This window comes from Acipenser ruthenus, chromosome 46 (genome assembly GCF_902713425.1).
Source record: "Acipenser ruthenus chromosome 46, fAciRut3.2 maternal haplotype, whole genome shotgun sequence".
NCBI classification, from domain to species: Eukaryota; Metazoa; Chordata; class Actinopteri; order Acipenseriformes; family Acipenseridae; genus Acipenser; species Acipenser ruthenus.
Window position 1 is genome coordinate 696,933 of NC_081234.1, and position 144,179 is coordinate 841,111.

Here is a 144,179-nt window from a genome sequence, read left to right on the forward strand (position 1 = left end):
CTGGGATCAATAAGCTACTAACAACCAAACGAGCAAGATGGGCCGAATGGCCTCCTCTCGTTTGTAAACTTTCTTATGTTCTTATGTTCTTAGATATTTTTAAAAAACTGCATAGATTAATAGTATTTCTCAAGGGACCGTCTATTCATGTTGAATCAATGGTTTTTGCCCCATTGACAGTGATAAGGCAGGTGTTTAATTTTATTTATTTATTTATTTATTTGTCAAAACCCCCGTCTATGTGTTTTAATGACATTTAAATTAAATTAAATTCAATTAATTGACAGTACAGTATAATCTGTATCAAAGCTTCGTGAGTACCTGTACGTGACTCCGTCTCTGTCCAAAAGGGGGCGCTAGTCCCCTAAAACTTGAAAGCCTTCAAAAAAAAACTGCACCTTTACTAAACCCAACCCTCGCGATAACACGGAGTGAGGCACTCGCTGTTCGTTTCGCTGCGGGTTGGAAATAGTTTAGTTTGATTAATTACCAAAACAATACCCTCTTTTTTGTTGTTTCCCCGTACCTGTAGCTCATTGATAACGTTTTACCTGTTTGTTTTTTTTTTTTTTAATTTAAAAGTTACTTTTGTCTTCAATTGAAGCGATTTTGTTTTTCTTCCAATTCGATTTCGGAGGAGCAATGAGTTTCCTGTTGTAAGTATGCAATGTAACGATCCGGTCTTCCTGTTCACAGTGTATCAATTTTATCCAATAAGTAGATTTTCAGATTCCTTTTTAATTTATAGAGACGCATTCTTTCTATAAAACACGTCAGGGACACGGGTGCACTGTGTTGGGTATCATATTTTTAAAACAATTTTGAAAAGGCAGCTCTTTCGTATACCACGTCCTGTATAAGTTGTAATGGCGTTTAAAATCAACTTTGACTTTTTCTTTTCGTCTTACTAAAGCCCGATCTGCACGCTTTTCGGGCATGACGGACGTTTTGGGGTTTAAAATGTTACACGCGGTGTTGTTTCATCTGTGTTACGGGAAAAACAAAAACCACAAACTTATTATAAGTAAAAAACTAAGTGGGGGGGATAATTAAAAAGGGAACTGTGGTGGTAGATTGATAATAAAGTCTGCTGGAAAAACTCCCACTGCTGGTGTGACGTCATGTATTTTATTAAAGAAAAAAAAAACACCGATTTTTTAAAACATAAAAAAACCCCTTTAAATGTAACCTTTAACCCCAATGACGTAGTCGACACACACACACACACCAGAAAAATTATAAACACGAAATAACTATTTATTTTAATTGATATTTTCTTGCATGTTTAGGTTAACTTACAAAAGTACCCGGTGTTTATCTTTTAAACGTTGTCGTTAGAGAGGGAACAGAACATTTTAGTTTGATTCCTAACCTTAAAAAAACAAAAACAAACCTGACTGCCTCTCATAACCACCCATTGCTGAATGTTGCCGGGTTGTTTGGATCAGTGTGACACGCGACATCTCCGAGGAAATCTAAATTAAACTGTCAGTCTTGCGTCTGAACTTCTGCCATCATATTACATTTTTAAGTTTTTTTGCTAGTTTTTAATTTAAACAAAATAAACTTCTCTTAGTCGGGTACACACACGAGGTTAGCCAAACCTTTGTTAATCAGCCTTTGGAAGTGGTTGACTGGTAAAGTAATAGATGACTTATTAAATATAAACATTTTAAATAGGGTTAATATGCAAATATTACAGAAATAACCGTAAGTGTATTAAGGTAAGTTTATCTTTAACCCTTTCAAGCATATTAAATAAATAAAAAAAATAATATATAGTTGAAAAAAATGGTTTTGGACAGCTAATATATTTTTCATTGAATTGTGTTCATTTTTTCCATTGTTTTATATGGTGGGTGGGGAATCCTCATATGAGGTCATCACGCATTTGCTTGCTAGTCTTACATGTACAGACTAGAATTTTTTTTGACAGGGTTGAAGTCATTCAGTCCCATGTGGCTCTGGCTCATGGTGCAGTTTTCTGCATTATTGTTTCAATAGAGGACAGGGAGGGCACTATTATTTCTTAGCAGACGCCCTTATTCAGCGCGACAATTATTACAAGATATCGCATTATTTTTACATACAATTACATTATTTTTTACGCATTATTTTTACATACAATTACCCATTTATACAGTTTTTACTGGAGCAATCTAGGTAACCTTGCTCAAGGGCACAGCAGCAGTGTCCCCCACCTGGGATTGAACCCACGACCCTCCGAGTCATGAGTCCAGAGCCCTAACCACTACGCCACACTGCTGCCCTGCCACTAATATCTCATCTTTGCTGCTATTTGATTGGAGCAGTTCTCTGAATGCCTCAATGCATGAAATCTCCAGAAAAGAAAATACTAGAAAAAACAATTCACACTTTAGACAGTAAATAAAACAGAAAACCCCAGATGAACTCTATCTAGAAAGCCTGAACACTTCTCAAAATGAAATTGAAAGCGAGTGTTTGTATTTTAGTTAATCGTATTAACGGTATCACATCTCTAATTCTGCTACCTCGATTAACGTGGCAAATCTTTCAAAACAAACACTTGAAACTTTCTTCAAAAGGTTTTGAAAGCTTGTGATTAATTATTGTTTAGTTAGTCCAATAAAAGGTATCGCATCTCCTTCTCTTTGTAAAAACAAACCTTGGAATGTAGAGAATAAATATAACTGTTGTTTTAAACGGTCACCCTTATTCTTGGCCCTGCTGCTGCGGCAGCAGTGTAGAGTAGTGGTTAGGGCTCTGGACTCTTGACCGGAGGGTCGTGGGTTCAATCCCTGGTAGGGGACACTGCTGCTGTACCCTTGAGCAAGGTACTTTACCTAGATTGTTCCAATAAAAACCCAACTGCATAAATGGGGTAATTGTATGTAAAAATAATGTGATATCTTGTAACAATTGTAAGTCGCCCTGGATAAGGGCGTCTGCTAAGAAATAAATAATAATAATGACTGTTAAACACTAGTGTTGAATTTAGAAGACTTGCAGGAAACCACAGAAACTTAGTTCCACCAGATGGGCTTCAGTTCAGATAGAGAAGAGCTGTCGTTGGGGACGGATAATCCAAATCATTTCTAATTATATCAGCAATCGTAACCATTAAACACTCAGTAGAAACACGAAAAGAAAGTTAAATTCAGTGACTAGAAGTCTCGTTCAAGCATTTCTGTTTTTGTTTTTTATTTTAGTCGTTGCCAATTATTTTTATTATTTTCTCCCGGTTTGGAATGGCCAATTATTTTATTATGCTCAGCTCACCGCTACCACCCCTGCGCTGACTCGGGAGGGCGAAGACGAACACACGCTGTCCTCCGAAGCGTGTGCCGTCAGCCAGCCGCTTTTTTTTTCACACTGCGGACTCACCATGCAGCCGCCTCGGAGCTACATCGTCGGAGGACAACGCAGCTTGCAGGCAAGCCCGCAGGCGCCCGGCCAGACTACAGGGGGCGCTGGTGCGCGGTGAGCCGAGAACACCCTGGCTGACCTTTATTTATTTATTTATTTATTTTTTTACTACTTTTGAGAAAAAAAAAAACACATTCTTCCAAGTTCTTTCTCGTTGTTTCATTTTCCGTTTGCAAAAAAAATGAACCGGTCGACGTTCCTCTGTATGAAATTTCTCCAAAGTCACGGCATGTGGAGCATCTTTACTGGATGCGCCACTCGGGAGCCCCTTCGTTTAGCATTTCTAATGATATCCTCATCTTGACGTTTTATTATTGTTATTTAGTCATTTTAGCAGATGCTTTTATCCAGAGTGACTTACACAGACTAGGGGGTGAACTATGCATCACAACTGCTGCCGCTGCTGCAGAGTCACTTCCAATAGGACCTCGTTTGTTTTACATCTCGTCCGAAGGACTGAGCACAAGGAGGTTCAGTGACTTGCTCAGGGTCACAGGCAGTGAGTCAGTGGCTGGGATTGAACCTGGAACCTCCTGGTATCGAGCCCTTTTCTTCAACCACTGGACCAGCAAGCCTCCTTATTTGTTTTCATTAATTTTTCAGTGGCAATCGCTCTTCAAAGACCTTCAAGCCGAAGAAGAACATTCCTGAAGGCTCCCACCAGTACGAGCTGCTGAAGCATGCGGAGGCGACGCTGGGCAGCGGGAATCTGAGGCAGGCTGTCGTGCTGCCGGAGGGAGAGGACCTCAATGAGTGGATCGCAGTCAACAGTCAGTCAAACAAAACCTCAACCACCGTATCGCTTGAAACTCGCACCACTTGACCCTGCTGCTGCTCGCAGTCCTGGGGTTCAGAACTCCTCTCAGTGAAGTCAACTATTGAAATGATCAGGAGTTTGAGCAGGGTTAGAAACTCGCATTAGCCCTGCTACTGCTGCTGCACGCAGTCCTGGGGTTCAGAACTCCTCTCAGTGAAGTCAACTATTGAAATGATCAGGAGTTTGAGCAGGGTTAGAAACCCGCATTAGCCCTACTGCTGCTGCACCCAGCCCTGGGGTTCAGAACTCCTCTCAGTGAAGTGTATTATTATTAATATTGAAATGAGCAAGAGCCAAGAGTTTGAGCAGGGTTAGAAACTCGCATTAGCCCTGCTACTGCTGCTGCACCCAGCCCTGGGGTTCAGAACTCCTCTCAGTGACGTCAACTATTGAAATGATCAGGAGTTTGAGCAGGGTTAGAAACTCGCATTAGCTCTGCTACTGCTGCTGCACCCAGTCCTGGGGTTCAGAACTCCTCTCAGTGACGTCAACTATTGAAATGATCAGGAGTTTGAGCAGGGTTAGAAACTCACACTAGCTCTGCTACTGCTGCTGCACCCAGTCCTGGGGTTCAGAACTCCCCTCAGTGAAGTGTATTATTATTAATATTGAAATGAGCAAGAGCCAAGAGTTTGAGCAGGGTTAGAAACTCACACTAGCCCTGCTGCTGCTGCTGCTGCTGCACCCAGTCCTGGGGTTCAGAACTCCCTTTTTTTAAAGTCATGAGACCGGGCAGATCCGAACAACTCGGATGTAAATAAGACTCCTCTTGCATAGCACTGTCACCCATTCCAGGTTTTACTACAAGCTTGATTAGCCCCAGTGCATAGGCAACAAGCCTAGGTGTGTCTTATTTAACTTGTAGTAAAACCAGGAGTGGATTAAACTGCTATGGATTGGGGGTCTTATTTCCATCCCTGGATCTGTTCCAGCTTCCTTTTCTGGAATATGTGCCTCTTGTTCTGCCCAACAGCCCGGTGTTCTCAATGAGCAGCTCCAGAAATCTTCTCTGATTCACAGTGAACACGCGGACCATGAGTCTGTGCATCTCATGAAACTACACCTGAAGTATATCTCTTTTAAACAATCGGGCCCCTGGTAAATGTGCTCTCAATGGATCTCGCTTCTCATCACAGAATGAATACGTCTCCCCTGAATCTGTGGGTTGAGCATTAGAAATTGTTCATGCAGCTACTGTACAGAGAAGGGAGCAGTTTATTTAATATCAAACTCCTGATCATTAATATATATATATAATATATATATATATATATATATATATATATATATATATATATATATATTATACCTAAACAAGGGAAATTCTGAAACCCAGGACTAGGTGCAGGGCTAGTGTGTGAGTTTCAAGCCCTGCTTGCTTTTTTTGGTCTGATTTCTGTTTAGCATGCCCCTCTATAAAAGACAGGGGTTTTGGTTAAGCTACTAAGATTGTAGCTATCACACTCCTGGTTCATGTTTTTCTGAAAGAGGAAAATAAATTAGTGCTGACATCGCCCCTTCTCTAGTGATCACTTGACACTTGCAGAATATTAGCAGTGAAAGCACGTGCTATTTGTGGAATAAAGGAACTGGATTTTAGGAACTCTCTTTACAATCCAATGCAGGGGTGGGAGTAAGACTCCTTTTGCATAGCAAATTAATCTATTCTAGTTTTTACTACAAGCTTGATTAGCCACAGTGTATAGATAACAAGCTCAGGTGTGTCTGATTAAACTGATTAAAACCAGGAATGGATCAAACTGCTGTGCAACGGGAGTCTTATTTCTACCACTGCAATGGAATATTTGAAAACATGATTATTTTTTAGACTGTTGATAGAGTAGCAAGAAACTACATACGTCATGGTTCCTGTAGCAGATAAAGATGCGTTACAAACTCAAAGCAGCTCTCAGACCTAACCCTTTGCTGCCCAGTCTCCAATATATTTGACATTTGCATTAAATAAGTATGGGAACATACCCAGGGCGGTAAAGGGTTGAGATTTATTTTCATTTGGTTAGTTTAATCCCCTAAACTGGATATTCTCTGTGGAAACGCGCGCAGCGAGTGACCACCTCTCTCTTGCCGTCTCTGTGTTGCAGCTGTGGATTTCTTCAACCAGATCAACATGCTGTACGGGACCATCACGGAGTTCTGTACTGAGATCAGCTGCTCTGTGATGTCAGCAGGGCCCAGGTGAGCAGCTGCGGGGGTAACTGCTGTGAACTGCAGGGGGGTGGGGGGAGTAGGAGTGCGTAATGATTCACTGTGTACTGTGATGCTTTCTTGTGTGTGTGTGTGGTTTGTATTGTGATACAAGATCGAAAGCACAATAACGCAGCTCCTTGCAGTTCACCAGGTTGTTTCTGAATGAAGGTTTTATAGTTGGTATGAACACCTACTCTTCCAGAATTAGTTATTTGTCTTTTAACAGTCATTAAATGATCGTTTGATCTTGTGTGTCCTACAAGTAGCTCATCTCGACCATCGCATTTATTGTGCTGCATATTGTATTGCGACCTGCATATCGTGATACTTATTGTGTCATGACATTAGTGTCTCATTACATTCTACTTGGGGGTTGATTCGATCGACCCATGTAACCTGGTAAGCTGCACATGGCATGGCGTTATTTAGAGCATTTTACAGTACCAGGGAATGCTCCTGGATTGGGGGCTATCCTGGGAGGCCCACGTATTGTTGGTTGCTGGAATCCAGTGAGATTTTCCCTCCAGTGCTGTAGAATGCTCTAATAAAATCTATCTGTGGCTTATCAGGGCAATGGGATGCTGGCTGTAGGTTTTGTTCAAGCAATTTCAGGTAAAGAAGGAAATTAAGTTGCAAAGCCGGTTTGGATTGTTTGCCAGACCTGTGAAAATTGAAAGGAAACGTCATACACAGAGGGTATATAAATCTGTATTTAAAAATGAACCAATAGGATTTTAAGTTATAAAAAGCTTTAAGCTCAGAAGACAAAAAAGGGCTAGAGTTCAGCCAAGTACTGCAAATGGAAAACAGCTGTTAAAAACGAACGAAATAAAATTAACGACCAACTAAAAATGCTATGTAAAATTATTTCAAAATCCAGACTCCAAAAACTATGCCGAAACGAGTCCAAATTAAGAGTCCAAAACAGGTTATGCTTTTGAGAAACAAAACTAAGGTTCCTATTTAAAACAAAATTAAAAAGCCATTCTCAACAAAAGTCATGCGTTTCTTCCGACAAATGCAGAAGTGTAGAGAGAAAACAGATTGGGGGGGGGGGGAATTCCATTTTTGTAATAATAATAATATCGTGCTTTTTAATTCATTAGTACTTACCGGTGTGGAGGCGTAGGGTAATGCACTTGCACGACAATGGATTTCTTCAACGAATTAATTAATAATGAAAAAAAGCACACGCAAGCATGTGTCGCTGCAGCCCAGAACGAGTGATTTCACTGTCTAAGCAGGGCTGCCTGCTCAACTCGGTAATACTGTTATATAAAAACATCAACTTAGATAAAACACTGAACTGATTAAACTTCTAACACTGAACATTTAAACTCCAGAAAGTAAACTTACCTGATAAATACTAGACTGCAGAACCACTGCCCTGCTATTTAAATATGTAAATTAGCCATGTGTGCTCAACGCACTGTCAGCAGCCGACTGCATGTTTATCGAGTTAACCTCGCCCAACAGAAAGGAAACGTACACCAGTACGCATGTAGTTTAATTTGCAAGGAGGTTCAACATTGTTAATACGATTGCAAAGTACTACAATGTTGTTAAAAAAACAAAAAGCGTTGTCAGCCATTACAGGATTTTTCTAGGGTACCCCCCCTGAGGAGAGATCGCGTACCCCTAGTTTGAAAACTGTCATTTCTTTTCATTGTTACCTTCCTGACAACTTTTTACACTTCTAACTTTTAAAGTCTGTTTCAAAGCTCTTTTCAAAATGTCTGCTCTAGTGCTCTGATAGCGTCAGGATTATTGCCCACATTGTCACAAAGGTAACACAAACGATCCATGGTATGGAACTGAAAAGCCAGAGTTATGTTATTATTTTTATTTATCGCTCTTCCTGCAGTGATTTAGAGGACAGATCTCAAACGCCAGTGCACTAGAGCGGACATTTTGAAAAGAGCTTTGAAACAGACTCCTTGTTCATCTGTTTGTTTAATTATTTTTACTGTTTTTATTGCGATTTGCAACTGCAGTACAGGCTCTTCAGGATGTGTTGCCGCGGGTCTGCATGTGTTTAGGGAGTGTCTTGCATTGTTCTGCCCTGTGTCCCCCGTCCTGAAAGCTCTCCTCTATTTTAAGCCTATCTAGAGGAAAAACACTTTTGCGACTTCCTGTGATCAGCCTCCAGTTCTACAGGGGAGGGGGGAGGGGGGTGTCAAATAATGTGTTGCTCATTGTGTTGGCTTTATACCGTACTTGTTGAGAGAAGAGGGGGCGTGCGGGTTTGTATTTGAAGAGGTGTATGACTATATTTTTTTATTTTTATTATTATAAAAACAATGAATAATTCAACTGTTTTCTTTAGATAACCTGTCCTTGTTTCTTGTTTAAAATTAATAGTTCAGCTTGGGTTGGGATCAATTCCTGTTGGTCAATTCCATTTCCAATTCTTTTTTTTTTTTTTTAAATCAATTGCTAATTCCGCTAGTTCCCATTCCCTTTTAATCAATTCCAGCACATCGTTGATCAAAATTGCAATCCGCAGTATTCTGTTACAATGAGCTTCTCACCGTGGCAACACATGACTTTAAATTGAAGTCACTGATTGTCAATTAAACTGGCTTCAAATGAAAGCAGTTGAACAATCACAATTATGTCTCTAAAATACTAATTCCTATTTCAATCCCTTTGAAGGAATTGGCGATTGATTTTAAGGAATTGGAAATGGAATTGAAAATCAGGAATTGACTCCATCCCTCAATACAGCTCTCCGATAACTGAAATGTTTTTTTCTGCCACATTATTTGTTCTTTTCTGGTTTTGATAGTAATATTAATGACATGAACCACAACTTGATTTATTCTAGTATTTTTTTCAGGACTACACTATGGTGTTTTCAAGAAGAAAAAAAAAAACATTGATTTTGCAGTGTTTTGTACCGCATTACAGTTTGCAATTAAAACCGTTTTAATATTTAACTGCGATACACATCCTTTTTTTTCCCCCTCCTGCTGTACCTGGCATTCCTTGTTCCTCGCTCCCTCCCTCCCTCCCTCCTCTGCACTAGGTACGAGTATCACTGGGCCGACGGCACCAACATTAAGAAACCCATCAAGTGCTCGGCCCCCAAGTACATCGACTACCTGATGACCTGGGTTCAAGACCAGCTGGACGACGAGACCCTCTTCCCATCCAAGATCGGTGAGTGCACTGCGGAGACCGCCCGGGGATCCGGGGAACAGCTGGGAGCAGGGAGCCCGCTCCTGGCAGTGCTCCATCTCAGCCCTGACCTCCACGCCCCTGCCAGGCATTCAGCCCTGGCCGCTCGCAAGCAGACCGTTTTGAGACTGACCACTACTTTTGTGCTCTCTCTATCTCTGTCTGTCTGTTTATCTATCTAATGAAGAAGATAAGTAATTGATAAATCAAAAGCAAACTTTTTTTTTTTATTAATTAGCTACATTTTGGCTTCAGCCTTCTTCAGATAGCCGGGCAGACTGATGATGATGATGATGATGATTATTAAAATAGTGAGTTTTTAATTGGTAGAAACAAGTATAAATCTCTATATGGGTCATAGTCAAGTAGACAGACATTTCGGCTGGTAGCGTTTCTGCTGCTTTGCTTGCTGTGGGTGATACCGAAAGGGGCCGCAGAAATAATGCAGAAACCAAACAATACAGTCCAGGTGCGGCTCCAAACAAAGTGATTTATTAAAGGGTGGGGTCTTAGTTTTACGTATTTCCAGCAGTTCAATGACCCAGAACAAAAGTAAACAAACACAACCAGTAAATAAAGAGAACTGTTCAAACAAAATCATCCGAAGAGCTGAGCTGCAGGGGCCAGGGAGCCCTTCCTCTCCAGGGAGCCCTTCCTCTCCAGAGTGTGCTCCCCCTCCGGTTCTTCCGCAGCCCCTTTCTTTTTCGGTTTCCGGAGTCGTTTAATTTCCATGCTTGCACGATTATTTACTGTCGTGGCTGCTGTCCTCTCCTTCCCCAGCACAGGTCCGCTTCTATCAGGGGTGTCAAACTATCAGGGGTCCTGGAGGGCCGCAGTGTCTTCTGGCTTTCGTTCCACCCAAGCTCTCAATTATTATTATTTATTTCTTAGCAGACGCCCTTATCCAGGGCGACTTACAGTCATAAACAAAAATACATTTCAAGAATCACAGTACAAGTATTAATACAATTAAGAGCAAGATAAAATACAATGACTTCGGTTCTAGCAAATACAAGTATATGACAAAATATGATTCAATAACGGAGCAGATAACAGTGTCAGTGATAGTTACATCAGGATATAATTAAATACAAAATACTACAGATTAAATAACACTTGTGACAGATTACAGTACTCTAAAGTACAGGATTAAATGTAGTAAAATAGGGAGCAGATAAGAGCAAGTAAAGCGCATTTAAGGAAGAGTGATAGTGTCCAGAGGGAAAAGAGGAGTTCTAAGGGTGCTGTCTGAAGAGGTGAGTCTTGAGGAGGCGTCGGAAGGTGGTCAGGGACTGGGCAGTCCTGACATCTGTAGGATGGGCAGCAGTGTGGAGTAGTGGTTAGGGCTCTGGACTCTTGACCAGAGGGTTGTGGGTTCAATCCCCAGTGGGGGACACTGCTGTTGTACCCTTGAGCAAGGTACTTTACCTAGATTGCTCCAGTAAAAACCCAACTGTATAAATGGGTAATTGTATGTAAAAATAATGTGATATCTGTATAATGTGAAATAATGTATAATGTGATATCTTGTAACAATTGTAAGTCGCCCTGGATAAGGGCGTCTGCTAAGAAATAAATAATAATAATAAAAGGTCATTCCACCACTGCGGGGCGAGGGTGGAGATGGAGCGGGCTCCTTAATTATTAATTGGATATATTTAACACTTCTCTCCAGGCCTCAAAATGTTTCATAGGTAGTGTACCTTGATTCCAGTTTGCTTTTGAAGTCATCAACTGTAAAAGACCTTGAAAAAATATGAAATAACTAGAGCCCTGCCTTGTTTGCTCCGTGCTTCACCCTTTGAATCGGTGATACACCCATCACTCGCTGGCAGCTGTGTCTCATCATCCCCGTCTATACAAAGTGGTTGCCGCTGCCGCAGCCCAGCCACAGACTTCGGGTCTGTTACATCCAGTTCCTCTCCAAGATGGAAGGGAGACTTGGCAGCTTCCTGCTCCAGTAAATAAGACACACAAAGACTGGTATGTAAAACCACGGATACCCTATTCACACGATCATCACAGTTTGAAAACGTGACTGGGAATGGCAATCGTGTGGTTTAAATGCACATTATTTAGCTAGTGTGGATATCTTATAGATATCGCTGCTAACGCTGCGTACCAGTCTTCGTGTGAATGGGGAATTGGTGTCTTTAGATACCAGTCCTTCCCTTTTTTTTTTTTTTTTTTTTTTTTTTTTACTAGAGCAGGAAACTACCAAGTCTCAAAACACACACTCAGCATACTTATGAAACATGAGCTCCAATAGCAGTCTAATGATAGACGCACACATGCATGGCGTATCTATTGACTGCCTATTAATGTGTAACTAAACTTGGGGGGGCAAATGGTAAATTGTAGGGCTGCAACGAAGGGTACGTTTTGACCTTTGAAGGTTGGGAACACATTACCGAAGGAAGGTTTGACCCTTCAATGCATTTGCATAATTGACTAGTCACCATAGCTACTTGCTGATATTGGATTGAAAATCCTATTTTACAGGTAATCCATATAAATGGAATACAATATTCATATGTAGTTTAAAAATACGTTAATTAAAACAGTAAATCATGTTTTTATAATTTCAATAAAAATACACGTTGTTTATTTTACACGTAGTTGATGCTGCTTGCGATATGTACAGTAAGCACCAACTGCAGCCGACTTCAGTGAAACAAAATGTTATTTAACAGTTACCATTCCAAGCAGGTTATGTCACATTTTACTGCTACAAAAAATATTAATAATATGAACTTACGCATGTCTCGTGACCCCGGAGATTGGTCGTGCCTCCACATCAACAGACGCTTGCACAGTTTGCATGCAACTTTTTTTTTTTTTTTTTCAAAACAGCAGAGGGAGTTTGGAGATTAATCTTTCAGTACAGCTTACGCTGTACAACGCTGTGCTGTCGAGATGGCGAATGAAGAAATGAAAGGTTTGCCTCTGGATAACGCGAGCTGGAGCGGGGAGGGGCGGACGGTGCTCAGTTTTCAAAATTAAAATTATTAGTACTTGAACATGAGGTATTCAGTACATATTTTACTGAAGCTTTACAAACCCTATAGGAACCCCCTCAGTGCTTTGGATACTGTACCCTGCTCCATGCACGGCAGCGGCACCATATAGAGTTGCTGCGTATAATGATTTGGTAGCGGATTTTAATACAACAACTTTTGTTTATGTAACATGCATTATACAAATCCAAAAGTCCAATTTTTGCATGCGAGTGAGATTTAACATGTGATTTATAGTATTCACACATTGTCAAACGGTTTCTATTAACAGAGAAAAACAATGAATGCCACCTTCGACGGTTTAAAACTACCTTTGAATTCCTGGCTAGCGAACAAACCTTCGAACACAGCCCTAGTAAATTTCATATTAATTTAAGTACTTGTTTGTGCCACTTGAAATAAAGCGATGCCACAGTCTCTAGGCTTTATTGTAAAGTTATGTATTTTAAATGTAGTGTTTTCAAGTTGTGGGCTGGTTATTCTGTTGCAGCCTTAGCTATCATGCACCTAACCTGTGTCGCTCTCTCTCTCTCTCCCTCTCCCTCTCCCTCTGTCTCTCTCCCTCCTCTCTCTCTCTCTGTCTTTTGTGCACTGTCTCTGTCTCTCTCGCTCTCTCCCTCCTCTCTCTCTCTCTTTTGTGCACTGTCTGTCTCTCTTGCGCTCTCTCTCTCTCTCTCGTTCAGGCGTGCCGTTTCCCAAGAACTTCATGTCCGTGGCAAAGACAATCCTGAAGCGTCTGTTCCGAGTCTACGCCCACATCTACCACCAGCACTTCGACTCTGTCATGCAGCTGCAAGAGGAGGCGCACCTCAACACGTCCTTCAAACACTTCATCTTCTTCGTTCAGGTGCGCACACGCACACGCTCGCTCGCACGCACACGCCCGACACTACCTGCTAGAGCAGGGGTTCTTGAGCTGGGGACCAGGAAATCCTGGAAGCTTGTCTTTTTGTAAAACGTAATTCCTTAATGTACAGAGAAAGTCCTCAACACAATACTGAAAGTTCCAGTGATGGGAATAAGACTCCTATTGCTTAGCAGTTTCACCCGTTCCAAGTTTTAGTTAGAGCTTGATTAGCCACAGTGTGTCTTATTCAACTCCTAGAGAAACCAGGAATGGATCAAACTGCGATGCAACGGGAGTCTTATTTCCATCCCTGGTGTTAAACGCAATCCTTTTGCATCTTTTCAAGGAGAACAAAAGAGAGGACGTTTTTGGGGAACTGCATTTTTTAGGAATGAGTAGAGATTGAGGACCAGTGTGGCCCATAAACTTCCATTACAGCCAAAAACTACAAGGATGGCAATAAGACTCCCATTGCACAGCAGGTTGATCAATTCCTGTTTTTACTATGAGCTTAGTAAGACGCACCTGAACTTGTTACCTATACACACTGTGGCTAATCAAGCTGGTAGTAAAACCTGGACTGGGTGAAACTGCTGTGCAGTAGGAGTCTTATTCCCATCCCTGAGCTACTCGTGTTGTCTGTAATGTCATCTGGTTTTATTAACTGGTTGGTTTATTTAACAGGAGTTCAACCTGATTGATCGCAGAGAACTGGCACCCCTCCAGGACCTGATTGAGAAACTGGGCTCGAAGGACAGATAGACGCTCCCAGATTCAGCATCCTACCTACAGTACAGCCTGGGTTCTGTTGCAGAAGCTTAATCTAAAGAAAAAACAAACAAACAAAAAAAAACAATTTATACTAAACTTCATCTTTACTGGATGTGCACATAATGGAGGCCAGAGTGGCTTGCATTTTTTTTTTTCTTGGGGGGGGGGGGGGGGCGGGTGGCGGCCCTCTTCTCACCGAACTAGAGCCGTACGCAGTTTTACTCTTTTTAAAAAAAGAAAATGTAATTAAAAAAGGAAAGTAAACTATATCAAAGCCAAGGTTTTATAACAGACCTGCTCTTCTCCACGCTCTATTTTACCAACCGTCAGTTTATTCATTTTCAAAAGTGTGAAATCGTACAGAATGAAAAAAAGTTGCAAAACAAGCGACATGTAATTACTTCGGTCAAAGAATAAATCGATTGCTTGCGTTTTTTTAATTTTAATTTGGAACACAATGTTTTCACTGATGAGTCAGTGCAGACTCGTGCTAATGTAGTAGCTATGGCTGCATTGTATCGGATGCAGTACTGCAACTAGCATTCAGAAAGCTAGTATCTGTCTGGAGGGGGGTTTGTTTTAATACATGCAGGGTTTCTGGTTTAAATAACATGGCAGTGCAGTCTTTTAAAATAAAATGCTTTATTTTTATAAACGTGTGTATGGAGTGGAGAGGAGGGCTATAGTAGAAAATAATTGACCCGAGGGAAGACTATTGTTACCGACAGGGGCTATAATTGCACCCTGGAGGTAACAGTAGTCTTCCCGAGGGGCTTTTAATTTTCCACTATGGCTGAGTCTGCAGTTCATATGTAATATATGATGAGTCAGTCAAAAAAATAAGTGAGGCAAGGTTGGATAGTAAATACAACTTTCTAGGTTTTGTTTAAATACAGCATAAGTAAATAAATAAATAACCAAATGTTTCTGAAGTTCATACCGTATACTTAGCTAAGTTTTTCTCCGCGTCTGTCTGGTTTGCTGACTGCTGCGTAATCCAGTTCATATCCTGCCCGTCGTGTTTGTTTGTCAGAAAACCGTGACAGTGACGTTTTCAATCATCGTTTGAGTGTTTGGAGCATATTTCTTTTGTAGTATGTTTTGTTATTCATGTTCTGTTAAATCACAGAATCGGTGTTCAGCCAGTTTCTCTTGTGAAGAGTGCAGGGGAGAGAGGCGTTCCTTTGAAAAGGGGCGGGGCCGACAGGGATGTGAACCAATCGCATGACAGATCTCGACTCTTGACCGGTGGTGTAAGGATGTCAGGGCAATAGTTCAATCTGCTTTTCCTCCTATGATGAGGGTTTAACCAATCACAGGCCAGGATTTCCAGTATATGTACAGTAGACCCGTGAATGTAGGCTTTCAAACAGCACTCTGTTTTTTTGGCTTGTTCGTCAACCATGCGGCAAAGCAAAATTGATTAAAGAAAAATAAAAATAAAAACAGATCCGATTAACTTCTCATGTCAAACTTTTGTTGCCAGGTTGATTCTGAATAAAAGCTTAGTTTGCGATTTCTAAGACTTGGTACACTTTGAAACGATTCACGTCCGGTTGATTTTGAATAAAAGTTTCGCTTCATTTCGGGATTTTTGCTTTTTGTACTGCGTTTTAATTCTTTAGCGAATAGGATAAAGCAAAGGCAGAATACTGCATACATGAAACGAACAGGTACATGCAATTCTACTTGTATTCACAATCTCATCTCATTAACTTACACCAACAGTGTATCGTTCGTTTTGATTGTCCTTTCGCTATAACAAACACCTCGATATAACAAACAAAAGGCTTGGACCCCGACAGGTTCGTTATTGCGAGGGTGTACTGTATGTGTATGTATTGATTTTATCATTTTAAAGCTAATTTCAAAACCCATAGCTGTATGAACTATTCTACATGGCAAAAAAGTGAAAAAAAATTGATACTTGAAAAAAAAAAAAAAAAAAAGACATGGTGTAGGGTTAGGGGTGTGTTTATTTTTTATAAATGAATATTAATGCAACCCAAGCTCCGAGCAGGGATGCTATATGTGTATTAGTATTTTATTTAGTTTTTTTTTTTATTTTTAATAGAGCGTATCAGAAATAATAGACAAATTTGTGAAATTACGGAGAGTTATATATACAAATAAACTCTCCTGTCGGTGTGTTATATCTGTGTTTTAAAAACTATTGAAATTGTCAAAAGACTTCGTTGCGACGTCATCTGCCGCAGTCCTGGTTATAAAAGCATTTCACATTTTGAGTGACAGAAATAGGTATTTATAGTTGACCGTTTGTTAATAAACTGTCAGTAGATCTGCCGTGTGTGTGTGTGTGTATCGTTACTGTCATTGCAGCTCATATTTCATATGTGTGTTTCCTGCTGCATTAAATAAAACGACATACACAGACTGCTATGTAAAGCCACTAATGCCCTATACACACGATCATCACAGTTTGAAAACGTGATTGTGAATGGAAATCGTGTGGTTTAAATGCGCGTTATTTAGCTAGTGTGGATAGCTTATAGAATAATCGCGCTAACGCTGCGTACCAGTCTTAGAATGTCCTCTTACTGGAGCAGGAAACTACCAAGTCTCAAAAACATACTCAAGATACTTCTGAAATATGAGCTCCAATGGCATCTCTATTGAGTGTTTACTGTTAACTAAACTTTGGCAAGTGGTTAATTTCATATTAATGAAATACTTTAGTATCACTTGAAATAAAGCGTTGCCACAATTTGAGTTTAGCTGTCCCCCCCCCCCTTCCAAAAAAAATGACTAGAATGGCTAGTAAATTTGTGTCTGTACATATCTGTGTTCAAATTGATGATCCTAAAATCCGCAGTACGGAGGGGTGTCTTGGAATAAACCTTAATTTCATTTTTTATCTTTTTCCTTTACAACCTGAATACAGTTTTATGAAAAGTGATTTTTTTTTTTTCATAAAATCGTATTTTGCCAATGATCCATGACACCACAATGTCGACACTGATTAGGTCAATTCAGTAAAACGCGCTGCACATTATATTTTATTATTTGTATTTTAAATAGAACTGCAAAACTGTTTTGATTTTATTTTTTTGGGGAGTGGGTGGTTCTTTTAGGGGACAGCAGTATAGCTGAAAGAACGTGTTCTTTTTAATTTTGTGGTTATACCATGTGATGTAGACTTTTTTGTTTCGATATTCTATCATGTATCTTAATCCCACTTGTGCTGTAATATTTTTTATATATATATATACTTGATCTCCTCTTTTTTTTTTGTATGTTTAGATCTAGATATGTTTGCCTACATTTTTCATTCTAAATACTATTAAATACCACGTTGTTTTCCTTGTGTTAATAGCAAAATTGACCATTACCACCTTCTGCTTATATATAAATAGGTTTTACTACAGCATGTTTTAAAGGTGTGGTGTGTTTTTAAAATTGAATATAGTATTTTACATAGAGGCAAAACGAGAAATATTTTGGACCAATCTGCTTATTAAACATCCCTTTTAACGCCTTGAAAAACTCTGAAAAGTTTGTATATCTTTTTGTTTTTAAATCTGATTGTAGGACTTGTTCCACTTTGTCAATCGCTTTGTTTAAACGTGTTCTCTTTTGTATTAAATGCATATTTGGTTCACAGAAACGCGTGCCTTATCAAATTAGCATCTCTGCATTGACTGAAATACCATGTTTCTGTTCAAAACCTCCGTGCTGTACGTGTAATTAACCCTTTCATGCATGAAATATTCACCATACCTCAGGGGGGGGGGGGGGGGGGGGGGGAGTAGTCTTGACCACAATAAATGTTTTTTTTTCTATTGCTTTTATATGAGGTGGAAAAAATGGCATCCTCGTAAGCGTTTGTCACGCATTTGCTTGTCAGACCTCCATAGGAGGGTGCCATGCATGAGAAAGGGTTTATGAGGTTTCAGTTCATTCCTATCAATTCCAGTGCCTCCAAAATAAAGGACAAGGGTATAGAAGATGGGGATTTAGCCTTTAAAATATTTCTGGAAGTAGTTTCACCTTTTAATGGAACTAGCATGGAGGGTATAGTTGCAGAAATGTGTCTGTCCCCTTCAGATGCACAAGGAATTGAGCGCTTCAATATCACGAGGAGGAATGACCAGGTCCAACCTGTTAGTAAACCCTGTTTCATGCACCTTATTGCAAAAATAAGAACGTTAGCATCATTTCAAATGTGGGACATCTGTCCCTTGTACCTGAAGGGCTATTGCCACATAATAAATACAGTGCCTTGCAAAAGTATTCAGACCCCTGACCAATTCTCTCATATTACTGAATTACAAACGGTACATTGAAATTTCGTTCGGTTTGATATTTTATTTTAAAATACTGAAACTCAAAATCAGTTATTGTAAGGTGACATTGGTTTTATGTTGGGAAATATTTTTAACAAAAATAAATATCACACCAGCAAGCATGCAGATTACACCTAACCGCAGCCAGGTAGGTACAATTAACCTTCATTTATACCCGTTTAAAAAGAATCAAAGATGCGGGTTGCTGTAGAAAGTATTTCTGTGTCAGATGTTTTTTGTAAAATTGTATTTTATATTGAGATGTGCCACTAAACTACACAGCTGTCTACACTGGCTCTCCTAAATATATTAATATACGTGTAATTTCCGGGCGTAAAAAACATACTGAAATAAAATGGCAAGCTCCGTGACGATGATGGTTTTCACTATGCTCCGAAAAGCAAAATACGTTTATATAAATATACACGAACATCTATAATACATACCATTACAGATACATACAGTAAAGTATAGTGAACCGCTGTCTTTATTTCTGATAGAACGATATTCGAATGGAACTCGGTTCTGTTCTGTGTATGGTGAGATGAATCGGGCGCAGCGCCCCTAGCGGTATGTCTTATGAATGACACGCTGGCTGATGAAATCTTGCTATTAGTTTGCATTTGGGCTCCCAGTCTAGGCTTGTAATTTCTCCCGGGCAGTCATGCTGTATTCAATCCAGAACCTCGAGTTTACACATGACTTTCAAATATCCTTTTAATTAACTTTAAGGAACTGCCAACCGTGTCTTATTACCTACAATTATTTACTGAAACAGCTGCCACGTGTGTGCCTTGTATTGAGAAGCACGCAGCTAAGATTGAAACATTAGACCAGCGATCGAGATGTGCCATGTTTTCAGTGACTCAACAAACCTCAGTTTTTATATATATATAATTTCTTAGCAGACGCCCTTACCCAGGGCGACTTACAATTGTTACAAGATATCACATTATACATTATTTCACATTATACAGATATCACATTATTTATTTATTTTTTTACATACAATTACCCATTTACACAGCTGGGTTTTTACTGGAGCAATCTAGGTAAAGTACTTTGCTCAAGGGTACAGCAGCAGTGTCCCCCACCTGGGATTGAACCCACGACCCTCCGGTCAAGAGTCCAGAGCCCTAACCACTACTCCACACTGCTGCCCATATCAAGAGTAAATCAGGTCCTTGGTCTCTTTGCTGTTCCTCGTCAAGAGGACAGCTTGCAGTAAACATTACTGTTGTTACCGTGCCTTTTCATACAGTCACTAACATTCAAGTGCTGCAAATCAATCAGTCCTGTATACAGCCATGCAATACAACGCAATGTGTACTGTTAGTCCTTCAGTGCTTAAGGAGTTCAGTGTTTTAATGCAGACTCCACACACACTAGCTTAGCATAGTGGTTCTCAATTCTAATTCTGGGGGACCACTGCCCTGCTGGTATTTGTTCAATTAAGGGTTCAATTAAGTAATTGAGAGCTTGGTTGGAATAAAAACCAGCAGGGCAGTGGTACCCCAGGACCAGGGCTGAGAACCACTGGCTTAGCACACGACCTCTCCTCTTCCCTCTCCCTCTCTCTTTTTTCCTCTTGAATTTGTTACATAAAAATTGTACCTTTTGTTTTGATATTAAAAATAGAATTGTTGATATAAAAAGAATGTGAGAATTAAATGTCCTGCACTTGGAAATAGTGAACTAACACAAGACTGAATAATTTGGATAGCGCTCCATTTTGAGTGGCATAAATAAGTATTTAATTAATATGAAGTTTAGTTACATGTTTATAAACAGTCAATAGATATGCCATACATGTGTGTGTCTATCATTAGACTGTGATTGGAGCTCATATTTCATATGCATGTGGACTGTGTTTTTTGAGACTTGGTAGTTTCCTGCACCTTTAAAAAGACTGGTATGCAAAGCTACATTAATATCAATAATTATATTAAATGCCAAAATGGCTTGCCGTTGGTGTCATGTGCCTGTGAGCCCGTGGTATGAAATGCAGAACTCAAAGCAGAAACTAACCACAAGGTCTGTTTTTGCCTGGAGAGATGACTTCAAATAGTGGCAAACATCCCAAAAACAAATGCTATTTAACAAGTGAATGCTTGACTTTTAAGAGTCTCATGACCCAGGCATGTGTTTTTTTTGTTTTTGTTTGTTTTTTTTTAAAAGAAACTGTTTGACAAGCTTGACTGAAAATGTAGCATTCATTACTGTCCATGCTGGATATGATATGGAGTTATTATTATAGCATGTTCTGCCACCATTGTTTATGTTGCACGCTACGGCATAGCTACAGAAGTGTGTGTCTTTACCTTAAAATGACGATCATTTATTTTAGCTGCTTGTTTTTACAAACACAAAATACTGTTCTCATCCACAAATACTAAGATCGTTGATGCACCATAACATAAAGTCGAAATACTGGTAGTCAATAATATATATATATATATATATATATATATATATATATATATATATATATATATATATATATATATATATATATACACACACACAAAATTGATACTGTGCTGCATTGAGAAAAATATATATATTGTACCGATCTCTGTTAACGCAGCCAGGCGCATCACACAGGGCGAGGCAATTCACACACAGACGAATGGCGGGCGCAAACCGGCTGTTTTGCACAGCGGTATCGGTGCTATGCTTTATGCGAAAGGTCCCGGGTTCGGGTTCGCGCCCGCCCTCCGCCTGTGTGTCGAATCGCCTCGCCCTGTGTGATGCGCCTGCCTGTGTTAATAAGAAACTTCTGCTACAAATCACGGATTACTGTATATCCCGGTAGCCGTTCTGAGTGCAGGCTACAGTTCCATATAATCTATTTATAGTGTCACATTATTTCCGTGTATGCCTTTTATCTCAATAGTAATAAATAATAATAATCATACTAATAATTTGTCATTTAGCAAGCCAAATCGGAGTAGTAACAAGCATTCAACCATCTTTGGCGTGTTACTGAATTATATATAGTCTTGCCAAACAAGCATTGCGCCACATTTTAGGCCTGCTTTACATATTACCCATTTATACAGTTGGGTTTTTACTGGAGCAATCTAGGTAAAGTACCTTGCTCAAGGGTATTGCAGCAGTGTCCCCCACCTGGGACTGAACCCACGACCATCCGGTCCAGAGCCCTAACCACTACTCCACACTGCTGCCCATATATATATATATATATATATATATATATATATATATATATATATATATATTTAAATAACTAAGCACTATATAACAATATCATAAAATAATTTGTAACAGCAAGACCTTTGTAACTAATTTGCTTCAGTGGGTACTGGCGGTCCTTGTCGTGCGTCACGGGCAGTGGCGACGCGTAGGGGGGGAGGCGGGGGGGGGGGGCGGTGCGGATTTTTCTTTTCGCTCACGGAGCGAACTTTTTATGTACCGCGTTTCTATCAGCCAATGAGAATACATAAGCAAGCTGCACTCTCTGAACCCCACACAGATGCATGTAACGCACAGGCTATGATTACTGTATAGGCTATGTGAGACACTTTCTCTTAATGTCTGTGCAGAATTCTGAATTCTGTAATAATTTCTGTGATCGTAGAATTGGGGAATCCTGTTAGGATTGGTGATTAAACCTGTTCGTTTATGATTAAAAAATAGTGTTGGATGTAAAGATGTAAGCAAAATAAAGCAGGCGAGTAGAAAACGTTCTTATTACGCACTGTTTCAAACATGCTAACATTGTGACAATTAAATATAGTTCAATATTGAACACTTGATTTGATATGTTTGATGTTTATAAATAAGGGTTAAATTAACGTTTGGAGGGGGGGGGGTCCACAATAAGGTCCTGCAATGGGACCCATCTTCCTCTTCCTCCGCCACTGCAGGGAGAGGATCACTCAGCGTGATCTGGCACCGTGTCCGCTCGTAGTTACTTTATCTATCTCATATAAGCAATGCACACCGCTTTTACACTTTACAGTACAAACGGATGCGCAACGTGACGTAACACTGAGCGAAAGAAGCGAAGTAGCCTATGGCCTGACAGCTATAGGGGAAAGGGAAAAAAATTCAAAAATTAGCTATTTGTTTTGGTCGCCCTAATTTTTCTAAACGGCAGAAAACTGTTGATGAACCGTCTGAAGACAGCTAACTAGCAGCTATACCACCGGCAGTCCTGCGCCAGTCAAACGGTAATTAAATTAGTCAGGATTTGTGAGATTAAATAAAACGGTTTGCTTGGCTTTGAACACAACATGTTAGTTAACAGAAATGAACAACCGTAAATACGAATGGAATTATATAGAGTTATTTGTATTTATTATCATAATGTGAAATTGAAAAATGATGTTAATGTCAAGTCCTTTGCTTCGTATTTCCTTTTTCGTTTTTAAACGGAAGTGTTCTGAACTGAATCTCTCTTTTTAACTATTTTGCACAACAGTGTATTTGGTTATTGGATCTTCTGTTAAAAAAAATGTTCTTTATTTTTCGAAAATAAAACGTCAATGCACAAACAAGAAATCAGGTTGCCTGCATCACTGTGATTACTCACCTTAAAAAAAGTTACAATTTCCGTCCCCTACCGAAAAAAAATCCTGGCTGCGCCACTGCTGCCAGGGTTTATTATTTTAAAAATAATATATATATATATATATATATATATATATATATATATATATATATATATATATATATATATATATATATATATATATATATATATATATTCGTTATAGAGAATATGTAAGTGCGCAGTTTATTTCAAACTGTCAGACCTTAATAACATCACCAAAGTGTGTCTAAGACCCTTCACCGTTATATTTGTTCTCGTGTGAGACTTTCACTTTTTCAGTCAGCGAAAATATGTTCTAAAAAACGGAGTGAATTTGACGTAGCCCTGTTAAAACAGCAAAAAGACAGCTACGTTTGGAGTTTTTTTTTTTCTACAGGAAAATAGCTAAACCACCAACGCCAGAGACATCAACAGAAACCGAACCGGATTCTTCTGCAGTTCAGAATGTTATTCACAGCAAGACAGCGTGACGATTTCAAACGGTCAGGCTAGTGCAGGTGCAGCTCACGATAATAGAGACCCTTGCAGGTAAAGTGTTGTTTGCAATTCTCTCGATTGTGACAAACCGGCGAAGAACTGTTTGTGATGACAGATCTAAAGCTAGCTTAAAAATGGTTAAAATCGGGCATCCGGTTTGAGCACGGTTTCGTTAGTTCCACGAGTCACGGGGCATGCTTTTGAAACAGTACTGTCTGAAACTGTCTGCCAACAAAAGTGACGCTGAAAAATAATTATAAAAACAGTATTGCGGAAGAGAAGTTTTGCATTCAGAAGTGTTGCTTTTAAAGTTTAACCAGGGATTGAAATTAGAGTCCCATTGCATAGCAGTTTGACCCAGATATACATGAGCTTGCTACCTGTACACTGTGGCTAATCAAGCACATATTAAAACCTGGAAAAACTGCTATACAATAGGAGTCTTGCTTCCATCCCTGGTTTAACGCTGGTATTTTTTAAACGTTATAGTGTCCCACACTTGTCTTCAGCCGCTGTAGTAGAGGAGGTTATTATTATTATTATTATTATTATTATTATTATTATTATTTATTTATTTATTTATTTATTTATTTATTTATTTATTTCTTAGCAGACGCCCTTATCCAGGGCGACTTACAATCGTAAGCAAATACATTTCAAGTGTTACAATACAAGTAATACAATAAGAGCAAGAAATACAATAACTTTTGTTCAAGCAAAGTACAAGTGTGACAAACCACAATTCAATAATACAGCAGATAATAGTGATAGTTACATCAGGATATGATTAAATAGTGATAGTTACATCAGGATGTGATTAAATACAAAGTACTACAGGTTAAACACTTGGCAGATTACAGTATTCTGAAGTACAGGATTAAATGCAGTAAAATAGGGGGCAGATAAGAGCAAAATAAAGCACATTTACATGAAGGGTGATAGTGTCCCAGGATACAAACAGAGGAGTTCTACAGGTGCTCTTTGAAGAGGTGAGTCTTGAGGAGGCGCAGGAATGTGGTCAGGGACTGGGCAGTCCTGACATCTGCAGGAAGGTCATTCCACCACTGCGGATCAAGGGTGGAGAAGGAGCGGGCTCTGGAGGCAGGGGAGCGTAGTGGAGGTAGAGCTAGTCTTCTAGTGCAGGCGGAGCGGAGAGGTTGAGTGGGGGTGTAGGGAGAGATGAGGGTCTGGAGGTAGCTGGGTGCAGTCTGGTCAAGGCATCTATAGGCTAGTACAAGAGTCTTGAACTGGATGCGAGCGGTGATCGGGAGCCAGTGGAGCGAGCGGAGTAGTGGAGTAGCGTGGGCGAAGCGAGGCAGAGAGAACACCAGGCGGGCAGCAGAGTTCTGGATGAGCTGGAGCGGACGGGTGGCGGACGCAGGGAGGCCAGCCAGGAGGGAGTTGCAGTAGTCTAGGCGGGAGAGTACCAGGGCCTGGACCAGGAGCTGGGTAGCATAGTTGGTGAGGAATACATTACAGTTTTACAAGCATTACCATATGGATTTGAGAAAAAAACATTACACAGACACTTCGGATTCTCTCATTATTTATGTATTTAGTATTTAAAATATCCAATGAACGTTTCATTCATACAACAGTGTGGAGTAGTGGTTAGGGCTCTGGACTCTTGACTGGAGGGTCTCTTGACTGGAAGGTCGTGCTGTACCCTTGAGCAAGGTACTTTACCTAGATTGCTCCAGTAAAAACCCAACTGTATAAATGGGGAATTGTATGTAAAAATAATGTGATATCATGTAACAATTGTAAGTCGCCCTGGATAAGGGCGTCTGCTAAGAAATGAATAACACAACCTTTTTTTTCGTGGCTTACAAACAGATGGACGAAAAAAATGCTTTCAGTTCTGGGAACAATTTTTCTATGAAGATAACAGGGATGGAAATAAGACTCCTGTTGCATTGGAGCTTGATCCATTCCTGGTTTTACTACGTCACACCTTTTTTTTACACAAGCCATTTGTGGTGCAGTGCACTTTTAAGCCGCTAGAAGGCAGTAAAAATAAATATTAAAACACAGGCAGACCATAGAATATCCTTTGTGATTTTTTTTTTCACTCTTGCTGTGTAACCTGGAAGCAGCGACGCTAAAAACATCCGGCTGTATCAACTGTAACACACATTGCACAGCAGATGAATTAACAATATGAGCTGACATAACAAGCCGGCCACATCACAGTACACAGCTACAGATTCCAACGTCTTAAATTCTATTTAAAATACCTTTGTTTAAATATGTATTTTTTAAATATGTTTTTCCTTTTTTTAAAATGAATAAACACACGGACACGCGTTGATTACGTCTCATACTACACTGTGCACGGTGACACTTGCATTGCGCAGTTTAAATTCTCCGTGTTTAATTCGAGCAGTGAGATTATTCACACTGAGCGGCTCAGTTTGCACTAACATGCCTGTTCGGGGTTCAATATTATTATTATTCCAGAAACGGTTGTCGTACAGATTGAACGCTAGACCCGAAGTGACGGGGTCCTTTTCGGGGCAGAGCAGACATTTCTCTGGGTTTTCTATTCTTCGGACCGGACCCGGTTCGGGAATGAAGGAACATCCGCCTGTCAAACGCGTTTGCAACTCGAAACTGGGTTCCCGGCTCACCGATACCGACCAGGACAGCGGTTCGAGCCGGCTCAAAAGGGTGTCAATTGAAGGGAACATTGGTAAGTATTATTATTATTATTATTATTATTATTATTATTATTATTATTATTATTATTATTATTATTATTCACAATTATAAGAATTGTATTTTATAAGTCCATAGTGTAGCGTGCACGGGGCAAGGCAGCAGCAGGGCTGGTAGGTGACGTAATCACACACAGGGACATAAGCCCGATATACTCTCCTTATTACACATTTAAATAACAGAATATAATGGGAATCAATCTGTACAACCTCCTGATAATAATAATAATAATAATAATAATGAAGGTTAGAAATTAGCAGTTGCTCTTGCCTCCCCGATTCATTTGTTAACTATCCTGTTATTTATTTTTGTATTGTTTATTATGTGTTTATTTAGCAGACGCCTTGATCCAAGGCGACTTACAGAGACTAGGGTGTGTGAACTATGCATCAGCTGCAGAGTCAGTTACAACTGACCCGAAAGACGGAGCACAAGGAGGTTAAGTGACTTGCTCAGGGTCACACAATGAGTCAGTGGCTGAGGTGGGATTTGAACCGGGGACCGCCTGGTTACAAGCCCCTTTTCTTTAACCACTGGACCACACAGCCTCCTATTGTTTTGTTAACGGGTATAACATAATGTTTATATAATAATATCGTTCCTTCGACATAGCTGGACAGGACCGCTAGGGGGCATCGTTTAATCAGTTATCGATCTTGTTTTTCTAGCCGTCGGGAAGTCCACCTTTGTCCGCCTGCTTAAGAAGGTGGAGAAACAGTGGGAAGTGATTCCAGAGCCCCTGAGCAAGTGGCAGAATCTTCAGATCTGCGAGTCCAGGGAGGTGAGCGAAAGGGAGATTAGCACAGGGCTGCGCTGCAGCACCTCGGAGAGGGGTATAGCTTCAGAACGAAGGCTCCCACAGCGCAGCTGCCACAGGGCTGCACTGCTACACCTCGGAGAGGGGTATAGCTTCAGAACGAAGGCTCCCACAGCGTGCTACAGGGCTGTGCTGGAACACCTCAGAGAGGGGTATAGCTTCAGAACGAAGGCTCCCACAGCGTAGCTGCCACAGGGCTGTGCTGCTGCACCTCTGAGAGGGGTATAGCTTCAGAACGAAGGCTCCCACAGCGTAGCTGCCACAGGGCTGTGCTGGAACACCTCGGAGAGGGGTATAGCTTCAGAACGAAGGCTCCCACAGCGTAGCTGCCACAGGGCTGTGCTGGAACACCTCGGAGAGGGGTATAGCTTCAGAACGAAGGCTCCCACAGTGTAGCTGCCACAGGGCTGTGCTGCAACATCTCCGGACGGTTTTTCAAAACTTTAGAAACTTTTGAAACTTTTCTGGATAACAGTGATCCGGATTTTTGTAATCCAATATTTTGTGATCGAGATTACTTTTATCTGGATCGTTCTGATCTGGTTTTTCAAAACATGTCGCTGTTGGATTACATTTATCCAGATTACAAGTAATTACGATTACGAAATCTGTTTTTCTAAAAGTAATTTAAATCTCAAAATATCTTGTCTCCCTTTCTCCCCTAACTCTTCTTTACCTCTCACCCCGCTCTCATCTCCCTCCCCTCCCCACCCCACTTGCCTTCCCTACCCACCTGTCCCCTTCTCCCCCTTTCCCCTCACCCCTGCCCTCTTTCTCATTCTCCTCTTTTCCATCCCTGTCCCTGACCCTCTCCCCTCCCCTTCCCCCTCTCCCTTCCCCACCTCCTCTCCTCTGCTCTCCCTCTCCCCTCCCCTCTCCCTTTCCCACCTCTTCTCCTCTGCTCTCCCTCTCCCCTCCCCTTGTCCCTCTCCCTTTCCCACCTCCTCTCCTCTGCTCTCCCTCTCCCCTCCCCTTCTCCCTCTCCCTTCCCCACCTCCTCTCCTCTGCTCTCCCTCTCCCCTCCCCTCCCCCTTTCCCACCTCCTCTCCTCTGCTCTCCCTCTCCCCTCCCCTTCTCCCTCTCCCTTCCCCACCTCCTCTCCTCTGCTCTCCCTCTCCCCTCCCCTCCCCTCTCCCTTTCCCACCTCCTCTCCTCTGCTCTCCCTCTCCCCTCCCCTTGTCCCTCTCCCTTTCCCACCTCCTCTCCTGTGCTCTCCCTCTCCCCTCCCCTTCTCCCTCTCCCTTCCCCACCTCCTCTCCTCTGCTCTCCCTCTCCCCTCCCCTCCCCTCTCCCTTTCCCACCTCCTCTCCTCTGCTCTCCCTCTCCCCTCCCCTCCCCTCTCCCTTTCCCACCTCCTCTCCTCTGCTCTCCCTCTCCCCTCCCCTTCCCCTCTCCCTTTCCCACCTCCTCTTCTGTGCTCTCCCTCTCCCCTCCCCTCTCCCTTTTCCTTCCCACCTCCTCTCCTCCCCTCTCCCTCTCTCTCAGGGGGTGTCGGGCTCCCAGCAGAGCGTCAGTAACCTGCTGCAGATCATGTACCAAGACCCCACCCGCTGGTCCTACACCTTCCAGAGCTTCTCCTGCATGAGCCGCCTCCGAGCCCAGCTGGAGGCTCCTCCGCCCAGCCTGCTGGAGCTCGAGAGGCCGCTGCAGATCTTCGAGCGCTCTGTCTACAGCGACAGGTAAACCCTTCACACTGCACACTATACACTGCACACTGCATATTATACACTGTACACTGCACACTATACACTGCACACTCCACACTACACTGTACACTATACACTGCTCACTCCACACTATACACTGCACACTATACACTGCACACTATACACTGTACACTATACACTACACTATTCACTGCACACTCCACACTGCACACTATACACTGCACACTATACACTGCACACTATACACTGTACACTATACACTGTACACTATACACTACACTATACACTGCACACTCCACATTGCACACTATACACTGCACACTATACACTGCACACTATACACTGTACACTATACACTACACTATACACTGCACACTCCACACTGCACACTATACACTGTACACTATACACTGCACACTGCACACTTTACACTCCACACTGCACACTATACACTACATTGCACACTCCACACTATACACTGCACACTATACACTACACTGTACACTCCACACTATACACTCCACACTATACACTGCACACTCCACACTATACACTGCACACTATACACTACACTGCACACACCACACTATACACTGCACACTCCACACTATACACTCCACACTATACACTGCACACTCCACACTATACACTGCACACTCCACACTACACTGCACACTCCACACTATACACTGCACACTCCACGCTATACACTGCACTCTCCACACTATACACTGTACACTATACACTGCACACACCCAACACATCACACTATACGCTGCACACACCCAGCACTGCACACTGCACACGCCCAGCAAGCACACTATGCACTGCACACTATGCACTGCACACTGCACAGCTGGCACGAGGAGTGGCTCATTGAGAAAACCGCACCGTGAGTCAATACCCAGGGACCAAACAACAACATAGAATTCCTTAAAGGATTTCTTGCCCCCGTAAGGATTACAGTTTTCCTCATGTTGCTTTGGCAGAGGGGGCCCTGGAGATCAGAGTAAGGTGGGGTGTCCGTTTGTAAGATCCTTGGCAGGGCTGAGATATGACACTTTGTTTGCAGGAGCCCGGATGTAGCCAATATGTTAAAAATGCTGGCCGTTTAATAAAGGGGGGGTCGCTAGACAATATAAAGCACAACCCTGTGATTGCAACCACTGACACCCTACATTATCTGGATCCCCGGGGGTCCCCCTATCAAAGCACCATGCTCGCTGTCTCTGCCTGCAGGTATGTGTTTGCAGTGTCTCCTGTTTGAGCTGGGCTGATTGCCTCTGCCTGCAGGTATGTGTTTGCAGTGTCTCCTGTTTGAGCTGGGCTGATTGTCTCTGCCTGCAGGTATGTGTTTGCAGTGAACCTGTTTGAGATGGGCTGCATCAACGAGACAGAGTGGGCCATCTACCAGGATTGGCACAGCTTCCTGGTCCAGCAGTTCAGCAAGAAGATTGAACTGGAAGGCATCGTCTACCTGAGAGCAGATCCACAGGTACAGTGCTCACACCAGGCATGGGAATCAGACTCCTACTGCATAGCAGCTTCACCCATTCCAGGTTTTACTACAAGCTTGATTAGCCACAGTGTGTAGGTAACAAGCTCAGGTGTGTCTGATTAAACTCATAGTGAAACCAGGAATGGATCACACTGCTCTGCAACAGGAGTCTTATTTTCATCCCTACACACACACACATAAAAGCATTACACAGGTACAGGGACTACACACACACACACACACACACACAGAGTCAATTCAAACAAACGCACACACATACACACAGTCAATTCAAACACACACAGTCAATTCAAACACACACACACACACACTTCAGTGTGTGTTTGAATTGACAGTGTGTGTATGTGTGTTTGAATTGACTGTGTGTGTGTGTTTGAATTGCCTGTGTGTGTGTGTGTGTTTGAATTGACTGTTTGAATTGACTCTGTGTGTGTGTGTGTGTTTGAATTGACAGTGTGTGTTTGAATTGACTGTGTGTGTTTGAATTGACTCTGTGTGTGTTTGAATTGACTCTGTGTGTGTGTGTGTGTGTTTGAATTGACTCTGTGTGTGTGTGTGTTTGAATTGACTCTGTGTGTGTGTGTTTGAATTGACTCTGTGTGTGTGTGTGTGTTTGAATTGACTCTGTGTGTGTGTGTGTGTGTTTGAATTGACTCTGTGTGTGTGTGTGTGTGTGTGTGTGTTTGAATTGATTCTGTGTGTGTGTGTGTGTGTTTGAATTGACTCTGTGTGTGTGTGTGTGTGTTTGAATTGACTCTGTGTGTGTGTGTGTGTGTGTGTTTGAATTGACTCTGTGTGTGTGTGTGTGTTTGAATTGACTCTGTGTGTGTGTGTGTGTGTTTGAATTGACTCTGTGTGTGTGTGTGTGTGTTTGAATTGACTCTCTGTGTGTGTGTGTGTTTGAATTGACTCTGTGTGTGTGTGTGTGTGTGTGTGTTTGAATTGACTCTGTGTGTGTGTGTGTGTGTTTGAATTGACTCTGTGTGTGTGTGTGTGTGTGTGTGTGTTTGAATTGACTCTGTGTGTGTGTGTGTGTGTGTTTGAATTGACTGTGTGTGTTTGAATTGACTCTGTGTGTGTGTGTTTGAATTGACTGTGTGTGTGTGTGTGTGTGTGTGTTTGAATTGACTCTGTGTGTGTGTGTGTGTGTGTGTGTGTTTGAATTGACTCTGTGTGTGTGTGTGTGTGTGTTTGAATTGACTCTGTGTGTGTGTGTGTGTGTTTGTGTTTGAATTGACTCTGTGTGTGTGTGTGTGTGTGTTTGAATTGACTCTGTGTGTGTGTGTGTGTGTGTGTGTGTGTGTTTGAATTGACTCTGTGTGTGTGTGTGTGTGTGTTTGAATTGACTCTGTGTGTGTGTGTGTGTGTGTTTGAATTGACTGTGTGTGTGTGTGTGTGTGTTTGAATTGACTCTGTGTGTGTGTGTGTGTTTGAATTGACTCTGTGTGTGTGTGTGTGTGTGTTTGAATTGACTCTGTGTGTGTGTGTGTGTGTGTTTGAATTGACTCTGTGTGTGTGTGTGTGTGTGTGTTTGAATTGACAGTGTGTTTTGCCCGCTTTGTTGCAGAAGTGTCTGGAGCGGCTGGGCCGGAGAGCCAGACAGGAGGAGAGGAGCGTCGACCTGCAGTATCTGGAGAGACTGCACAGCCAGCATGAGGACTGGCTGATTGAGAAAACAACACCGTGAGTCAGTAGAGCACTGCACACTGCACACTGCACATTGCACACTATACGCTGCACACTGCACGCTATACACTGAACGCTGCACACTGAACGCTGCACACTATATACTGCACACTATACACTGCACCCTGCACACTTTGCACTGCACGCTGCTCACTGCACACTATACACTGCACGCTGCACACTATACAGTGCACACTATACACTGCACCCTGCACACTTTGCACTGCACGCTGCTCACTGCACACTATACACTGCACAATATATGCTGCACACTGCACACTATACACTGCACACTATACACTGCACACTACAACCCAGCATGAGAACTGGCGTATTGAGAAAACCACATTGTGAATACACTGCATTGCACACACACACGCACACTCACACACACACACCCTGCACTCCACTCACACACACACACACCCTGCACTCCACACACACACACACGCACACACACACACTGCACTCCACACACACACACACACACACACCCCTGCATTCCGCACACACACTACACTCCACACACACACACACACCCTGCACTCCACTCACACACACACGCACTCACTCACACACACACACACACACACACCCCTGCATTCCGCACACACACTACACTCCACACACACACACACACACCCTGCACTCCACACACACACACACACACACACCCCTGCATTCCGCACACACACTACACTCCACACACACACACACACCCTGCACTCCACTCACACACACACGCACTCACTCACACACACACGCACACACACACACTGCACTCCACACACAAACGCACTCACTCACACACACTCACACACACACACACCCTGTACTCCACTCACACACACACTCACCCTGCACTCCACACACACACACACTCACCCTGCACTCCACACACACACACTCACACACTCACACACACTCTCACACACACACACCCCTGCACTCCACACACACACACACTCACACTCACACACACACCTGCACTCCACACACACACACACTCACACACACACACACCCCTGCACTCCACACACACGCACACAGGTCTGCACACCCAGCCCTGTACTGCTTGTTTGTTCCAGGCTGCACTTCGATCACCTGAAGAGCACCCCAGTGCTGGTGCTGGATGTGAACGAGGAGTTTGAGCAGGACCAGGCCGTGCAGGAGAAGCTGGTGAAGCAGGTACTGCACACTCAGCACTCCCATAGGGAAACACTGAAAACAGCTGGGAGAAAACAGCTGAAGCAGTTTTGGACACGTAATAAATATATTTGGAATTTTTCAGTTTATTTCCATTGCTTTATATGGGGGAAATGGCATCCTCATATGAGGTGATCATGCATTTGCTTGCTAGTCTTCCACATGTCCCCCAAAAAAACCCTTACAGGGCCGCTGTATGATGTTTTGTAAGCATGCAACCTTTCTGGACTGCTGTTAAAAAACCAGCAACAATCTGGAACCCTTTTGTGAGTAACAAACACACAAAGCAATGGAAACAAACCTGTGCAGGATGCATGCAATCATTCAGAATGGTTCTTTGCTCCAGCATAGGATTTTTTTAGATAATTGAGATCATTTACTGTATAATCTGTATAGGGCAGCAGTGTGGAGTAGTGGTTAGGGCTCTGGACTCTTGACCGGAGGGTCCCAGGTGGGGGACACTGCTGCTGTACCCTTAAGCAAGGTACTTTACCTAGATTGCAGTAAAAACAGTAAAAACCCAACTGTATAAATGGGTAATTGTATGTAAAAATTATATGATATCTAGTAACAATTGTAAGTCGCCCTGGATAAAGGCGTCTGCTAAGAGATAAATACTAATAATAATCTAACTGGCTGCCAGCATGGGAATACATTGAGTTTTTTTTTTTGCCTCACAAATTTGATCATCTCTGCTCTTTTCATTCTTGCTGTCTCTTAGGTAAAGAACTTCTTTGACAGTTTGTGGTTGCGAGTCTGACGACGCGGACCTGCCCAGGTTTTGGACGGGATACACATTCCCCTCCACTCAGCTGACGATAGGGGAAACCTCATTCCCGTAATTCTCATTAGCATCGCAAGCCACGTCCCTATTGGACCCTATTACAGCAGCTACTTTTATAATGCAGAGAGTGTAGATCTCGCACTCAGGAGGTCAACGACAAAGCGTTCGAAATGTTTCAACCACAGCAGGTTCTCTAGAAACAGAGTAAGTGTGTTAAGATCAGGTTTTTGTGTCTTTAGTTTTAATGACTTATAATTATGGCTTCTGGTTTTCAGTGTTTTGCCCCGAGTCTTCTACTCCCCTTTAAAAATTCAATTGATACCTGTTGAGCTATTCGTGTATCTCAATCACACTAAGAAACGCTTTCATAGTCAGATCGATTTCATTTATGGTTTTTTTTTTTTTTTCCCCCTGTGAAACAACTAAATGGTCTTTTAAAATCTTAAGTCTTATTTTGTCAGTTCAAAGCAGAAGTGACTCCTCTTTATTAGTGTAAGTACAGTCAGGCAGAACGATTGTAATAAAGTGTGTCTGGCTTCAAATACTTCATTTGCCTCGATAGCTTTGATAAAGATTAGCCGCTTCTCAACATGTCGCGATCTCGTTTGTACGTTCTGAAAAATGAAGTCTTGGCCGATTTTTTTAAAAACCCATTCAGCTGTTTCGCAGAAAGAAACCGTAAATTAAATCAATTTTACTATTGACACGTTTCTCAGCTGTGATTGAGAGACACAAAATGGGCTGTGTGGTCCAGTGGTTAAAGAAAAGGGCTTGTAATCAGGAGGTCCCTGGTTCAAATCCCACCTCAGCCACTGACTCATTGTGTGACCCTGAACAAGTCACTTAACCTCCTTGTGCTCCGTCTTTCTGGTGAGACGTAGTTGTAAGTGACTCTGCAGCTGATGCATAGTTCACACACCCTAGTCTCTGTAAGTCGCCTTGGATAAAGGCGTCTGCTAAATAAACAAAAAATAATTAAAGGAGAGGAGAAAAGTCACACCAATCAGAAGCCCTACTGGTAATGTATTTGTAAGTGTTTGGAGCTACCGGTAATCAAGTTGAGAGTGTACTTTTTCTTGCACTCTTTCTGTGAGTGCGTGAGGAATACTCTCAACTTGGCTAGAGGTGGCTCCGAACACTTCGAAACATGCCTGTAACATTACCATTCCCCTAAACACAGGTTTTACTATAATATTGTGCTTCTGAGTGAATGGATGTGAAATTGCATTGGCAGTGCTGGCCTGTTTCATCGAACCCCGCTGTGAGTTTCGTTTTTAAACTAGAGATCTGTGCTTCTTTAAAACTCTGGGATCGCTGGAGTTGTCATTATTTATAAATGGTACGCATCCCTCATTCCCCTACACCCACTGCTCAGGATAGTAATCTGGGTGCTAGTGCATTTATTAAATAAAAACAATGTTTTGTGCACAGTCTTTTTTTAATGTTTTTTTTTCCTTTGTACTGGATGAAACAATATTTTAATATTCATTGGGTTTAATTCATGTGGGTTTAATCACCTGGATTCATTCCATGCTCCTCTGTAATGAATGCTGTGGATCACATGTATAAGGCTGTGTGGTCCAGTGGTTAAAGAAAAGGGCTTGTAACCAGGAGGTCCCCGGTTCAAATCCCACCTCAGCCACTGACTCATTGTGTGACCCTGAGCAAGTCACTTAACCTCCTTGTGCTCCGTCTTTCGGGTGAGACGTAGTTGTAAGTGACTCTGCAGCTGATGCATAGTTCACACACCCTAGTCTCTGTAAGTCACCTTGGATAAAGGCGTCTGCTAAATAAACAAATAATAATAATAAGACATGCATTCATTATGAATGAACACTTCTCACAATCCCCAGATGGGGGAGCAAGAGGGTATGAATGCATGTCTTATACATGTGATCCACAGCATTCATTACAGAGGAGCATGGAATGAATCCGGGTGATTAAACCCACATGAATTAACGGGGGGCTGAATTCACAATGAATGACTTCAGAACTCAGAGGAAACGCAGAAGATATTCCAGTGCTAATCCTGCGGGATTCAGACCGGGGGATTCGTTAGGAATTTGCAATTGTTAAGAAGATATTTATAAATAAATTAGCTTAAAGCTATGTGAAAAGAGACGTTCGTTTCAATACCCTGTGGAAAAATACAGAAATATAAATAAATACACAAAGACATCATGTTTGAGTGCAAAAAATAAATATAAAATTTATTAAAACACCCACCAGATTTCAAAGTTATCAGGACTATAATAATACCAGATGTCTGTGTACAATACAGTAAAATAGAAAAAAAATCAATCAAACAACCCAAAATATTACTAATAATAACAATAATAATAATTTAAAAAAATCATAATTTCATCAATAATAAAATCATCACATGGCACAGCTTAAACCAAAATACAACCGAACAAAATTCAAATATACAAAACTCAAATTATATCTGCATCAATATACTGTTCTAGTATCTACAGTTTAATACACGTTGATCCTATTATTTTATATATATATGTTTAATTATTATTATTACTATCATTATTATTATTATTATTATTATTATTATTATTAATAATAATAATAATAATAATAATAATAATAATAATAATATTATTATTATTATAATCCATATGCTTGCCGGAATACAATCTACAATAGACTAGGAAAAAAAAACAACGCTTAAACAATCTTTTTATTTACAGCATGTTCAGATATCTTTGAGAGTGAAGACAATCCCTGAATTGTGGGCACCAAAGAGGTGTCCGTTTTGGAGGGATGGGTGTGTGGGTCGGTGGGGTGGGGTGGAGCTGGGGATCGAGTGTAGGGGCAAACCACAGCTACAATTAACACTTCTCTCAAAGCTGTTTTTATTTATTTATTTATTTATTTATTTATTTATTATTTATTTATTTATTTTTTTAAATTTAGTCGTCGCCAATTATTTTACCCCGGTTTTCACCCCAATTTAGCATGCCCAATTATTATCTGTATCCCGGCTCACCGCTCGCAACCCCCCCGCCGACTCGGGAAACGGAGGCTGGAACACGCGTCCTCCGAAACGTGCTCCTTCCAAGCCGTCATTTTTCGCACTGCAGATCCACAGTAACGCCACCAGACCTATAGTGCCGGAGGACAACACAGATCTGGCGGCTCCGCTGCAGAGCCACAGGCGCCCTATCGGCCACAGGGGTCGCTGATGCGCGGTGAGCCGTGGATTCCCCTGCCGACCTAAGCCCTCCCTACCCGGGCAGCGCTCAGCCAATTGTGCGCCGCCCCCTAGGAACTCTCGGTCACGGTCAGCTGTGACATAGCCTGGACTCGAACCTGCGATCTCCAGGCTATAGGGCACATCCTGCGAGGAGCGCCTTTACTGGATGCGCCACTCGGGAGCCCCTCAAAGCTGTTTTTAAACAGTAAGTAGATTCAAATGTCCTTTTTACACCCCTCTCGGTACTGAGGTGTTTGCAGTCATTCTCCGTGGTTCCGGATTCTGTCGCTCCAGTATTGAGCTCTTATCATTTTGCTTTGACCTGGCGTTGAGCCACTTTGAGCTTGTCTGAAGAATCCTAACTGCTGGTTGTCACGCTGCAAGTCGCTCCTGCTCTATCTACAGCACAACCAGAAAGAGTAGGCAGGGTGATCCGAACGTGAGGTCCTGTTTGTCTCGTCATAGTCCAGTGCCTGGCAGGTAGGGTTCTGCAGACAAGCTCAGGTAAAGGCAGATTCACAGAAAACAAATATTATAGTCACTCAACATTGGAGCAAAAGAGGAAGCAAAAATGACACCTGCAGCCACATTTTTTTTTACTATTTTGAATTTAGTATTAAGAAGTATTAATTGTTTTAATTGAAGTGAAAATGTTTAGAATAACAACTGCCGTTAATGTACAGACATTTTGCAGTAGATGTACAAATATATACACTGGATATATATATATAGAGAGAGAGAGAGAGAGAGAGAGAGAGAGAGGTTTGAAAGGAGGTAAAACTGAGGTGTACAAAAATTAAATAATTATTATTATTTTTTTTAAATTAAAAAATAATTTATTTCAGGACGTTTTAAAAGGCTTTTGTCAACCGTCCTGAAATATATATATTTTTTATCATTTAAACCTTTTGTGTACATCAAAAAAAAAAAACCCAAAAAAAACCAACATATATATGTGTGTGCGTGTGTGTCATTCGAGTTAAATATGTGTGTTTATAATATATACTTTTAAATATTGCTCTTTTTTAATTGTGTATATATATATATATATATATATATATATATATATATATATTTTTTTTTTTTTATAGAAACTAGTTTCCACCAATAATTAAAAAACAAAAATCCTAATAACTTTAATTCCAGACAAAAGTTGCCTTGTAAGAAAGTAACTGTAGTGCCAATAGCTTCACCCAAAACACTACAGTAATAAAAACAAACAAACATGCCCCTACATCTACTAGTTATATATTTACTAAAAGAATAAAGAAAGACGTTTATTCACTGAGTTTCAACTCCCTACCTTAACAGACACCTGCACAACATCCACAATCTTGAGGTATATCTCCTAGGTATGAAAAAAAAAAAAATGACAAAAAAAGCAAATCTCTGATTTTAAAAAACACTCAAGTCATATTGACACTAACTAATCACAACAAGCCCTATCTTCAAAAATCTTAGTGGCCTCTCAAGACAAGTTAAAACCTTTTTTCTTAATTATTTACAAATACTTTACTGATATACAAATAAAAACTATGCCCGGCTGCGCAGTGTACCAGGAAAACAAATACCGAAAACGTTCCTGTAGAAAGCTCGGACGAGGAACAAAGTGATGCAGAGGTGCAGCTTTGAGGATACAAGAGATGTGGCTTCTGTTTCAGAATGCAATTGCCGTGGTATAAAGAGTGCTTTATCAACGACGACGACGACAAAAATAATGATTGGACTTATCATTCATTCTCAAACTTGACAAAGTGCTGCAAAAAATATTAATTCAAGCAGAAGCAAGCCAGATGCCTGGCTTTTCTGTATTCACCAGCTTGACATGGGTTTAGCAAACGGCTGCTTTTTGACTTTCTAACTTTGTTATAATTTGCTTTATCGAGCTTCTCTGTTCTCTGAGTTTGGTTGGTCTGTGGTCTCAACTCTCGCCTCCCAAACAGTGGGCATGAGTCTACAAATCAATCACCATGTGACCAAAATATACACAGCCGTAAACAAATCGATCACATGACCAAAATATACACAGCCGTAAACAAATCGATCACATGACCAAAATATACACAGCGGTAAACAAATCGATCACATGACCAAAATATACACAGCAGTAAACAAATCGATCACATGACCAAAATATACACAGCGGGAACAAATCGATCACATGACCAAAATATACACAGCCGTAAACAAATCGATCACCATCCTTCTATTTCTGTCCATTTTTAGACAAAGAGAAGTAGATGTGATTCATTTTATTGGACTAAACAATAATTAATGACAAGCTTTCAAGACCTCAGAGGTCTCTTCTTCAGGTGAAAGCAGGAAAGAGAGATTGAATCAATCTCTTAGTTCAATAAAAGGTATCACATTTTCTTCTCTTTGTCTATCAAATCTGGACTAATACAGCTACCACTTCATCTATCAATGTCCATTTTTAAAAATTCAACAGTGAACCGTGACCAATATTTTTAGAACTGAAGTTGGAAAAATTGGAAAAGCCATTAAATTCACTTATTATTTGCTATATATATATATATATATATATATATATATATATATATATATATATATATATATATACCAAGACAATGGTTCTGTATTATGTACTAAGGTGCAATGGTAGCAGAGGAGTAGCTACAATGGGCTGAGGCTGCCATTGGTAGGATGGTACCATTGTATGCTCCTATGTTTTTCATTTGTATCACAATGAAATGAACACACAATACACACAACAGCTAGATCAGTACCAGACAGACAGTGAGGACCGGACCAGACCGACCCGCTGTCTGTGCTGTGCAGTAGCAGTTCCAGATCCATTGTGAAGCTGCTATTGCTGGAAGCGCTGTGGCATGCTCGTGGTTTTGGTAGCTTGTGTATTTCAATCCCAATAGATTTAAAAAACAAACCTTTCTGTGGGAGAAATCTAAAAGCTAGAGTTATTTACTGTTTATTATTAATAATAATAATAATAATAATAATAATAATAATAATAATAATAATAATAATAATAATAATGTTGTAGCACCATATGGGCAACAGGATTCCACCCATTACAGAATAACAACAGGAATTAAATTGTAAATAAATAAAAAAAAAATTGAAACTGAGTCAATTTCGTCAAAATCCAATAGCCAGCAAGTTTAAATACAGTACTTCTAAAAGCATAGGAAGTGTGTCTAGCACCAATCCTTGCAGATACTGGGTTCCACCACAAGGGGAGCCCTGGCACTGCAGTACTCCAGCTGTCTGAAACAGACGGCAGGGATTTTAGCACCTTTCAGAGCCAACGCGGGTCTCTAACGGTCTGAACGAATGGAACACGCTTGTTTAAAGGCTCACTCTGTTAGCACCCACGATGCGAGCACACAGTTATACACAAAAGGCAGCGTTGCATTACGACAGGCTTGTTCGCTTTCAAAGCCTGTGGTGCAATCAGATAGAAAACGGGTGTAGTTGGCAGTCCAGTTTGTGTGTAGTTACTGGAGCCAAATAGGCATAGCGGAAACTTGGTATCAATTCAGCACCATGGATGTTATGAGTTCACAATCACCTTCAGTATGTCAAAGGTTATTAATTTACGTGGGGGGGACACTATATTTGCAATTACTCGAGAAACTAAGAGTCATCAAAATGTGTATGCTATACTGTGCAGCCAGCTGGGTTCGTTTTTTTGTTGTGAACGCCATATGGACTTGAGCAGAACACACACCTATTTTAATGTAAGTTCACGGCGTCCTCCTCTCTCTGTGTGTCACTGAAATATACAGATATGGCCAACAGTTTTGCATCACCCTATAAAATTAACTAATTTTGCTTCATAAAGTCGATTGAAACCTGCTGAATAATGTTAACATATTGAATGACATACCTCTTTGTAGTTTTCCATATGCTTTGTGAAAAACCGACAAAAATTGAAAAATGTGACATTTCGAAATCTAACAGTAATACTGTACTACTACGCTATTAAGGCTTCCGGTAGACTTTTTTGTGATATCATTTTGTAGTTTCTTTGATTACATTATGTTAAATAAAATATCTAAATTATGTTCATAGTTTTTTTTTATGTTTCAATCCTAAAATTCTAGGTTATGCAAAACTTTGGCCAGAGCTGCCTTTGAAAAGGAATAAACTTTTTGTTAAGGACTGTTTTTTTTTTTTTTTTTTAAAAGCCTGTTTCTGTTAATCAAATGAAATTCACAAATGCTGATTTCAACTGTTTCGAGAAGGTTTATCAGCGTGTTCTCATTATTCAAAGATCTTTTTATTCTGGGAGAATGTTTTTTGAACATTCTTTAAAAAAAAAAACAGTCCTTAAAAACGTTCTTTAAAGCAATAATTGGGGCTTCTGGTTTTCTGTGTTTTCTCCTGACTTTTCTACTCCCCTTTAAAAATTCAATTGTACCTGTTAAGCCATTTGTGTCTCTGAAACAACTAAATGGGCTTTTAAATCGTAAGTCTTACTTTTTCATTTCAAAGCAGAAGCGACTCCTCTTTATTAATGTAAATAGTCACGCAAAACGATTGTAATAAATTGTGTCCGGCATAAAATACTTTATTTTTCATTATAGCTTTAATAAAGGTTAGTCGCTTATTAACATGTTGCGATCTCGTTTGCACGTTCTGCTTGTTAATCAAAAATTAAGGCCATTTCATTGTTTCATGGAAAGAAAAAAAACTATTGACACGTTTCTCAGCTGTGATTGAGAGACACGAATGGCTTAACAGGGATCAGTTGAATTCTTAAAGGAGAGCAGAAAAGAGCGAGTGAAACACCACAAGCCCTAGACATGATAGCTCTGATACTTGAGTGATGGGACAGTAAGATACAGACACACAGCACGATTATAACGGAATCTGTAATTCCAGTTTGCCGTGCGCAGAGCGATGGGACTGGGCAGGCTGTGGATGCATTTAGACACAGGCTGCTCTGTGTAATTGCTTTAGCAGCTGAACGTAATATGAGTTTCATTGTTGGGACAGCTGAATGATTGCATATCTTTCACCTGAACACCTTCTTCAAACTAGTCATGAAGGTGTTTTTCCTGCAGCAGCCATTCCAAGCAGAGAGATGTCTTTATAGACCAGTGTGTGTGTGCGTGCGTGTGAGTGAGTGAGAGGAAAAAAGCGTCAAAATATTTAGCTTGTTGTCGACGTTCACCCTGTGTGGGTTTCTGTCTGACTGGAGTTAGAAATAGTAAATACAAATATAGTGAGAGTCAATGAGAAGTCCCCACAAATATAGGAATGCAAACGTATGTGTGTGTGTGTGTGTGTATATACAGCTATGGCCAAAGGTTTTGCATCACGCTATATATAGAATTAACTCATTTTGCTTTATAAAGTCGAATGAAACCTGCTGAATAAAGGTACGTTAACATATTGAATTACACACTGCTTTGCTGTGTGTGTGTGTGTCTATATATACATATATATATATATATATATATATATATATATATATATATATATATATATATATATATATATATATATATATATATATGTAGTATGTACAGCTTGGCCATGTTATTAGGTTAGTCATGTGATCCAGTAGTGACATGCAATCTCTGCAGTTGTATTAAGCTGTGGGAGCAGCACGATTGCAAACAGCCTACCAGAAATAGGCAACGTTCTGCCCGCCTCAGGAAGAGGGAGGGCAGTGGGGGCACGTGGAGCAGGTGCCACAGTAGCAAAGGCAGTCATACTGGCCATCAGAGTGGATCAGCAATGGCAAAGGGAAAAGGGGGCACCATGAGAGACAGGGAGACAGAGGGACAGATGATTAGAAAGCTTGTCAAGCCTGGAATATGATTGACAGAACGGATCCCTTGAGACACCTTCCAGCACCTTGTGGAGTCTCTGCATGTGCAATGTCAAAGCTGTGATATTGGTCGCCTAATAAAGTGGACAAGTGGTGTGTGTGTGTGTGTGTGTTATATATATATATATATGTTAACCCATGCAACAGTGGTACAACCCACATTAGATCATCACATAATATTCTTATCAATTCACAAATATTACATTACTTATTCCGATTCAGTGATTTTTTTTTTATTATTATTATTATTATTTGGTAAAACACATTTTTTTTACACAATTATTTTTTTATTATTCTTCTTCTTATTCTTTAATAATTTTTTTTAAAAATTATTATTATTTTTTTTTACATTTTTTATTCCAAAACAGTAAAAAAAAAAAAAAAAATGTGGGCTGTACCACATCTACACAATGTATTTACACAACTGACAAAAACACCTACATACAGTCGAGAGACTCACATGTGGTCACAGATTGCATTAACAAAAATTAAAAAAAAAAGAATAAAACAAATCTGAACAAGGAAACATAGCTGCCTTTGTATGTACGTTACATATAGTTACAGTTATATATATATACAGCTATGGCCAAAACTTTAGCATCACCCTCTAGAATTAACCAATTTTCCTTCATAAAGTCAAATGCTGAATAATGTTACGATAACATATTGAATTACACACCTCTTTGTATACTTAACAAAAAAACTGTACAAAAAATTGAAAAATGACATTTCGTAATCTAACATGAAATACCACTGTACCTTTATTATGGTTTCCAGTAGACTTTTGCAATATCATTTTGTAGTTTCTTTGATTACACGATGTTAAATAAAATATCTAAATTATGTTAATATAGTTTTATTTACGTATTTATTTAAAATTATGCTATGTCTCAATCCTGAAATTCTAGGTGATGCAAAATGTTTGGCCTCCGCTGTATAAAGTTATAGATAGTCCCTGCTCATTTGCATACAAGCACCGCCCCCCTCCTGCCCTGTATTTTACACATTTGCGCGTGTGGCCAGTAGAGGGCGATGCTGTACCTCTCAACCACTCCGGTCCGCATCTACACACTCTCTTTAGAAGGGGGAGACAAACACAAAACAACAACCACAACAGCAAACAAAACAGAAAGGGCCCGCGTGTTTGTTTACCTGTATGAGGAGGGTTTAAATCATTTTGAACATTGTGCCGGAATTGTCGTCTTTAGTGCACGCGAAAGCAGCGCTAGTCTTTTTTTTTTTTTTTTTTAAAGATCTCAAGGGGTACAGGACGTGTCTCTGTTAATGTAAATTAACACGCGCATATTTATATATACATAGAATATCGTATAGGTGCTGCAGGCGATACAGCCTTGAGAGAGTGAAAAATACTTTGTATTTTACACATATGCTGTATTTTATATATATATATATATATATATATATATATATATATATATATATATATAATCTGATGCCATTCCCATCTGATACAAACTAGCTGATACAAAAAAATGTTACATCAATGGCTGAATCACATCAATATCAAGGTCTGCTATTTATTTCATATGGAAATGACATTAATCACATTAAAATGAGTTTGCCTCTTTTAACCATTAAAACATACACCGTACAGAATCCTGTGTAAGATACAATCTGATTTGCACCCACTCAAGGTCAGAGACCTATTGTGGAATGGCCAGCAGCCTGTATTTTACAGAACCCCATACACATCTGAGATACAGAAAATGTGATTGAATGTCGCCATATATAAGGGAGACGCACTTTTTCATTGAATCCAGGGGAGAAACTCTGCCTGAGTACTCAAAGCTGGCTCTCAGGTAACACTAAGATACTGGTATCTTGTAGCCGATTAACTAGGAAATAAACCTTTCATTCACAGTGACTGTGACCCATTGCTCTACTAACACTGGCCTCAAAGTACTTACTAAAGCTAACTCTAAAACCAGAGACAGCAGTTTGGTGTTTCCCGCTAGCTTACTCAAGACTCTGAGCTGAGATGGTTTATGCCTACAAAATAACTGAACCACGTTTCGTGTTGACGTGGGTTCACGTTTCGTGGTTTTTAGGGAATTAACAGATTTAATGTTTAAAAAGACACCAGGAATCGCTGCGGTACAAGTTCTGTTTTTATGACGACAGCTGCTCAATATTTACATTTTTGTTTGCTTTTTGTGTTCTCTCTCAATAATATTCTGTTAAATAAACTAGTTTTCAAGTTGTCATTATTATTATTATTATTATTATTATTATTATTATTATTATTATTATTATTATTATTATTATTAAAATCAAGTTTGAAAGTGCTTTTATAAAAATTCTGCTTTTTTTTCAGTATTTACAATTAAAAAAAAAGATAAAATAATTCAAATAATATTCAGAGCACAGACGCATTCCGGACAAGGTTGATTTTAAAAAAACGATCCCCTTTTTTTTATGCCAGTGTGTTTCTAACGTAAGAAAATAAAACGCGAAGGTTACAGTAAACTGGACTGATTCTCAGTTGTGCGCCGTTGAAGCACAGGAGAGCACCATGCTATCCTTAGCAGACAGATCTACAGTACACAGAAAAACCTGCCTCATTCACAGACCTGAAAAGAAAAAAAAACACACCATGCTTCCCAGGAACTGAGACACTGCTCTGGGTTAAAGAGATCACCAACCATGCATCCCCTCCCTAAATCAAAACATACATTGTGTGTGTTCCAAACACACTGTGACCCAGTTATGAAAGACGGAGTAGCTTCAAAACATTTCAATTTTCCTTTTCACAACCCTTCTTACTAGTGCAAGGTGTTTCTAATCACTCTCAACGGTTCTGGGCTCTGCTGTTCCAATATATTGGGCTGTTATTTTAAATCTGCCTTTACCTGGTCTTGAGCTGTTTTGGGCTTTGTCTGCAGAATCCTAAGTGCCAGGACTGAACAGCCTGCCTTTATTCAAACCAAGTGAGAACAGGACCTTCCAACTGCCAGTCCCACTTAGTATATGTATCACATAGTTTGAATGGAATGAGGCAGGCTGTTTAGTGCCCGCAGTGCCTGCATTCTTCAGACAAATTCAAAAGACAGGTAAAGACAGAGAACAATGCTAACTCAATATTGCAGCACCACAGTGAACTCCCACACCAAATGACAGCATGATAGCCAACATCACAAATGCAGAAAAATGACTGCTGTTTGTAAAAAAGACAGGCAACACTTAGTAAGTAGGTTCTGTTCTGAAGTTTTGCACCATTGGAAATGCACGTGAATGCTGGAGAGTTTGGATTGAGCACCGGTTCTGTTTGCTGTCAAGTAAAAGAGCGCCACGCAGGAATAAAACGGAGCTGCGTTTCTGAATGAAATACAAATGCAGATTGTGACAGTGTCTGTGTCTCTCGGAGACTGTGAGAGATTTGGAGCCCTGCATCGGACATCGTTTCTCAGTTCAGGCACAACAGATGGAAGTTGCAAAGCTGTCTTAAATCATCAATGAGAATGCCTTTGCACGTTTCACAGTATTGTAAAATGCAAAGATCGCTGCCCAGCTGCACTACCGTATACAGGTCGCTTATAACACACCCTGGCGTACAAGTTGAATTCTGTAATTCATAAAAAAAAAAAGAAAAAACTAAAATATTTTAATAATAACAACAATAATAATATTTTTTTTTTTTCCTGGATCCTTATTGTAGGAATCATGGAATTGTCCCAAAAATGACACCCACCCCCCCCTCCCCTTTTTCCATTCCCCCGTTTAAACCAAGTGAATGGTGTGTTAATTAAAATTGGAATTGAGAAAAAGTAATTTGGTCATAGGTCTCAATTCAATTTCCTTTTAGCTGAAAGGAAAATCATACATGTTGCTTGTATCAAACATTACTCCACATTTTGTAAAAATGTACACAGTGAAAACTTTTTCTTAAAAGTATATTCTAATAACCAACGATTGTATTAAGCAGCCTTCACTGTAATTTCCCTTCAGCTAAAAAACATCTAAATGAATTTGAGATCTATATACATTTCCATTAAAAAAATTACAATTAGAATAATAATCTCTTGGCCTTTTTTTTTCATTATTCAGTTTTCACAGTTCAAATTACAATGTCGTTTTGTTAAACCAGGGTTATCGCCAGAGTCCATGACGTCAAGTTTCAAAGCGTTTTTTCATTTTTTTAAAAAAAACAGAGAACTCAGTTTAACCTGACAAGGTCGTAATAACCCGTAATCATTTTAAGTGCTAAAAACTGTATTAATAACCCCCGGTATTAACACCGCGGTCGAAGTGCAATCCCAAATATGCTGGATTACATCTCAGGAAACCCAACTTTTGTGAAGTGCACGGATTACAAGCCAGATGATCAGATTGTTAATAAAACAGGAGTCTAGGATTAACCCTGGTTTGATTTGTGTGTTCAGCTTATACGCTGGTGAGTCCGGTATGCAAACTGCACTGGAAACGCACCACAGAGCTCAGGTATGCCCTTGTGCTCCAGGACCTTCTTCAGCGTTCAAGGACTGAGGGCTGCAAAGGGAGCACCGTAGTCAATCAGTACTGATTACAGTAAATGTGAATAGCACCAGTATGTAGATCTCGCCTGCGTTAAGATGAGTTGCGGTTCTGCATTTGCTTAGCAAGTAGCAAGGCCATCGTTCTCCACTTGACTGCAGCGCACGTCTAGTTTAAAAAACTTAGACACGCGGATTATGGGATCATGTCAAAAATGTATAACATTTTTAGTTTTTGATCTTAAACACAATTATATCTAAAATGTATTAAAAAAAACAATGTTTTATCTTAAACAAATTTCTCTTTCGTTTATGAATATCTTTTTTTTTTTTGTTCTAAACTTTTAATGCAGAATAGCATTTTTGTAATTAAGAGATCCAAAGATCTTCGATATTTCCTTTATCGGATTTAGTCGTCTAAAGTATGACATTTTAAAACCCGTTTAAATTTTCTTTTTTAAAAAATTCTATCAAGACAAGCAATAAGCAGGTTGGAATTTTGTACATTTAAAAAATTCTCCGATCATTTTTCTCAAGTCTTAATAAACTCAAATAAGATTACTGGCAGACGCACTCAAATTTTACCATCTGTCCGCATTAAAAAAAAAACTTCCAATCCAATAAAAAAGTCATAAATCCTTTAAAATCCTTTAAAAAAAATCAAAGGGAGCTTTGTATCTTGCATGACAAAATATACATCATTAACTCAGGATCGGATTATTTTTATCTTTATCAGAAATACTTTTTTAATAAACATTTTAAAGATCGTTTTCAGGGATATCCTTGTTTACAGAAATGAGGGAGACCTGTTTGATGACTGACCCTCTCGCCAGCGACGCTACATTGCCATACACCCCAAGAGATCTTGGGGTATCTTGGAGTACAAACCAACGCCACAGTGACGTGTCTGTACCCAGCACCATGCCAGCGCGCGCCACGGCGACAGTTAGCCATTCCAACCTGGATTGTTTGTCGCTTGTCCCTGGCAGTTTCGAGTAGAGAACGGTCTACCAGCAAGCAGAAAATGTCCCGCAATATCATATAAGAGCACCAGGAACACAGTAGCTGCATGTTGTATTTCTGTAAGTGTGTCTGACCGTAAGAGCGACACAAATTAAAAAAAATGTGCGGGACAGTCCCTCGGGGGTTAACCTCAAACCCTATGCATATGTAAACACATACCTGTGAGAATTCGTAGTCATAGCACACATACAGGGCGACTCATAACCAGCCCGAGCACAGGAACAAACTATTGCAGAATTAAGCTCCAGCATTGGCGCGATAACTGGTAATTTGCACTGTGCAACTACACAGGACTGCTGTGGGTGGTTATGGTCTTTTCATGGACCGAGTACTTCAGGAACAGCGGCTTGAAACCTGGTTCCAGGAGACCGGGAGGTCTAGTTTGAGGTTATTGTATCAAAACCCAAGTCTCCCCTGGTATGCTGTGCAGTGGACTGAAACCTAGTTTCCTGAAACCAAGTTCCAAGCCACAATGTCGCTTCGTGTTTCCTCGGCTTAAAGCTCTGGGAACACGAAGACACTTTGTGGCTTGGAACTTGGTTTCAGGACAATGCATAGCACACCAGAGGAGACTTGTGGCGCCATTTCAGCCAAGCTTGACTGGCACAGCAAAGCTGCCTCAAACTAGTTCTCCTGGAAGCAGGTTTCAAGCCACTGGTCCTGAAAAAGTAGCTTCGTGTTCCCAGGGCTTTCTGAATCCCCTCCATCAATCAACACTGTACGTGTTTCTGTCTGCTGTCTACTTGTAAACGTTGAAACTATAATGATAACTATAAATCATACCTATAATAATGCATTATGGTGCTGTTGGTTATGAATCACCCAGAGAGACTGATATCAGCATGATGCATTAGTTATAACATGGTGTGCTATGTCACAGTAACTTGTACCACATGTGTAAGGACTTTGCATGACAAACTCTGTGCTTTGCCACTTGTGTGTTGTGAGACCACACTTATGTGATAACAGAGTTACTATCCCACACAGAAGCGTGCATGCGTTATACACACTGAGTGATGACTATGTAAAGAGGTTCCAGTGTAGATGTCCAGTTTTGCTCAGCTAATCTACCTCCTGAAGACAGTGGCACTCACATTAAGATGCGCTGGAATTGTGGAGCTTGTATTTGTAGAAAAAGGCGCCCAGGTGATTCAGAATTTCCTGCATGTTTTGTGAAAATGATGTAGCCTGTTCCTCTTCTGAGTTTGGAGAAAGAAGCAGGGTTTCCAAATCCACTTTCTTTCTCTCTTTCCTAAATTCAAATGTTGTTGTTGTTGTTGTTTTTTTAAATAAAATAAAAGGAACAAAAATTACAATAAATAGTAAAAATTAAAATAGCCTTTAAAAACTTCTCGTGGGAGAAGTGTATTACTACTACGTTTACTTCTTCCGGTCATGTGCAAGTTTTTAAAAACACAGAGAGAGAGAGAGCGAGAGAGAGAGAGCGAGAGAGATAAATAGACTGACTCCAGAAAACGTTGTCCGTTTTTTGGTTGTTGTCGTTGTTGATGTTGCAGTTTTTTTTCTGTTGTCTTTTTTTTAATATAATCTGCACCCTTTTAAAAAATAAATAAAAAAGTCCTGTAAACTCCACTGTATCCAGCCCCCCCCCCCCCACCCCCCTCACCGCCCTCACCGCCCCTTGAAAACCAGCCTCGGTTGTCTGAGGATGAGAGAGAGGAGGATCGAAAAATCTCACGCTCCCAAACACAAAAGAACAAATAACGACACAAGTATAAATCCTCCTCTGTCTGAGAAGAGGAAAGCACCAAGAACAGCCAGAACGACCCGCAAGAAGGAGCTGCTGTTGAATTTGAGGTAAAAAAAAAAACACAAAAAAAAAAGAAAAGACAGAACGATGGTAAGGTCCACGGCAGAATCTCTCAGATCCAGCGGCTGTAGGGACCCGTGACCTGCGTGTAAGCGTATGAGGAGACCGTGATCTGAGAGTTGGTGTTGAGGCTTATCCCGTGTCGCGTAGGCGGGAAATCCTTCTTGTCTCTCGGCAGTGCTTCGGGGGCCGGGCTAGCGGCGTTGCTGGCCCCCCACTTCCTCTTTTTCACGTAGGCCTTGATGTCCTCCTGGGGGATCCCGAGCCGGGCGGCCTCCTCCTGCCTCTGCCTGGCACGCTCTGCCAGCACCTTCATCTTGGCCTCCCACAGGGCCGTCCCGTGGCAGGGCTGATTGAGGTTCTTGTGCTGGTAGAAGACCAGGGAGATGCGGGCTGGGTGGCTGCGGTCTGGCTTCTTGAGAGGGGTGGTGGCGTGGAGCTCCCGCCGGGCGCACTCGATCAGGACGGAGCCGTGTGCCGGGGCCACCGCCACACCCCCGATGTTGGGGTCCAGGAAGTTGTGCTCGCTGTCGGACCACTCCTCTTCAGGCTCCCTCCTCCTCTCCTCCTCCTCCTTCACGCTCTCCTCTTTCTCATATGGGTCCCAGAACATCTTGCTGGCTGAGGCTTCTTCCCCGCTTGCCCGGAAGGGGTTGGGGTACAGCTTGCCCTCCGGAGTGGGGATTGGGGTGGTGGCTAAACTGTGCCCCAAATTGGGAGCAGCCCCAGCGGCGGCCGAGCCCCCATAAGACTTCCAGGCCTTCTCGTGGAGACCGACCGGAGTCGGACCCTGGTTCTCCCACATCTTGTCAGGGTAGCCCCCGGAGGCCGGCCTCTTTTGGCTACCGACGCCGTTCCCTGGGTCGCTGTTGCCGTGATTGTACCCCACTTGGCTCCAAGGTTTCCCTTGCAGGCTGGGGGAGGGGGTGCTGGAGTTCTCGTTGGGTTTGAAGCCATAGGGATTCCCCCCTGCAGGGTTCGTGTGGTGGGGGGAGGGAGATGGAGAGGGGGACTGGGAAGGGGAGGCAAGGCTGTGGTGGTTCATTTTGTTCCAGTGTTGCTGCTGCTGTTTCTCCACACCCACCCGCGTCTCTGTTAGCCCGGGGCTGGCTCGGATAAGAGAAGAGGAATCCCACGACCTTGCGTTCTCCTGGAACTTAGCACTGCCATTATTCCACGACCTCTCCGGGGCCAGATTCCCGTTCACTTTGTATCCCGGCCACTGTTCGTGTTGCGCGGCCGGACTGGACCCTGGAATTCCGCCCACGTCCGTGCTGGGAAGGCTGGGAATGCCGCCGCAGTCGGGATAAGGCGTGTGATCCACTGGCTCCTGCTTGATGACCCTCGTCAGTGGGCCTGGGAAACTCCGGGCATCCCCTTGGATCTGACTAGTCCGGTGAGGAGTAGAGAATTCGGGAGAGCCCCGCACAGAGGGAGGGTAAGCCGGCTCGGAGAACTCGGGATAGGCGTGGTTCAGGCTGGACTGCAGGGTGCGGACGTCCGGCTTATTTTCATAGCCGCTGGCACCTGCAGCGGGCCAGCAAGCACCAATCCTGGCCTCGTAGCCCAGAAACTGCGACGGGAAGATGTGGTTCGCCTGGTAGTTGTAATATCCATAGGGCTGCGGGAACTTGGGGTGAAAGCCGTTGATCACTGCGGGGCGTGGAGGTGGCAGGGCTGGGGGAGGCAGGCTGGACCTTGCATAGTACGAAGGGTAGGAGGGGTAGCCGCTGTTCATGGCGTAGGCGTCCGCTGGTCGGCAGCCTCCCAGGACGGAGTAGCCGTCCAGGGCAGGGTTGCAGTTCCTGTTGAAGCCCTCAAACCGATCTTTGTGCTCCATCTTGATGGTGGGCTTCACCTCCTGTTTGGGGATGCCTGATCAAAAAAGAAAAAAAAAACATCAGGAAAAATAATTTGGTCGGACTAAATAGTCGTGCAGTGCTCGTTAGTATCGCTTTTTTTTCTATCATCCCTGCTCCGGAGAAAAAAATGTATCGGGTGCAAAATGTTTTTTTTTCTTGGTCACCTTTGTTGGGCTGCTGGTTCTGCGTCCTGCCCGTCTCGTTGATCTCGCTCTTGATGATCTTCTCGGGGATCTCCAGCGTCTGCTTCTCCTTCTGGTTCTTCTTCTTCTCCGAAGCGGATTTCTTGGCGTCCAGCCTGCGTTGCCGGCACGACTTGGCGGGCTCCGGGAGCTTGCGCACCTCGCGCCGGAAGTTGGAGAGGACCTGGATGGCTCCGGATGTCATCTTGCGCTGCTGCCCCTCCTCACTGCCGAACTCATCCGTGAGGGAGACCTTGTAGAGCGGCAGCACGTGGAGCTGCTCGTCCTCCGCAATCTTACCCACGAAGCGGTTGTCTTCCTTCGTGAGAGTGCACACCTGCCGGGGAGGGGGAAACATTCGGGATTAGTCCTGATGTGGGTCCGTGAAACCCCATCCTATAACTTACAAACCATTTGCAGGTAAAACTGGAAGAAACACATAGCTGGTTTCACAAATACCGATTCTCGCTGATATAGGACCTAATGTAAAATTTGTTAGTGCAAGATTAGTCCTGATGGGGGTATGTGAATCCAGTCGCAAGACAGTTAGACAAACTTTCCATCTCGTGCCTTCTTCGGTAGTCGAAGTGTTTGCCAAATACAGAAATGATTTTTGATGGGTAGGGTTAGGATTTGGATTTGGGTTGGGGTTGGGGTTGGGGTTGGGGTTGGGGTTAAGGTTAGGGTTAGGGGTTAGGGTTGGGGTAAGGGTTAGGGTGGTAGGTGCTGTCAGTGTTTTTAGGGGAATGTTTTGTTATAACAGGTTGTGCTGTGTGCATCAGGTGTTATTTTGGTAAACCGCTCTGAGAAGGCTTTGACTTTCAATATATACAGCTCTGGCCAAAGGTTTTGCATCACCCTATAGAATTAACAAATTTTGCTTCATAAAATCAAATGAAACTTGCTGAATAACGTTACGTTAACATATTGAATTACATACCGCTTTGTAGTTTTCCATATGCTTCATGACAAACTGGCAAAAATTGAAAAATGTGACATTTTGAAATCTAATATGAAATACTGTACTACTATTATAGCTTCCGATATAATTGTGTAGTTTCTTTGATTACATGATGTTTACTAATAGATCTCAATTATGTTTTTACAGGGTCTCAAACCTAAAATTCTAGGTGATGCAAAACCTTTGGTCATAGCTGTCGATAGTAAGTGCAGGATTGCTGCAGTAAGGTAACCCGTGTGCTCCTGACGTACCACCGTGCAGCCGTTGTAGAGGTTGTGCTGGTCCTTGTGAGCGTGAGCACAGAAATCCATGCAGGCCGTCACTCCGGAAAACGGGCGTCCCTCCTTCAAACCCAGCCGACAATCCGGGGCAGACTGCTCCGTCGAGACCTGAGGGAGAGGGAGAGGGGGAGAGGGGGAGAGAGAGAGAGGGGGCGAGAGAGGGTGAGAGAGGGAGAGGGGGAGAGGGGGAGAGAGAGGGGGAGAAGGACAGGGAGAGGGAGAGAGAGGGGAGAGAGGGGGGAGAGAGGGAGATGGAGAGGGGGAGAGAGAGACAGAAGTAGAGAGAGAGAGAGAGGGGGGAGAGGGGGAGAGAGGGAGAGGGAGCGGGGGAGAGAGGAAGCAAGAGAGCAGGAGGGGGAGAGAGAAAGAGGGGGAGAGGGACAGGGAGAGGGGGAGAGGGGATGGAGAGGGAGGGGGAGAGGGGATGAAGAGGGAGAGAGAGAGAGAGGGAGAAGGGGAGAGAAGGGGAGAGACAGAGGGAGAGAGGGAGAGGGGGAGGGAGCGAGAGTGGGGGAGAGAGGGAGAGAGGGTAGAGAGAGAGGGAGAGGAAGAGAGAGTGATAGAGAGGGAGAGAGAGGAGGGAACGAAGAAAAGAAAGAAAGAAAGGAAGAAAGAAAGAAAGAAAGAAAGAGATTATTACATTTCCGGCCAAACCCGCCTGACATCACTCCTGTTACTGTTACTCATCCACTTACTATCACCACATCCAAACGTCCTGAATGTGCCAGAATATGAAGGGAGTCAGCAGGGACAGGCTCCTGGTAATCTGGGTGTTATCACACGCCCGTGGTATAGAGTCCCATGTATTCTACACTTCTTTTTTTTAAGCTTGATTTTGCCAGGTTTTTGGTGACATCCTGGCAAAATCAACTCTGCTTACCGTCCACATTTCTGCACCGTCCCTTTCAGGAGGCATTAAAAAGTTAGGCTGTATTATTAATGCTGTTCCTTTGGGATTATAGTATGACGGACTAATTGACAAGCCCTGCTTTTTGCAATGGAGATTTGGTGTAACCCAAAGCCCCACGCATTTCATTTCAAAGGGCCTCTTGTTTGTGTTTCCTTGCTGGGACGTTTTCATTGAGTTATTTAGTAACCAGACATCGTCTGACCCTCCCTGTGAAACCCCAAATGAACGACTGAGCAATTTTCAGACTGTGAACTAATTAACTCGTCGATAATTAACTAGAATGGTAAAACTCCCCCAGTTCTAGAGTTGACGTCGGCTCTGTGGCCCAGTGGTTAAAGAAAAGGGCTTGATTCCAGGAGGATCCTGGTTCAAATCTCAGCTCAGCCACTGACTCCCTGTGTGTGACCCTGAGCAAGTCACTGCACCTCCTTGTGCTCCGTCCTTCGGGTGAGACGTAAAACAAACAAGGTCCTATTGGAAGTGACTCTGCAGCAGCAGCAGCAGCAGCAGTTGTTGATGATGCATAGTTCACCCCCTAGTCTCTGTAAGTCGCTTTGGATAAAAGCATCTACTAAATGACTAATTAATAATAATAATAATAATAATAATAATAATAATAATAATAATAATAATAATAAGTCTTTAACCTCCCCCTTCCCTAATAAAAACACCAAGATTTCACCCAAACGCGCTGAAGCAACAGAGACGGCAATTTTCTAAATCTGCGTTTTTTTGTTTTTTAACCCTAACCCTTGTTCTCCCATTCCAGCCTCAACCCCTCACCTGGTTGGTGTAGGCCTGGGGGGCCAGCTGCTTGTACAGGGGGGCCAGTTCCGTCGCCAGTTCCTGGAAACTGTCTCTCAGATTCTCCTCCTAAAAATAAGGCAACAATAGGGTTATCTTGCTGGTGACACCAGAGAGGGATACACCAGACTGCAGCCCAGTTCACTTCTGAATACAGCCGTAGTGCTGCTGCTAACCAAAGACGGCACAAAGTTTACACCAACGCCTTTCGCGTTACAAGAAGGAAGACTTTCTTTTCTAGTGCTACTGTGTATCTTAAAACGATGGTTATTTACCATCTCAAATTAGCTTCCGTTTTGATCTTTTCTTAAGAAAATATAGAGCTATATCAAAGGGGACTAAAACTCTTTTGACAAACGTTTCGACTAGAAGTCTTCAATTGAATATCTAGTCTGAACATGGAGGGGCGGGGGGGCTGGTTTCACATACCTTGATTAACTAATCTTAGTCTGCCTTACCTAAGGTAACATTAGAGTGGTCCAAGATTAGCTGGCTCTGTGGAACAAGCATTTAAAACCTGAGAGGAAAAGCGAACATCGTTTCCCCCACTGTAAGCTTCATGAAAATCATCACAATATTGCACAGACATAGACCGGGATGTTTTATTGCAGTAAGCAGATGTATTCAATGTGTTTAAACACGTGGCTTTTACTACTGCCTCTGAAAGACCTACAGCTGGTTTCACAGACCCTGGCGAGCACTAATCTGCTAACCAAACGTCTTACCCTTAAATTCAATGGGCTGAGATGCCAATTCGTAACAGCTGGTCGTGAGATCTCCTTACACTGATCTATGCTTTACAATGGTGCAGTGTGTATCAGTTTTGCATCCCCCTCTATATAGAATGAACTAATTTTGCTTCATGAAGTCGAATGAAACCTACTGAATATTGTTAACATATTGAATTGCACACCGCTTTGTAGTTTTCCATCTACTTAAAGAAAAACTGACAAAAATTGAAAAATGTGTGTAACGGCGAGGATTGATTTTTTGTATTTATTACTGTAGGTGTAAATATGATGGCGAAAGCCGTGTTATTGTTTATTGGTATTTATTTAAAATGTATTGACAGCGTAGCCCAAGGTTGTTATTGTTTTGTTTAAGAGCGTGGATGGGAAGCCACATCCACAGTAATTAAAAAAAAAAACTTGTGCAGAAGGTGGCCATCTCCTGAATTAATTAAGTGATTAATTTGTTGCTAATCGGGAGATGGTCACCTGCATATAAACCTGCAGCTCTCTATACTCAGGGTGGGTGTTCAGAGGAGGAACGAGAGCGAGCGAGGAGCGAGAGAGAAATTTATTTAAAACTATACTAGGATCAGTGAAGGTGATTGCCCAGCCTGTCCGAGGTATTATTTGTGTTCGAGATTTTGTTTAAATATTTATTTTGCTCTGTGAGAAGTGTTTTTTGTTAAACCTTTTATTTTATTTTTGTTGTTTGAAAATAAACGGCGCACGCCGCATCTCTTTTTCACTGCAGTACTGCTTTTGTGTTTTGGTTCCTGCTTCTGGGCTGACGTCACCACTCAGCCACCCTGCCACAATGTGACACATCGAAATCTAACATGAAATACTACTGTACTACTACTAGTACAGTGGTATGTATGAGTAGTTCAACACACTTCGCTGTGCTTTTAGTGTGGGAAACTCTGTGCCACGCCTTCGTTCTGTGCCATTACCTTTTGTGGCTCTGCCACCAGGTTGTCCTCTCCGCTTTTTATAAATGATGTCTCAATCCTAAAAGTCTAGGTGATGCAAAAATCTTAGCCATAGCTGTATATCAATGTGTATCACTATATCAGTGCAGGGATGGAAATAACACTTGCTGTTTGATCCATTCCTGGTTCCACTATGAGATTAATAAAACACACCTGAGACTGTTCCCTTTACACTGTGGCTGATCAAGCTCTTAGTACACGCTGTACCTGAGGTAACATTAGGGTAGTGCAAGATCAGGTCTAATCTGTGAAGCCCTGGGGGACAGGCAGGTATATGCAGCGGACGCACCTCTTTGGGATTGTCCCCGTGCAGTCTGAACTTGCGCGGAGTCTTGCTGCGGGCGTACTTGCAGCCGTTGAAGTACATGCTCCAGGAGCAGCCGAACGAGAAGGAGGCTCCGCAGGAGTCAGGATCCTTCCCTTGGCAGGCACAGGTGCGACTGCGGGGAGAGAAAACCGTCAAAGCACTGCGATACCGTGACATTGTGACACTGAATACAGCAATGCTGTGACATTGTGACAGTGAATACAGCAATAATGTGACTGTGACATTGTGACAGTGAATACAGCAATACTGTGACATTGTGACAGTGAATATAGCAATACTGTGACATTGTGACAGTGAATACAGCAATACTGTGACATTGTGACAGTGAATACAGCAATACTGTGACATTGTGACAGCGAATACACAATACTGTGACATTGTGACAGTGAATACAGCAATACTGTGACACTGTGACAGTGAATACACAATACTGTGACATCGTGACAGTGAATACAGCAATACTGTGACATTGTGACAGTGAATATAGCAATACTGTGACATTGTGACAGTGAATACAGCAATACTGTGACATTGTGACAGTGAATACAGCAATACTGTGACACTGTGACAGTGAATACACAATACTGTGACATCGTGACAGTGAATACAGCAATACTGTGACATTGTGACAGTGAATATAGCAATACTGTGACATTGTGACAGTGAATACACAATACTGTGACATTGTGACAGTGAATACAGCAATGCTGTGACATTGTGACAGTGAGAACAGCACTACTGAGATACTTGTGACACTGCGACACTGCGACACTGCAATACAGCAATATTTTCAACATTCCGTTTAAATGGAAAGTTTGTTACCTTGGATAAGTCTTCAATATCAGATCACTGGCAAGCCCCAAACCTTCCCATGATCAAACTTCGGCACATGAGAGAAGAGTCCCCATTCGTTTTTTAAATGACATGTTTCGTGGAACGGCCGGAGATGATGTATTGAATTTTGATAATGGAAAAGCCTTGGGCTTGCCTGTACTCTGGTACTGAGGACGACTTATCCTGTGCAACACAAACGCTTCTCCTGCTGTTCAGATCATCAGAAACACTTCGAGAGGTAGGTACATTAACCTTGTTTCAACGGTTACATTTCCGCGGATATTTTGACACAAAGTTTTAAAAGCTCTGTGTTCTTCTGTCCTGTAAACCCCCCCACCCCACCACCCCTCCGTAAGAAAAAAAAACTAAGACAAGAACACAGTTGGCTAAATTCTCAAAGCTATTCCAATTCGGAGGAGAAATTATTTATTTTAGCAGACGCCTTTATCCAAGATGACTTAGAGACTAGGGTGTGTGAACTATGCATCAGCTGCAGACTCACTTACAACTACGTATCACCCAAAAGACAGAGCACAAGGAGGTTAAGTCATCATCATCAGGACGCAAACATCGAAACGATCCCCAAAAGAGCTGAAACAACACGTGGGCAAATAAACACGACCCTATCACACCCCCGGCCTGCGGCACTCACTCGTCATTCAGTCCGCAGCGGCGGCTCGTGGGGTTGCCCATCTTGGTGAGGGTCTCGGAGAGCTCTCGGTACAGCGCGTCCCCCAGCCCCCGCGGGACCCCCTCCCAGGCCAGGATGAGGATGACGATGAAGGCGTTGGCACAGCGATGCCCCGTCCGGTGACGCACCAGACACAGCAGCTTCTCCGTCTCGCTCGCCCTGCGGATCACCTGCCGGAGAGAGAGAGAGAGAGAGAGAGAGAGAGAGAGAGAGAGAGAGAGGGAGGGAGAGGGGGAGAGGGGGAGAGAGAGAGAGAGAGAGAGAGGGAGGGAGAGGGGGAGAGGGAGAGGGAGAGAGGATGGAGAGGGAGAGAGGGAGGGAGAGGGAGCGAGAGAGGGGGAGAGAGGGTAGAGAGAGGGAGAGAGGGAGGGAGAGGGAGCGAGAGAGGGGGAGAGAGGGTAGAGAGAGGGAGAGAGGGAGGGAGAGGGAGCGAGAGAGGGGGAGAGAGGGTAGAAAGAGAGAGAGAGAGCGTGTGAATGTGGGAGATCTCAAGCAGAGATGAGAAAGCGGTAATAAAGAATTGTTTCTAAAATTCTTTTCTTAATTCATTGTGAAATTTCTCAACCGTGATACCATTTCCGATGTCTGTGATCTCAATATAAAAATTCTATTCGAACTGTGAAACCCTGCCTCCTGTCCACCAAAGAGGGGAGTTCATGATGCCAGTCTGAATGAAACAAACGTTTATTTGAATTTGAATCACTATATGCCCCAGCTACAGAAACTGCCCACCTCCACTTTTGCAACCACTGTTCCGCCACTGTGCCGGCCTCACTCACCCACTTAGCGATGGGGCATCCCTGTGAGCTCTTGCCCTCCTTGCCAGTGTAGAGCACCTTCTCAATGCGGACAGCCTCCCCCTTCTCTCCATACCTGCACAGCAACAACAAAAGCAACAGCTTATATAGCGCCTTGACAACTTTTTTGGTTTTGCTTCGACCTGTTTTTTTGTGTTTTATTATTATTTATTTCTTAGCAGACGCCCTTATCCAGGGTGACTTACAATTGTTACAAGATATCACATTATTTTTACATACAATTACCCATTTATACAGGTGGGTATTTACTGGAGCAATCTAGGTAAAGTACATTGTCAAGGGTACAGCAGCAGTGTTCCCCCACCTGGGATTGAACCCACGACCCTCCGGTCAAGAGTCCAGAGCCCTAACCACTACTCCACACTGCTGTAGCTTTAGCATGGTGTGTAATGAACCGACATCTCAGCCCATAGAATTGAATGGGAAAGCAAGGGCTGGATGTGAAAAAAACAATTGTCTGAGATGCCAGTTCCTTACAGCTGGTCCTGTGCTTGTCTTACACTTCGCTGTGCTTTAAGTCTACCACGGCAAATGATCGCTTTAGCTTTCATTCTTTTTTTGGTTATTACAGTATAATATCAGTGTATCACTGTATAGCGATTTGCATCCATGTGCAGCAGTGCATAGCAATCTGTATCAATATATCACTGCAGGGCTGGAAATAAGACTCCCATTGCATAGCTGTTTGATCCATTCCTGGTTTCACTATGAGTTTAATCAGACACACCTGAGCTTGTTACCTATACACTCATCAAGCTGGTAGTAAAACCTGGAATGGGGGAAACCGCTCTGCAATAGGAGTCGTATTTCCATCCCTGCAATTCAATGCATCAATGCGTATCCATGCACATGAGCATACAGTTATGTATCAGTGTGCATCATTGTGTATATCATTATGTATCAGTGCATAGTGTATTACTGTACATCGTTGCTGTTTATAGGCTGTGTATCAGTATATCAGTGTCTATCCAGTTCTCTTGTCTCGGTATTAACACACTGAGCCTTCTGCCTGAACCTGCACACTCTCCTTATTCCCAGGCCCTGACGATCTTCATGGGTGACTGAATCCAAGCAGCCCATTGTGCAGCCCCCACCTCGTATCGGCAAACACACACACAGCCACTTCAGAGCAGGCAGCGTGCTGGGGACTGCGTGCCCAGAGGCGATACCTTGATCCTGCTTCCAAAACCAAGTGGCGCCCCCTATCTGTCTTAATTTCCGTTGTAATTCGCCAAACAATTTGAACCATAAATATTTGAGAGCCTTTTATTATGTGTTTTTTCGTGTATGAAAAAAAAACTTTTTTACCACAAATTCCACTAATAACACATACTTTGTATATTGCAACAGGTCGGCAACATTTCTGGAGAAAACTAGGTTTTATGGGTGTGATTTGCAAAATATTTTAGTCAAATATTTATGGCTTTACAAACTATAAAGCGGTGTGTAATTCAATATGTAACTTTCTGACTTTATAAAGCAGAATTAGTTCATTCTGTAGGGTGATGCAAAACTTTTTGCCAGAGCTGCAGGTCATTCCTTTCATTCGGTAAAATTTGATTTGATGTGGAAGCTGAAGAAGGGCATATTCAGAACTGAGGGGAGAAGGAGCTTTTTCACAGAAAGGGTGGTGAACCATTGGAACAGGCTGCCGGACTGCCTTGTTGAAGCAGAGACTTTCGGATTCTTCAAGAATAGACTGGATGCTGTCATGAACAATATTGTATAACCCTCTCTGTGACCATAATAACCTTTAGATGGCCACCTGGAGGAAGGGCGGTCCGTCTAGACACGGTTTTTTGTTTTCCTCTCCTGAGTGCTAGCGGACCAAGCTGGCATCAAAGCCAGCGAGCATCGGTGGGCCGAATGGCCTTTTCTCGTTCTTGAATTTCTTATGTTCTATTATTAGTAGAATCAGTGAATTAGACGTGGAGCACAGCTGTATCAAGGCATGTGTGATGCGCCGGTGGTGCAGGGCTGCAGGACTTCACTCACCTGTCTTCCATGAGCTCTCGAATGGAGGCGACGGTCGGCCCGGAGCCCAGGTGGGTGTAGTATGGCCCCTCGTCCTTCTCCACGATTTGTTCTGTGACCAAGAAACAAACAAAGCCAAACACGTCATTGCGGGCTTAACCCTGTGTGTGCCAGCGGGAGCTGCCAGTCCACCCAGGCCAAAATGTTGGACTGAAATGCCGCTGTTGCTACATAAGCAACATGATGTGTGGAGAGAACCCAAGTCAAATGTGCTTGCACTGTGTATAGGGTCACAGATATATATATATATAGATAGATAGATAGATAGATAGATAGATAGATAGATAGATGGACAGATAGATAGATAGACAGACAGACAGACAGACAGACAGATAGATAGATAGATAGATAGATAGATAGATAGATAGATAGATAGATAGATAGATAGATGGACAGATAGACAGACAGGTAGACAGACAGATAGACAGATAGATAGATAGATAGATAGATAGATAGATAGATAGATAGATAGATAGATAGATAGATAGATAATGCTAATATGGGTATCTATGGATTTGCCCAAATCAGCATTACACCAGCCCTGTACATTATTGTGCTGCTGATCCATGTCCCTCTAGAGTTGATAAAAGCCCTAACAAGCCTGTGTGTGTTATGTGATTCTGGGATTGCGAGCCTCACACACGAGTCATGGGTGGGTGTAAACCAAGACAGGGTCTGTCTGAGGCTCAGGTTTGTGGCGGGGGGGGGGGGGGGGGGGGGGGGGTGCTGAGTTCAGGTTAACCCTTTCAGCACTGTGGAGACGCTCCTTTCATTCTCGAGACAGCTGAGCGCTGTTTGGAGGAGCAGTCCAGGGGCAACGTACCTTTGAGGGGGGTAGTGAAGGATTCTAAGAGAGGGAGAGGCGAGAGAGAAAGCGATAGCAGGGGTTAATACAGGCAAAGCATGTCCTAGACCAGTCAATTTCTTAATGGGCTCCCTTACCTTACCTTACAATTACATAACTGGGAATGTCATTACCCTTAGAAAAGTTTCTCATAGTAAAGAAATAGCAAATTGTAATAAGGCATCGCGAAAGCATGGTAAAGTGCATGTACAGTAATGCATGGTAAAGCATATAAAAAAAACATGGCACACCATGGTAAACTATGGTAAATGCATAGTATAACCATAGGAAAAGCATAGGGGGAACCTGCAAAATTATCGTGCACATTTACTGTGGTTAACTGCAAACGTCATTGAAAAGGGAAATGTAAAAAAAAACTATTCTACTGACAATTGATGATTGCTCTTAAATCTTGATTAAAATCCAGCGTTAAAAGCAGAAATCAAACAACATTTTAGACCCTCGCTGGGCAGAAACGATAACATGTGCGCAGCCATCGGGAGCTGAGAACCAGGAATGGATGGAAAAGCCGGAGTTTTGTCATTGAGGTTCCGAGGAAGGAGGGTCAGGAAAGGGTTAACCAAACTGAGGAAGAGAGAGTTGAATTGAAATCTCTGGTATCTGGGGAGTGGCTGCACAGCATGCAAGGTCACATTCTTGGGTGAGTAAGGAGGGGGGGGGAGTGTGTGTGACTGCTGATCAGTGTGAATGTCCGAGCGAGGGGTGGGGGGGTGACAATCTGGACCCCTGCCAACCCCCCGGCCAAGAGACTGAGAAAGAGAGAAGGGGGAAGAGAAAAAGAGTGAGCACTCGGATGCAGGAACTTCATGAACATTGGGTGACAACCAATCTGTAGTAACTGAAAGTATTTTTTGAAGTTAACCACTTCAAAATGACTTCAACAAACTAGTTAACGCATGTATTATAAGGCTTGGTCTGTAGTACTTGGATTGTGATCTGCTCAGATCTCGGTAAGATAAACTAAGCTGATTCTTCTTCTTCTTCTTCGTCTTCTTCTTCTTCTTCTTCTCCTTCTTTTCTTCTTCTTCTTCTTCGTCTTCTTCTTCTTCTTCTCCTTCTTTTCTTCTTCTTCTTCTTCTTCTTCTTCTTCTTCTTCGTCTTCTTCTTCTCCTTCTTTTCTTCTTCTTCTTCTTCGTCTTCTTCTTCTTCTTCTCCTTCTTTTCTTCTTCTTCTTCTTCTTCTTCTTCTTCTCCTTCTTTTCTTCTTCTTCTTCTTCTTCTTCTTCTTCTTCTTCTCCTTCTTTTCTTCTTCTTCTTCTTCGTCTTCTTCTTCTTCTCCTTCTTCTTCTTCTTCTTCTTCGTCTTCTTCTTCTTCTTCTCCTTCTTTTCTTCTTCTTCTTTTCTTCTTCTTCTTCTTCTTCTTCTTCTTCTTCTTCTTCTTCTCCTTTTCTTCTTCTTCTTGGATTGTGATCTGCTCAGATCTCGGTAAGATAAACTAAGCTGATTCTTCTTCTTCTTCTTCTTCTTCTTCTTCTTCTTCTTCTTCTTCTTCGTCTTCTTCTTCTTCTTCTCCTTCTTTTCTTCTTCTTCTTGGATTGTGATCTGCTCAGATCTCGGTAAGATAAACTAAGCAGCAGCAACAGCAGCAGAGCCAGAACTATGAACTGAGACGCAGACCCCTGCCAGGAATCGGAGGGAGAAGCGCTGAGAGCCACATGTCTTTTTCTTTCTCTCTCTCATTCTTTTTGTGAAGTGTGGCTTCGCTGCCGCTTTCATTTCTGCCATCTGGCAGGCGGCCAGGAGAGCAGGCAGGCAGAGCCCCGCTCAGTTGGAAACTCACAGCCCAGACAGAGCAGATCAATAACCAACAAAGAGAGCTGATAATTGTATCAGTGTCTGATAGTGGAGACGCATGGGGAGGGAGGAGGTGTGGGAATGAGGAGGGGAGGGGGAGGGGGAGAGTGAGAGAGAGAGGGAGACAGAGAGGGAGAGAGAGAGGGGGAGGAAGAGAGAAGGGGAGGGGGACAGAGAAGGGAGGGAAGAGGTAGCAGGACAAAGAAGGAGAAAAGGGTCAGAGAGGGAGAGAAAATAAGATAGTGGGAGGCAGCATGTAGGAAAGGGGGAGAAATCAAAACTAGGAAAAGGTACGTTGACCCTGACCGGTCCCTCCCTGACCAGTCCCTACATCCCCTCTCAGCTGCAGTGTGGGCTTTTCAGAAGCTGTCTACCCAAACAGGAGGCTGGCGGATTGCAAATGAAGGAGCGGACGTGCTTTCAGATTGAATCGTCTCGATCCCCATCTCAAGGGACAAAAGAGCCATTTGCCTCTCCTGCTCTTTTGTGTCTCCCCCGCCCCCCCCCCCCCCCCGCCATACACGCTCCTCTGCACCCCCTTCCCTCTCCATAATCCTGTTAAAGGTTTCTGTTCAGAAATAAATGAACCAGACGGCCGAGCCGCACGCTGACTGAGTCTGGCTGGCAGCTTGAGCAGGGAGCAGAGCGAGCTGAGCTGGGATAGACAGCTCCACGGGTGCTGAACTTGCTGTAAACTCTCAAGGACGTGTCTTCAAGTTTACAACGCAGTACAGTGTAAGGCGTCAGACAGTGTGGCTTAAAAAAAACAACCTGCCAGACTGTTTCGGCCTGGCAACAGGCTGTATCTTTCAGGGTTTCCTATATCAAAGAAATCGTTTCCTTTGAAAACACGCATTGCGTGTGCTACACAACTTACTAGCAAGTTATTTTTGTTGCAGAGTTTCTCAAAGTCTTTGTCAATGTCAGTCCAGAAGCTCGCTTTGAAGGATTATATAAAGTTTTGCACAGATACAAACTTAATTCATCAAAACAGACTTCTTTTTTTAGTACTGGAATGTCCCACTTTTAGTAACACGTTTTATCACAAGTGTATAAGCAGTTCACCAGGTGCAAGTAATAAACGTAGGAGACTTGAAGACAGAAGCACAGGCAGTTCCTAAGTCCACCAAACTGTTAAACCCTCAATAATCTGTGGTTGAAATTCACAATCGCATTCTCCAGATTAAGGCTGTAAAATGATGGATAAGCTGTCCCTTAGGTAATAATGTAAAACTTCAAAAGAACACTTCAAAAGTCGAGCAGACAACCATTTCAACTAGAGCCATCACCAGTCTCTGCTTGACTTAGCGTTTGTCTAATAATCTTTAAGGTAAAACTATAAGAAGATAAATCAAGTAGGCAAATGTTTCTTATAGTCTGAAGAAGGCACTTGCTGAAGCATCTGTTTACTTGGTTTCGTTTCTTATAACTGTCTAACTTTGAATTCTCACCTAGAATATTGTGTTCAATTCTGGTCACCTCGTTACAAAAAGGATATTGCTGCTCTAGAAAGAGTGCAAAGAAGAGCAACCAGAATTATCCCGGGTTTAAAAGGCATGTCATATGCAGACAGGCTAAAAGAATTGAATCTATTCAGTCTTGAACAAAGAAGACTACGCGGTGATCTGATTCAAGCATTCAAAACCCTAAAAGGTATACACAATGTCGACCCAGGGGACTTTTTTTACCTGAAAAAAAGAAACAAGGACCAAGGGTCACAAATGGAGATTAGATAAAGGGGCATTCAGAACAGAAAATAGGAGACACTTTTTTTACACAGAGAATTGTGAGGGTCTGGAACCAACTCCCCAGTAATGTTGTTGAAGCTGACACCCTGGGATCCTTTAAGAAGCTGCTTGATGAGATTCTGGGATCAATAAGTTACTAACAACCAAACGAGCAAGATGGGCTGAATGGCCTCCTCTCGTTTGTAAACTTTCTTATGTTCTTATGTTCTTATGCTTTGAAGCTAATAATCTGTGACTGAATTCGTGTTGGATGCAGAACTAATAAAGAAGAACCCTGGCTTGCTTGCTAACTCACCGACACAGTCACAGGTGGGGAATTCTGCCAGCGCCTTGATGGGGGTGTCCAGGAGGCTCTTTGTGGGGGTGTCCAGGTAGCGTAGGGGGGACTCCAGGAAGCCGCTGATCGAGGGGGTGAAGGGGGGCTCACCCTTGGAGGGGGTCTCCCCTTGTCCCAGCCCGTCGTCTGTGCTGAAGCAAGCTGTGGTGGACAAAACTGTGATAGCACCAGAAGACTCAATCTTGATCTTCTTCGGGGAGCAGGGAGAGGAGAAGGGCAGCGTGAAAGGGTTCTCCAGCACCCGATGCTGCTGCTGCTGCAGGACAGAGTCCCGTGAGGGGGAGGCAGATTGGAGGGGCAGAGACGGGGCTTCCGATACTCCCTGAGACTGAGATGATGACAACGAGGTGGTAGGGTCAAAATCGGAAATGAAGCTGGGGGTTCGGAGGTCGACGTCCTGACCAGGAGCACCGTTTGCAGAAGGCTGAGGAGTTGAGGAGGTCAGTTCCAGTTTGGGATGTCCTGAGTTAGAATCCTGCTGCTGCTCTTGCTGAGCGCTGTCCCCTCCGAACTCAGCCTCGAACTGCCGGATGAGGTCCTCGAACTTGTCCTCAAGGCTGTGAATGCCCTGGAGAGCTGGGGCAAGGGGACCTCTCTTGCTGGGCTGACCTGGATCGGGTTCCTGGCCTGAGGAGCTCGCCCTGGGATCCGAAGCCTTGCATTGTTCATCTGACCCTAAACCAAATTGACCCCCGATGTTCTCCACAAAATCAGTGGAGGTTGGAGGCAGGGTGGAGGAAGTGGAGGCTGGTGGAGGAGTGAAGTTAGGGGGAGGCGGAATGGGGCCGCTCCCTGGGAAGTCAGCTTGTCCTAGAGCAGGGTGGTAGGCTGGGGAAGTAGTCGACGTTGCAGCACTGTGAGCGATCAGTTCCTGAGTGTTGGGCAGTGCAAGCTGGGCATTCAGTGGGTGCTGCGCAGGCTGCCCTGGGTATCTGTTGCCCGAAAGCTGGTCGGGGGTCAGGTAGCGGCTTTCTGCCCCTGCCATAGCTGCCAACGCCAAGGCGGCTTGCCGGTTTTCCTCCTGGGCTTTCTGCCGGAGCAGATCCAGGTTGATCTGCGCTTGTGGGAGGAAGGTTGGGAGGGAGGCTTTCTGCTTGGTCTTCCTGATGACGATCTGTTTGGGTTTGGGCAGAGGGGACTGCTGGTTCGCGCCCAAGGGGAGCTTTTGGGACGGAGACGAGCTGACCTTCTTGGTCTTTTTCTCTTTGACTTCCTGCTTGACGGGCACCGGGGGGAGATGCCCTCCGTGGGTGAACCAGCTCTGCTGAAGGTCCCGGAAGTTGGATGGCAAGGCGGCAGGGTTGGGGCTGTGTTCCTGGAAGAGGTTCCTCTTGTGATGCAAGTGCTGCTGTAGTGCGGCCTGGGTCTTGTAGCGCAGGCTCACAGCCTCAGAGTGCTGGTGAGGAAAATGATTCATGGCTTGACCATTGACCAGACCGTAATTCCTCTCACTGGAGGAGAAAGCAGGATCCACAACCTCGTTTTTAATCTTGGAGGCAGCCAACAACCCTTTGTCTTTGAGATGCTGCGGATGCTGCTGCAACACTTCGGGGATTTTAAACACAGATGGCATGTATTTGTTGTTGGTGTCTCCCAGCAACTGGTGGAGCTCCGTCATGGGGTCACTTAACAGGGATGGGGAGCTCTGATTGCGGTTCAACGTCCTCCAGGGATTGGCCGCTCGGCCCGGCTTGGTAAAGTTGGGGCTTTCCAGCAGAGCAGGGTTTGGGCTGTGTCCGGGTCTGGAGAACGTGGCTGGGGATGGGTTCTGGGAAGGCTGGTTGGCTGGTTGTTGACTGACGGAATTGGGCAAGGGCTCCCGAGCAGGCTGCTCCTGCTGGTCCTGCCTCTGCTGCCTTTCGAAATGGGAAGCTGGAGCGATCTGGCTCGGGAACACCTGGGAAGAAGATGGAAAACTGTCATGACTGCCGTTGTTCCTACTGCTCTCCAGTTGCATCTGCAAGGCCTGTTGGTTTTCCCAGTGTGAGTGATTAGGGGGATCAAAGTGCGACACACTGACCGGAGATGCTAGAGATGATGATAAGGATGACGAGGAGTCTGTGGCTCCCACAAGTGCTCCCTGGTCTTTGGGGCCACCACAAGAGGCTTGCAAAGAAGGTTGTGAGCCGCTACCGCTGTCGTGGTGCTGAAGTTGGGGCAGGTGGTGATTGGGGTGACTCAGGAAAGGATTGGGGTGATATAGCGAGGGGTTGGCTGTTGCCGACTCCCCAGCCGATACGAAGGGCTGGGGGGGGATGGAGGACAGCTGGGTGAGGGCCTCGATAGCGATGGCCGTCTGCAAGCTGACGTTCCTCTCCTTGGCGATGGAAATGGCGTTTTGGGAATAGGGGGAGAAATGAGCCGCCGTCGAAGGCGTTCCGGCACGATTTTCCCGTCCCTCTGCTTGCATTTCCGTTGCGGGGCTCGGGGCTCGGTGGGGGGCAGGGAAAGCACCGTTGACGGGTTTCGAAGGCGTACAATCGCGCTGATCGACAGTCCCGCACTTCTGCTCAGTCCCGATGGCCATCTTGATTTTCTTCTCCAGCCACTCCAGATAGTCGGGGCACTCCGGGCCGTCACAGTTGCAGTTGGGTGGCTTTTTCCCGTGTCTGGCCAGACTCAGGGCGTTCTGCAGCATGCTTAAGTCCTCTTCCCCCTGGCCGTCCGAGCCCCCGACGCTCCCCTTACCCCCGCCAGCCTCGGACAGGCTGCTGCTCTCGGCGGCCATCTCCATGTTGAATTGCTTGTACAGCTCCGTGGTCTGCAGTAACTCAGTCCCCGGCATGCCTCTCCCTCTGCCAAAAGGCGTTGGCATGGACACAGCGGAGGCGGAAAAGGCTACCAGGGTCCTAGCGTCTTCCATATCCACGTCGTTGTGTGTCGTTGTTTTTTCAGAGCAGCCCCCCATCCGGTTTCCCTCCCTTTCTCTATCGGTTTCGGAGAACTGTCCCTCTCCTCCTCCTCCCTCTCCTTCTCCTCCTCCTTCATCCCCATGCTGCTCCCCCCCTCCCTCTTCTTGTTCCTCGTCCCTCCCGCAGGCTCCCCTCCCCAGGCCGGGACGCTCCCCCAGTCTCAGCCTGCTTTCCTCCTCATGCTCGATTGGCCCCCCTTCCATTTGGCCAGTTCTGGGGCCATCCACTGAACTGACCCCTGAACCTGTCTGTAGAGAGAGAGAGAGAGAGAGAGAGAGAGAGAGAGGGGAGAAAGAAGCGGTCAGTCACTCCGATTCATCAATCTTAATCGTTTAATGTAGAGTAGAATTAATACAGAAATACAGACACAATTTCAGAAAAGCCAAAAACTCTTAAATAAAATAATTGTATTGATTACAATTACCAAGATACTTCTCGGAAACTATAATGTAAGAGCTCCTTTATGCAGTAGTATTTTTTTTCTTGCTGGGTCTCAACTGTTTTGCATTTTAGTAACTTACAGAACTCTAAACAAGTTAATCCTCTCCCTAACTCTAGGGCTCTAATTTGAAGAAATGGTGCATTCTGTAAACTGTTACAATAATTGAGTGCATAGCCCTGGATGTGCTGCAGACAGTTCCTCTCTGAATAGAGGGTGCACAACGCTCCCCCAGTTCTTAATTAAAGGGCAGGCAGCCAGCCTGCCAGCAGCATCGCAGGAAAACCTTATTCTAGATCACGCTAATAGAGAATCCAATCAAAACCACTCACTCCCATAGAGACAGGGAGAGGGGGAGAGGGAGATATGAATGATAGCAGTACGGGTTTATCCCAACAGAAACTAAGAGCAGTTTTTATTATACCAGTATAGATAGCATAGTGTATTACAGTGTAGTGTAGTGTAGTGTAGCCCCTTGCTACCACAGATTTCCTATTGGAGAAGTGAAATATTGTATTGTATTGTATTGCATATCATAGCATAGCACAGTACAGTATAGTATGGCATGGCATATTTATTATACATATTATATTAAATTATAGTCTGGTACAGTATAGTATATTACAGCAAGGTTTGCTATGGTATCATATTTTACATTACAGTATAGTATATTATATAGCTTTTATATTCAAACACTACACTGATAAAGGTAGAAGATCAAACCACATGTCTGCTGTCTCGGGTGTTTAAAGGTATTTAACTATTTTTTTTTAATTTCTTAGCAGACACCCTTATCCAGGGCGACTTACAATTGTTACAAGGTATCACATTATTTTTACACAGTTGGGTTTTTTACTGGAGCAATCTAGGTAAAGTACCTTGCTCAAGGGTACAGCAGCAGTGTCCCCAACCTGGGATTGAACCCACGACCCTCCCGTCAAGAGTCCAGAGCCCTAACCACTACTCCACACTGCTGCCCCACCTCAACTAGACAGGCCCTTAAAGTCAGAGGCATGCAGGAACTAACTGAACCCGCCCCAGTATAGCCTAATAAAGGTTCACAATGGTTACTTCGCGTGAATCATTAACATGGCACCCCCTCCGCCTTGCAAAGGTGAGTAAACACAGCCTTTAGCATGCAGGAACCTGCGTGCCTCAATGAGCCGCCAGCTGCTGGAGAGAAGTGCCTGCTGTGGGTTTGCCTGGCTTGTTTGATGATACACAGGTCTCGTGCTACTCCCAGAGCCACTGTTTACACACGTCCCAACAGAAACAGTGACTCTACAGCGGCAGCCAGCCCACAGCCGCCCAGCAAGGCAAACCCGGGGCAAACACATGCTGATCATCTCCCTTCCCTGTGTATAAGATGTGTTGTGAAGTTGCCAATGCTGGTTATGCGTTGGTTTTGCTAATGGTTTCATACGACAGGGTTTCTTCAGGGTGATACCGTCCTTTGGATGAGACGTAAAACAAGCGAGGTCCTATTGGAAGTGACTCTGCAGCAGCATTTGTTGATGCATAGTTCACCCCTTAGTCTCTGTAAGTTGCTTTGGATAAATGCGCCTTGTACTGGGTTATAATGGGATCCCAGCGGGAATTCTGGGAGCCTTTCCTGATAGTGCTTCCTGGTTTTGGTTTAACCCCTTCCTCCCTTCTCTTAACCCCTTCCTCACTTACAAGCACTTTTGTAGTTATTCTGCAGCTCAAGGCATTTTCCTGAGCTCTAAACATTCAATCACAGAGCATGCGGTCCCAGTACTAAAAAAGAAGAAACTACAAAATATATTCGGTCACTTCTGTGTTTACACCAGCTTTCCTTCCTCATGAAAACGTATCAATGGGACTTTGCATGAAGTTGCCGTTATGCAAAATTAACAGCACTTCTCAATCCCCTGTGTGTGTCTGTGTGTGTGTGTGTGTGTGTGTGTGTGTGTGTCAGTGTCTGTGTGTGTGTGTGTGTGTGTGTGTGTGTGTGTGTGTGTGTGTGTGTGTATGTGTGTGTGTGTGTCAGTGTCTGTGTGTGTGTGTGTCAGTGTCTGTGTGTGTGTGGTTGTGTGTGTGTGTGTGTGTGTGTGTGTGTCAGTGTCTGTGTGTGTGTGTATGTGTGTGTCAGTGTCTGTGTGTGTGTGTGTCAGTGTCTGTGTGTGTGTGTGGTTGTGTGTGTGTGTGTGTGTCAGTGTCTGTGTGTGTGTGATTGTGTGTGTGTGTGTGTGTCAGTGTCTGTGTGTGTGAGTGAGTGTGTGTGTGTGTGTGTGTGTGTGTCAGTGTCTGTGTGTCAGTGTCTGTGTGTGTGTGGTTGGGTGTGTGTGTGTGTGTGTGTGTGTGTGTGTGTGTCAGTGTCTGTGTGTGTGTAGTTTTGCTCAGCAGACCAACTGTCTGCCCAACACAGTAACACCTATTATTCTGAGCCTGATCTGTATAATGTTTTAGCTGCATAAATATTTAGTTCAGCCCTGATTAACTTTCATGGCAGTGGAGGCCCACGACTCTGCAGAGAATAGTAATGAGAGTCAAAGTCTGCATTATCCTGTGCGTCAGTGTGTAGCTGGGTACAAAGGTGTGAGGGAAGGAAGGAATACGAAGAGAGAGAGAGAGAGAGAGAGAGAGAGAGAGAGCGAGAGAGAGAGAGAGAGAGAGAGAGAGAGAGGGAGGGAGGGAGGGAGGGAGAGAGAGAGAGAGAGAGAGAGAGAGAGGGAGGGAGAGGAAGAGAGAGAAAGAGAGAGGGAGGGAGGGAGAGAGAGAGAGAGGGAGAGAGAGGGAGAAAGGGGGAGAGGGAGAGAAAGAGGGGGATCAGATCAAACTTAACGTGGTCAATCATGCTTCAGGTAGACAGGTCTATACACTGAAGGTCTATACAATAGCTAAGTATAGTTTCGTATAGCTTTTTAACTGAGAATAAACTTACACTTAAGAACACAGATGAAGGCATAAGGCAAACGCTTGCCTACTTGACCAATCCAGGATTTCCCTATCTCTGCCTCTTTATCTCACTGCCTCCCTGCCATCTCTGCAACAAAGTCCATTCCCTGTTTTACAATCCAGTTCAGATTTTACCCATCTCTCTGTCTCAGTCTCTCTACTTTCTTTCAAACCACCCATTCCCTTTCAAAAATCCAGTCCAGGATTTCCCCTATCTCTACATGTCTCTTTATCTCTCTGTCTCCCTGCCTTCTCTCAAATACAGTCCAATCCCTTTCAATTATCCAGTCCATGTTTTGCCTACATCTGCCTCCCTGCCTTATTTCAAACGCAGTCCATTCCCCTCCCCTGATCCAGTCCAGGATTCCTCTCTCACACTACCCAGGATATCAGGTCGAGGAGCTGTCAGGATTGAGAATGCATGCGGTAAGTCCTCGGTCTCCAAATACTGCAAGTGCATGAATGGGAATGGCTACAGCATGCAGCATTGCAGTACCTAAACACCACTAAAGACCACTCGTACCTTTTTGCTTAATACATCCCTGAGCTAAAACAGAGATGACATTCTTTTCATTGTAGAAGCAGCTGGAGGGTTGCAGTTTAGATCACGGATTGGCAGAAAATAAGGCAGGACTCTGTTCAGTGTTTTATATATGTCTTCGTTGAGGTGTGTGTGTCTGCGTTTACAATAAAATGCAGCTTTTTTCTTTGATAGACCTTTTATAACTGACCGGGAACAATCGTGTACATTTGTGCAAAACTGCAATCCCAGGCCGCAGCTGTAATGTGTTATTCAGCTAGCTGGAGCATTTTATTGCGTGGAAATGCTATAGGTGCAAGAGAGCCTGGTTAAACAAATTGCTTAGCGACTTCAGTAAAGTGTACAGCACTGTGATCGCCTGTTTTATTTTATTACCAAAAATCGCTACCCAGGATGGACTCTTGAGCAGCAACAATTCTTTCCAAGATTGTCCCCGAAATGTCAAACAAACATCTTTTCACACGCTGGCCACCTGATCATACACAGCTAACTAACAAAGATAGAAAACATCTAGCAGCAACACTCAATAACAGCAACAACTAACATCTTAAAAACACAGACATCGGGTGAAAAAAAATCTATACGCTAATGCAGGGATGGGAATAAGACTCCCATTGCATAGCGGTTTGCTTCATTTCTGGTTTTACTGTGAGTTTAATAAGACACACCTGAGCTTTTGTGACCTATACACACTGGGGCTAATCAAGCTTGCAGTAAAACCTGGAATGGGTTTGACTGCTTTGCAATAGGAGTCCCTGTAATGATGAACAATTTGAATTGAGTTAGTGATGATGATAATCAATAATCCTAATAACCGTCATCACAGAATCAGAGATCAGTACAAAGTTATCAAAGGCCTTGGAACGGTGTTAGATAAAGGCGTCTGTGTCGACACGAGCGGTTAGCACTTCGGGGGTTAAACTTTGCTTGACCTTGGCCCCGCCCCCTCTCTTTCTGAAAGCGTGTCACATGGAAACACCGGTTCAATATTTATCCTGCAGCAGATTCCACTACGACCGCCTCCGCTGGGTATCAGCAGTAGACTGGAAGTCTGAGATGTTAAACAAACTGGTTTGAAGATATAACAATTGCTTCTTGAGCTCGTTCCTTTGAAACCAGGTAACTCCTGTGTTTATAGGTCGCCTGAACTCAGCATCCATGTTGAATGCTCTTATCAGCCTCTTGTTTCACTTCCAATGACTGAACCGTCATTGACCCACAACTTTGCTTAGTCTTTTCATAGCTAATCAAGGCATTTACATAACCAAATGCAAATCTCTGGCAGTGTTGTAAGTGTGCACGTTTGTGTGTGTGTGTGTGTGTGGGCGAGTGTGTGAACATGTGACTGTGTGTAAGAGACACCCAAGACATTTAATACCAGTTTAACTAGTATAGCATACAGTGCCTGCGAAGAAATTACAACCCATTTCATTCTACACCTTTTACATTCATCCTCACCTGGCCTTGATTTGCTTATGACCTTTAAGTGAAAAAAAAATGCCATTGAGAATTAGCTAGCCAGGAGCGGCACTGCCATCAGTAGCAACGTTACAAAGGGTTTGGAACAGATCCTGCACAGTACAGACAGATAGTGGTCTGGATACGGTAGCACTACCAGCGTTGTGCGTTCATAACATTGTGATTCAAAATATGAAAACTATTCTGCCACTCCCGTTGTGGCTGACCTTGTGCTGCCATTACCACAGAACCCTTGGCATTGTGGGAGCAGCCGTCTGTCTGTCTGTCTGTCTGTCTGTCTGTCTGTCTGCGTTTATGACTGCAGAGCTGCTAGTTTGAGAGCAAAAAAGGTCAAAGAAGAAAAGGGTGCCAAACATGAGAGAGAGAGAGAGAGAGAGAGAGAGAGAGAGAGAGAGAGAGAGAGAGAGAGAGAGAGAGAGAGAGAGTCAAAGCAAGAAACGGAGATTGAGCGAGAGCGAGAGGGCTGACAAAAAATAAGCCGTTTTCTTTTTTTTTTACTGCAGACAGTAGTTTTATGAACTCCAGCCGTTTGCCTCATCATGCTGCTTTGGTGTTACTGGAGTACAGCGTGTAGGCTTTTTTAAAATCTCTGTTTGTCGCGTTTAGGAAGCCCGCTCTACACTACCTCACACTCATTGCTCAGGCTCCCAGCCTCCTGATTGGTCAAATCCCACCACTGTACAAGTGCGTCATCAAAGTGGCGACAGACAAACACTGAACTTGAACAGAAAATCTCCCATACTCCCAACACACAGCTACGAAACAGAGTGTTGAAAAGCACACTTATACATTTCCAAGATAGCGGACAGCGATATGTACAGTACTGTACACTTGAGATAATGAAAGGTCTTTATTTCGTGGGGGAAGACAGTTTTTATTTATTTTATTCAGCACTACTAAAGGCGATACAGTATTTTGAGACTACAAGAAACAGCCAGGGTTTATTCATTTTAGCGCATCATCCTTAAAAAAAAAAAACCCAAAAAAACATTATAATACAATCCTGCTGCTTCCAGTTGCAAGTACAAGTAATTGTTTCTGCAGAGACTGGAAAGAAAGGAAGCAAGGCTGATCGGTCTAGGGCTTTTAAAAATGTCGTGGCAAGAAATGACACCAGAGTAATTGCAGAAGAGAATATGGTAGTTCCTGAATTGATCATTTTTTTTCACTGTAGCCCAGGCGACCTTGCCAGCCTTGCAAATACTGAATAATCACATTGAGAAACTGCAGACATTAAAACACACACACACACACACACACACACACACACACACACACACACACACACACATCTACCAAGCAAGAAAAGCAATCTGGATGATTATAAACCAGACAACACACAATTTACAACCATACAGTACCATTCATAACATTATGTGCCTTTGTGCAATTTCACATTAAGGTGATCCGAATGCTTTCTGTCTTTCTTTGAAGAAAGAGGACAACATAATTGACAATACCACCCCTCTCCCTCCCCCCTTTCCCTTTCAAAGCAAACAAAAGCCAGCTGGACCAACATAGCAGTAATAATAATAATAATAATAATAATAATAATAATAATAATAATAATAATAATAATAATAATAGCATTCATATTTGTATAATAATAATAATAATAGTAATAATAAACAGACAAGCTCCAGTTATCTGTCTGCTACTTACATTAGTAAGGTCCACCCAAAGCAGCTAGCAATACAAGGATCTTGAAGAAGGCGACACATCAAGAGACAGAGCAGAGAATGTGACTGCAAGCCCTACAACCCAGAGCAGGAAACTCGGCAGTAATCTGGTGAGCTATTCAGGCTTGCACAGGCACACAGAGACGCACACTCACACACACACACACACACACACACTCTCTTTCTCTCTCTCTGTCACACTCACGCCAGATTCTGTTTCCCTCTCACGATACACACACACAGAGGAACGCTCTCCTTCTGTATTTCTCTCTCGCCCTTTAACTCTCTCCCTGTTCTCTGTTTCTTTCTCCCCTCCTCTCTCGCCCCCTCTCTCTCTCTCTCGCTCTCTCTCTCTCTCTCTCTCTCTCACACACACACAGGCCTCTCCGCCCTGCCCCCACTCTTTCAAGCACACACTGTCTCCTCCTCTCTGGTTACAGCAGATGTAAGGGCCATTATTCCAGTCACACTGCGCACGTACTTTACAATGCAGCAAGATTGTATAGAGCAGACAGAGCCTGCAGGAGCAACTCGCACAGCAGAGCACAGCACAGTGCAGCACAGCAATGGACAAGCGTTCTTCCATTGTTAAGCAGGGCTAGATGTCTGTGTATATGGATGTCTGCATGTCTGTGTCCGTGCCTGTGTGTGTTTGTAAGTACACGTATGTTGTAGCACTGAGACTGTAAAAAGAGGGACCAGATGGACAAGAGCTGGCGTGCGTTAGTAGCTAGAATATTTTTACATTTTATTTGTCGATTTATTTTTTCTGCCTGAATTTGGCTTTTGCGTCCGGGGAAAGAAAGCTAGAAGGAAGTAAAGAAGGAGGGAACGAAGAAAGAAAGAAAGAAAGAAAGAAAGAAAGTAAATAATGTGTAAACATATGTAAGGGAAATGATTTTATTTTTAGGGCGGGGAGGTTTGGGTGTATATTCATTTCCTTGAAGATTCTGGTTGATTAATGAAGTAATGGATTCATAATTGATGTGTAGATTCTTGGTAGGTAGCTCGCCACACTTTTGCCCTTCTGGCAGTCCGAGATCAGGAATGCTGTTATTATTATTATTAGTCATTTAGCAGACGCTTTTATCCACAGCGACCTACAGAGACTTGGGGGTGAACTCTGCATCACAACTGCTGCTGGAGAGTCACTTACAATAGGACCTCGGTTTTACGTCTCATCTGAAGGACGGTTACTTGCTCAGGGTCACACACAGTGAGTCAGTGGCTGATCCGGGATTGAACCTGGAACCTCCTGGTAACAAGCCCCTTTCATTAACCACTGGACCATCAAGACTTGGTGATTAATGCATTATTCCTGCGTTAGTCCTGGGACTGGACGGTAGCAGCTGTTTCACCGTCATTGGAATCTGTTTAACGAACTGAAGAGAACTGAAGAGGCCATCCAAAGCATTGCCAAAACCGCGAGGAGCCATACTGGACTGGATTGAAGTAATCAACTGATCTGATTCTCTACCGCTAACAATCTGAGCCCGTTCCATCGCTCCCCCTTTCCCTCTCTCTCTCTCTCTTTCTCTTCCACTCCCCTGCTCCGTCTCTATCTCCTTTCACTTTCCCTCTCCCACTTTCTGTCCCCCACTCAATCTCTCTCTCTCGCCTTCTTTCCCTCTCCCTCTCGCTTTCCTTCTCCCCCCTCCACTCCATCTCCCTCTCGCTCGTTTGCTGCCCTCTCTACCTCAGTGATGTAATGTTAGACGCAGTGACAGTAATTGCAGCCAAGGAATTCTCCCAGAATAACTACCGTCTCTCCAGCCATGGATCAAGGCCAGTCAAAACACACACGTGTGTACTGTACGGCAAAAACAAAAAACGTGTGTGTCTGTGCGCCTTTCCATCTACGAGTGTCTGTGTGTGAATTAGGTCTACAGTGCTAACCAACGGTAAAAGCACAAAGCTTAGCAATACCTGGTACAAGCAAAGTCGTGATACAGCCCAGCAAGCACAAGAAATCATGGGTTGACCACAGTACAAGCCGGATAAATACCTGCTATCAGCACAGTAACGGCATTGCCAAAGTACTGTGTGCAGATTACGCATCAAAAAGATAAAAAAAAGGGTGTGTGTTGTGATGAGCTGGCATCCCAGCCCGTTGAAGTGAATGGAGAGGCGAGGGCTGGACGCGAACCGCAAACCACGCGGTTCAAAGAGGAACGTCTCACAAAGTACAGGTCTGATGCTGATGTCAATGTCATTAACTCATGAGTCGCTCAAAGGAGATCCACTGGAGCGTGTCGGGGGACAGTCCACAAGGTCATGCCCCCTCATCAATTCCCTGGCATTATTCTGTCCAGTAGTGTAGTCGAGGGGAAACGCGGCTAGATTGAGTTTATCCACTTTTCCTCTGGGGAAGACAGCGTTCGTCCTCTACTCATTTAAGGAATAAAGCGTTTACTCGCTCCTACTCTCCTGTGATAAGCAAATCCTGGCTATACCAAAGGTTAGACGTATTTGTTACATAAAGCGACTCGGGGGCATTTAATGATGGGCAGAATCTCTTCTGATTAATCTTTTAACCTATAATTCTGCACGACCATCACAACGACATGCAGGTAATCCACTGGGGGTCTCTGCACACCCTTAGTGCCGCCCACGCCACTGCAGAACACCACGATGGATAGTTTTTAGCACTACACCACTGATTCTGTTTGTCAGCCAGCGGGCACTCTGCCACAGGGGAAAGGCACAGGGCATTCATCCCAAATACCAGACCTCCGTGTCAGACACCCCAGCCAGCCCAGCCCAGGGTCTCCGCTCAGAACTCAAGTTGGGATCATCACCAGCCGTGGATCACATCATTAACCCTCACGGAAACAGACAACCAGAACTCCCCACTTTGAAATACCTCTTAGCACAGAACCATTGCAGTGCCATTGTAGCACCACTGTCTGTCTGCATTGCCACTGAAGATCGCCTGGGATGGGCGCAGTTAGCACGCTGTGGTACCATTCTCCCAATCCCAACTTCATCCCACTGTAGCTGCACTTGTGCTACCATTGACCCTTAGTGTAAAACCATTGCCATTGTAGTGACACTGTCTGTCTGCATTGCCACTGAAGATACTTAGGGAAGGGCATAGTTAGCACACTGTGGTCCTATTCTACCAATGGCAGCCTCATCCCATTGCAGCTGCCTTTGTGCTACCATTGCCTCTCAGTATGATACAGAACCACTGCATTGTCATTATCTGTCTCTGTCTGTCTGCATTGCCATTGAAGATCCCCTGGGAAGGGCATAGCTAGCACACTGTACTACCATTCCACCAATGGCAGCCTCACCCCATTGTAACTGCCACTGTGCCTCTTAGTGCAGAACCATTGCCATAGTAGTGCCACTGTCTGTATGTATCTGTCTGCCTTGCCACTGAAGATCATTTGGGAAGGGTGTACTGTAGCACACTGTGGTACCATATCACTTGGGCATCTGATCTTCAGGTCACATTTTTTCCCAAATTCGGGTGAATGCTTTTTTAAAAATCGGGTAGAATTATTTAATGAAAAAATCAGATGAATTCGGGTGGATTTTTAAAAATATATAATCAAGAAAGAATAAATATTCAGGTAGAAATCGGGTTTTATTTAGAAATAAACAAATGCTTAAGCACAAAGTGTTGACAACAAAGTTGTATGTATATTTCCACAGATTGGGATATGGGGCAGCAGTGTGGCGTAGTGGTTAGGGCTCTGGACTCTTGACCGGAGGGTTGTGGGTTCAATCCCTGGTAGGGGACACTGCTGCTGTACCCTTGAGCAAGGTACTTTACCTAGATTGCTCCAGTAAAATCTCAACTGTATAAATGGGTAATTGTATGTAAAAATAATGTGATATCTTGTAACAATTGTAAGTCGCCCTGGATAAAGGCGTCTGCTAAGAAATAAATTATAATAGGAAACACTGATAATATCACTACTGATGTATTCTAGTAATATTACTAATATAGTAGTCTTACAGTAATATTACATCCTGATGTATCTAACTTGTGATCAGTTTATGATCCTGGTGTTTAGTGTTAATAAATAATAATAATGCAAACTTTTGATGACATCTATCTCTCTCCCCTCTCTCTCTCTTTCTCTCTCTCACACACAAACACTCTATATGGAGGCATTTCTCCATTCCAATCAAGTTTTATTTTGTAGTGGAGTTGCAAGTATAATTGCACACGGAACATACAGGAAAACTAAACAGCTTTACTCCATGCTGTTTTACAAAGAGAAACGATCGACTGTTACATCTAAATACTCTTGGCTTAAACACACACTCATAAAACAAATAAGAAAGAAAAGTGAGCAAAAAAAGCAAAAACCTTAAAGCTATATTGCTGTATATATATATATATATATATATATATATATATATATATATATAGATATACATATAGATATATATATATATATACAGTGCCTTGCAAAAGTATTCAGACCCTTGACCAATTCTCTCATATTACTGAATTACAAATGGTACATTGAAATTTCGTTCTGTTTGATATTTTATTTTAAAACACTGAAACTCAAAATCAATTATTGTAAGGTGACATTGGTTTTATGTTGGGAAATATTTTTAAGAAAAATAAAAAACTGAAATATCTTGCTTGCAAAAGTATTCAACCCCTGTGCTGTGGAAGCTCCCACTTTACACCGATGAAAGAAATTGCCCTAACGAGGACACATTTACCTTACCATTGGCCTCCACCTGTGAACCATTAAAGTTGCTGTCACATTTTCTGGATAAAAACCCCACTGTTGAAGGATCATTGGTCAGGCTGTGAATGTGAAGGAAAATGAAGACCAAAGAGCATTCTACAGAAGTTAGAGATAAAGTAATACAAATGCATAGATTAGGGAAAGGGTACAAAATAATATCCAAGTGTTTGGATATTCCAGTGAGCACAGTTGGATCAATAATCAGGAAGTGGAAGCTGCATCACACCACCCAGGCACTGCCAAGAAAAGGCCGTCCCTCAAAACTCAGCGCTCAAACGAAAAGGAGACTTGTGAGAGAAGCCACAGAGAGGCCAACAATCACTTTGAAGGAGCTACAGAGTTCAGTGGCTGGGAGTGGAGTAATGGTGCACCAGTCAACCATATCAAGAGCTCTGCATAACACTGGCCTGTATGGGAGGGTGGCAAGAAAAAAGCCATTACTCAAAAAGTACCATCTGAAAGCACGTATGGAGTTTGCCAGAAAGCATGAGAGTGACCCAGCTGCGATTTGGGAAAAGGTTTTGTGGTCAGATGAGACCAAGATAGAGCTTTTTGGCCAAAACTCAAAGCGCTATGTGTGGCGCAAACCTAACACTGCCCATGCCTCAAGACACACCATCCCTACAGTGAAGTATGGTGGTGGCAGCATCATGCTGTGGGGATGCTTCTCATCAGCAGGGACTGGGCATCTTGTTAAAATTGAAGGAAGAATGGATGGAGCAAAATACAGGGAAATACTGCAAGAGAACCTGCTTCAGTCCGCTAAACAACTGAAGCTTGGGATGAAATTCACCTTTCAGCAGGACAATGATCCCAAGCACAAGGCCAAAGCAACATTGGAGTGGCTCAAGAACAAAAAGGTGAATGTCCTACAGTAGCCCAGTCAAAGTCCTGATCTCAATCCCATTGAGAATCTGTGGCACTATTTGAAAATTGCGGTCCACAAGCGTCGTCCAACCAACCTGAACAACCTGGAGCAAATCTGCCAAGAAGAATGGGCCAAAATCACTCCGACACTGTGTGCAAAGCTGGTACATACTTACCCCAAAAGACTTAAAACTGTTATTGCAGCGAAAGGTGGCTCTACCAAATATTAATGTGTGGGGGTTGAATACTTTTGCAAGCACGATATTTCAGTTTTTTTATTTTTCTTAAAAATATTTCCCAACATAAAACCAATGTCACAATACAACAATTGATTTTGAGTTTCAGTGTTTTAAAATAAAATATCAAACAGAACGAAATTTCAGTGTACCATTTGTAATTCATTAATATGAGAGAATTGGTCAGGGGTCTGAATACTTTTGCAAGGCACTATATATATATATATATATATATATATATATATATATATATATATATATATATATGTATATATTACACTAAGAAGCCACATTTTTCTAATAGGTAAATCAGCTTACTGTCATCAGTGCCAGTTCTCATCTGTTGCATTTGAATCACAGACAACTGCGCACGCGTTTATTCAGATATAGTATGTGCCTATTTGGGGAGTTTTTGGCGGGGGGGGGGGGGGAGAAATCATGGTAAAATTGGGTAAAACCCGCAAATCAGATGCCCTACATATCACCGATGACAGCCTCATCCCACTGTAACTGACCTACCAAAACCATGCACCATGCAAAATAATCCAGTCAAGCAAGTAAAAAAAAAACTATTTTGAAGTTCTGTCAGCATTGCTCATCTCCAGAATGCGACCGCACCTAGTCTAGTTTACATGCTGATGCGCATTCAAGGCCCACTCCTTCTCCCCAAGCACCAGGATGGTATGTGTCAGACTGGATCATCTGGTTTGATAAGCTCTCACCAGCACAGTAAAAACAAACATCACAGCAAAGCAAAGAGAGGTCCTGCCAAACAAGCCATTTCAGATGACTGTATAAAATATACAATCGGGCTGTAGTGCTGCATAGGGATCTATTCACAAAGCTTTAACTCATGAGTTGTTTTATTTTCAGACTCTCGTCTGGCAGTTTGAAATGAACAAACTGCTCCTTGTCGGTGTGAATCAAATCTTCGATAGTCCAGAAAAAAAAAAAGAACAGATTTTTTTTTAATTGAGAGGGCCCAATTGTTTTACCCTTGATTTTCTCCCTAATTTCGAATATCCAGTCATTTTTTAACCTCTCCGCAGCGATCCTCACACAGTCCAGGGTAACTGAAGGCGCCGTGCCCCCCTCCCCTCTCATCCCCCCTCCCCTTCCCACAGTGGCTTCACACTGAACTGGTTTCCAGTTGGCTACGCTGACGACAGCATTTCATTTCCAGCAGCCCACGTAGAAACAGATCGTCGGAAACAAAAGGCCAGCGTACCAAACCTGAAAGCCAGCCACAGAGTCTCTTGCTTTCGTTGGATGACTGTTGAGGACGTTTTGCATCAGTGTGAATGTCGTAGCACAGGACTTCCTCTTGAGTTTTTGTGAATAAGTTTCTACGTGACTTGAACTGACACCTACGTCATTTATGCAACATTGCACAGTTTCAAAACAGCGAAGATATTCACACAGCTACCCTAAAGGGTTAATTCATAGTTTTCATTGTGTGGTATTTCACAGTTATTTCACCCAAACCAAAATACCTTACAAAAGTACAGTAAAAGCATAGCAAAGTGTAATAAAGCCCACTGAAAGCTTGGTAAAGCACAGGTAAGCCTTGTAAAGAATTGTAAAGTATGATAAAGCATATTAATAAACTTGTCAAACCAGGGTAAACTGTGGGAAAAGTAAGGGAAAAATGCAAAAATACAGTGGTAAACATTAATAAGTGTTCATATTTTTAATGCAATAAAGAAACAACCTGTACAGTTTTCAATCATCGTCCATAACTGACAAATATTCAATAATTCTGCATTTAGAAACAGTAAAAGAAACGTAATAAATTCAACGACTACAAGTTCCTTTTCAGTGTCTTCAAAGATTATACAGTTTTTAATAACCCAAAAACTGAAAACCTTATCTTTATTCAGAAGAAAAAAACCTCCCTACAGCAAACAAATCACTATTGACCTTAGATTAAAATCTCTCTGTATATATATTAAAAAAGATTTTACAACCTGTATTTGTTTAGCGATCACTTACTGAGCTTTGCCTTCCAACCTATCACAACATGTGTGTTACATTTTTTTTTTTTTTTTATACAGAGAGATTTTAATTTAAAGCCATTAAAGTAAAGCCATTTCAATATTTTTTTTAAGTATTAAAGTCAGGTACTTACACTTAGTTTGAAACTCTTGTGCAATATGCAGAGCTATGTATATTTAACTGTAACTGAAAAATGTTAACTGTATGACTTTGCATGACGTCAGCATTACTTAATGAAACATTGTGTGCTTCACCAAAATTAAAACCCCAATCATCACAAAGGACAGGGAATTATTTTAAAGTGACGGTTTTCTCTCTTTTATTTTAAATATTAGCCCGGTTTCCACTTGGCTCTTTGAACTCGTGCCACGCTGGTTCTGAGTAATCACAGTCGTGGGGAAAGATTGCGTTTCATTTTCTGCTCTGACTGGTGTGCAAGCGCACTGGCAGCCACGCTGTTTCTATTGATCCCAGAATCACATTCAGGCCAAGGGGCTTTTAATGTGACTCGCTCTCAGAGATTTCAAAAGCCTGTATCTGCTTTGCTTTTATATCCCAACCCGACCGCTTTGCAGGGAGTGGAAGTTGTTCAGTTGTTTAAATACCCCCAAAAAACGTGACTTCTGGTTCTTGCCAAACAATCAGGCTAGCCGAGAAAGAAAGAAAGAAAGAAAGAAAGAAAGAAAGAAAATCTTACTTAAACCACAGCTACAAAATCCACAATCAGAATTCTAAGGTCAGACTACAGTAATGTAAGTCAAGCAGACAAACGTTTTGGCGACTGAGACAAAACACTGTGCGCCAAAGAAGGCACCAGCCAAAACATTTGTCAACTTGATTCATCCTCTTACAGCCTTATTAATAATATAAAACCGATTCAAATAATGTCTTACCCAAAACAGAGACAGCATCATAGCTCCACCTTGATACAGTCCTGTGTCAAGCTGCATGGTTTGCCATCCTCAGTGGTGATTGGGTAACCCAATCTGGAAGGTTAAAATCCTGAACTCCTCAATCAGGTACTCCCCTTTTAGTCTTCCTAATTCCTCAGACAGGTAGCCGGGAGGGGAGAGAGGTATTAATACCGGAGTTTCTCACTGTGCAGCAGAGAGAGATGGTCTGAGGGTCCCGGCTTGGTGTTCTCTTTCCCTCTCGCTGGCTCTCGTTATATACTGCTGTGTGATCATCGCTGATTCACAGCTCTGCGGCTGAGCCACTCATTACAGTAACACAGAGGCTAACCGTCTAACGGGAGTTCGCTGGTGACAGTAAGTAAGCAAGCAAACAAGAAAACCATGTGCTCTGGTGTGTGATGAATGACTCATCTCACACACACACACACACACGCTCACACACACACACACACACACACGTGCGCCTCCCTTCCTCCTTCAGTATCAGAGACACAGCTTAGTGAGGACTCTCATTGTATTAGGGAGTCCACATGGGTGAAAAGTAGAGAGGAATCAAAACTTAACTTTTAGTTTTAATCCAAAATAACACAGATACACCCGCACACACTCAAACTCACACAAACAGACAGCAAGAAAGACAGACAGCTAGACACACACACACACACACACAGAAAGACAGACAGACACACGAACAGACTCACACACACATACAGATATATACAGACAAAAACAGACAGCAAGAAAGACAGACAGCTAGACACACACACAGACAGAAAGACAAATGCACACACATGCGTGTATTGCCAGATTTTCTAGGGACATTATATATAGCTTTTCAGATAGCGGCTGTGTTTGTGAGTTTTTGAGGTAGCTCTAGTCTTTTGTTTCCACTCTACTTTCATTGATTGTAACTTCTATGGCTTATATATAATATAATATGCAATTATACATATATATATATAAAAAATAAATGTTATTATTAATATAGATTAAGTCTGATAAAGGAAAACACTGAGTCATTAGCCTGTGAGGGGGATGTGAAAGTCGTGGTCAACATAGCCTGTGTAACATTTAACAACAAATGCGTTGACCTAATAAAGGAACAAAAAAAGTACTGAAAGATGTTGACGAGCTGGTGTAGTTATAGGAACTCTAACGGAGAGGTGCGTGTAACATGTGGGTCTGTTCTTGACAAATGCTGTTTAAGAGAAACAGGCTGTTTTTACTGATCAAGATCCTAAGTGTTCTGCAGTGGAGCCGGTGACAGCACTGCCTCTCGTATCTCCACTTGCTCGCTTGACGCAAGCAGGAAACTGGCAGGGAATTCCCCAAGCGACCAACATCTGCTTAATCTGCTGCACTCTGCAGACACACACACACACACATCATAGACAAAGATACACCCACTGCATAGACACAGCACAGAAACATGCATGCATACACACACATAGACACACACACACACACACACATACAGTATAGACACGCACACACACACACACACACACACACACATCATAGACAAAGATACACCCACTGCATAGACACAGCACAGAAACATGCATGCATACACACACATAGACACACACACACACACACACACACACACATACAGTATAGACACGCACACACACACACACACACACACACACACATCATAGACAAAGATACACCCACTGCATAGACACAGCACAGAAACATGCATGCATACACACACATAGACACACACGCATACACACACATAGACACACACACACACACACACAGTATAGACACGCAGACACATACACACACACACACACACAGCATAGACACACACACAGAGCATAGACACAGATATACACACACACACACAGCACAGACACAGATACACACAATACACACATACACATACTCATCCACTGCATAGACACACACATACATACACACATATAGCATTGACACAGCACAGAAACATGCATACATACACACACAGCACAGACACACACACACAGTATAGACACACATGCACACACCCATAGACACACACAGACATATACACAGATACACACAGACACAAACACACAAACTGAGACACACGTGCACATTGTCCCTGTATCATACTAGAGCTCCTTTCATGGGGGACCAGTGGTAATGTTGCTAGCGCTAATAAGATGTAAGAGGATGGATTTGAAAGTCTCGTCTGCCACTCCTTTAAAGGACACAATATTCAAGTCGCTCTCTCACACTGTTTGGAAGTGCCTAATGCACATGCCACCTCCTCCCACAACATTGTGGTTGATCTGGGCCAAAGTCACGAGAAACCCGATGTTGAAATCACCACTGATTGTGCAACAAGTGTGAAAAGGTCACGTTCAGGACAATGCTGGCTGCGTTTGTAAGCCCTAGAGCTTCGATGATGAAGCCAGTGAAGGTGCGGGTCAATTAAGCTAATTCACAATTCTACAGTGCCTTCATAGTGCAAAGTGGGCACACAGCGAAGACAGACTCGTACACGACTGAACTGAATTCTTTCTGGTTCAGCCAGTAGGAGATCTGCTTCACACTTCTGCTTAGTTTACAGGAACTGTGAGGACAGACTTTCGGGTTTGCTTGATCAAACTGCTTTCCTGGTATAGGTTGCTCAAATCCACTGTCCGGTAGACAAAACTGTATGAAATGAGCTGAAACATTGGTCTGCTTGACTTTCTTACAATATAGTACAGCACAGAATAGTATAGTATAGTATAGTTGTAGTATGGCGTGGCATATTTATTATATATATTATAGTTAATTATATCAAAAGTGTAAAGTATTGCACGCAGGCAATAAAAATGTGCATTATAAATATCATATGGGAGATACTGAAATTGAAGAAGGAATCTGTGAAAAAGACCTAGGAGTTTATGTTCACTTGGAAATGTCTTCATCTAGACAATGTGGGGAAGCTATAAAAAAGCCAACAAGATGCTCGGATATATTGTGAGAAGTGTTGAATTTAAATGAAGGGAAGTAATGTTAAAACTTTACAATGCATTAGTAAGACCTCATCTAGAATATTGTGTTCAGTTCAGTCACCTCGTTACAAAAAGGATATTGCTGCTCTAGAAAGAGTGCAAAGAAGAGCAACCAGAATTATCCCGGGTTTAAAAGGCATGCCGTATGCAGACAGTCTAAAAGAATTGAATCTATTCAGTCTTGAACAAGGAAGACTACGCAGTGATCTGATTCAAACATTCAAAATCCTAAAAGGTATTGACAATGTCGACCCAGGGGACTTTTTCAACCTGAAAAAAGAAACAAGGACCAGGGGTCACAAATGGAGATTAGATAAAGGGGCATTCAGAACAGAAAATAGGAGGCACTTTTTTACACAGAGAATTGTGAGGGTCTGGAACCAACTCCCCAGTAATGTTGTTGAAGCTGACACCCTGGGATCCTTCAAGAAGCTGCTTGATGAGATTCTGGGATCAATAAGCTACTAACAACCAAATAAGCAAGATGGGCTGAATGGCCTCCTCTCATTTGTAAACTTTCTTATGTTCTTATATTCTGGTACAGTATAGTATATTACAGTAAAGTTTGGTATGGTATAATATTTTACATTACATTATAGTGAATATATTACAGTACAGTGTATAGTTCTGTATGGCACTATGTACAGTATAAGAACATAGAACAAATCTAGTTTTCAGCATTGGAGGTAAAATAGTAGAAATAGACGACAAAAAAAGCAAAGTATATTTCGGCTGATGATCGTTTCAAGATATTTCCCAGAGAAACTGTACATGCAGACTGAGGTAATTGTTTTGCATATCTTAATGTGTCTTTGGAGAAAATACGATCGATCGCTATTTAGCTTCAGAATCACACATTAAACAAAAGGCTACTTCAGAGGCTGCTGAACAGAACGTAAAATAAACAGCTTTCAGAAACCAAACTGGAAAGTCAGCCCAGACAAAAAGTATTCCTGTCTGCAAGTTAAATCAGTACTAAAACGATCCAGCACAGCCACCTCGCTTCAACCTGCTGCTTACTTTTTTGCAGTTGGAATTTTAGACCCGAATAGCCACGTTCTCTATGTTTTGACTCGGTACTAATAAAATAAATTATTGGATGGGACAAATAACATGACAACGAACGTGCTGCATACATTGCCTTTATTAAAGTATGCCAGATGCCCTTGTGTAACCGAGTTTTTGGGCTGTTTCTAATCGATTTCCACATCTGTATAACTTGGCAAAGCTTTGCCTTAACTTCCAACCAATTCAGTGGATGCAGACGTGCAGTCTCAATGTATGGGCAAGTCACCTGCAGGGGGATGCTGCATACTCGCCTTTAACAAGTGACAGCACTCTGTTTTATTAAGAAAGCAAGTACCACTATTTTTAGGCTTTTATTGTGCTCTGAAATACTGTCTACTTAGGTTTATTTAATGTTTAAACAGGTCCGCGAAATGTCAGCGAAATCCTAATTTTATTCCGCAACATACCCGTGAAAAATACGTAAATTAACCGTGATTTAAGTAGACCCCTAAGTATAGTATAGTATAGTATAGTATAGTATAGTTTAGTTAGCTGATTTTCGGTTTTAACCGATAAAACACCCACGATACAAAAAAATGAAATCGGTAGATAGCCAATAAACACCGGAAAAAACTGTGGAAATGGTTAATCGATTCACGTTGACTTTACCCTTTTCCCATTAAAAAATAAAACCTACTACAAAAATAATAATAAACACATTTCCCAGTGCTGCTGGGCAATGTCCCGCCTTCCTGACTTGTATCTATCATTGATTTGTTCTGAATACTTTAAACCCGCCCCAACTACTGAGTGACAGCACATTCCTACATTTCTATTGGAGACGCCGCTTGTGAGATTTAAAACGAGATTACAATCAGGATGGAGGCTTGTTAGCGGGATTTCAAGCTGTATTACAGTTAAAATACAGAGGATTGAAAACAGAACTGTGTCGAAATGTACAAAAATGCCTCCACACAAAAACCCCAGAAGAATGTGCCTGTGACCAGAGGGATTTCACTGTGGAAGACAACGAAGGAAAGAAGGGACAACTTAAGTGTGCAAGTACTGTCCAGTTACTACTATACATATTTTGACAGAAAAAAAAACGCTCACGCATTTTGGAAACACTAATTTCATACAGTATCAAAAACGAAAGCGCCAAAAAAAAATGATTTACATAAAACTCGAAAATAGCTAAAAATAAGCACCAAAAAATACAATTAATAAGAACTGAAACTCAGTACAGTACAGTATAGCATATCCCTTGCTTGTGTTTGTCTATATCCAGAGCTGTTAGTTTGAAAACCCACTAATAATAAATAGAATACAAAACCCAGCACAGTCTGAAAGGATTTGAAATCTGTGAAGGTGTCTTTACATCAAAGGAGAGCTCTTGAAAAGCCGGTGTGTTTTTTTCTTTCCTCTGCATGAGCTGAGCCCCGGAGGGTGATGTAATCAGGCAGGCCCCTCGGCTTCCTGTCGTTTGTCTGACAGGTTTTACAACAAAGATTAAAGCCACTGTCAACGCCAGCACCGCCTACCATGTTGAACCACCTCAAAAAAACATTTCATTTATTGACATACTCTGAGCGTTACCGCTCCTCTGAGCAAAAGTTAACAAACGTCAAAGAGGTAATAGTTATTCAGGTGGCAGTCATTTTCAAGCCAGGAAGACTCAAGAACAGGAAACAGAGTTTTTGGTTTCACAAGAACGAGAACACCACAGTGACCTACATCCATCGCCTGTCCGTGTGGCATTTAGATCCGTCGAGACACCCCCAGATTCTGCTACGCCTGATAACACGCTGCACAAAATGCTGTACCCAACTCTGATCACAATGGGACAAGCGATTCCCAGATACAGCTACAACTCATGTGGGACATCATTATGGGTGATATGTGACCCCAGCAGGGGGCAAAACAGATCATCAATAAAATAAGTTTCGAAAGGAATTATGGGCTCCCGAGTGGCGCACCCGGTAAAGGCGCTCCGGGTGGAGTGCAGGATGCGCTCTATAGCCTGGACGTTGCCGGTTCGAGTCCAGGCTATTCCACAGCCGACCGTGGATGGGAGCTCCCAGGGGGCGGCGCACAATTGGCCGAGCGCCGCCCAGGGGGGGAGGGCTTAGGTTGGCCAGGGTGTCCTCAGCTCACCACACACCAGCGACCCCTGTGGTCTGGCCGGGCACCTGCGGGCTTGCTTGTAAGCTGCCCAGAGCTGCGTTGTCCTCCGACGCTGTAGCTCTGGGATGGCTGCATGGCGCGCCTGCAGAGTGAAAAGAAGCGGTCGGCTGACGGCACACGCTTCAGAGGACAGCGTGTGTTCATCTTCGCCCTCCCGAGTCAGCGCAGGGGTGGTAGCGGTGAGCTGAGCCTAAATACAATTGGGAATTTCAAATTGGGAGAAAAACAGGGTAAAAATGAATTGGCAACTTTTTTTTAAAAAAAAGAAGGAAAAAAAGAATTATGTTTACTGCATTGAAAAGATTGATAGCTTAATAAAATGCCTCAAAAACAGAGACCATTATTGCAGATGCATATGCATCCCCAAATACAACCTTTTGCTGTGGTAAACTTTTATAAGGGATCACCGGCAGGACTTTGTTAAACTCTCAGGTTAATGTAGCACAGGGGCCTCCCTTCCTGCACCCTCTCTCTCCCTCCCCCTCTCTCCCTCTCTCTCTCTCTCTCTCTTCCTTTCTAAGAGCGGTGTAGCGAAAGGGATCTGGTGTCTAATAACTCACGGCACGGCCTTCCCTGACACAACACACATGCGAGGCAGCACGCAGCTCACAACTCACACAGGGAGAGAGAGAGGGAGAGCGAGACAAAGAGAGAGGGAGAGAGGGGGAGGGGAGGAGAGGACGTCGAGGTGAGAAGGATAGAGAGCGAGAGGGTGGTTAAAAGAAAGAAAGAAAGAAAGAAAGAAAGAAAGAAAGAAAGAAAGGGAGCTTATTAAATGAACCATAGCTACAAAATCCACAATCAGAAATCTAACGTCAAGCCATAAACTAAGTCAAGCAGACAAACGTTCTGAAGAGTGCCTGCTTCAGTACACAAAACACAGCGCGCTGAAGAAGGCACTAGCCAACACGTTTGTCGACTTGATTTTGTCTCTTATAGTTTTTGCCTCAAGCTTATTAAAACAAATAATAACTTACCCAAAACAGAACAAAGAAAAGAAAAAGGGGGGGGGGGATGGGAGAAAAAAAAGGGGACAAGAAGGCGAGAGGGGGAAAGGCAGAAAGAGATGCAGTTGAGGGCTCTGTTTAGTTTATTTGTTTCTGTCTCCCACCACCTTGGTTCAGGGGTAGTTTTTGCTGATACTCTGTGAACACTGTCCTTGCTTCCCTCTCTGCAGCCCTGAGCCCTGAGCCCTGGCCCAATGCCAGTAACCCCCCTCCCCCCCTCGCTACAGCCAGATGGATCCCACAGGGGCCCTGCCCTGATTAGCTTCCCATATGTTATGCTCCGGAGTCGCTGCGTCTTAAAGCTACAGTAAGCTATTTCACAGTCGTTTCACAGTTTGCCCTGCTTATACTCGTATTGTAAATTCACCTTGCTTTACCCTACTTGCCTGTGTTTTACTGTGCTTTGTTTTGTTATGCTTATCAATATGACACCACAGTAAACAGACTGCTGTGTGGCTCTAGTGTTTAGAGCTGAGAGACTGGGAGGGAGGGAAGCAGTGTGGCTCTAGTGGAGCTGAGGAGGGACTGGGAGAGAGGGAAGCAGTGTGGCTCTAGTGGAGCTGAGGAGGGACTGGGAGAGAGGGAAGCAGTGTGGCTCTAGTGGTTAGAGCTGAGGGACTGGGAGGGAGGGAAGCAGCGTGGCTCTAGTGGTTAGAGTTGAGGGACTGGGAGGCAGGGAAGCAGCGTGGCTCTAGTGGAGCTGAGGAGGGACTGGGAGAGAGGGAAGCAGTGTGGCTCTAGTGGTTAGAGCTGAGGGACTGGGAGGCAGGGAAGCAGCGTGGCTCTAGCGGTTAGAGTTGAGGGACTGGGAGGCAGGGAAACAGCGTGGCTCTAGTTATGTAAGTACTGGAAGGGAGGGAGGGAGGGAAGCAGGGTAGCAGCTGTCCTACTTTATTTCCAGTATCCAAACACCATACAGCACGTCGCACGAAGAAATGTTAAACATCAGTAAGAACTTGCACACATCAAAGCAGTCCCTAATGAAGTCGAATTTCTGAAGTACTGAAGGAAGCTGTAAGCCATTAGGCCGGGTTATTCGAAACACATTGCAATTAACAACCTGGAAACGCATGCGGACAGCGTTTGGCCCGTAGCTGGGATTTGGAAGAGCTGCCAAGCACAACACAGGGGGGCCGACCGCAATGGGTCTGTTACGGAAACAAGTTTGATCTGCGACGCCAACTGGAACCAGATTCCCCTGCTCACCCCACATGAGCTCCTCGCACGCGGAACAACAGAACAAGAAGAGGAGGGGTTTGGGGACAAGAAGAGTCCGTTCGGCCCCTCAAGGCTCGTCTCGTCCCTTATAAGAGTGTACCGCGGCATTTTTGCCCAGTATTTTTGTCCTTCCCTTGATGACACCATTATTGCAGATGCATATTCAGCGGCTCCTATTAAAATGCATCCGCAAATACAACCCGTACTTGAATTATCCTGAGAGTCTGTATTGCAGAGCTGTGGTTTGCATGCAGCCCATAGTTTACCCTGTTTTGCCGTGTTTATTTATATGCTTTAGCAGACTATTCTTTACGATGCTACCCTCTTTTTTTACCATGCTTTCACTGTGCTTGATTACACTTAGCTTTTACTATGGGAGGCACATTGGTGTTGTGCTCTTGTAGTCGTGTACTCTCGTCATTTATTCTAAACGCTTTCAGAGTGTTTCTTGTTATGAGCCATGTTAAAGTTGAAATGCTAAAAGAGTTCAATATTTAAACAGTCATGAAATTAAAAGGAAGGCCGCTTATGGCAATTCCACTGTCTAAGCAGTTTTCCAAATGTCCAAGCTCTGACCTTTGCACTCTGTAGCTGGTCTTGCGCATCGGGCTGCCATATGACTCCATGCACACTAGGACAGTGTGGGACCATTCAGGCTTTTCAACTCATATCGCAATGCATTGGGCAGCAGTGTGGAGTAGTGGTTAGGGCTCTGGACTCTTGACCGGAGGGTCGTGGGTTCAATCCCAGGTGGGGGACACTGCTGCTGTACCCTTGAGCAAGGTACTTTACCTAGATTGCTCCAGTAAAAAAAAACCAACTGTATAAATGGGTAATTGTATGTAAAAATTAATGTGTAAAAAATAATGCATTTGTATGTAAAAATAATGTGATATCTTGTAACAATGGTAAGTCGCCCTGGATAAGGGCGTCTGCTAAGAAAATAAATAATAATAAAATAATTTAATTCTGGTCCTGTCTAAGGTACCTTTCACAGCAGGACTACACTTACCAGAATGCATTGGGAGTTGAAAAGCCTACAAACTGTCCTAGTGTACATGGAGTCATATGATACTTGCACATCAGTGTGTGATCTAAACTGTCCCCATTGACACACACACACTTGATCCCATGATCCCATGATCTTGAACTATGTGGCATTAACCTCTATGGGAAAAACACCCTAACCGACCTCCCCGAACACAGATTCACTTTGTGTCTAGAACAGGACTAGTGTTACCCATGGAGGATAACCATCGGTTTATCCTCCAATCTCATCCGGCTTTCTTTTCACCAGTGAACCAAGACACCAAATGAAGGGCATGGCAGGATTGTCAGGCGTTTTCAAAACAGACCAAAAACCTTTGATCCTTTCCGAATAAAATACAAGACCAAAAAAACGCCAGTCAAACGTCTACCAGCGAAAAACCCTCAGAACATCTACAGCTGGAAATAAGAGAGACTGAAAGTGAAAATCAGGAGGAGAGAAACACAATGATGCACCAGCTGCAGACACTAAAGCACTTTCAGTTTTTATTCAGTGAGGAGGGGCGGTCGGGGTTATGATGCATTTGCAGCTGCGAGTCACATCAAGGCTACACTTTTAAATCACAGATCTTCCAAAGACAGAGAAAAAAAACCCTGTATGAACATGTGAGAATGTGAGAGTACAGGCTAACGTGAGGGCTTTAGGACCCAGTGGAGCCATGGGGAGTACTACAGCCCACAGTAGTGGGATACCGTGGGAAGGAATGCTGGCTTCGTTAACAAATTGGTTGAGGGCAGTTGGTTAGCTTGGCAGGGCTAGTTAAATATTTTTATATCTGATAATGATCCAGCCCTCGACAAGTGAATTAAGTCTACCCAAGAAAACCTGTGCTTTACTACCCATTCTCCACACTGTGACCTGAATTAACCTGTTTGCAGAGGGAGGGGAGGGCAGTCACTGGAACAGCGCAGTGATTTACTACCCATTCTCCACACTGTGACCTGAATTAACCTGTTTGCAGAGGGAGGGGAGGGCAGTCACTGGAACAGCACAGTGCTTTACTACCCATTCTCCACACTGTGACCTGAATTAACCTGCTTGCAGAGGGAGGGGAGGGCAGTCACTGGAACAGCACAGTGCTTTACTACCCATTCTCCGTACCGAGACCTGAATGAACCTGCTTGCAGAGGGAGGGGAGGGCAGTCACCAGAACAGCACAGGGTTTGTGGCTGTGGACACACAGCTGAATACTGAGAGCACGCTCTAACCAGACTCCACACAAGACTGCAAGATCTGTCTGAGTGACTATAAATATTTTATCATGTAACATTTCCATTTCGAAAATGGCTCCTGATTTATTTTAAACGTTAATATTTGATAAAGGCTTAGAAATGTCTCTGTGCTTTCTCCCAATACCCCACATTACACAAGTTTTAGACATTATTAGTGTTGCAGTCTAGACCCTTCGGCACATCAATGAAGGTTAATGTACACTGGTCTCTCATGCATTCCCTGACCACAAGATCTGCAATGGCAGAAGGGACACTACAATGGCAGTCTATGGGTTCTAAACTAAAAGGCAATGGCAGGACTAGGCCAGCTACAATGGGAGTGGAGCTGCCATTGCTAGAATGGTACCATGCTGTGCTTACTACGCCCTTCTCAAATTATCTTAAATGGCAATGCAGGCAAACAGTGGCTCTACAATGATAATGCAATGGTACACATTGCACAAGACTGAACCGCTCCCTCCCTCCCTCACCCCCCTGAGAGAAAGGGTGCTCCCTCCAATCCAGGGCAGGCATGGAGACTAAACTGCTCCCTCCCTCACCCCCCTAAAGAAAGGGTGCTCCCTCCAATCCAGGGCAGGCATGGAGACTGGACTGCTCCCTCCCTCACCCCCCTAAAGAAAGGGTGCTCCCTCCAATCCAGGGCAGGCATGGAGACTAAACTGCTCCCTCCCTCACCCCCCTAAAGAAAGGGTGCTCCCTCCAATCCAGGGCAGGCATGGAGACTAAACTGCTCCCTCCCTCACCCCCCTAAAGAAAGGGTGCTCCCTCCAATCCAGGGCAGGCTTGAGGCATGGAGGCTGGACTGCTCCCTCCCTCCCTCACCCCCCTAAAGAAAGGGTGCTCCCTCCAATCCAGGGCAGGCTTGAGGCATGGAGACTGGACTGCTCCCTCCCTCACCTCCCTAAGAGAAAGGGTGCTCCCTCCAGTCCAGTCCAGGGCAGGCATGTGCTAGAACCTGCTTTTTAGATAAACACAGGACAGCTATTCTTAGTCTGCAGGCCCAACGTCATTCTACACCTTTCACGAGTGCTACTCTTCACAGAAACGCAAGGACATGACAATGGAAGCAAACTGCAGTTCGTGATTCCTGTTACCTGAAATAGCGCTGCCTCTCATGCTTCCAGACGAGATGAGTCACTTAGATACGACGCCGGCTACTGCTGCTTTAGGTTGCCTAGCGACAAGTGGCTATCACAGATTCCAGTTATTTATAACAAAGAAACCCCTGAATGCTAAAAACAGAAAGTGGTCGGACATGACTCAGCCTGATTGGTCTTACAGAAAGTTACACGCTCGCTTTTGTGTCTCGAACTGAGATTACAGTAAAATGCATCTTCGTTTTAACCCACACGAGTACGCACTGACCTCACAGGAATACATCACTGCTAGATGTGCAAACGGCAATCCGTTTCCTGCTCAAATCTCCATCGTAAATCGATGCATTGAGAAAAACCTTGTTATTGAAAAGCAAAAAGAAAAATGTGCAGATTCTTCACAAAAGCTTTCACATACAACAGAAAAAATGTCCGATCTGTACATTCTACGTTGTGTTATTTTTGTATCTTATCTCATTGGAAGTTTTGAATAATGCCGAGGAGGGACAGTGAACACATCCACACGATGAAAAGAATCCAGCAGTACCGAGCTGATGTGTGATTCAGGACTCGCAGGATTTTAGGTCTGAGGATCCTTGATACCTGAACATGAAGTGAATATGGCAGCACCAGAAGAAAACCCTACTTGGATGTTGAAGAAAGTGAAAGGGTTTTGTTCTTTCCAGGACGAGTGGCTTGACATTGATAACTTTAAAACCTGGCTTTTGAAAGACCGCAGTGATGCAACTTCAGCAAGATGCAAAGAATGCCGTACTTCATTTACGGTAAAACGCGATGGTGTAACGGCTGTAAAAAAGTCACCTAAATTCTGACCGTCACAAACTAGGCAGTGTGGTCAAAGTCCAGCGCTTGCAACCAGAAGGCCACTGGTTCAAATCCCACCTCTGCCACTGACGGTCACCAGTTCAAATCCCACCTCCTGCCACTGACTAACACATTGTGTGACCCTGAGCAAGTCACTTAACCTCCTTGTGCTCCATCCTGCAGATGAGATGTTAAATCAATGTTCTATTGTAAGTGACTCTGCATATAATGCACAGTTCACAGCGCTTTGTGATGGTGGTCCACTATGAAAGGCGCTATATAAATATATATATATATATAAACTGGCTTTTCAGGTTCAGAAATCTAGTGACTCTCTGGAAAAAATGATTTGTGTAGACAGCATCGTCGCTTCAGAAATTGCATTCCCGTATTTAGGTGTGTCGCTCTGGGAGGTCGGAGTTTTTCCCCTTGTGCTCCCTCCCTCTGGAATTCCCTGCCTCCAGTCATCAGAAAGTCTGACACTCGGGAGGAATTGAAATCTTTATTAAAAACCGACTGTTAATATTATTAATATTTTAATTGTTAGTATTTTTAATTGTTGCAATTAATGTTTGATATTATAGTTTCATTTTTGCTTGTTTTGTAAAGCGCTTTGGTGTGGCTTGCCATGACAGGCGCTATATAAAAATACATTGATTGATTGATTGATTGATTGATTGATTGATTGATTGATTGGTTGATTGATTGATTGACTTACCACGGTGCTACTTATCACCACAGCTACTTGTTCTGTCGTGTTACACGGTACATTTACATGATAACGAACTAGTAAATTGCACAGGCATATATTACTTTACTGTGTCCACTATGGGCAAGTTCAATCATTAGAAATATCAACAGCACAATACTGTGTATACTGCATGATTATTGATTTGTACCGAGATCTGGTGGTATTGTGTTGAACTTTATACTGCACAGTTTTGATAGACCTAGGCTGACTGAGAAATATGTCTGGGTATGGTCAAAAGTTTTGCACCACCTAGAATTTTAGGCTTGAAACATAATTTTAAAAAATAAACTATATGAACATAATTTTGATATTTTATTGAACATCATGTAATCATAGGAAACTACAAAATGATATCGCAAAAGTCTACCAGAAGCCATAATAGTACACTATTTCATGTTAGATTTCGAAATGTCACATTTTCAATTTTTCAACTACAAAGCGCTGTGTAATTCATGTTGACATTATTCAGCAGGTTGCATTCGACTTCATGAAGCAAAATTAGTTCGTTCTATAGAGTGATGCAAAACTTTTGGCTATAGCTGCTTTCCATCTATTTAATATAAAACAACACGCACACATGCACACACACACACAGAGACACACAGGGGGTTCCCTGGTTGCTAAAGCGATCCAGAGCTCAGTGTTTGTAAACCTCACACACACACGTGGAGTCTGACAGCATGGCTTGAGAGGAACGTGAGCGAGCGAGGAGCCAGCGCGATCCACTGCACAGAAACACGGTTCCTTACTGAATCCCGGAGAACTAAAATAGGAATTCATATCAAAAGATGTGGGAGGACATGTCAACAGTTTAGTCGCTTGGTTTTTTAATTAACTCGTGAATTAAAGTTTTTGTGAACGGGAGCCCAATTTAATACCAAAACGGGACAGAAAAACTGTTAAAGAGACTGTTTTAATGATCTTCAGTGGCAGATTTTAATATCTATCTATCTATCTATCTATCTATCTATCTATACATACATGCACGGAATTCAAAAACAGCAGACAGCTCTATATCCAAGGAGAATCAGGACACAATTATTAAAATAGTGAGTTTTCAGTTTATCAATTATTTTTCTTCTGCATACATACAAACATGCATACATAAATCTACCTGTGTATCTCTCTCTGTGTCTGTCTATCTGTCTGTCTGTCTGTCTGTCTGTCTAACAGTCAGTCTGTCTGTCTGCCTATCTGTCTAGCTGTCTGTCTCTCTGTCTGTCTGTCTATCTATCTGTCTGTCTGTCTAGTTGTCTGTCTGTCTGTCTGTCTATCTGCCTAGCTATCTGTCTGTCTGTCTGTCTGTCTGTCTAACAGTCAGTCTGTCTGTCTGCCTATCTGTCTAGCTGTCTGTCTCTCTGTCTGTCTGTCTATCTATCTGTCTGTCTGTCTAGTTGTCTGTCTGTCTGTCTGTCTATCTGCCTAGCTGTCTGTCTGTCTCTCTGTCTGTCTGCCTAGCTGTCTGTCTGTCTGTCTGTCTGTCTGTCTGTCTGTCTGTCTGTCTGCCTGCCTATCTGCCTAGCTGTCTGTCTGTCTGTCTGTCTGTCTGCCTGCCTAGCTGTCTGTCTGTCTGTCTGTCTGTCTGTCTGTCTGTCTGTCTGTCTGTCTGCCTGCCTATCTGCCTAGCTGTCTGTCTGTCTGTCTGTCTGTCTGCCTGCCTATCTGCCTAGCTGTCTGTCTGTCTGTCTGTCTGTCTGTCTATATAGCTCCTGTGTTCAATGCCAGTCTGGGCAGGGCCTCCCTGGGAGGTCTGTGTTTGGATGTCTCTACAGGGGTGTCTCAGCCTCCCGCACTCTGAAGAATGCCCTACGGCCTCTCATCCGATCCTGACATGCCCCCATCCCTGCCCTGTGCTCTCTCTCCCCCGTCACCGAGGAGCGATTCTCATCCGATCCTGACATGCCCCCATCCCTGCCCTGTGCTCTCTCTCCCCCATCACCGAGGAGCGATTCTCATCTGATCCTGACATGCCCCCATCCCTGCCCTGTGCTCTCTCTCCCCCGTCACTGAGGAGCGATTCTCATCCGATCCTGACATGCCCCCATCCCTGCCCTGTGCTCTCTCTCCCCCATCACCGAGGAATGATTCTCATCCGATCCTGACATGCCCCCATCCCTGCCCTGTGCTCTCTCTCCCCCGTCACTGAGGAGCGATTCTCATCCGATCCTGACATGCCCCCATCCCTGCCCTGTGCTCTCTCTCCCCCATCACCGAGGAGTGATTCTCATCCGATCCTGACATGCCCCCATCCCTGCCCTGTGCTCTCTCTCCCCCATCACCGAGGAGCAATTCTCATCCGATCCTGACATGCCCCCATCCCTGCCCTGTGCTCTCTCTCCCCCATCACCGAGGAGCGATTCTCATCCGATCCTGACATGCCCCCATCCCTGCCCTGTGCTCTCTCTCCCCCGTCACCGAGGAGCGATTCTCATCTGATCCTGACATGCCCCCATCCCTGCCCTGTGCTCTCTCTCCCCCATCACCGAGGAGTGATTCTCGTCCGATCCTGACATGACTTCCCTCTCTGACTCCAAGCGTGCGCGGCCCGTGAGCCGAGCCGTCATTCACGAGCAGAGAGGAAAACAACAACAATAAGAACAGCACGGAAAAGCCACGCGCGCTTACCCCTGTAACACCCCCCCACCCTACCCCCACCCCCACCCCCAGCACAGCACACACACAGCCTGCAGCTTACTGGCTGTGCAACACCGCCGAGTTATTCAAAGACAGTCTTTCAGAACATAAGAACGTAACACAAGTTTGGGAACGAGAAGAGGCCGTTTGGCCTATCAATTCACCCGACTGGACGGATCTAATTGAACAGCACAGAATCTAATTGTTTTTCCTTGTGTTTTAGATACTTCACCTGGTGGGCTAATCCATACATTTAGAGTTCTTCGAGAAAAAAAAAGTGCTTCCTGCATTCATGTATAATTACATTTTACTTTCTTTTAGTATTTTTAAATTGACCAACTTCCCAACGTTTCAATATGTTTAACATACCTTTGTCAAGGGAAAGTGAGGCTTGTGATGCCATGACAACTACACTCACTTATTTCTATTTAAATCTATGAATGTGCTTGTGATGTCATTAACTACATAGTTAATGATGTAATGATCTACTATTCCTTTCTATGTAAACCTTCAGGCATCGTGGTATTGAGTCTGTTCATCCATTTATTTTACTTTATTCTTCTATATTTTACATGATCTAATTCTGTTTCTTATAAAACTACACATTGTAGCCCATTCATGTTAGGTATATATAAATAAACAGTATCTGAAAGATAGTGTGAATGACATCTTGGAGTAAGGATCTTACCCATTAAGTTTAACTTTACTTTTACACAAAAACATTCACAAATTCCTGCTTGATCAATCCTCCCCGGGTCACGCCAATACAATATAATTACAATTCCTTTTGTTTCTTTTTTTTTTACGATCAAACACAAAAAAACCTTTAAAGTAACGCTGCCATCGAAGCGTATAAATTCTACAGCCAACTGATACAGTATTTACAACAGCACCCAGACAGGTGGCAGAACAGTCAAATAACACAATGGTCTCTACATCACACACGAGAGAAACAGGAGTAGGAAAATCATTGTAATAGGGGAGTTTAAAAGGAATAATATAGAGTAATAGATGAGGCATAGCCTGGCTTTGATCCCCCCCCACACCTCAGGGCTGATTATACTTCAGCTTGTACAGAACCACGCGATGCCTGTGTGATTGGAGTTTGAAAGCGGTAAGGAAGCCACGATTACTGCAATGATGTCATCTGTCAGTCACTTTTCCCACGGAAAGTAGGTCAACGTTAACCCTTTATCTGCTGCCTAGAGATCTGGGTAAAGCCAGGACTATCAGACAAAGGGCCTATTAATAGAAAGACAATGTGACCCAATCTTTTTTAAGGAGACAAATAAAACTAATTTAGAAAGAATTAACTTAAAAGCCTTTTTTGATTTAGATTTATTTTATTTTGTTTTTGGAACTTTTTAAAACACATGGCTGAGTTTTTAACTTTTTAAACATCAGGAGCATTGACTATATTGTAGCTGTACTTAGACTTTACATTATTCAGAGCATGTATTTCCAACCCAGTTATCGTAGTTGAGTTTTATAAGGGAATACACAGAGCAAGTAATGCAAAGGCAACCTCGAGCAGGAGCTATAGCTTCCAAAACCACTTTACAGAGACTCATATAGCAGCAAGTTAACTAACAGTCATATATTAGCAGGTGGCTTTTTTATTATCTTGAAAGCCAATAGGTTTCCCAGAATATCGCTCCTTATTAGACGGCAGATGGACATCAGAAGAGCTTCAGAATCTTAAAAAAAGCCATAAAAATGCATTTAAACTATTTTACATACAGAAAATACATACATACATACTGTACATACACACACATATATATATATAGAGAGATAGAGAGAGAGAGAGAGATTTCTACTCTCTCTCTCTCTCTCTCTCTCTCTCGCTATATATATATATATCACTTTATAAAAGCTGGAATTATTGATAATTGGCCATTGCAACTCTTAATAATGATCAGTGATGGAGCTCAATAGTTTGTATATGCTGATCCTCACTGTATGTCTAGCCTGATCCTCTGTATGTCTATGCTGATCCTCTGTATGTCTATGCTGATCCTCTGTATGTCTATGCTGATCCTCTCTGTGTGTATATGCTGATCCTCACTGTATGTCTATGCTGATCCTCTCTGTATGTCTATGCTGATCCTCACTGTATGTCTATGCTGATCCTCACTGTATGTCTATGCTGATCCTCTGTATGTCTATGCTGATCCTCTGTATGTCTATGCTGATCCTCACTGTATGTCTATGCTGATCCTATGTGTCTATGCTGATCCTCTGTAAGTCTATGCTGATCCTCTGTATGTCTATGCTGATCCTATGTGTCTATGCTGATCTTCTGTATGTCTATGCTGATCTTCTGTATGTCTATGCTGATCCTCTGTATGTCTAGCCTGATCCTCTGTATGTCTATGGTGATCCTCACTGTATGTCTATGCTGATCCTCACTGTATGTCTATGCGGATCCTCACTGTATGTCTATGCTGATCCTCACTGTATGTCTATGCTGATCCTCTGTATGTCTATGCTGATCCTCACTGTATGTCTATGCTGATCCTATGTGTCTATGCTGATCCTCTGTAAGTCTATGCTGATCCTCTGTATGTCTATGCTGATCCTATGTGTCTATGCTGATCTTCTGTATGTCTATGCTGATCCTCTGTATGTCTAGCCTGATCCTCTGTATGTCTATGGTGATCCTCACTGTATGTCTATGCTGATCCTCTGTATGTCTATGCTGATCCTCACTGTATGTCTATGCTGATCCTCACTGTATGTCTATGCGGATCCTCACTCTATGTCTATGCTGATCCTATGTGTGTACTGTTCAATCGCAATATTTAGATGACTTAGGGGCCATATTTTCAAAACGTTTACTCCAGTCTATAATTAATTCCTATTTTCTGAATGAGGTAAAACTGCCCGTTCATTTTACAAAACTAGAACCAAATATTTCACATCCTCTTCAGCACTCTGAATGGGGCTTGTTTCTCATTAACAGGATTTTTTTTTTCACTTTAAAATAAAACAGGAGTGAATTCAGGAACGGAGGAAACACTTTGAAAACGGGGGTCCTTGATGTTTAAAATATTATATTTAACTATGCAGCTGTCCATTCGAAACTGCGAAGCAATTCAGCAAAATCACAGAAACACCTTGCAAATACTAGAGCTGCGCTGTGCTACAAAAGAGTAGAAAAACAGCTGGGAAGCTAGACAGACACAGACACACATGTGCGCCCAAATGCGCATGCGTGCGGCCACCTAACTTCCCTTCACCTCACGAGACACACAAACGCCTTTAAACTCAGCGTACGAGGTGAGTCTAATCTACCCGGCAACAAGACACCTGATAATTCAAATAAATAAATGCATAGCGTGGGAGGTTGAATCGGTGACAGGGAATCATAACGGTCCCCCGACGAAAACACACACCCGCGCTGTCAGTATCAGTATCAGTGATTAGCAGTCTTTTTTAAATCGAGAATGAAATCCCTCTTCAATGAAAGCAGGCATCAAAGCCCGATTAAAACAGAGGTGTCGTTATTATAGAATCAAAAAACACAGTTCTGAGAGCACAAAACAACAGCTGTTCAGCTAACGCTTATTATTAAAAAAAAATATAAAAAAAACAATGTTGACATTTACAATCATTTGACAACACACCTCAAACATTTAGATAGCTAGATAGATAGATAGATAGATAGATAGATAGATAGATAGATAGATAGATAGATAGATAGTATATTGAGTAAACGTTTTGCAATAACAGATTCGTCAGGGACCAAATTAAATCTCTCAACCACACATCCTTCTCACTGCATAATGTTTTAATCACAGCGGGATACCAAAATAAAATCCCAACACAAAATAGCATGAGATCAGTTGTGAGCCTTTTTAGTCAACGGTGTTGGTCTGTACATTGCCTGAAGCACCAGCAAAAAAAAAAATATATAAAAAACCCAGCAGGAATATTAATAGAATCTATGACCCTAATGTTTAGACGGCAGTACCCCCCCCCCCCACCCAGCCCCCCTCCCCATTTCCGTCTCATTTCTTTTGGACTCTTACCTCTTTAGCCAGTGCTGGGACTCTGCCCCGTGCTGTATTACTGCCCTGAAGTCCCACCTTTACACAGGGGCAATCACAAAGAAGAAGAGATGAAGAAAGGAGAGAGGGGGAGAGAGAGAGAGGATAACAAAATCAATATAACAATGCGACAGACATGGAGGACCCCCCCCCCCCCCCCCCCCCATTGAGCAGGTCTTTAATCATTAACTAGCAACCAGAACAACAAACAAAAAGAGAGAAAGAAAGAAATGGTATTTATGTATGTAACATGTTTGTGTGTATGGGGCAGCTTTTAATAGTCAGAATTTTCAAATATATTTGCATTTACACAAACTAATATATATATATATATATATATATATATATATATATATATATATATATATATATACACATATACACATATATATATATATACACACACACACACATATACATATATACATATATATATATATATATATATATATATATATATAATTCTACAATACATTCATTTCATATGTGTTGTACAGAGTTCCTGGATTTGGGTTTAAATCCCCATATCCTGAAAGCAAACCCTTGTGTGTACAGCATGCAATCTACAGAGGTCTCTATAATTACCTATTAATCCGTACTTCCTTCTTCTTTATCCTGGTAGGCTTTACTATCCCCATCAGAGTCTAGATCTCTCTTTCTTTCTTCCTTTCTTACTCTCTCCCTCCCTCTCTCTCTCTCACCCCCTCTCTCTTTCATGCATTCAGGCAGCCATCTTTCCAGTCTGTCCCACTAAGACTTCTCATGGATTGCACCGTACAGTGCAGGCAATAATACAACTAGAGGGGTTTTTCTTTCTTTTTTTTCTCTCTGTAAACCGTGGTATCGCTTTAACGCTGCTGTGTGCTGCTGCTCCCCCCCTCCACCTCTCTCTGCGTTTCTCTCTCTCTCTCTCTCTCTGTCTCTTTCTCCCTCCCCCTTTTCTAGCTGGCTGCGTACGTGATTGGAATGCTGTGTGGGGCGTCCTTTCTCCTGTCTGCCCTTGCTGTGTTGTGATGACTCCACAGCGGATCATGCATACTAGCGAAGCAGCCAATAGAACACAGGGTGGCTTATTGCTGCTATGGGAGAAAAGAGAGTGAGGGAGGGAGAGGGAGCTGGGTTGAGGAAGGGAGGGGGCAGCGTGTGTGTGTGTGTGTGTGTGGGGGGGGGGGGGTTCTACACATTGTCAATTATCTGGCCTTACCCAGGCTTTGCGAAACAATGTCTTTGGTATTTCTATCACTGAGGCCCATCTGTGCAAGTGCTGGGGGTAAAACACGAACCGGAGTCACATAAAAGGAGCGGAATGGATTGCACTGGCTTTGCTAATCCCACTATATATTTGATATATTTTAAAGCAAATCTTGAAAATATTTTATGTATAATTTCTGTTTTATTGAAAGTCCCTTTTAGTTGTATATATTTTATAGTCTTAAGGAGTTTTGCAGATTTTAAGGTTTAAACTGTTTCAGTACATTGTGAAGCATCAAGAGGTGATAATAAATATTACAAGATGAGATCGTCTCACAAGAAAAAATGGACAGGAAAAATGACCTGAGAAAGAGCGCAAAGTCCGCCGCCAAAGATATCGAGACGCAGAAAAGATAAGAATGTGTCAACAGACAAGCTGTGTAGACCGTAGACATAGACTAGACACTGAACACTATGAAGTGTGGCAGCAAAAATCATTCGCTGAACTGCCAAGGTCATGCAAAAGTCATTTACTTTATCCAGAAGCACAAGGCAAAAGTGCTAGACAAACGTTTCAATTCAAGACCATCCTTATTGCTAACAGGTGAAGAATACCCACAATTTAAATCACTCACTGAATCAGGATCATACGGGACATGTGCAGAACGATCACAGATATCAGTGTTCAATTCATTAGAAAGGAACTGTACCAGGGCCAATATAATACACAACGACATTCTCATTAGCATACCTGGATTCATATCAACCGATCAATGGGAATACATATAAGAAGATGCAGATCAAAAGTTAGTTATTGCAAATTGTACCGCCAGTGGTAGTTCCGTGAAACAGCTTCCACAGTATTTATTTCGGCCGTCGCTTGCAGGTCCCGGGTTCTTTGATGCTTGCTTGGCTTCCTCGTAAGAAAAGTCTTGTTTTATTGTTGTTTTTTGATCTCATCAGTTGTGCATCACAGCCCCTGATCCGATGCTATAAGCCATGCATGCACCATCGCCCCAGTTTTCTAATTCATCGAGGCGTTCTGCTTGCTAATTTGAACCCGAGGACTCCCCCAGCTGAGACAATGGACAGGACACTGGGGTCACCCCCACAAGCTTCCAGCCAGCGGATTAGCCCCCCCCCCAGCTCCTGAACTGCACCCCACGACCCCCCCTTAGAAAATGTAATTTTGCCCAGCATTTCTGTAGTTTTCCCCCCCATGCTTTTCCTGTAGTTACACTCTGCATTTCCTATACTTTACCCTGGTTTATTTATAATTTATAAATACATAAATGCAGAAATGATCAGAAAAAACGGATCTAAAATCGACTTTCTTTCTCTAACTCACAAACTTTTTTTTTTCCTTTCTGATTTTTTTGTGGTCTGCCTTTTTAAAACACCAGACTTTCACTTTGCTGTATTACACTTTGCTGGGCTTTTACCTTTATAAGGGAAACTTGTATAAGTGCTTGCTAGAAAAGGATCCTACAAATGTTTTCATGTCATGAATGATACAGCCCTGCATGTAAAAATATAACAGGGACACCAGCGAATGCACTGCTGTTCCTCTGGGGTGAATGTGAAGCTGCTGTTGTATTAGCCATAGATATTGATAAGTCAGTTCAGAGCTGTGACACACAAAGCCAGCGTGTGCTACTGAAGCTCTGATGGAAAGCAGGTCGTTGCTAAGGAAGCCGGGCTGCTTAGCAACCAAATACAGGAAGTTCCCGGGAGGACACGGTTAGGATGCTGTTAGTAAAGTAAACAGTGTTTCTGCAAACCACTATCAGGAAATTACTGATGAACACACACACACAAACATAGACACACACAAACATAGACACACACACACACACACACACACACACGCACACACACACACACACACGCACACACACACGCACACACGCACACACACGCACACAAACACACACACACACACTCACTCACTCACACGCACACGCACGCACGCACGCACCATGCACACACACACACACGCACTCACACGCACGCACACACACACGCACACATACTCACACACACGCACACATACTCACACACACACACTCACTCACTCACACGCACGCACACACACACACACACACATGCACGCACACACACACACTCAAACGCACACACACACACACATGCACACACACTCACACGCACACACACACGCACACATACTCACACACACACACGCACGCACACTCACGCACACACACTCACACACACACACGCACACATACTCACACACACACACGCACGCACACACACGCACACACACACACGCACGCACACACACACACACACATTCACATAAACGCACACACACACACGCACACACATACACATGCACACACACTCACACAAACGCACACACACTCACACACACGCACACATGCACACACACACAGCATAGACACACACAGACACACACAGACACACATACGGAAACACGCACGCACAAACACACAGCATTGTCACACACACACGCACGCATGCACACACGCACACACAGAAACTGCATACCAGGCTGTGACATCACAAGTCTATCATTTATGATTCATTCTCGTTTAGGCCATGCTGACAGAAATGCATGCATACACTATATGTTATCTTGAAGATGTTCTGTCACGAATCTTAATTAGTTTTTAGGTCTGAAATCACAAGCTAGTGTTGTATAAAATAAAGAGTAGCTGTGCAATGCAAACTCCCTGCAGTTTTCACCCAGTTTATCAAACTGGGTAAAACTCTGGGATTCGTCACACTTTCCTCTGCTTGTCTACAGTGCTACTGCTGTTCTTTATAACCAGAACACAACTGTTTGATCGTTTCAATGCCATTATGGTTTGTGATGTTTTTTAATGTGCTTTACCACACCTCTCTGTACTTTACAATGCTTCCCTATGCTTTACCACACCTCTCTGTGCTTTACAATGCTTGCCTATGCTTTACCATACCTCTATGTGCTTTACAATGCTTCCCTATGCTTTACCAGACCTCTCTGTGCTTTACAATGCTTCCCTATGCTTTACCAGACCTCTCTGTGCTTTACAATGCTTCCCTATGCTTTACCAGACCTCTCTGTGCTTTACAATGCTTCCCTATGCTTTACCACACCTCTCTGTGCTTTACAATGCTTCCCTATGCTTTACCACACCTCTCTGTGCTTTACAATGCTTCCCTATGCTTTACCACACCTCTCTGTGCTTTACAATGCTTCCCTATGCTTTACCACACCTCTCTGTGCTTCACAATGCTTCCCTATGCTTTACCAGACCTCTCTGTGCTTTACAATGCCTCCCTATGCTTTACCACACCTCTCTGTGCTTTACAATGCTTCCCTATGCTTTACCACACCTCACTGTGATTTACAATGCTTCCCTATGCTTTACCACACCTCTCTGTGCTTTACAATGCTTCCCTATGCTTTACCAGACCTCTCTGTGCTTTACAATGCTTCCCTATGCTTTACCACACCTCTCTGTGCTTTACAATGCTTCCCTATGCTTTACCAGACCTCTCTGTGCTTTACAATGCTTCCCTATGCTTTACCACACCTCTCTGTGCTTTACAATGCTTCCCTATGCTTTACCACACCTCTCTGTGCTTTACAATGCTGGCCTGTGCTTTCACTATGCTTCATTACACTGTGCTGTGTTTTTACTCTGGGAAACTTTTATAAGGGAAGTAATAAAAGGAGATTACATATTTTGTTGTGTCAAAGATTTACTATATCAGCACCAAATTACTACATTACCCTATATAACAAAGGTGCATTTATGCATAAAGGTATATATATATACCAGAAGCCATAATAGTAGTAAAGTATTTCATGTTAGATTTCGAAATGTCACATTTTTCAATCATTAAATAGATGGGAAAACTACAAAGCGGTATGTAATTCAATATGTCAACGTAACGTTATTCAGCAGGTTTCCTTCATGAGTTCATTCTATAGGCTGATGCAAAATGTCTAAGTGATGCAAAACCTTTATCCACAGCTGTAGTTACCATGGCATCAGAAGCCTACAAGTACCTCCACTGCTTGTTTTCAAACACACTTCACAAAGGTATGTTAAACATACCGAAACATTGTGAAGTTATTATTATTTATTTATTAGCAGACGTACTTATCCAGGGATACTTACAATTGTTACAAGATATCACATTATTTTTACATACAATTACCCATTTATACAGTTGGGTTTTTACTGGAGCAATCTAGGTAAAGTACCTTGCTCAAGGGTACAGCAGCAGTGTCCCCCACCTGGGATTGAACCCACGACCCTCCGGTCATGAGTCCAGAGCCCTAACCACTACTCCACACTGCTGCCCTAAATTTGTCTCTAGTTGTCTCTATTGAGAAAAAAAACTTGAAAAAAAAACGATCTAGGTTTCTGTATAAGAGGCCCCTCCCTACAAACAAGCAATCTAACTCTGCCCTGAAGGAAACCTCGTTTGGCTGTGCAAATATACACTGCTCAGATTACCCAAATCCTGCCGGTCTGCCTCCTTGCAGAGCAGAACAAACACAGGGTCCTGCAGTCTGACACGGTCCAGAGGAGCAGCTCTGTTTACGCTGCCTCAGTACGGGTCTCCTAGCGACCGTCACCATGGAGATGCTCTGATCCTGAAGGAAAACGCCACGCTGGGTGTGACAGGTAAATGAAACTTCCTAGAAGGATAATCAGACACAGGGAAGGCAAAGCTACCTGGTACCATGGCAGGGCTGCATCTATGAGGAGATTGCATACCAGTGTGCTATGTGTCATGTGCGATCCCTAGTGGTGCATTAAAGCAGAGCTAACCAGTGCTTCAAAACACGATCCCTAGTGGTGCATTAAAGCAGAGCTAACTAGTGCTTCAAAACCCATTTTCTTAGCTCCTTCAGTTAAGCATTGTAAAGCCCAGACAGAGAGCTGTTTAAAAGCATGGTACATTATTATTATTTATTTCTTAGCAGACGCCCTTATCCAGGGTGACTTACAATTGTTACAAGATATCACATTATTTTTACATACAATTATCCATTTATGCAGCTGGGTTTTTATTGGAGCAATCTAGGTAAAGTACCTTGCTCGAGGGTACAGCAGCAGTGTCCCCCACCTGGGATTGAACCCACGACCCTCCGGTCAAGAGTCCAGAGCCCTAACCACTACTCCACACTGCTGCCCCAGACATTATGGTCAATGCATAGTACGACCGTGGGTAAAACTGCGAAAAATACCATGCAAACAACATACTATGATAAGCTGTTGTCTCTTTAAGTAGGACTTTTCAAAAGTTTAAGCAACCCTCTAAGTAGTTTACGGTGCCTAAGGAAAAAGAATGCTTGTTACAAGACCTGACAAAAAAGTGGGAGTTATGAAGTACTTGCACCAATATGATTGCCACAGGCCCTGCTTGCCCCCTGTAACCTGAAACCTGCAGCTCCAGGGGATTCTATTACAGGAAGCTGGGCTCAACGAGTGCCGTTAGGATTGGGAAGTGACGAGGAGAGGCTGACCTAAATTAACACGGGGGAAGGGGCAGACAATGCCCGAAGGAACACCTGACACAGCACTGATCCCTCGCTGCACAATGACTCAGCTCTCTCCTTCCTCTATTCATATGCACAGCACTGATTAGTACAAGGTTTTGCATCAACCCCCACTCCATCTTCTACAGGGGCAAGTGGGTCATTAATGGTGCACTGATAATGAGATGTAAAAATTTACACTTAAGTGTATGGCAGTAAGTGATGCAATAAACAAAGGGGGAATGTGGAGGTAATTATAATGGAATCAATTCCCTTAAATGACCTCCTGTCTCCCTCTCTCACCCCCTCTCCTTCTCAATTGTGATGCTATAGTTTATGACTCCAAAACGACTATAAGTTTGTGTGTGTTTTATATACTGTATACAGCTATGGCCAAAAGTTTCACCCCATAGAATTAACAAATGTTGCTTCATGAAGTCGAATGAAACCTGCTGAATAACATTAACATATTGAATTACAGACCGCTTTGTAGTTTTCCATATGCTTAAAGAAAAACTGAAAATGTGACATTTCGTAATCTAACATGAAATACTGTACTACTATTATGGCTTCCGGTAGACTTTTTGCGATATCATTCTGCAGTTTCTATAATCACATGATGTTAAATAAAATATCAAAATTATGTTCATAGCTTTTTATTTAATTTCGTCTCAGTCCTAAAATTTTAGGGCTTTTGTCCGAAACATTGAAACCTTTTGTGTATATCCAAAATAATAATAATAATAATTTTATAGATATCTATAGCTCTAATGAAATATACGCAATATATATAATAAACTGAGGATGTATTGATTGTAACTGTATTTAAGTATTTTAACCTTATTTAATGATGTAATTTGACTGCATTTTACCGTGTCACTTAAAAAAAAAACAGTTTTGACTTTAAAAGTTAAAAATAAAACAGATGTTATCACTCCTACTGACTCGGCATCAGCTGAATCTTGAAATGTAATTTATACAGGTTTTTTTTTACCCTGCCCGTCTGTCATTTACCACAGTTTTACCACAGTTTTTACTACGCTTGACCACACTTTTTATGCTTTTACAACTGAATCGTGAACAGTCGATTCCAAAGGCGAAAACAGAGCCTGTTTGAGTTCATTCGTTTTTTAATTTGGCATGGCTTTGCGCCCCTTTTGACTTTTGTTAAAGAGGGGGAGTGGTGAAGGGAGGGGTGGTGAGGGGGGGGGGGGTGGTTCTATTTCTGACAAAGCCTAATAACGCCTGGCCCCCTCCCAGCTGGTGCACACATGTTAACTTGGCACCAGCGCTCGGTGCCTCTGCAATAAATCCCGTCTCTCTCTCTCTCTCTCTCTCTCTCTCTCTCTCTCTCTCCCTTTCCCTCTCTTTCCCTCTCTTTCCCTCTCTCCCTCTCTCCCTCTCCCTCTCCCTCTCCCTCTCTCTCTCTCTCTCTCTCTCTCTCTCTCTCTCTCTCTCTCTCTCCCTCTCTCTCCCTCTCTCTCATGAATATTTAAAAGCTCCTGGCCGGCCTCACAGATGCACTGTCCCGAATCCAGACTGAGCTGTCGTCTGTGTCTCCTCTGCTTCCCACAATAGAAGTGTCACGCAGCAGCTGAGACCAGCGCTCCACAATTGCAAACAAGACGAGACGGCGGCTTGTAAATTGCCTACGTGCCGACTGGCGTGCTGACAGCTGACACGAGGAGCGATAGAGCATAGGTGTCAAGTAAACCATTCATCACCCCGTGCTGCGCGTTTCCACTGCCAGCATGCTTTTCCATGTTTTTAAATGTTTATAATAATGTTACTCGCATTGCTTGTGGTTCACTGCATATTGTTATTGCTAAAAAGAAACACAGGGGTACAGCACAGGGGAGCACCAGGGAGCAGGGTATAGCACGGGGGAGCAGGGTACAGCACAGAGGAGCAGGGTATAGCACGGGGGAGCAGGGTATAGCACAGAGGAGCAGGGTACAGCACAGGGGTACAGTGTACAGCACAGAGGAGCAGGGTACAGCACAGAGGAGCAGGGTACAGCACAGGGGTACAGGGTACAGCACAGAGGAGCAGGGTACAGCACAGAGGAGCAGGGTACAGCACAGAGGAGCAGGGTATAGCACGGGGGAGCAGGGTACAGCACAGAGGAGCAGGGTATAGCACAGAGGAGCAGGGTATAGCACGGGGGAGCAGGGTATAGCACAGAGGAGCAGGGTACAGCACAGGGGAGCAGAGTACAGCACAGGGGAACAGGGTACAGCACAGAGGAGCAGGGTATAGCACAGGGGAGCAGGGTATAGCACAGAGGAGCAGGGTACAGCACAGGGGAGCAGGGTACAGCACAGGGGAACAGGGTACAGCACAGAGGAGCAGGGTACAGCACAGGGGTACAGGGTACAGCACAGAGGAGCAGTGTACAGAACAGGGGAAGGTTCCTACTTATATAATTCAAACTGAAAAGCAAAGCCTCAACATAAGCCAACATGATGTTATAAGAAACAACAGCAGCTCTGTGAGAACCAACATGGCTCTGTAACACCCCAATGATTCCCTGAGTCAGGTCGTCCCTCCCTTATTCCAACGGGATACATTCCTGCCTTGAAGCCCTCCTCCTCCCTCTCTCCTTGAAATTCCCAAGAGCCCCCCTCCCCCTTTCTCTAACCCTGCACCAGGACTTAAGGTCACACTGTGACCCAAATGTCAATCGATTCAGGAGTCTGAGTTGGGGGGTGGGGGTGGGGGGGAGGGGTTTGTTTGAAAATTCCATCAGGGAGGAGCCTAATGCTGATTGGTCAGAGCTCTGATTACATTACAGGAGGTGAAAGATGAAAGTTTGCTCTCCCACCTCCCCCATCTCCAATCCATACCTCCTGACAGACTAAACACACCACAAGCAAACCAATTCACATTAGCCCAGGAGCTGGGTGAGCTTGAAGGACAGTGCAGGTTAATGGAGTGGGTGACGGGGAGGCTGTGGCAGTGTTACAGGTGGTGTAGTCGAGCCAGAACGAGCACAATAGGCCAGCTAAGTGACATGACTCGCATCTCCCGCACACCTTTCTGATTCAGTCAAGCAGCGTGCAATTGATGAGCATGGTAATTATGGAGCGGTTTCTCAAACGTCCGAGAACGTCCAATCTATTCGGGTGAGGGGACTCAGTCAGGGTGCCATGGGGGGTCTTGAGGAGCTAGCGCCTTCATCAGGGCTTATATCTGATCGACGAAGACACCTGACGTGCTTCGAAGTTTACTTTGTATTTAACAGCAGGCAGGTGTTTCTCTATATATAGCCCAGATTCGGAGAGCTCTCAGACACAATGACGATTGGTCAAAGCACTTCTCTAGAGCACGTGGGGGTGTGGGGGGGGTTCTCAACCTTTTTTGAATCACACCCCACCTTAGTCATTTTTTTCACTCTGTTATTTTTTTCACGCACCACAAACCGATCCAAGAGTACAGTTGCCACGGGGAACAGCAGATGCTTAATCCAACAGCCCGTGATTGGGTCTCTGCTTTTGTTTGTTTGTTATGTTACTATAATTACTGTATTATTAGAACGCTCACCGCGCCCGCTAGAAAGTTTGACACGCCCCTTCCTCCCCCCTCCAGTTGAGAACTGTAACATGCTCCCACCCCCCCGCGCTGCACACTCACCGATTTCTTCTTCAGTGCGTCGCATTTCCGCAGCTTGCAGATCTGGTGGCCCGTCTTGCGGTTGAGGCAGCTGTTGCAGCTGCCGCAATTCTCCCGACGCAGGCAGGGCACGCAGACCCCGCATCGCTTGCGTTTCTTCTTCTGCGAGTCCGCCAGATCCAGCGACGGGACGAGGGCGGGACTCCTGCTGGGGTGGATCACCGAATGCCCCGGCTGATCGAACCCGGTCCGGTCGCAATCTGAAACCACCCTGCCCCCTCCCAGAAAGATCCTCGGATCACCCCCCTCCGCAGAAAACTCGTAAATGTCCCGCCCGCTTTCCGAAAGAGGCGCCTTAAATTTTTTCATGGTCCCGGAGTTAGTCGCCAATTGCTCCGCAATAGTGTCCTTTTGTTTTGTTTGCAGCGCCTCCTGAATTTGAGTTGCTGTTGATCTGGGTTTCCGTTAATAAAAAGGAGGTATTTTCCCAAGCTACCACCACCAGCTGGATTTATATACCAGAGCAGCTGCCATCCTCAAAGCTGGTGCAGTGATGGGGGGCTCACAGCTTCACGTGGGAGCCCAGTGCCTTCTGCAGACATGCATGGCCCCCACGACCGGAGAGCTGCTGGTCAGCCGAGATTCCAGTGCTGAGACCATCCAGCCCAGTGGCTGCCTGGAAAGAAAAAATCAGATCAGTGGGAAAGGTGACAAGTAACATCCCTTATAAAAGTTTCCCATTGTAAAAGCAAAGTGTAATAAAGCACAGTGAAAGTATGGTGAAGTATAGGCAAGCATTGTAAAGCACAGCGAGGCATGGTAAAACATAGGGAAGCATTGTAAAGCACAGAGAGGTATGGGGAAGCATAGGGAAGCATTGTAAAGCACAGAGAGGTCTGGTGAAGTATAGGGAAGCATTGTAAAGCACAGAGAGGTCTGGTAAAGCATAGGGAAGCATTGTAAAGCACAGAGAGGTCTGGTAAAGCATTGGGAAGCATTGTAAAGCACAGAGAGGTATGGTGAAGCATAGGCAAGCATTGTAAAGCTCAGAGAGGTCTGGTAAATCATAGGGAAGCTTTGTAAAGCACAGAGAGGTCTGGTAAATCATAGGGAAGCTTTGTAAAGCACAGAGAGGTCTGGTAAAGCACAGGGAAGCATTGTAAAGCACAGAGAGGTCTGGTAAAGCACAGGGAAGCATTGTAAAGCACAGAGAGGTCTGGTAAAGCACAGGGAAGCATTGTAAAGCACAGAGAGGTCTGGTAAAGCATAGGGAAGCATTGTAAAGCACAGAGAGGTCTGGTAAAGCATTGGGAAGCATTGTAAAGCACAGAGAGGTCTGGTAAAGCATAGGGAAGCATTGTAAAGCACAGAGAGGTCTGGTAAAGCATAGGGAAGCATTGTAAAGCACAGAGAGGTATGGTAAAGCATAGGGAAGCATTGTAAAGCACAGAGAGGTCTGGTAAAGCATAGGGAAGCATTGTAAAGCACAGAGAGGGATGATAAAGCATAGGGAAGCATTGTAAAGCACAGAGAGGTCTGGTAAAGCATTCTTAAGCCATGAGTTTAGTGTGTTTTACTAAGCTTGATCACACCCATCTGTTAATTAACATGCTTACATGTGCTTTACAAGGACAGCAAAATGCTGCTTTACTACACTTTACTATGCTTTTACCACGACACAGTAAATGTTTACAAGGGGTAAAGGAGTTGGATCTTACTTCAAGAGCACAGGCTCACCTCCGCCACACAGTAAGAGAAACCAGGCCCTGGATGGGCAGGGGTTACAGCTGTCAATGCACCAGACTTACAGACTTGTCATTCCTGTGCGTTCGCTTACAGATCTATACGCGAAAACTGTGCAAAAGAGGCATATTGTATGTATGTATGCATTTATGTATTTGTTTGTTTGTTTTCTTGTGTCATTTCCTAGTTACAAAATCCAATGTGCATGTGTTTAAAAGGCGAAGGCAACTTGTTGATTTAAAAAAAAATAATAATAATTGTAACCAAGTTAAACTTTTTGTCCTTCCAATACACACACGCACACGCACACACACACATATATTCGTGCTTAATAATATCACTGCACTGTCTGAAGTGTACCTGGTGACTCATATACCTGTTGAATTCTGTACTGTGGAGGGAGCGTGTGTGCGCGTATTCAGGTTACCTGAAGCAGCAGGGGTCACGTAGTCGTGTATAATAATAACAAAGCCACGTGAAACAGGGGGGGGGGGGGGGGGGGTATGCCATTAAACATTGTGTTTTACGGTTTGTTTGAAATACATACACGGTACCAACGAAACAAAAGACCATTCAAATCAACGATAAAGTACCCACCAGCCGCTAGTCTAGGCTCTGCTAAGAGTTTGGCAAATGAATGTACACAGACCGTGTGAGAAAACGCTTGAGACGAGAACCGAGAGTTGTTTTTTTTTAATTATTTGCATGAGAAAGAAGGCTATTTAATGCGAAGAGAATACCCCCCGACGCCGTTCTTTTGTTCCCTAGACTTTGTATCCCAAGTCAATTGTCAATAAAAACGAGCACGTCTTAACTCTAGCAGAAATACAAGCCCCACACCCTTCCCCCCCACCCTGCTCCTTAGTCATTTTCAAACTGACAGAATGCTTCAAAATCACAAAGCGAAACGCTAACGTGTTCTCATTCGTATTCGTGCAGAGTAATGTGCCAGCAATGACACTTCACCAATAGTGTTATTATTTAAATAAAAGTGACTCGCAAAGCCAGTGGTGTTTTTTTTTTTGTTTTTTTTTTCACATTTCAAGGAAAATTTGACCCAACGGCGGCGATTCACAATCTTACTTAAATAACTCGGAAATAACTGGTCACGGAATCAACGTTAGCGTTTAAAGGAAAAAAATGAAAAAAAAAAAACACCTTTCCTTGAAATTCGCTATTCTTGTTAAGCAATGGTTTCGTTTTGTATTGAGGTTTACTATTATTATTATTATTATTATTATTATTATTATTATTATTATTATTATTATTATTTACGTACACTGAGGCTAATAACTAATTATTTCCACATATATCCTAAATGTCATATAATGTAATATTTTGCTACACACACTAACAGGCATTTTGATAACAGCTTCCATTAACTCTTTAAATGCATGGCGACCTCACTATGGGGACGGATAAAGTATTTATATGGGGACATATAGCAGAAATAAATACATGACGACCCCATATGAGGATGCCATCTCCCCCCATATATATACAATAATGGCGAAAAAATTTAAAAAATAAATCTATGAAAAATATATTAATTACGTGTCCAAAGATACACGAAAGGGTTAAGGTAAACCCATTCAATATATATATATATATATATATATATATATATATATATATATATATATATATATATATATATATATATATAATCACAGCCTTGACATGTGTATTTATTTACTCATGTATTGTAAATATATCCACGTCGTACAGTTGAGTGAATCTCGTTGCTTAGCACTTGTCGTGAGAGCGAGCTCTTATCTCCGCTCACGAGTTGTTCCTTCTTCTGATGCACGTGGCTTTAGCTTGAGCAACTTTTTAAACAGAGAGAGCAGGCAACTGCAACCCGGCCAGCAAAGAACACCGACGCACTGCAGACACCGACCCGACCGCGTTTATAGCGTCCAAAACAAATGTTGATTCCCGATCGACACCTTTTTAACGTTGCATACTTTCGCGAAAAAAAAACAAAACAGAAACGCAAACACACCATTGACACATCATCAACCAAACAAACTCCTGACGCACGCACACACGCACACAGGGTGCAGTAAATACACCACGCCGGAATAAATATAATATGTAAAATAAATGAATAAAAAAAAAAAAAAACAGAAAAGGGAAGTTAAGATGGAAACAAAACAGAATTTAAAAGGCATCTATTCATTTTTTTAAAATCTTTGCTTTTTATCGTTGTCGTGATCTGTTTTCACAACAATAACGTTTACAGTAATGATGTATATTCATCATTTACCCTCGTTAAGGTCAATACACATTACAACGCTTTGATCCACACACCGGCTATATGCAACTGTTTTTACTAGGCAGGGTTCACAAACACCAACAAGAAACCCGTGCAAAAATCTGAAACAAACAAAAAAAAAGTGTAGTAAATTATACACGTATACATACCAGATTTAAACGTCTTTTAGATTCAGCCCTTGTCTTTAAAAAGAGTTCTCCAAGAGTTGTTAATTTCAGGTATTCCCAGGATAAAAAGTGCAAGTTATACCATGAAGAGAAAAATTATAATAACAACAATAATAATAATAATATAAACGCACGCATTAAAAATAGGCAATGAGGGGCTAATATTAACGCGTCTGCATGTTTGTAGTGCAAAACTGGAGTGCAACACGCCTCGGTAAAAAAATAAAAATAAAGACGAACGTGTGAGATTTTAAATTAAAGCACTAACGCACTTTTTTTTTGTTCTGGTGTCTCGCCCTGACTCAGGGGGGTGGTGGGTGGGGTGGGGTGGGGTGGGGGGTTTCCTCTAAGAAAAAAAAAAGAAAGAAAAGAAAAGAAGAGAAAGAAGCGTTCGTAGAAAGAGGAGGAGATGTAATCACCAAAACCTGGACTGGAATCGCTAGTTCGCTCCCGAGAGGGTTAATTTTCTGAGACGTGCTTAACCACACACATCCGTCAACGAGGACACAGATAAGGAGCGCTCGGGGTCGAGATACTGATCGAACGAGAAACTATTTTTTCAGTAATATTTTCTCACCCACACAAGCCCGTATAGGTACCAGGAACTGTGGTTTCAACTGGCCAAGCTGGTTCAAGAGCAGGATATACTGGTTTAAGAATATATTACACAAAAAAACAAACTGACAAATGTACCTGCTAAGGCCCTGGTTAATATCTGACGCCCAAGCAAGGGAATCAAAGTTCCATTCATAGATCATAGCGATTCTGACTGTAAATCAATGTCAAATAAGTGTACAGTAATTGAATACAAGTCTGATATTTACGAAATAAAACACACAGTGATACCTAGCTTCAGCATTTCGGGTGTAACACCTTGCAGGATAACATTTAATAGAAATGAGGTTATTATTATTTATTTCTTAGCAGACACCCTTATCCAGAGCAATTTACAATTATTATATGATATCACATTATTTTTTACATACAAATACATTATTTTATACACATTATTTTTACATACAATTACCTATTTATACAGTTGGGTTTTTACTGGAGCAATCTAGGTAAAGTACCTTGCTCACGGGTACAGCAGCAGTGTCCCCCACCTGGGATTGAACCCACGACCCTCGGGTCAAGAGTCCAGCGCCCTAACCACTACTCCACAGTTCATCCTTAAATACTGGAAAGGAGAGAGCTGTCCAACTTTCACAGAATGGAAACATCTAAAGCTCTCGATTACAGCTGCAGAGGCTCCTCCAGACTGATGCAGGATAATTAAATTACTTCCTTACAAATGAATTACAAACAGATATATGATAGATATATATTAGTGTCGGCTTACTACAGTCACTTTTAAACATGCTGTAAGATTCATCATTGCACTATGATTATGTAATAATTCTCACTGAAGGTACTGTTCAGATTTGTACATGTATGAATGTTAAAGTTATATATTTTAGAGTATGTTTATATTATAAGATTGTATGTATCTTATTTAGTAATGTAATACAAATATATATGAATAATAATAATAATCGGGGACTCGAACGGGATCAAAGGCGGTGCAGCCAGACATTATAAACACCTTTAACAGGAATACCAATAGCTTTGCTATAAAAAGCGTGTTTTCACAGATTAACGCGAACCTGCTCAGGTAACATCGGGTATATCAAAACTACTCAAAGAACAGCCTCATCAATTCAATGGCAAGGTTACAAGTCTTTTACAATACCCTCAGTAATTGATTCAAGGCGCTGAAAAGGAAGAATCGTCATAACTTTTGTCATTGTCGCTCAATAGTTGTGGGTGTGATAGGGACAGTGTTTATACTGAGATGTTTATATGGTGTAGACTGCGTGAGTGTTTGGGTAACACCTTTGTTCTTGCTGTGTGTCTATTCAAGTCAGAAAAACGTGAAGTCTGAAACGAAACGAAATAAACAGTAAAACGTGGTCTGAAACGAAACGGAATAAACGGTAAAACGTGGTCTGAAACGAAACGAAATAAACAGTAAAACGTGGTCTGAAACGAAACGAAATAAACGGTAAAACGTGGTCTGAAACGAAACGAAATAAACGGTAAAACGTGGTCTGAAACGAAACGAAATAAACGGTAAAACGTGGTCTGAAACGAAACGAAATAAACGTAAAACGTGGTCTGAAACGAAACGAAATAAACAGTAAAACGTGGTCTGAAACGAAACGGAATAAACGGTAAAACGTGGTCTGAAACGAAACGAAATAAACGGTAAAACGTGAAGTCTGAAACGAAACGAAATAAACGGTAAAACGTGGTCTGAAAAGAAACGAAATAAACGGTAAAACGTGAAGTCTGAAACGAAACGAAATAAACGGTAAAACGTGGTCTGAAAAGAAACGAAATAAACGGTAAAACGTGAAGTCTGAAACGAAACGAAATAAACGGTAAAACGTGGTCTGAAACGAAACGAAATAAACGGTAAAACGTGGTCTGAAACGAAACGAAATAAACGGTAAAACGTGGTCTGAAACGAAACGAAATAAACGGTAAAACGTGAAGTCTGAAACGAAACGAAATAAACGGTAAAACGTGGTCTGAAACGAAACGAAATAACTAGTAAACCGCGATTATCCTAGCATCAGGTCCATGGGGTCAGTGTTTAACTTTTCCATTTGGTTTGTAGCACAAGATTAGTGCTGATCCTTCAGAATATTTATATAAAAACGTTTCCTTGAAAAATGTTTTATTTTTGGAAAATAATTGGGGTGTGTGCAACCATCGCTGTGCTAGTGTCATTCTTCTAACCCATTTCTAACCCATGCACACTACATTAAAATGATGGTTATACATCAGAGATCACACTTCTTCTCAAATAACTTGGACCATGTATATATATATGCAAGATCCAATGTCTATAGCTGACTGGTAGGCCTATATATCAATATAGCTGGTGCATTATTTTGAACGTGTTATTTAACCCACTAATGAAACTCATTTGGTTGTAAGAATCTCACAAGACTTGCCTATAGTTTTCAATCTTCACATTCAGAAATCGACCTCCAGTCTTCAGCGGAGATTCAGCGCTGGGATTCTAACGTGCGAACGGAATGGCACGGGCACGTGGTCGACGTTGCGGAGAGAGTGACGTGACTTCAGGTGGAAACCGGCAGGGAATAGATTAAATGTATGGGTTAAGTACTTATTGAAAAAAATAATAATTACATTTCCTTTTCATGGATGATCGTTGTTTATTGTTTATTATCGTTCTTGTTATTGTTACATATAATAATAATAGGACATTTCATTTTTGAGTATAGTTAAATCTCTCTCTCTCTCTCTCTCTCTCTCTCTCTCTCAGTTCAATTCAATTGTGCTTTATTGGCATGACTTACAATAGCAGGTGTTGCCAAAGCAATTATATATGTGTGTGTGTGTGTGCGTGCGTGCGTGCGTGTTTTTTGTGTATAGAAGAACATCTGTGGAAGGCCATTGGGTCAGATATTTAGTTTGTTGTCGACTTTCACCCTGTGTGGAGTTTTGTCTGACTAGAGTTAGTAAATACAAATAAAGTGAGAGTCAATGAGAAGTCCCCACAAATATAGGAATGCATTCACGTGTGTGTGTGTGTGCGTGTGCGTGTGCGTGTGTGTGTGCGTGTGTGTGTGTGCGTGTGTGAGTGTGTGTGTGCGTGTGTGTGTGCGTCTGTGTGCGTGTGTGTGTGCGTGCGTGCGTGCGTGTGTGCGTGAGTGTGTGTGTGTGTGTGCGTGTGTGTGCGTGTGTGTGTGCGTGCGTGCGTGCGTGCGTGTGTGCGTGTGTGCGTGTGTGCGTCTGTGTGTGCGTGAGTGTGTGTGTGTGTGTCCGTGTGTGTGTGTGTGCGTGCGTGCGTGTGTGTATGGAACATCTATGGAAGGCCGTTGGGTCAAAAACGCGTTATTTAGTAGACATTCAAATATTTAGTACACGTATTGATTTGGACCAATCAGAATACATAAAAAACGACGTGTTCTAAATGTAAGTTAACTACGCATTTTCTACGTAGTACCTGTGTAGGGACTGGTAATTTTACAGTCATGCAGCGTAATTATAAGAGCAGCCAATCACCGTCGATATTTTTAATTTCAGGACATGAAATTAAGAATAAGGAAAACCACAAATCATGACGGCGAGAGATTTTCTTCTACGGGGCAAATATGGATTTGAGAGAGCTGCCGACTTCTTGAGACAGGCAGTGCTGACCGCGACACGGTTCCGTTTGTAAGAACAATGTACACAATTTTTATTTGTATTTTCTAATTATATTTATTTAAGTTTTACACTAAAATATTGAGTTAGCATAGTTAATACTAGATTCAATGTCACATATTAGTTACCGCTGAATTAAAGTGGTTTCCAAGGCTCTGAAACTACAGCGTCAGATGACCACCCAGTTCTGAAGCGCACACAGGCAGGTGTGCAGGCGCCCGGCCAGCCACAGGGGTCGCTGCTGCGCAGTGAACCAAGCACTCTCCAGCCGACCTAACCGCTACCGCGCCCGGGACTGTCTCTTACTGCTTTCCGTCGTCTTCTCAAAAAACACTTATTCAACCTTTATTTGTAAATTCCTTTACTATATTTATTGTGTAAATATTGTGTTTGTTTTGCATTTGTATTGCCTGTATTGTATAATATTTAGCAATCTGTAATATTGCCTGTATTATTATTATTATTATTATTATTATTATTATTATTATTATTATTATTATTATTATTATTATTATTATTATTATTATTATCCTGAAGGTGGCAGCAATGTGGAGTAGTGGTTAGGGCTCTGGACTCTTGACCGGAGGGTTGTGGGTTCAATCCCAGATGGGGAACACTGCTGCTGTACCCTTGAGCAAGGTACTTTACCTAGATTGCTCCAATAAAAACCCAACTGTATAAATGGGTAATTGTGTGTGAAAAATAATGCAATTGTATAACTAATGTGATATCTTGTAACAATTGTAAGTTGCCCTGGAAAAGGGTGTCTCGTAAAGAATAAATCTGCATGATTGTAAAATGACCAACCATACAGTAAAAAAAGGCACTGTTAATTTATATTTATTTAGAACACATACTATTTTATGTATTCTGATTGGTCCAAATCAATACCTGTACTAGGTGTGTGTTTTTGACGCGGATGGCCTTCCCTGTGTGTGTGTGTGTGTGTGTTCCTGTCTCAAATCCAGCAGCCAGTAGTTCCCGGTTATACAGCACTTATAATTTAGAACATGTGCTTGCTATAAGATTCTCATTCGACCCAAATCCACCCCTGTTCCAAATGCCTTAAAAACAATCACCACATTGTGAAAACCACGATGCCACGCTGCTGCCTAATAAACATTGAAGGTGAAAGGTCAACGTGACCGCTAACACCATTGTTTGCAAACAAAGCTATAGAATGCCACTGGATTCCATTAGAATTCCAACAGAATCCCAGTGGAATTCTGCAGCGACGTGGATCATGCAGGTGGCATCACTCTTATTGTGTAATACTGAAGAGGCCGACCTCATGGAATAATAGATTTATCAGCTACATGTAGCCTAGACTCCGTTTCTGTGTTTGTTGAGGAAAAGTAAGCCTTAGAGCAATGCGAATTACTCAGCACGCACAGATAATGAAATGATATGTATTGACCTGTCCTTTTCAGCATCACATCAGTATTTATAGCAGTATTTCATGTTAGATTTTGAAATGTCACATTTTTACATTTGTGTCAGTTTTGCGTTAAGTATATTTGGAAAACTACAAAGCGGTGTGTAATTTAATATGTTAACGTAACATTATTCAGCAGGTTTCATTCGGCTTTATGAAGCAAAATTAGCTATTTCTACAGGGTGATGCTAAACTTTCAGCCATAGCTGTACTATATACTGTATATATATATTGGTCGACAATTGAAGTAGCCTTCAGGTCAGTTCAGCTGACAGGTCAGGACAGATGTTGGAATACTAATTCGCATTCCAAGATCGCCACCTGGTGGTAGAAAATTGTAATTTCACTAGCCTAACTAAAAAGTACATTATCTTTTTCTCTTCTTTTTACTGCAGTCTGGTAATCCAAGTTATTGTACTTAGTGTTATTTTATTTATCCATAACTTCCAAAACACTCAATCAAGATGCTTGAACTGTTGTGCACATAATGTTGAACAAAATAATAAGAGAGTAAAGTATAAACATACATTTAAATAAAAATCCTTAAAAAAAAAAATTCTAGCATGCTATTCTCAATCTGACCACACGATGGCAGCAGAGACTAATTGATCAATGTACTGATAGCTCAGCAAAAGCAGGGGGCGAACAAAAGTCAATGCAGTTTGTACTGACTATTTCATCATTATTATTTATTTATTTATTTATTTATTTATTTATTTATTTATTAGCAGATGCCCTTATCCAGTGCGACTTACAATTGGTGTTGAAGCTGACACCCTGGGATCCTTCAAGAAGCTGCTTGATGAGATTCTGGGATCAATAAGCTACTAACAACCAAACGAGCAAGATGGGCTGAATGGCCTCCTCTTGTTTGTAAACTTTCTTATGTTCTTATGTTCTTATGTTACATATATCACATTATTTTTACATACCCATTTATACAGCTGGGTTTTTACTGGAGCAATCTAGGTAAAGTACCTTGCTCAAGGGTACAGCAGCAGTGTCCCCCACCTGGGATTGAACCCACGACCCTCCGGTCAAGAGTCCAGAGCCCTAACCACTACTCATTGACATATTTTCATAGCTTTGAGATTATTCACTGAATTTGGCATTCATGAAAGGTGGGACACTGGTTGAATTCAGGCAAATACCAAATTTTCTATAGCGGTGGCTAAAACAGTATAGTTTGCTACAGAAAACTCTTAGCATTTTGGCCAATTCTGTAGAATACTGTAATAATGTAATGTATTGTTTTAAGCCTCACCACGCAGAATCCACACTGCTGGCAATCCATTGCAGTGCCATGATGCCCTATCAGCATGTCATGGAAATTGATCCAAATTTGCCAGTCGTTTGGCTGCTTTGTGCCCTGATGAAGGCAATGCTCTGTCGAAACGTGTGTTTAAAGAAAAAAAAAATTACTCGATAAAGTATTTTTTGATATGTGAGTTTGCGGGGCTTCCTTTACTTTATTTTGACATTGTTTTTAACCCTACACACTACAGTTAACGTTTGTGATGTACAGTCTTCAATATCGGACAGACAGACAGGCAGACAGACAGAAAGACACACAGACAGACAGACAGACACACAGACAGGCAGACAGACAGACAGACAGACACACAGACAAACAGACAGACAGACAGACAGACAGACACATAGACAGATAGACAGACAGACACACAGACAGGCAGACAGACAGAAAGACACATAGACAGACAGACAGACACACAGACAGGCAGACAGACAGACACATAGACAGACAGACAGACAGACAGACAGACAGAAAGACACATAGACAGACAGACAGACAGACACATAGACAGATAGAAAGACATACAGACAGACAGACAGACACACAGACAAACAGACAGACAGACAGACAGACAGACACATAGACAGATAGACAGACAGACACACAGACAGGCAGACAGACAGACACATAGACAGATAGAAAGACATACAGACAGACAGACAGACACACAGACAAACAGACAGACAGACACACAGACAGACAGACACATAGACAGATAGAAAGACACACAGACAGACAGACAGACAGACACACAGACAAACAGACAGACAGACAGACAGACACACAGACAAACAGACAGACAGACAGACAGACAAACAGACAGACAGACAGACAGACACACAGACAGATAGATAGAAAGACAGACAGACAGACAGACAGACACACAGACAGACCGACCCGCTGTCTGTGCTGTGTTGTAACAGTTCCAGATCCATTGTGAAGCTGCTATTGCTGGAAACGCTGTGGAATGCTTGTGGTTCTGTTGACTAGAGTCTCATAAATCAGATTAGACAAACTTTCTTGTAAGACACTGCCTGCTTCTAAACAAACAAACAAACAAAAAACATAGATAACAATAAAAACTTTTTTTTTTCTGACAGTGGTTTCTTTTTCAGTGTAGTGTGATGAATTTTGCCGCAGTCAGTCAGATGCCAGAGAAAATATTCTATATGTTTTCATTGTTTGCCTAAAGCAACAAAACGCGCATTTCGCAGTCCGTTTACACACGTATGCCGTGGGGCCGCTGTGTAGTTACAGCAAGAATCGTGCTCTGCATTTAAAAGATAAAACAGATGATTAATCTTCCACTTCTCCCTGCCCTGGAACACAAGCAAGTCCCACTGGGGCCCGGAAATGAGGAACAAAAAGAGATTAAACTGGACTTTCTGTCTGGACGTCAGCTATGCAAACCTGAAAACGCACAGCACAGCCCCACACAGGAGCCTAAATCTCCTTTTTCAAATCTATGGTACCTTTTCTTTAGAGCATGTATAAATAATGTTACCTGGGCCGAAACAATATTAATAGTTTCTTCCACAAGTGAATCCCTCCTTGTTGTCTCGCTGTGTTTAATTTCTTCCGTTTTCCACTTGCTGTGGCAAACATACCCCTTGACTCCTCATGATATCAATAATATTATATTACAGAAATAATAGAATGCAATGCAACGATGAACTATCAATCAAAAATGAATGAATGTCGGCGATGGACCCCTTGAGACTCTGAGCGTGAGCAATTACATCACATAGAAACCGTCTCCAACTTCATTCCGGATCTGGGTTAGATTAGAAAAGAATGGTATTTGAAAAACGTATTCTATTCATTTGTGAAGAGAACTTTGACCATCTGATATGGATTATATTATGTGTCTGGGGTAGTGGGGTCAAAAAGTGGAAGACATAATGTCATGTAGATCTCTGGGGGGGAAAACCCAGATCTGGGGGGGAAATGCCCCCCCTGCCCCATAGCAAATGACGCCCCTGCTCATATTGTTATGGATCTAAAGTCTTTAAAACGATACTATAAATGGAAAAAGGCTACTAAGTTACCATTGAAATTATAACTGTTGCAAAACACAGATTTAAACATCCAGGAAAATCTGAGTTAACGTAGTAGACAAACATCTGATAAACAAAATGCATGAAAACATCGGTTTTGTCCGACGACAAGCTATAACTGCATATTGAATATTTTCTCTGGTATCTGTGACTGCGGCAAAATTCATCGCACAGTATGTTGAAAAAGAAAACACTGTCAGAAAATCTTTTTATTGTTATCTCTGTATAGCTAGGTTTTTTTTAGAAGCAGGCAGTGCCTTACAGAAAAGTTAGTCCAAGCTGATTTATGAGAACCTAGCTAGCAGAACCATTAGCAGACCACAGCGTTACCAGGAAGGGCGGCCCGTCTAGCCACGGATTCCCAGAGGTTTCATTTCCCATACTAACCTGTTTTTTTTTTTTTTGTTTTCCTCTCCTGAATGCTAACTGACCACGCTTACATCAATGGTCTTTTCTCGTTCTAGAATTTCTTATGTTCTGATGATTCAGAGCTGATATTGCACAGTACAGACATTGGACCTGATACTGCCTGTCTGCCTGCCTGCCTGCCTGCCTGCAATCTCATTGAAGATCATTTGGGGACAGTTTGCTTTTTGGATGAAACAAACCCCCCTGCTGTAATCTCTCTCTTGCACAGATATTCTTGCCTCCAGCACATCTGTATCAGCAGCTGCATCCAGATGTGAGGAATGCGCTCCTCTTCATCGAGGTCTGAGCTGAGGGGCGATCTTCGCACAGAGAAAAGTGTCAAACGAAATGCATTTGGGTAAGCATGCATGATCCCTTGCTAGACAAGAACGCAAATATAAGGCATTTTAGATTTCCATAAACTAGAGACATGTTGTCGGGAGCTAAAACTGACAGGTTGAGCCTGATTCTCAAGTTATCAAGGGATTTGCAAATGAGAAAGGGCTGATGCACGTTCCTTGTTTACAGAACTGTGTAAAGTTTGCTTCCGTCACGCACGCACCGCTCCACAGTCGCTGAGATAGTGGGTGTCTGTTCCACCAGCGTACTATGCTCTGCAAGAATCCTGGAAGGCCTTGTTGTCTATGCATAAAACCTTCCAATGGAAACGTTTGTCACTGAATTTTAGTTTCTTTTAGTATTCCTTAATTGTGCACTATTGAGTGTTTATAATCATGATTAAAATACGGTCACAGTATTTGGTTCCCAAGGTAATGCAAATCAAATATCTTCAGTGTGGCTAATGCATTTCTGTCTGAACAAGCCTCCAAAATGAATTAATTAGGCACCCTGTAATGAAATTGCTGGTTGTTTTTTTAGTTTGTGCTTTTCAAAACGCAAAGCCCTTTATCTCCTTTCACAGGAGCTGATTAAACACAGGAGGAAAAACTTTGAAAACGGTAACAAAAAAAAAAAAATGATATAAAAAGTTTATTTTGATAGAAGTTTTCTAAGTAGGTCAACTTTAATAAGCATGCACTTTTTTTGTGTCTAAGCGCAGGGGTCCCCGAGGGTCTCCTCTGGTAAAGGCACGGCCGCGTGGCGTGCAGAGTGAGTCAGACAGTCAGGGGAGCGCAGGAGTCCCCATGGTCTCCCCAGGTAAAGGCACAGCCGTGTGGTGTCCAGGTTTGCATCCTGGCTATGCGAAGTTGCCAGTCTTTACTGGGGATTGGCTCTGGTGCTCCCATGGATTAGAGAGGCAAAACCGACAGGGACTGTTCCTCCGCATCATGCTACAGTGGACCCGACCGGCCAGGCGTCCAGCGAGCTCAGAGCGACCCCTGCAGGGCTGGCCTGTGTCCTCCAGAGGCCGGCAGCTCGCTGGCATCCGCTCTCGAGTTCCTGGGGGTAGAAGAGGAAGCTGGCTCGGTCGTGGGATCGCAGGACACACGCTGAACCTTCAGTTCTCCGGAGCTGTGTGGGGAATTGCGGAGGTGAGGAGAAAAAATAATTGGACACTCTAAATTTAAAAAAAAAAGCAACATCAAGAAATAGGGAATTCTGATCAAGATGTGCTACAGAATTACATAACAATACAAATCCTAGGTGAAATAATACCAACGGTGCCTGTAAATATAAAGACCCAGAGCCGTGAAGGGTCTTCCAGGCAGTAAGCAGAATGTTAAAATCAATCCTGAGTTGAACAGGAAGCCAGCGCAGTGGTTTAAGAGCCGGAGTGCCGTGTTGTGAACGGCGTGTGCGAGTCAGCACTCTGGCTGCAGCGTTTTGAACCAGATGGAGCAGACGTAGTATAGAACGGGGAAGGCCAGCGAACAAAGCATTATAAATATCATATGCATTATAAATATCATATGGGAGATACTGAAATTGAAGAAGGAATCTATGAAAAAGACCTAGGAGTATATGTTGACTCAGAAATGTCTTCATCTAGACAATGTGGGGAAGCTATAAAAAAGGCCAACAAGATGCTCAGAATATTGTGAAAAGTGTTGAATTTAAATCAAGGGAAGTAATGTTAAAACTTTACAATGCATTAGTAAGACCTCATCTAGAATATTGTGTTCAGTTCTGGTCACCTTGTTACAAAAAGGATATTGCTGCTCTAGAAAGAGTGCAAAGAAGAGCAACCAGAATTATCCTGGGTTTAAAAGGCATGTTGTATGCAGACAGGCTAGAAGAATTGAATCTATTCAGTCTTGAACAAAGAAGACTATGAGGTGATCTGATTCAAGCATTCAAAATAATAAAAGGTATAGACAATGTCGACCCAGGGGACTTTTTTGACTTGAAAAAAAGAAACAAGGACCAGGGGTCACAAATGGAGATTAGATAAAGGGGCATTCAGAACAGAAAATAGGAGGCACTTTTTTACACAGCATGGAACCAACTCCCCAGTAATGTTGTTGAAGCTGACACCCTGGGATCCTTCAAGAAGCTGCTTGATGAGATTCTGGGATCAATAAGCTACTAACAACCAAACGAGCAAGATGGGCCGAATGGCCTCCTCTCGTTTGTAAACTTTCTTTTGTTCTTATGAGTAATCTAACTGAGAAATAATAAAAGCATCAACAAGCATCCCAGCATCTTTAACACACAGAATGGGTCTCAATCCGGCAGGTCTTCATAACAAAGCTAATGTGGGGATCCAAACCCAGTTCTGACTTTCAGGCAGTCCCCAGAAGTGATCCAAAATCAGGAGGGGTGTGGACATTTAGTTGCTCTGCTCCCTGTCTTTGGAACTCCATCCCGAGTCACACCAGGAACGCTGGCACAGTCAAATCAAATCAAATTTAAAAAATCGTATTCTTGAGCTGGGTTGATTGGCCAATGGCTTTGAGTTTTTATTGCAAAGCATCCTGGGATGCTCTGCATGAAGAGCGCTATTTGCAAGCAAACTCTATTGTATTGTAATAATAAAAAATAACCACATGGGTAAAAGCCTAAGCAGTAGTTTTAAATGCAGGTCAACACAAGCCACACCCCACATCGATGCTGCACAAACCATGCATCATATTTTACAGAGCTTCAGATGTCCCTTTTGTATTTGTTCATCCAGGATTCTCTGGGCAAGCATCAAAGCCAGATAAAGGCTTAATAACTCAATACTGGGTCAACAGAACCATAGGAATATTTGAGGACAGCGCAACAATTTTATGATGCAAAAATACTCCAGAGCCTAGCCCATGACTCAATTATAGGGGGACTATTAAATCATTTTCACAAGTATACTGCAGGGTTGTAAAGCAACTGGCTCTTGTCTAGCACACAGACGAACGAGCAGGTAAGTGCATGTACTGGGTACTGTGTATATAGGTATTGCAACCTGCCTTTAACCAAATGCCCTCCATTCAACATATGCTGTTACCACAGCAACAGGTGAACCTCAAATAAGTGCACATTACTGAGCTGTGCTGTTGCCAGGATTGTCTTACTGGGGTCGCAGAGTTTACATAGCTTCTGTTGAACAGAATCAAATCTCAAGATTCAGCTGGTGTGGTCAGGCTTGGAGAGGGGGGAGGGGGGAGGGGGGAGGGGGAGGGATACTGGTATCCCTGAACGATATGCATTATTATTTAGAATTTTTAACACGTGGTCCGCCTAACTTGTATCTCTGAATCACATGGGGTAGGCTGTTCCTAATAAAGCGGCCAGGCAGTGGCTATGTACACAGTCGAGTGATACATAGAGAATCGGAGCATACACTATGTACAGTACTAGCTTGCAAAGTGTTTTCAATAGAAAACGGCTGGTCACAGCAGATTGCTAGTCTCATACATGAAGCCTGGGAAAGTGAGAAAGGGAACATGATCTGGAGCTGTATTGGAAGTGATGCATGTTGCTGTTTAAGTATTATCCTCCACAGGGGGGTGCACTCTCCTTAAATGTTGTATTCATGGTGGATATTGCTTACATCACAGTGCTGGTATTTGAAAACCTGTTGAATCTGCTAATTAGCATTGAGATACCATGTTTAATTACAAGGTATTTCACTTCACCCATCAATTCCAAGTGCTCTCTGTCAGGACTTGCAGTCTAATTGAAAACAGACATCAACAAAAACAAACCACTTGGCACAGCTCTGAAATACAGCAGCTCTCTTAGCTCTGTTGTTTTTGTTTAGAATCGCTTTGTATACGCTGGTGACTTTTCAACAGAGCTCTCAGAATCATGTCTGGCCTCTAAGTACAGCTGCAACACCAGGGGATAACCGCTAACCTGTTAGCTACCTCCAGGCCAGCAGTGTGGAGTAGTGGTTAGGGCTCTGGACTCTTGACCGGAGGGTCGTGGGTTCAATCCCAGGTGGGGACACTGCTGCTGTACCCTTGAGCAAGGTACTTTACCTAGATTGCTCCAGTAAATACCCAACTGTATAAATGGGTAATTGTATGTAAAAATAATGTGATATCTTGTAATAATTGTAAGTCGCCCTGGATAAGGGCGTCTGCTAAGAAATAAATAATAATAATGTAGGAAATGCATCAGGTACAAAATACAAAATTATCCACTGGGGGCAGAGTGTTGCAGGGGGGACAGGTTCACGGTTACACTCGGGTGTTCCATCTGTACTTAGAGGTTAGGCGTGATTCTGGGAGATCTACAGAGGCCACAGGAAAGACACCAGGATGTGCCGAGTCACTTGGATCCTTTAAAGACACGACGTGACAAAATTTTGAGATCAATCAACTGCTAGGAACCAAATGAGCTTAAATGGGCCGAACAATAAGCTACTAACAACCAAACGAGCAAGATGGGCTGAATGGCCTCCTCTGGTTTGTAAACTTTCTTATGTTCTTATGTTCTAACATAAATGATCATAAAGACACTCTTGTTAAATAATAATTAACATAAAATAAACGCAGAGGATGGGAATCTGCAAACTAGGCCAACATGATTTGCTCTTTCGGAGATGGGAGGAGGCTGTGTGGTCCAGTGGTTAAAGAAAAGGGCTTATAACCAGGAGGGTGAAATCCCAGCTCAGCCACTGACATTGCGTGACCCTGAGCAAGTCACCTCCTTGTGCTCCGTCTTTCGGGTGAGGCGTAGTTGTAAGTGACTCTGCAGCTGATGCATAGTTCACACACCCTAGTCTCTGTAAGTCGCCTTGGATCAAGGCGTCTGCTAAATAAACACATAATGGGAACCTAAGCTTTAGGCTTTAAGTTCGTACAGAACTATAGCCTCTCAGCTCTCCCTATCTTAAAGAAATATCAGGCCATTGAAACACTACATACCAGGCCTGTCCCAAAGCAGGGCTCTTGGTCTGTACAAGATTTACTGAGCCCCACAGTCCAGCTCTTTGGATGTAGAGGTAAAGTCTCCCATTTAAAGTTGAAACAAATAGGGTGTGCAAAAATGAAACGCTTTTCTCGAGCACTCGTGGTATTTGGTTTCCAATATTTTTTTTCTGTTTAAGTTTCAAGGTTTGAACTCAGCAGGGTTCATGGCAATAGTGCGTTCTCTGCTAAAGCTCATTATGAGGTGCTTCTTGTTAGTAGCCCGCATTGGCCTTTTGCATCATCAATGGGATACATATTTGATTATTAGTCCCACCTGCGCAAGCTTCCCGCCTGACAATAGCATTGGGATCTGCTAGTAGGGTTAATCAATGCAGCTAATGAGTGTTTCAAGGTAAATCGTTGTAAAGTTTCTTGCAAGGCTGGGTGTCAGTACAGGGCAAAGCAGCGGGAGTCTCTGTGTAATCCATTCAGGTTCAAACACAGCGCAACTTCCCTACTGCTCTGTTAAATTAACCCTGTAGACCAGAGACGCCAGGGGAGCTGACTCAGGGTTATAACAGGTACACACCATTACTGTGATTATAGTGTGATTGTTATTAATGATCGCTTGACACAGGCAATTCAAATGGAAATCAATTGTTCCTTCGTGCATGGTTGCGACACCTGATATAAAGTTATACCATTTTAAGGAGCGTTAACGATTTTTTTTTAAAACAGTTACAACATTATCAGTGTTGCTCATTTTAAAGAAGTGCTGCTAATCAAGATTTTCTTAACTCCTGTTAGCACTAGCTGAATTATTACAACCCCCCATTCAGGGAGTGTGCTGGTTTCCTCAGAATATGAAGTAAACTACATGTAAAATGTTTACCTCCGGGTCAGGTTACCTTGTATAATTAGTTTCCTATGTGAAAAAGGACAGAGTCCAGTAGTTGTTCACATTGAGGTTTAGCAAGCGATCCAGACTCAGTGCGTGTGCCAAACGGACCGGGAGCACCTCTTTAGGTGGACTCGGTACGGTTCATTTCCTAAGCGGACTTTACTGTTCACACTTCACACCAAACGTACCGAACCGTACCGAGTGCGGACCAAACCCTCTAAACGGAGCAAGTGTGAACACAGCTTAAGATTTGGGTCTTAATTTTTCAATGTATATTTTTTTAGCTGCTGCATTACTTTCTCTCAAGTTTTTAAGCAGATTGGGATCAGACCGCGTTAAATTAGAACAAAATAATAAATATCTTTCAGCGAATCTGACAGCATGGCAAACAAGCTAATCACGAGTAAATGTTAGGCTTCCTCCAATAACATTATTTCAAGGGACTGTCAATGTCAACTACAGTACCTAAAATAAAAAGGGGCAGTGTGGAGTAGTGGTTAGGGCTCTGGGCTCTTGACCGGAGGGTTGTGGGTTCAATCCCAGGTGGGGGACACTGCTGCTGTACCCTTGAGCCAAGGTACTTTACCTAGATTGCTCCAGTAAAAACCCAACTGTATAAATGGGTAATTGTATGTAAAAATAATGTGATATCTTGTAACAATTGTAAGTCGCCCTGGATAAGGGCGTCTGCTTAGAAATAGATAATAATAATACACATTTATGAAATTCCCCAAATATATTCCATGTCAATACCAGGGTCTACTATATTAGATATAAAACCTTGTTGCCTGGTCTGAATGTTTCTGGGCTCCCAGGTTTTCTTTCTGTGTTGCTGAAATGTCATTCTACGCAGCAATAAATCTCTTTGGGGCTGATATGGAACTGCATTTATTTCCTTTAGCAGTCATGTAAAATGCATGCGTTTTTGTTTGGGTTGTCAATAGAATCTCGTCAGGGTTAGGGCTTTCGAAACAGAAAACAAAATGAAGCATGAAGATCATTGTTCTTGTCTGTCGTGGATGGGTCCTTCCTCCTTGAAGCACATATACACCGATCAGCTGAAATCACTCAGATGATGGGAGGAATAGAGGTGAGTTTTTTTCCCCTTTGAACTGTATTTTTTTTTTTAAACTAACGCAGCACTGTGGAGAAAGGGTGCTCCCTCTAGTCCAGGGCAGGTTTGAGGCATGGAGACTGAACTGCTCCCTCCCTCCCTCACCCCCTTAAGAGAAAGGGTGCTCCCTCCAGTCCAGGACAGGATTGAGGCATGATCTGATTCAAGCATTCAAAATTCTAAAAGGTATAGACAATGTCGACCCAGGGGACTTTTTTGACCTGAAAAAAGAAACAAGGACCAGGGGTCACAAATGGAGATTAGATATAGGGGCATTCAGAACAGAAAATAGGAGGTACTTTTTTACACAGAGAACTGTGAGGGTCTGGAACCAACTCCCCAGTAATGTTGTTGAAGCGGAAACCCTGGGATCCTTCAAGAAGCTGCTTGATGAGATTCTGGAATCAATAAGCTACTAACAACCAAACGAGCAAGATGGGCCGAATGGCCTCCTCTCGCTTGTAAATGTCCTTATGTTCTTAAGACTGAACTGCTCCCTCCCTCACCCCCTAAGAGAAAGGGTGCTCCCTCCAGTCCAGTCCAGGGCAGGCTTGAGGCATGATGATTGAACTGCTCCCTCCCTCACCCCCTAAGAGAATGGGTGCTCCCTCAAGTCCAGTCCATGGAGACCCACATTTTTAAAGGAGGTTGCAATAGTTAGACCCCTTTCTTGTTAATTTAAATCTCTGGTAGAAAAACAAAAAATATGAAACAAAGATCAAAACTTATCCACCAACGTAAATTTGATTTATAATGTTATTTCCTGTAGATAATTTTCATGTCAACCAAACATTTTATAAAGTCACCTGTTAAATTGCACAAACACATTTGGGTAGCATTTCAATTCACTATGTCTCGGAGGTTAAGTGTACATCCATGAGCTTTGATTTTTGACGATAATAAAACTGCCAATTTTCATTTAAATAAATCTCCACATGGGTAAAAAAATATGTATGAATCCCCCATTCAGCGGCTATCCATGTCGAGTGGAATATATTCGAAATGCTGATCAAGACTGTATAAAAAGATCATGGAAATAAATGCGAGAAAGTAAGGGAGGTCAAACTCAAAGAAATACAAAATACGTGGTAGGTGATAATGTGAGTGCGCAGAGAAGAGAATTAGAGCAGCATTTATCTGATCTTTTCATACAAAGTCTTGATCAGCATTTCGAATATATTCTGCGCAAGTACATTAAATTAGAGCAAGCCACTCGACACACAATTGTATTTCTGCTACAATTGTCTACTTGCATATATCTACATGTATTTACTATGTAACTCCTATGTATACACAGTAGAGACACAATATATATATGCTCAGTAAATATTAAAGTCTTCGATAAAAAAATGGAACCCTATTTGATAATGCAGTGTCACATGACCAAAAATATTTTGTATTACTGCACATAAAACGGGAGACAGTCACTCTAGCAGTCAATATCCAAAATACTATTGCCCTCTGACATCACCCAATAGAGAACAGACAAAACAGACATCTCTGCTCAGACATCTCCATATTAATAAAGGTCAGAATTCAGCCTGTGGCTTCAGGCAGTATTACCCACTGCACTGTCATAAATCTCAACTCCACTCAATATTTGTATAATCAAAAACAAATAATAATAATAATAATAATAATAATAATAATAATAATAATAATAATAATAATAGACTGCAAGGAATTACAAATAACTCATGGAATTGCAGTCACATAGACTCAAACGTTTTAAAAACTGCAGCAGGTTTCTTGCTGTTTTGTTAATATGCTTCTGAAGGCTGCTCTCTTTGCACAGTCTGCCGCTCCCTGTACCGGCACCCTCATTCTCTTCTCCGTGCAACTGCAAGAAAGGGGTCAACACATAAAAAAAACATCTCGAAATGGTAATGGAAAGGCTCCTGGACTTCAAAGTTGAGCACTGAGCACAAGTGGAATGGCTTCCCTTTACAGATGTTTGCAGCTGGCAGGGGTATGACAAACAGAATACTGGAGCGATTACATGCAATAACTTAGAGCCCTGTATTTGAATGAGGAAAGGCCAGTTCCGGTCACGCACACTTTTCACCAGCACGCTGTCTGTAATATAAAGCCAGAAGCATTTTGATGTCTTGGCTGCACTGGTTACTGTAAAAAACAATGTGCAAACTACACAATGAAAACATGTGCGGATCAAACTGAATCAGCAGCACACTGAGATCAAAGACCAGACTAAATGAGACATGCATCTATGTCTTAATGTGGACTGGAGGAGAAGCATTGGCAGGAGGTTCTAATAAAAAATAAAAAAACAGTAAACTAACCCTTATAAAAGTGTACCATACTAAAAAGCACAGCAAAGTGTAATAAAGCATAGGTAAGCATTGGAAAGCCCAGAGAGGTGCGGTGAAGCATATTAATAAACATGGCAAACCAGGGTAAGCTATGGTAAATGCACAGTATAACCATAGGGGAAAAAGGTGCAAAAATACCTTTTATACAGAAGATCTTAGAAATAGCCCCTAAGTGACAGTGGGGTACTTGTCCACTATTTTATTTTTGTTCTGCATAGACGCTGCCCCAGGGTCTGCCACACATCTGTACCAGGCTGATAAACCCGCTGAGAGAGGAGGATGTCCACTGAACCTTCAGTTCTGTTGGATTTTTACAAAAAAAAAAAAAAAGAAATATAGTTCTCTAGTTTATCTGTCTCTTTAAAGCCCTATTCTGCAGAGGAAAAACCAAATTTAAAAACCACTTTAAAAACCAATCACTTTAAAAACCAAATTTACGCCACTGGTGTGTTGACAGAGCCACGGGGGATTCAGATAAGATTTTGTCATTTTCCAAAAGAAGCTGTTATGTCTGTCAGTACTGATCCTTCCACCCCGCTGCTCCCAGACCAAACCCCCTCACAAATCCATTGCGATCTCAATAGAAACATCTCGAAAGCAGGGACATGTGCTTTTTCTGCTGCAGTGGGGATAGCCAGGGCTCAAAAGTCGCTGTGTCACATTTGCCAGCATGTCTTTGTCTCGGCTTAAAATGCTTTCCCCAGGCTGGTTATGCAGAAAAACATCTCCCCACGAGCAGTGGACTCCCTGAGAACGAGGACGTCAGCCGGCCGCTGTTCTGTGGTTGAATTGCAAATTTATGATCTATTTGCTTTCTTTAGTTTTGTATTGCTGATTTTTCTGGTTTAAATCGCCACGCTATTTATTATATTTCAGTGTAATTTAACGTGTATGATTTTAGATTTATGGGTGGTAAGTTGGTGCAGCTGTCCTTGTCAATGTGTGTGTGTGTGTGTGTGTGTGTGTGTGTGTGTGTGTGTAATACCATATCTAGTGTCATAACATTGTTGTAATGAAGTACTTCTCAGAAATCATATCTATGGGACACGGTTAACCAAATATTCTCTTCAAAACCATTGATCATATCCTGTATCCAGCCATCGATAAATCCATCTCCCATTCATCCTCCTCTCTTACCTGCCATGATTTCTCCTCTTTTGGAACAAAATCGACACCATCTATTCTACGCTCTCCTGCCACAAACCCGGTATAGTACTTGACCAACTGGGCTCCCCTCCAATTGCCCCTCCTGCTCTCTCTTCCTTCTCTCCTCTGTCCATTACTGATGTCTCCAGCCTATTGTTGAAATCACCTACTGCCACGTGCCCCTTAGACCCCTGGCCAACAAATCTCGTCCATCTCTGTGCTTCTGATCTTGCTCCTTCCATTATGCACACTCTAAACCTGTCCTTGGATTCAGGCCTGGTTCCTGCTACCCTCAAGACCGCCTTCATAAGTATGCTGGGATCTCTGGAACCTGTCTCTCCTGGCTGTCCTCTTACCTATCTGGACGCATGCAATCCATCTTCTATGATGGAAGCAGGAACCTCAGAGAAAGATTTTTTGTTCCAATGGCCTCAATGATGTGCCTTAAAGCTGAAGTTGCTGCGTATCGCCACAAACTTCTCTGCTGGGTTCAGTAAAAAGTGTTCAATACTTACCTTCCAAAGTGACCTTGTCTGCATGTCTCCTTAAACTTCTTTGAAGGTTTCTACAAGAACCTTTGGGGTGTTTCCACTCTGATTAATAATTGTCCACATCTTCCAGAGAAACCTCTTCTTGTGCTGACCTTTCATTACATTCCAATGCAAAATCATTGAAACGAGACCGTTTTTTAGCAGACAAGATTCAAAGACGGTGCAAAACATAAACTAGGCATGCACAAGTGAATATGCATGCGTGCAGACTACAAATGAGACTCTTCTTCTTATGAAGACAGCATTTGGTATAACACCGCCCCCCACCCCCAAACAATAACATGCATTAAGTTACAATGCATATTCATAATGACTTACAATACATACAAGGCATAAGTTCATAGGTTCATAATATATTTGTCACACTTTACCATCACCCAAACTTCAACTGAGTGCGCTGGCATTTAAACTACTACTACGACTAATAATAATAATAATAATAATAATAATAATAATAATAATAATAATAATAATAATAATAATAATAATAATAACAACAATGATGATGATGACTTCCCTGCCCCTTCTTATTTTAGGTAATGTAGTTGACATTGACAGTCCCTTGAAATAATGTTATTGGAGGAAGCCTAACATTTACTCGCGATTAGCTTGTTTGCCATGCTGTCAGATTCGCTGAAAGATATTTATTATTTTGTTCTAATTTAACGCGGTCTGATCCCAATCTGCTTAAAAACTTGAGAGAAAGTAATGCAGCAGCTAAAAAAATATATATTGAAAAATTAAGACCCAAATCTTAAGGTGTGTTCACACTTGCTCCGTTTAGAGGGTTTGGTCCACACTCGGTACGGTTCGGTAGGTTTGGTGTGAAGTGTGAACAGTAAAGTCCGCTTAGGAAATGAACCGTCCCGAGTCCACCTAAAGAGGTGCTCCCGGTCCGTTTGGCACACGCACTGAGTCTGGATTGCTTGCTAAACCTCAATGTGAACAACTACTGGACTCTGTCCTTTTTCACATAGGAAACTAATTATACAAGGTAACCTGACCCGGAAGTAAACATTTTACATGTATTTTACTTCATATTCTGAGGAAACAAGTGGAGCAAGAAACAAAACCGTTCCACAGCAGTATGTGAGAATCTAAAACATGCTGTATTAAAAACAGGAGCTTGTTAAGAGATTTAAGATTTAGTTAAATATTTAGCTAAATGTTAAATCTTGTTAAGAAATTTATAAATTATATCTGAATGTACACATTTAAAAAAAAATATTTATTTACACAACATTTATAAATCTGGGGAAAAAATACAAGATTTAAGTTTTACACTTGGCACCCAATACTGCATCACCCCTACACCTACACACTGCAACGCACATGTTCACAGTTTATAATAATGGAGCTTCTCCAGGGAGCTAAAGAAAAATCCCTTGCCGGATCGTGCGAGGGCAGAAACAAAGAGATCAATAACTGGTTGAAGTGTGCAGTGCTGTGACCAGCCGAACACACTGTGTCTCATGCCGTTTAACATAATACCTGATGAATGCAATGGAAAGTGTCGATTGCAAGGGGGAGAAAAAATATTTCTAATAGGATCAGCTCAAATATGTATACAAAATACAGAAGTGGAACTAAATACAAGAAGCGGAAAATTGGAGGAAGAAAATTCCTCTCAAAGAATGAAAAAAGCTCAAAATCTATCTTTAAATGTAATTATATATACATTTCTGTATGCTTAACAGAAAGTGTGTTTGAAAACAAACAGTGGAGGTGCTTGCAGGCTTGTGATGCCATGGTAACTACACTGAATTATTTCTATTTAAATCTATGAATGTGCTTGTGATGTTATTAACTAGATAGTTAATGATGTAATGATCTACTATCCCTTTCTATGTAAACCTTCAGGCATCGTGGTATTGAGTCTGTTCATCCATTTATTTTCCTTTATTCTTCTATATTGTACATTATCTTTAGTTTGCTTCTGTTTTCTTTCATCTTCTTAAATCTATTCGGCAGTGTTCTGAAGTAAGGGTTTACAGTTAATGGTCCTTCTAAATGGTATTATGTATGTAGCTATTAAAACACTCTGGTATATAAATTTCTCTTTTCTACCAGCTGAAATGGTTGGTGTATTTGAAAGTTTTCTGATACTGTTTAAGTCTTACTATACTGATTTCTCCATGTGCACACATTTCATTACTGCTATAGTTGCTAATAGTAGTATATAATAAACAGATCCTGTTGAAGTTTACTCTCTTGGCTCCCGTGAAATCCTTGTTTATACTCATTTACTTGCTGGGGCTGCAGCATCTGATGTTTTATGCTTGGTGTCTGTATACACCTATGATCGAGGTGTTTAGTTATTTTATACTAGGTAAGTTTGTTACACTATTTCATATTGTGTTTTTTGTAGTATTATTTGCACTTACTGTAAACTATGCTGTATTTAAATATCAATCTTGTATTGTAACCCCTGTGCTGCCCTGGATAAAGGTGTCTGGCAAATAAATAAATTCATAATAATAATAAAAACTAATAATAAAAATTATTTATTTTAATGTAAAGCCTTGGGTTGGTTTATTTAAAATATGGGTTTCTAACCCATTACAGGGAATACTAGGCAGTAAATCATGCTAAAATAATACGGACTAAAGCTCAACCATGCTTGAGGAATGAAATAATGGCTGGATTGCCTCTTCCACGTTCTGCACTGTGCCCAGGTGCAGTTAAAAACAGCAACAATCACATCGGCTATAAACAAAACGTTTGAAAAAGTTTTGACCCTGGAAATGTCAACGATTTTATTATAAGCAAATCAAAATTTTGGCTGGCGTGCTGCGGTATCCTCAAATTACACGACAGAAAAAGAACTCAAATAGGAGAGACATTTTTATTTTGTATTCATTGAGCAATCCAGCTGACATTCGCTTCCCAGAATTTCAAAGAACACACACAGCTTCAGGGTCAAGCACAGAAGCAGGGGAACAATGAGCTAGCCTTCTGACTTCCAGCTGCTAAGCTGTGTTGAAAACGCCTCCCTCGTTTCAGTCAAATTGCCTCACATATGAAGTGGGGTACTGCACAGGGGAGCAGGGTACAGCATATTTTTCATTTTGTCCTTAACCTTTGAAAATGAAATTCCATTAAGTTAAATGATATAGTTCATAAACAACTTAACTTAATTTACTGCTTTTACCTTAACTTTACTGCCTTTTCTTGAAGAAACAATCAATCAATCTTTATTTTATATAGCGCCTTTCATAGCGGACCACCATCACAAAGCGCTTTACAAGATGCAGCAACAACAAGAAAATCCATAATACTTTAAATACAGAGAATTGTGGTTTGTGGTTTGTCACACTTGAAAAAAATTATTGTATTTCTTGCTCTTATTGTATGACTTGTATTGTAACACTTGAATGTATTTGTATTTGCTTGCGATTGTAAGTCGCCCTGGATAAGGGCGTCTGCTAAGAAATAAATAATAATAACAATAATACATGAAATACACTAAAAAAAATACATAATGCATTAAATACAGTGAAAAGTGCATAATACATGATATAGTAGCAACTGTCACAGATGGCTCTGGCACGTCCCTTTTGTGCTATAAGTCATTAGATCCTCTTGCTTGGAAGGCCTCGGTTGCAAGGGTGTGCGGTTCTTTGATGGACCCAGATTCAGTTCAAATGTTTGA

General features: G+C 42.5%; 3 protein-coding genes across 8 annotated transcripts; 2 read left to right on the forward strand and 1 right to left on the reverse strand.

Annotated features, from left to right (window-relative positions):
* Positions 1-406: 406 nt before the first annotated feature.
* Positions 407-17,636, forward strand: LOC117397879 (MOB kinase activator 1A). The gene is made up of 6 exons (XM_059013717.1): positions 407-656; positions 4,012-4,178; positions 6,328-6,421; positions 9,462-9,595; positions 13,314-13,477; positions 14,162-17,636. Exons 1-6 carry the CDS (start codon positions 643-645, stop codon positions 14,237-14,239), a joined length of 651 nt encoding a protein of 216 aa, XP_058869700.1. The 5' UTR covers positions 407-642; the 3' UTR covers positions 14,240-17,636.
* A 4,981-nt stretch (positions 17,637-22,617) lies between these two features.
* Positions 22,618-35,435, forward strand: LOC117966483 (deoxycytidine kinase 2-like). 3 transcript variants are annotated; one of them, XM_059013719.1, is made up of 8 exons: positions 22,618-22,748; positions 26,069-26,300; positions 26,995-27,107; positions 28,629-28,822; positions 30,158-30,305; positions 31,897-32,012; positions 33,104-33,203; positions 33,943-35,435. In XM_059013719.1, exons 2-8 carry the CDS (start codon positions 26,180-26,182, stop codon positions 33,979-33,981), a joined length of 831 nt encoding a protein of 276 aa, XP_058869702.1. In that variant the 5' UTR covers positions 22,618-22,748; positions 26,069-26,179; the 3' UTR covers positions 33,982-35,435. The 3 variants fall into 3 exon arrangements, with proteins under 3 accessions (XP_058869702.1, XP_058869703.1, XP_058869701.1); XM_059013720.1 differs by lacking the exon at positions 22,618-22,748 and adding an exon at positions 23,538-23,659; XM_059013718.1 differs by lacking the exon at positions 22,618-22,748 and having other exon boundaries at positions 25,664-26,300.
* Positions 35,436-50,187: 14,752 nt separating this feature from the next.
* Positions 50,188-120,053, reverse strand: LOC117966089 (methylcytosine dioxygenase TET3-like). 4 transcript variants are annotated; one of them, XM_059013721.1, is made up of 12 exons: positions 119,795-120,053; positions 115,646-116,300; positions 66,505-69,706; positions 62,627-62,650; positions 61,765-61,855; positions 59,731-59,824; positions 58,913-59,121; positions 57,388-57,538; positions 55,358-55,447; positions 53,635-53,772; positions 52,405-52,759; positions 50,188-52,253 (listed from the first exon to the last, which is right to left on the reverse strand). In XM_059013721.1, exons 2-12 carry the CDS (start codon positions 115,991-115,993, stop codon positions 50,431-50,433), a joined length of 6,525 nt encoding a protein of 2,174 aa, XP_058869704.1. In that variant the 5' UTR covers positions 115,994-116,300; positions 119,795-120,053; the 3' UTR covers positions 50,188-50,430. The 4 variants fall into 4 exon arrangements, with proteins under 4 accessions (XP_058869704.1, XP_058869706.1, XP_058869705.1 ...); XM_059013723.1 differs by lacking the exons at positions 115,646-116,300; positions 119,795-120,053 and adding exons at positions 105,280-105,336; positions 105,883-106,305; XM_059013722.1 differs by lacking the exon at positions 62,627-62,650 and having other exon boundaries at positions 119,795-120,052.
* Positions 120,054-144,179: the final 24,126 nt, after the last annotated feature.

Bases quoted from the DNA above. Each gene is read 5' to 3' on its own strand.
- LOC117966483 (XM_059013718.1), top strand. From the start codon at position 26,033: ATGCCTGTTCGGGGTTCAATATTATTATTATTCCAGAAACGGTTGTCG. The intron at 27,108-28,628 runs GTGAGCGAAAGG...CCTCTCTCTCAG, and splicing joins AGATCTGCGAGTCCAGGGAG to GGGGTGTCGGGCTCCCAGCA. The intron at 33,204-33,942 runs GTACTGCACACT...GCTGTCTCTTAG, and splicing joins AGGAGAAGCTGGTGAAGCAG to GTAAAGAACTTCTTTGACAG.
- LOC117966089 (XM_059013721.1), bottom strand. From the start codon at position 115,993: ATGAAAAAATTTAAGGCGCCTCTTTCGGAAAGCGGGCGGGACATTTAC. The intron at 69,707-115,645 runs GTGAGTGTGCAG...CTCTCTCTACAG, and splicing joins ACGCACTGAAGAAGAAATCG to ACAGGTTCAGGGGTCAGTTC. The intron at 55,448-57,387 runs GTGCGTCCGCTG...CCTTATTTTTAG, and splicing joins ACGGGGACAATCCCAAAGAG to GAGGAGAATCTGAGAGACAG.
- LOC117397879 (XM_059013717.1), top strand. The intron at 6,422-9,461 runs GTGAGCAGCTGC...CCTCTGCACTAG, and splicing joins GTGATGTCAGCAGGGCCCAG to GTACGAGTATCACTGGGCCG. The intron at 9,596-13,313 runs GTGAGTGCACTG...TCTCTCGTTCAG, and splicing joins CCTCTTCCCATCCAAGATCG to GCGTGCCGTTTCCCAAGAAC.